The sequence below is a fragment of the Desmodus rotundus genome, chromosome 9 (genome assembly GCF_022682495.2).
Source record: "Desmodus rotundus isolate HL8 chromosome 9, HLdesRot8A.1, whole genome shotgun sequence".
NCBI classification, from domain to species: Eukaryota; Metazoa; Chordata; class Mammalia; order Chiroptera; family Phyllostomidae; genus Desmodus; species Desmodus rotundus.
The window spans coordinates 102,162,855-102,301,505 of record NC_071395.1 but is presented as its reverse complement, the minus strand read 5'-3'; the positions used below and the strand labels follow the sequence as shown (position 1 = coordinate 102,301,505).

The 138,651-nt window shown below is 47.8% G+C and overlaps 3 protein-coding genes and 1 long non-coding RNA gene across 8 annotated transcripts; 1 reads left to right on the top strand and 3 right to left on the bottom strand.

Annotated features, from left to right (window-relative positions):
- Positions 1–20,046: 20,046 nt before the first annotated feature.
- Positions 20,047–22,060, bottom strand: HOXB13 (homeobox B13). The gene is made up of 2 exons (XM_024573430.2): positions 21,359–22,060; positions 20,047–20,445 (listed from the first exon to the last, which is right to left on the bottom strand). Exons 1-2 carry the CDS (start codon positions 21,963–21,965, stop codon positions 20,192–20,194), a joined length of 861 nt encoding a protein of 286 aa, XP_024429198.2. The 5' UTR covers positions 21,966–22,060; the 3' UTR covers positions 20,047–20,191.
- A 29,361-nt stretch (positions 22,061–51,421) lies between these two features.
- Positions 51,422–79,761, bottom strand: TTLL6 (tubulin tyrosine ligase like 6). Of its 5 annotated transcripts, none has more exons than XR_006653055.2 (15): positions 78,758–78,798; positions 77,720–77,838; positions 77,463–77,593; positions 75,896–76,052; positions 74,981–75,124; positions 74,352–74,437; positions 69,170–69,395; positions 67,260–67,435; positions 65,493–65,681; positions 64,464–64,641; positions 63,262–63,543; positions 57,318–57,684; positions 56,659–56,927; positions 53,509–53,575; positions 51,422–52,674 (listed from the first exon to the last, which is right to left on the bottom strand). XR_006653055.2 is itself a non-coding variant. In XM_053911849.2 (15 exons), exons 1-14 carry the CDS (start codon positions 79,366–79,368, stop codon positions 56,659–56,661), a joined length of 2,541 nt encoding a protein of 846 aa, XP_053767824.1. In that variant the 5' UTR covers positions 79,369–79,761; the 3' UTR covers positions 51,424–52,674. The 5 variants fall into 5 exon arrangements, 3 of the variants coding, with proteins under 3 accessions (XP_045038480.2, XP_045038482.2, XP_053767824.1); XM_053911849.2 differs by lacking the exon at positions 53,509–53,575 and adding an exon at positions 79,191–79,761 and having other exon boundaries at positions 51,424–52,674; positions 78,758–78,796; XM_045182545.2 differs by lacking the exon at positions 53,509–53,575 and having other exon boundaries at positions 51,422–52,623.
- Positions 79,762–96,747: 16,986 nt separating this feature from the next.
- On the top strand, positions 96,748–121,036 carry CALCOCO2 (calcium binding and coiled-coil domain 2). Its single transcript, XM_024573143.3, has 13 exons — positions 96,748–96,843; positions 103,654–103,842; positions 107,799–107,901; positions 108,063–108,196; positions 108,993–109,118; positions 112,079–112,167; positions 112,558–112,627; positions 113,240–113,362; positions 113,650–113,736; positions 116,204–116,299; positions 118,280–118,415; positions 119,458–119,486; positions 119,991–121,036. Exons 2-13 carry the CDS (start codon positions 103,663–103,665, stop codon positions 120,159–120,161), a joined length of 1,344 nt encoding a protein of 447 aa, XP_024428911.2. The 5' UTR covers positions 96,748–96,843; positions 103,654–103,662; the 3' UTR covers positions 120,162–121,036.
- A 6,212-nt stretch (positions 121,037–127,248) lies between these two features.
- LOC128779306 (uncharacterized) lies at positions 127,249–129,936 on the bottom strand. The gene is made up of 3 exons (XR_008425209.1): positions 129,831–129,936; positions 128,991–129,118; positions 127,249–127,773 (listed from the first exon to the last, which is right to left on the bottom strand). It is a non-coding gene; the product is annotated as an uncharacterized lncRNA (long non-coding RNA).
- Between the last annotated feature and the right edge of the window lie 8,715 nt (positions 129,937–138,651).

Sequence of the window (138,651 nt, the reverse complement as noted above, 5' to 3'; positions counted from 1 at the left end):
AGAGAAAGAGAGAGTTAATTGTCGTTCCACTTATTTATGCATTCACTTGTTGATTCTTCTATGTGCCTTGACCGGGAATCGAACCTGAAACCTTTATGCTTCGGGATGACTGTAACCAACTGAGACACCCAGCCAGGGTGTCTTTTTTTTTTTTTTTTTTTTTTTTTTTATCAGTGTGAGATCCTCCTGGTTCTTGGTATGATGACTGATTTGTAACTGATACCTAAATATTTTCTCTTTTTAAAATTATTTATTTTTTTTTTTAGGAGAGAGGGGCAGAGAGGGAGAAAGAGAGGGGGAAAAATATCAATGTGTGATTGCCTCTTGCTTGCCCCCTACTGGGGACCTGGCCTGTAACCCAGGCATGTGCCCTGACTGGGATTCCAACTAGCGATCCTTTGGTTTGCAGCCTGTCACTCAATCCATTGAGCCACACAAGCCAGAGCTCAGCGTCTTTCTGCCGGGCTCAAATCTGCCAGGGCCATTTGGATGGGGCATCCTCCTCCCAGCCTGGCTCCTCCCAGAGAGGGAGACAAATCATGCTGATGTGGCAGAAGTGGAGATTTTGGCAAAAAGAGTTCATGATTGTGTTCTGCTTAGCTCAGATATGTCTGGGAAAGCTATTCCAAAGCCAAGACAGGCAGTTTCCTGGAAAAAGAAGGCTTCATTTCCTGGACTGGCTCCTCAGCTAGTTATTGAATGACCCATAAAGCAGGGCTTATAAAAATCAAGGCACTTAGGCTTCATCACTGCTGTGGTATCCAAGCAACAGTCAGCCTGGGATTTCATTTGCTTATGGACAAAGAAAGATGTGCTTCAATATATATCCTGAGTGGTGGGGGTGGGGAGAGGATGGGAATAATGCTCTCCAGAGATGCATCTGCATTCTCTGATGTAAATAGAGGTCATGTCTACACAGACATCCCCAACCACACTCAGTGATCTGAATCTCTTGGACTCTCCCTGTGTTTTTCCTTTGCCCTTTGTCTCAGCCTTGCCTCAGCCTTGAAAAGTGTGAGTTGTCTCGATGATGATGTTGGATACACAGAGATCTCTTAAAGATATGCAAGAGTTAAAGATATGTTTCTTCAAGGTCTTACGGCAATCAAGTATGACCATAGGTTACAAAATTTGAAAGGAAACTAGTGCCCAAACCAGGTATTTTCCAGCATCCAGAAGTTCAGTGGTGTGCACACCAAATACCTGGATTATCAGCTAAGGGACTGGGTTTTTCCCCTCTTTTCTCAGTGTATAGCCAGATGTTGGTTCTAATTGGTAGGAGGCCTGGAGAGGAGATAGAGACTTCACCCAGTGAATCCATTCCCCAGCCTCTCTGGGTCCTCATTCCCACTTCCTCTTCGCTGCTCCCACACCCACCCCAACTCCCCTTCAGGCAGCACCAGGGCAAATTGAGTTCACATTCAGAAGCAATGCTGCCCTTGGCAGTTGGGTCTACACAGGCCAATTGGATATCTCTAAGGAAAAATTAGGTTGATCATTCAGAACCATTCCTTCCTCAGAGTGGAGAGCAGAGTACCTCCCTACCAGACCTCAAAGCAGAGCAAGGTCAGGCCTGGAAGTGTAGCAGCAGGTTCCAGGGGCTGCAGGAAATCAGGGCCAGGAGGCGGACAGGGATTTCAGAGGAGACGTGTGTATCTGCTCAGCATCCCAGAGGTTTGGCGTGGAGATGATCTGAAAAGTTAAGATCTTACCACAGACGAGAGCAGAGACAGAGGAGAACTGAAGCCTGAAGACAGGACTTTAAATGGGAGAAATATGTGAAAGAGAGGGACAGGAATCAGGCCAGAGGGGAGGAGGTGACTCACCCAGATAGTAGATAACAGAATAGAACATCCTCACTCAACTGGTTTTGATTAGGGGAGATATCCTGGGGGAGGGCGGGTGTCAGAATGTTAACTCTCCCTCCCTCCTAACAAGATGCTATTAACTTCCTCTCTTTTGTAGATATTCTACCAGTGAAATGGAAGCAGTCCAGAGTGGGGAAGAGAGAGACTCATTCTGTCTGGAACTGAACATCATCCCCTCCTCTCTGGCGGAGTTCATGGGGACACAGCTAAACTCAAGGTCAGATTTCTTCCACCACCAACTTTACCTCCTCCCCAGCTAGGAAGGGGGAATCTGGAGCCATGTCTACACCAGATACACCTCTCCAGTTGTTAAGGAACCCGAAACTGAAGGCTGGCTTGTCCCCTGGCAACAGCACCCACTACCGAGAGCAGAAGGGATGTGTTTCCACTGGATGACAGTGTGCCTGGAGGCTGCACAATTCAGGCAGTCCCGGTTACCTGCCCTTGAGAATTCAGAGGTGGTCCTGGGGAGGGCACACACCTGAAGGGCAGCTGGAATCACACGTTTGATGAGACTCTGCTCCAGCATCATGGAGCCTCCTCATCTCGGAGTCTAGCCGGCCCCTAACAGCACAGACTGGTCTCCCATGGTGTGTGAGCCCTTCGGCAGGCTGGTGTGGAGTTGTCCTCCACTTACTGCCTCTGCTTCTCTGTCCGTCTCACTCTTCCCCTTTCTCGCTCTCACACTACCTGTCCCCCACCGCCCTTTTTAATCATTTCAAGTCTGATGTTCTTCTTTTCTTTCTTGTCTCCTCCATAGTTTTCCCTGTTCTTCTTTCTTTTTCTCCCCCCATATTTCATTCTATTCTCTCCCCCCATCTTCCTTTTTATATTATCTCCAAAACACAGTTTCCTCTCGGAGCTGATTCTCTGAGAGAGGAGACGTGGGTATTGTTAGTGGCCAGTTAAACTTTTCCTGCAAAAGATTTCTATATTTTTCTAGTTTTTCATTTTTTTAAATTACATATATACTATATGTAATACAAATGAAAAGCTGTCATTTATTTGATTAAAAAGAAAAGAGAAAAGTCTTCTTTTCTATCCTTTGTCTCTCCCTCCCTCCCCAGCCCCTGGCCTTCCACATATCAAGTGGAGTTTTGTCACCACCTTCAGGGGCAGCCCTGCCACCTGCCACAGAGTTGGTAGGCTGATGACAGTTTGTGGATGTTGTCACCTCACAAGTTCAGGGATAGCATTAGGAATAGTCCCTGGTGCCTAAACCACTTCAGCAACATGTTCCTTTAATTTTTTAAAAGATTTTATTTATTTATTTTTAGACAGAGGGGAAGGGAGGGAGAAAGAGAGGGAGAGAAACATCAATGTGTGGTTGCCTCTAACACGCCCCCTGCTGGGGACCTGGCCCACAGCCCAGGCATGTGCCCTGACTGGGAATTGAACTAGCGACCCCTTGGTTCGCAGGCCGGCACTCAATCCACTGAGCCACACCAGCCAGGGCTGGGGTTTTATTTATTTATTTATTTATTTATTTTATTTTTAAGAACAATACATTCACATGGTTAAAAACTGTGTGTGTGTATAAAATGAAAAATATCCCTTCCACACTGTCTCTGTCTCTCTTGCTCACCATCACCCCATCGCCTTACAGGAAACCCTTGTGATTAGTCTCTTATATGTCCTCCCAGACTGTCTCCATGCAAAGGAAAATTACTGTGATAATATAGTCCTATTTCTCCCCTTTTTAGAGAAAAGGTAGACTACTACGATCCTATTCTATACCTTTTCCCACTTAACAATAGAACCAATGTGTATTGAGTAATTACCACGTGCCAGACAGCATGCTGGGCACTGTGGGACATCGCAGGTGAATGAGAACCCCCTTATTCAAGGATCTTCCAGTCTAGGCTCATCCACAAATAACCACACTGTGTTTTCAATAACTCTACTTTGAAAAACCACACTGAAAGTCAGAAGCAATGAGAGCACAGGAGAGAAAGGAGACTAAGTGGCTCCTGATCACTCAGGGTCTGAGGGGGATCTGAGCTGACTGTTGAAAAACAGGTGGGATTCTGAACATACAGCCTTGGGGAGGAGGGGTTCCATGTGCTCAAAGATCTAGAGGTGGGAAGGTTCTGGCACATAAAGGAAGTAGAAGGTTGGTGGGGCGGGAGAGGATACGGGAATGAGGTAATGTGTGCATGGGAAACATAGAGAATGTGGGGTCTACAACCCGGATTCAAGTTCTGACTCCACCCTCTATTAGCTAGTAGGTTCTTCATTTGTTAAATGGGGATTAAAATTGTTACCTCTTATCGTTGTGAGGATTACATGAGGTGCCCTGGCTGGGTGGCTCAGTTGGTTGGAGCATTGTCCCATACACCGAGAGTTTGTGGGTTTGATCCCTGGTCGGGGCATGTAGGAGAGGAACCTTGTTGGTGTTTTTCTCTCTCATTTCTCTCTCTCTCTCTCTGTACGCAGTTAAGGGCTATGCAGTGTGAATTGTTAAGGCTGCAAATGTGAATAGGAATTTGACCTTATATGGCCTTTGGGGAGACATAATGCAGAGTTCGACTCTATTCTGCAGGCCTTAGAGAAGGGACTGCTGAAGAGTTTGGAATAAAGAAGTGACTTAAAGGATTGAGAAGAGAAGGAGGGAGGGTCGTATGATGGGCATTTCATGAAGTGCTATAAAATAGTACTACAATCTGATCTCTCAGTTACCAATGAAAGGCAACCCCATGTCAAATAAACTTGTACTTTATTATGAAAATGATTTATAGTTTTACTTTTCAAAGTGGTTTGAGTTATGGGCTATGTAACTGTACAATGGTGTATTTGGAATATATCGATTTATTCACTCCTCATTTGTTTATTCACCCAACCAACATTTATTCAGCACCTACAAAGAGTTAGCTCTGGTGACCCTGAACTCAGGTTACCAAGGGACGCCACGAGGGCTGAGTGAGTGGTTCCACAACCGCTCCCCCGGGGCCTCTCTGGCACATCATGGCACAGAAAGCAAAACTAGAGCCTGAGAGAAGCTGTTCTCTTCCTTGAATCTCAAGGTCAACCATGGACATGTCTTGGTCAGACCTCTAGCTCTTTGCCATTGGAAGGAATTGACCATGGCAGCACTGAGGACCACCCAAGAGTCAGGTTGACAGGAGGAAGTGATGACGTCACGTTTGGACCTTAACATTTGCCCAGAGAAGCCCAAGGCAGAAAATTCTCTTGCAGGTAACTGGGACTGGGCAGCTGACTCAGTTCTCTGATAGGAGTTCAAGATTAGGGGGAAACCCCACATTTCCACGTGACTTTCTCCCCAGATTCCCCTGCAGCTTTGCAGGTTCCTGCTTTCACAGAAGATAGGGACTGAGGTGTGGTGTAAGCTGTGGGGCAAACCTCAGCAGCCTCTTTACTGACCCCAGGTGGCAGAGATGGGCCTGCCTCCGCCCAGTCACTAGAAAACCCCTTGGCAACTCGGAGGCAGGCTTCTCCACCCAGAGTCACACTTTCGCCCCCTAGAGCTGTGCCAAAAATGAATCTGGGCCATGCAACCTTCAGAGTAAAAATAGGGGGCATGCTGAGATGCGTCCGAGGAAACCTTCTTAGGGACAAATAAAATGTTTTCATTGGGAAAGGGCTTGCACCGATCACCCAAATCATCTCTGAAGTGAAACAATGATCAGTCTCCCGTTCCTCACCCCTGGGTTAAAGGAGATACTCCCCTGGGGTAACCCTTGCTGCCTTGCACGCGAATGGGGAACCCTTCATTTTAGAGCCATGGCCTGGCGTCCAGGAAAGCAGCACTGGGGAGGGACATGCTGACTCTCAGTTCCAAGGCCCAGGAAATAGTTCTGCCTGCGAGGTCAAGTAAGCTCCATCTCGGGACATGCTGGGAAGGCGGCAACTCTGGCTTTAATTGTCACCTACACACACACTCCACCAAGGTCCCTGACACCAAATTTTTGGATCTCCCGTGCCTCAGACCACATGGCACCAAACATTCCAATGAAAAATTTAAGTAGGCCCAATGACCATATTCCCGTAGGCCACTGGCATGTTAAAATAACTGGAAATCTAGATGAGTTCATTTGGTTTACCTGAATATTTTAATCAAAGACTGAGGAGACTGAAGAATATTATCTTGAGTCTTCAGGGGGCTATACCATGTGCCCTCCAAATTTCTAGGGCAATTTTTTTAAAGTAACATGAACCACAAAAGCACAAAATCAGCCACATATATAGTGAAACATCTGATAATCCATGGCAACTACGTACAATACGTATTGTTTAAGATAGAACTCCAAACTCAGAAAACTATGAATTTTTTGCTATGATCAGCTGAAAATGACTCTTCAACCTCACTTCTTGTGGAGATCCCTGCCAGCGTCCCGCCTGAGCAATCCGCTCCCCAGCCCCCACACTCCCACTGCAAGCATTTTAGCTGAGCTGTCTACTAACAGGATGGACTGTAAAGTCATTGTACTTGGTTTAATTATGTGGCTAATTCTTGACCTGACTACTCAGGCCGTTTCCTTAGATCCCCTTTTACCGCCCTGGGCACACCCAGGCCTGCGTGCCACAGGAAGTCCGTGGGTGATTCAGCCAGGAAGCTCACCCCGAAGACTAGGTAGGGGCAGAAAACAGGCTCAACCCTGGGAGGTTTCTGTGAACTATCTCCCCCTTCCCCATCCAAATAGGCCACCTCTCAAAGCTGCACCAGAAGGAGTCAGAGACAAAAGCCAGTGAGGAGGGGCTCCTCTCACCTCCAAAAACAACCACCAGGTGCTGCCTCCAGGGTATTCACTTACCCTCTCTGTAAAACGGGCAGGTTCTTTCATGCTCCCTGCACCTCACTGAACCCCATGAGACAAAAGGTGTGAATGTACACAGGTACTTGCAAAAATTAAAAGCCCTGGGAAAACATACAAGATCTGTGCCACCGCTGGGACTGGAATCCAACCCAGTGACTCAAAGTCCAGTGCTCATACTATGCCACTGCAGCTGCAGAGCATCCATGTAACATCTGTCTCCAGCCAGGGCGAGGCCAGGGCCGGGCCTGCCTGAGATGGCAGGTGAGAGCCCGTGAGCTGTGTTAACCTGCTGGGATGGGGAGTGTGACCTGGGAAACAAAGGCAGACCCTAAGGCTCCCTGGGGTGCAGCTACAGAAATAGCACTGTTTCCTTCCTCTTGAATATTAAAATGCCTCATTATGCTCTCTCCATGTCCCAGATTATGAGATGAATCTGGAAATTAGCATTCTGTTCCAACACACTACGGCACCTTCACTTTGGGGGTTGAAATGATGGCTTTTAATAAGCTGGCTCCAGGCACCTGTCACCCATAATGGAAGTTTTGCTTAGGAAGATAGATTACATCTTGTTAAAAGACCACAAGGAGATGAATTTTTGGAGTCAGAACTCAGCTTCCAAATCAGGGCTCAGGAAAATCACTTCCGTCTTCTAGCTCTGACCCCAGGGCCGTTGGGCTCTGCTAATCCTGACCAGTGACGTCAGTTGTCAGTCGTAGTTCTTTGCCCTCACTCACCGCTCTTGCAATTGGGGGAGTTCGGTGAGACCCACATAGAAATAACCTGCAGATGTGACTGTCCTGGAACTGGATCAGGAGGGGGAGGCTAAAGGAGGACCAGAGCTGTGAGTTTTAATGCCCAGCTATCAGCCAACTCAAATTCCTGCTGTCTCATGGATCGGGGTCATTAAGACTTCAAAATAAGCTCATTATAGAAATGCAAACGAATATAATTGCATCCATCAATGTTAGATTCTTCTTTTTCTTAAAGCTGGCCACTTACACCAATTCTGGAGAATTGAGACTGGTGCACGGATACCTTGATTTTCAAATATATCACATAGTAAAGTTAAAAGATATGCCTACCCTATAATCCACAGATTCTATAAGAAATGAGTCAATGTGTCTACCAAAAGACCTGTTCAAGAATATTCATAATAGCTCTGGCCAATGTGGCCCAGATGGTTGGAGGGGCATCCTGTATATAGAAAGTTTGCCGGTTCAATTCCCCGTCAGGGCACATGCCTAGGTTGTGGGTTCAGTCCCCAGTCAGGGTGCATGTGGGGGGCAACCAATCGATATTTCTCTCTCACATTGATGTTTTCTCTCTCCCATCCCCTCTCTCTCAAATAAGAATAAAATAAATCTCTTTTAAAAAGAATATTCATAATAACTTTATTCATAATAGCTAAAAATAGAAACAACTCAAATGTCAAGAGGCGAATGGATGGACTAACTGCGGTACGTCCGCACAGTGGGAAGGCACAGAGCACCTCAAAAGAATAAACTACTGACACACAGAACCACACAGAAGAATCGCACACTTTGTCAAATGGCATAAATCAGACCCAAACAGTATACACTGTGTGACTCCATTTACGTGAAGTTCAAGGACAGGCAAAACTAATCCATAGCAATAGAAATCATATGTGGGACTACCTCAGATTAAAAAGCTTCTGCACGGCGAAGGAAACCGTCAACATTATGAAAAGACGACCTACCAAATGGGAGAAAATATTTGCAAAACACGTATCTGCAAGGGGCTAATATCCAACATATATAAAGAATTTATAGAGCTCAATGGTGAAAAACAAACAGACTAAAATGGGCAGAGGACCCGAATAGACATTTTTCCAAAGCAGATATACAGATGGCCGACAGGTACCACAAAAGACATTCTACATCACTAATCATCAGGGAAATACGAATCGAAGCCACAAGGAGATATCATCTCACACCTGTTAGAATGGCTATTATCAGAGAAGCAAGAAATAACGTGTTGGCAAGGATGTGGAGAAAAGGGAACCCTTATTCATTGTTGGTGAAATGTAAATCAGTGCAGCCACTATGGAAAACAGTACAGCGGTTCCTCAAAAAGTTAAAAATAGTACTAACAGCCCTGGCTGATGTGGCTCAGTGGATTGAGCGCCAGCCTGTGAACCAAAGGGTTGCTGGTTTGATTCCCAGTCAGGGCATATGCCTGGGTTGCAGGCCAGGTCCCCAGTAGGGGGCACACAGGAGGCAACCACACATTGATGTTTCTCTCCTTCTCTTTCTCCCTTCCTTCCCCTCTCTCTAAAAGTAAAATAAATAAAATCTTAAAAAAAAATAGTACCACCATATAACCCAGCAATTCCACTTGTGGGTAGTTAATCTAAAAAAAACGAAAACAGTAACGTGAAAAGATACATGCACCCCATGTTCATTGCAGCATTATTTATAGTAGCCAAGACATGGACACAATGTAAGTGCCCATCGATGGATAAAAGGGTAAAGAAACTGTGATGTGTATATATGTATATATGCATATGTGTACATATATACATAGATATGAATATTATTGAGCCATAAAAAGAATGAAATCTTGCCATTTGCAACAACATGGATGGACCTGGAGGGCACTGTGCTAACTCAAATAAGGCAAACAGAGAAAGACAATTACCATGTGATCTCTCTTATACGTAGAATCTAAGAAGAAATTTTTTGAAACTTTAAAACCAAGCTCATAGATTTACAGAGAACAGATTGGTGGTTGCCAGAGGGGAGTGGGGGGAGGGGGGCAGTGGGAGAAATGGGTGAACTATTTTTGGTTTTGTTTTTTAAATTTAAACAAGTTAAATTTTAAAGATTTAGAATGGCAATTATCTCTGGACTATTATACTTGAAAGGGCCAGGAGGGAACCTACAGAAACACAGGAAATGTGTATCTTGTTCTGAATAGTTACGTGGGTAAATATTCCTCAAGCCACACGCTTAAGATTCAAATGCACTTTACTGAATTATGTTTTACTTTAAAAACAGAGGGCAAGCTTTTCTATAAAACACCCACATATATTTTTCTGACATACAAGGATGTCTTTGATATCGTTCTTCATCAGATATTTAAAATCCAACTTTATCTTGATCTTAATAAAACAAGAAGTGAAATGACAATAAAATTTTTAAAAATCACAGCTGATTAGTGTGCAGTGGTTGTGGCAGTCTTTTATCTGAAGCACGACAGGAAGTGACTGTGGTGACAAATAGTTGGAAGGGGTTTTTTCCCTCTCCTTCAGCATCCCAGGGATTAAGCATAGGCTCTGGGCCAGCACCCAGCACCACACAAGTTAGCATCAATGAAACAAGACTCAGACACCAGACACCACTCCACGCTCTCACATGTCCTCTTATCCGTCACCCGGGAGAGCAGCTGTCCCTGCAGCCTCCAAGTCCTGCTTGCTATCTTTTAAAGTGAAAAAGTAGATTACAAAATCTTTTTCTGAAATTAAAAAAAAATACATTCTATGTAAAACATCCCACTTCCATTTCACTTGAACTCTTAGATAAATCAGCTATTTGTATGCTAATTTTAACTCTTTGTAAACCTCTTCTGCCCTATTTTTATTCCTCTTTTACTCACTGGGAAGATTTAAAGCCGCCCAAGTGCAACTACAACTGGAAAACGTTTCCTTAGCCAGGATTAGCACTGGGCTGGGGAGAAAAGGGACGGGCTCTTTTTTTTTTTTTTTTTAAATCTCATGACTAGCTGTCAAATATTTACTTTTGGTCTCTGTGAACCAAAGATAATATCCTAGCAAGGTATGAACCAATCCAGTTTGGGCTGGTCCCCACCCCTTCCTCACATCCTTTACCTTTTTTCTACAGTGTTCTTTTTCTATGTAAACAGATATAGGCTTGTGGGAGTGTTAAAATCTGAACAGTAAAACACACACATTTTAAATGCTGAACTTAATATTTTCACATCTATACATGAAAACAGAACATTTCAAGCACCCTAAAGTGTCCCCTTTGTTCCCTCCCAGTCAATACCTGGAAGGGGAAACTTCTAACCTAAAAAAAAAAAACATTCTATTCTTAGTAGATTTAACTCCCATCTTTCTATCAAACACACTTAGGGACATAACAATGTTCTCTTTCTCAGTTATGAGTTATTTTAAAAAGTAAACATGGAAATAATGAAAATATTAGAGCGACGCCTTTCCAAATGATGGCACACCTAGAAGACTGGGTATTATGTGATCGCCAAAACCATGCTTTGGAAGGATATTGAATGACACTGAGAAATGTTTATAATCTACTATTAAAGTAAAAGGCAAGAGACAAAAATGTGCATGCAGAATCTCAATTTCAAAACTCTACACTGTGCAATAAAAACAACTGACGACAATGCAACCCAAGATTAGCTTTGGACAGCTTTGCATGGTAGACTATGGGGTAGCTTTTATTTTCCTCTTTACAATATTTTTAAGTATTTTTTCAATATTATATTTATTTATTTTTAGGGAGGGAGAAAAAAAGGGAGAGAAGCACCTATCAGTGGCTTGTCTTAGGCGCCCCAACCAGGGACAGACGAACGGAAACCCAGGTATGTGCCCTTTGAGTTTGCAATATGACACCCAACCAACCAAGTGACGCCAGTCAGGGCTATTTTTGAAAATCTTGATAATGAGAATGTGTTACTTTTTTAATCAGGCAGAAAGAAAAAAGTTTTCTTTTTAAATATGGGATTGCCTAAATGACCAACATTAAGGAGACGGTTTTCTAAATTACAACTCATTTTGTTGCTTATTATGTATTTGTAAATGGCGTTTGGAAGACTGCTATAGCTTGGGAAATTGCTCATAGCACAGTAAATGTATAATGTGTTTTAAAACCAGAGTAGGACTGGATACAACTAAGTTGGAGAGGGGAGACAGAAAAGTAACTCATAACAGTTATTGTGAGTTGTAAAACATGAACACTGGAATAAAGGATGGAAAAAAATTTAAAGAGGGCTCTTTATTAAAAGTTTTAAAAATACGTGTGTGTTTAAAGCCCCATATCCTATGCTCTGTGATCTGGATAAGTTTGGGGTGTTTTTAGGATTTTTTTTAAAGGACAGGAGTATTGGGGATAATTATTCCAATGTATTTAGTCTGAAGCTTTTGGGCAGCACGCAGGTGTGGCCTCTTCGAACTCAGATTTCACAGAAACACGAACAAACCTTGCAAACCCTTCGCTTCACAAACGCCAGGACCGAACTAACAAAACTACCCAAGTGCCAAAGACTTAAGACCATTTCTGGGAACCTCACTCCATGAAACCTTCGCATCTATTTTTCCAAATAAACCTCTCCGCTTCCGACAAAATTATTTCCCCTCAACAGAGCTGAGTGGAGGGGAGGGCGGGATGTAAAAACGGAACGCCAAACTAAAGCGAAAAGCCTTCTCGCAGCTTCTTTCCCCCGCTACTCCCGACTGCTTAGGACCTTCTTGGTCCCGTTGACAGGGGCGACCCCACTTGCCCTAAAAGACGCGGGCCAGGGCCATGAACTTGGGCCAGGACCATGAACTTGGCCCAGGCGCCCACACCTCTTTTCCCCAAAGGCTGGGTTCTTTCCAGAGCCCGGAAAGCCCGGGGAATCGAGGCTGGGCAGGAGGAGGGCATGTACGAAACCGCTCTGGTCCAAATCCTGCGGTAGGTAACAACGGCCAAACTGGAGGGTTGGGGGGCGGGTAGAACCCGGAGAGCATTATGCTGCCGGCTCCCCCAGGCCTCTTTGACGGTTTGCCCTTAAGGGTCTGCCTCTGGGCCTTTTACCCGGCCCCAAATGAAGAGAGGCCGGGAGCTTTTCCTTGGCTTGCCTGGGTTTGGTGCGCTAGCCGGTCGCCGAGCAGCCCTCCTCGCCGTAGCCGAGGCTCCCGCGCCGGGACCCGGCCCTGCACCAGACATTGAAGAGTCCGCGTCTCCCCTCCCGCCGAGCGCGACCAGCGCCCCTTAGATTCGATTTTATTGAACCAGGAGAAGACCCGGAATCGCGTCTTTGATCCTCCCTCGCTCCAGGACCCTTGAATTCTTAAAGAAGAGAAAACCAAAGCACGAATACCGTCTCCACGGGCCGCTCCGCCCTGTCTCGCCGCGGGCCGGTCGCTGCGCGGGCCCACGCGCCAGGCTCACGGGCTGGCGGCTCGAGACTCAGGCCGATACTTCCTCCGCCCCGGACGGCGTGGGCGGGGAGGGAGCGTCCCATTTACCCAAGTTTAAGCCTCCAGATCCCGCGGGGACCGAGGGCTGCGCGGGGCTCGTCTGCGACCCGCGGGGATTGGCCCCGCCGAGAGAGGAGCTCTTTTAAAATAGAGGCGACGGCCTCGGGGTGACCTCCTTGAATCTTCTCTAATAATTCATCTGCTTTAGCTATTATTCGTTTGCTATTCGTGCACTTGGTTATCCCGATCATTTAAAAAATAGGGAATTGTACTGCCTGAAAACAAGGTGTGAAATCATGAACTACGAATGAGTGAAAGTGGAAAAGTTACATTATGTTGATCCTGACTAAACTGTTGGCCTACCTTGCCGTCTGGCCTCAATAATCGGGTTTTAGAAGCAGACCCGGAGAGTTCTCCGCGGAAAGCGAGGGTCCGAAGCCGGTTGGCACAGCCGCGCAGGCTTGGGTGGGAGAGGCCCTGCCTCTCACGTTCCGGATCCTTCAACAACCCTTCTCTGCGCCCTTTCCCTCCACCCACCCCCCTCCGAGTCCTCGTCCAGTTCCCGGAGAAGTGAAGGAATGTTTACGGCCTGACTCAAGTTCAAGGACAAAACCCTGCCTGGAGGGGGAGGGGTAACGACCAACAAAAAGCAACCAGACAAAGACGCGGTTCAGGTCCCGGATGTGGGGGCGCAGAGGGCGGCAGGCTGGGCCCACCTAGGATCGGGGAGCCCAGGGTCTACTGGAGTCGAGTGGGTACCGCTCCTGCTCTCCCAGCGCTGCCTCCCTGTTCCCAGCCTGGGTCCTGCGGTGTGCTGCCGGTACTGCCCGCCTCTACCTCGGCTGTGCGCCCGCCTGGGTGACAGTGGGGTGGTCACAGTCCGTATGGGAAAGATGCCTGAGCACAGAGCGAACTTCTCCCGGGTTCTGGACTCAGTGAGAACGCCCCTGCTGCTTCCCTGGCGCAGCCAGAGCCCGCGGCCAGACTGCCCTCCCGCCACGGTCTGCGTTCTCCTGCTCCCTCGCGGAGTTTCGCTCACATCTCCCCTCCATTTGATATTCTAAGCATCTTCTAAGTCCTTCTCCGACACAACCTTTTCTGGGAAGCCTTTCCAGATGCCATGGGGAAGGGGGAAAGCTTTTCACTCCCTCTTCCCCTTTTGCTCCACCTCACAATATCAGAAATATAGTCCCCTGGCCTCCGGTCCCATCTGAGGAAGCTGCAGACCCAAGCTCTGGGTGGAACGAGAGCCAGGACTGGGTGGGAAGGGGGATGGTATTCCCACCATCTCTCCTCCAGCCTCCCACCTCCAATGGAAAGCTTTGCATGCAAAAAGAGTAGTGGGTGGAAAGAAACTTCCATTTCTGTTCAATCCCCTGTGTTCGCACTTAGGTAGATCTGCCCAGGGCACCCTGGGAAAGCCGGGTGTGGGGAGTTCGAGTGCACCTGTGTGGCACCAGGGGGTGTTCGTCAGGCCTGGAGGGGTCTTGTCAGCAGAGGTATGTGGTGGGTAGGGAAAAGGCTGCACTTCCTATTCTCTTCCATTGGTGTAGACACAGGAGCTAAGATGTTCAGAGCTCCTGCTTTGAGGGCCAGCTGTGCCACTGTGCCCTGAGTGACACCACTCAAGTAACATAGTATCGTTTTTAAAGTTTGTTTTAACTTGTTCACTCAGCTGCAGGTTTTGTCAATATGAGGGGGCATGGGCAGGAGCTGGCTGATGGGGGCGGGTAGATGAGTCCTAAGCGTGCCTATAGACTACCTTGCCACCCAAAGACCAACAGTGCCAGTGGCTAGAGCCGTGGGCATGCAGCACCAACATTACTGCTGTGCCAGGCCCTGAACCCCTGTGCACTTGTACCAGGGCCTGGGCACCCCCCCACCCCGTTGCACCTCAGATCCTGGCCCTCAGCAGGCTTTTGAAGAGGGCACCGGAAGTGGGGAGAGAATGTAGGGGGTTGGAGATTACAGTGCACTGATTTACTATTTTAAATGGTCAGAACCTTTTGCTTAAGGGTGAGTTAGTAAATCATGACTATCATTACACTTAATTTTTGCCCAGTTTTCAGAGTAGGTGGTTTGTAAAGTATTGCTATACCTTTAAATACGAATAATAACAATAACAAACTATTAGTTTTTTCTGTGCCAGGACTCCATCCAGTTGGAGACAAACATAGAGTCACATGAGGGCCTTTGTGCTCGCTCTTGCTCCCTGGCCCCCACCCCCACCCCACCTCTCCCGGGTCGAGGCCGCGCCAACCCGCATGCTGCAAAGCACTTTCTTTGTCCCTTCTGTCCTGGCGGCTTCCTCGTCTCTCCAGAACCCCACAAGGAGGTCCCCCCCCCCACTCTGTGGTCACTAGGAGAGCCTGAAGACCGCCCTTCCTTGCCCACCCAGAGAGCTGAGGCCCCCAGATTTCTAGAAGGACCCCTCCAGGGCTCCCCTGAGGTGGGTACAGACTGAGAGAGCAGTAATGCCCTTGGCTTACAGATCAGGTAGTTTACCTTGTTAGGGAGAAAAGCGCTCTTGAAGGTAGTGAAATGGGCCCTTCTCTGGTCAGGGAAAGGGGTGCATAACACTCTTGTTCTCTCTGCAAAGGCCAGGATCAGAATTCAGTTTGCCCCAAGGCGCTGAGCTCAGCAGGGCTGGCTTGGGGCTTCAGCCGCGAGTGGCGCAGGGCTCAGCTCTCGCACCTTAAGCTAGAGGAAGAATGACAGGAACGCCGCATCGGGTGCCCCTCTCCCAGCAGAGTCTGAGGCGAGGCTTAGCAAGAGGGCACCACAGTCCGAGGCTCCCCATCTCGTGGCTGCGTGCGAGTCAGTGGGTCAAAAAACTCAGTGTCCTCTCCTCAGTGCAGACTGTGAGGCCTTCTCGCCTCCCCGCCAACCTCAGCGTCCCCAGCCGGTCGCTGAGTCACTCTGGCCCTTTCCCGGCTGCTTGGCCTCCTCCCTCCTTCCCAAGGCCAGCGATGTGCCCCCCTTCCCTCACCTTCCTCCCTTTTCTCATAAAACTTTTAGAATGGGATAGGGGAGGCAGCAAACACCCGCCTGAAACTTCAAGTTCAATGGCATTGGCCCTAATTCTGTCCTCCCCTCTGGGCGCGGGCTAGACGCTTCCTTTCCCTTTCCATCATTCTGGGGGCGATTGAACTCTTGCTGCCTCCTATCTCTCTCTCATTTGGGGTGCAATTTAGGGGAGGGGCAGTGGTGAAACTCATTTTTTCTTCTTCTGCTCCCACCTCCCGCGCCCTCTTTCTACACAGAAAGAACTAGTAGCTGAGAGAGAGAGAGAGAGAGAGGATGGCATTCCCACGGGATGTTTCTAAATCTCCACGGCCTGGCCTGGGAGGTGGCGGGGATGGGGGCCCCACTCGGATGAGAGGTCGAGGGCCCTTCAGTACTTTCTCCCCCCTTTCCCAGAAAGGGATTATTCAGGTGGGTGAGAATGTGATGTACGTTTCTTTCAAATACATCGGAACCTGCTCCTTTCGCCCCTTCCTCAGTCGTAGCCTCCACACTTTATTTCAAGTTGACGGTAACGGGTTCACTTACTTAATTCCGGCTTGTAGCACAGAGCCCTCCTCCCCAAGAAAACCTAATTGAAGTGCAGCACTCAGGACCTTTAATAAAACTTTCATGAACCGGAGGAAACACGGCAGTTTGCTTCGCGCTGCGAGTGTGGGGGGTGGGAGGGAGCCGGCGCCGCGGGTAGAACTGTGGGGCTGGACCAGAACTTTTTCCTCCCGCAGGGACAGCGTCGGGCCCCGGGGTGGACCCAGGGTGTGGGTGACTGGGGGGAGCAGGGAGGGAGCGGCGCTGCGGACACACCGCCCGCCTCGGCCTGGGGAGCTCCAGGGCGGCCAGAAGCGTTTGCCAGCAGGACTGAACCCTGAAACTGGAGTCTGGGTGCGCCCTGCGCCGGGCCGCTGCGGGAACGCAGATTCGCGTCCAAGCACCTCTCGCCAGTAGGCCTTTGGAAGCCTAATAAAATCCACCGCTTTGGAAGTGGACGTGATTTTGCTCCTGGAGTCAGCGTGGCCGCGCCCCACCATCCTGTCTGCACGTTTGCGGAGACTCAGCCGGAGGAGGAGCCGTTGGGGAAGGAGGGAGAGGGAGGGAGCGCAGCTCGGAGTACGGTTATGCCTCCTTGGTGGAAAGATGCCTGGTGGATTTTCCGGAGCGTATTTGTGCACCTTTGCGTGTATTTGTCCGTGAGAATATTGTCTGAGTTTATCTGTTTGTGAACGTTGTGTTCACAGGCTTCGGTCTGTATATTTTAACAAAACCCTCTCTACTGTAGCCTTTAAGGGCCTTATTTAAAAGCAATACTGCAGGCAGGTGAATGTAGATGTGTGAGGGTTTGTTGTAATTTAGACACAAATTAGTGCAAGATTTTTAAAGGTTGGTCTCGGTGGGGGGTCGTGGGGAGGAGTTATAATTCGCCCCGGGAGTAAAATTAGTGTTTGCAGATTCCCCCCCCCCTCCTCCCCACACATACCCCGCCGGCCGCGGCCAAAAAGGGTTTAATACAAAACAAAATGTATGTATTTATTTTTTGCTCAGGGTCCATACAAGTAAATCAATCACTCAGGAAAAAAAGGGACGTCCGCCGAGAGCTGTTCTGCCGAGGAAGATAAATACTCTTACCCGCCAGGGCAACGAAGGCCTGGACAGGGCGAGGACGGCGCTGCGGCCCTGCCCCGGAGCCCTGACCTCCCCGTTCTTTCTCCACTCGAGATCGCCCGTGCTGTCCTCCTGGCCTCCCTCCTGGTTTTCTTGGCATCTGGACCGACACATCTGCCAATACCCAGGGTCCTCGCCTTCCGCAGGACACGCAGTCCCGAACTCTGCAGCCCCGGAGCTCCAGCACCGCGAAGCCAGAGAGGCTCGGGAGCGGGTTACAGCGCAGCGGATCCGCAGGATTTCCTGAAGTGACGAGCTTTCGCCGGAAGGGGGCGCCCTTGTCTTTTTAATAGTCCAAATTCACATTGTTAGCGAAATCTCTAAAATCCCAAATCTTTTGTTTGTTATGAAATTATCGCGGGCGAATAACAGAGGAACCCCAAAACACTAAGCCCCTGAGAGTGAAGTGCAGAAGGTCCAGAGTCTCGAGGCCCTGACTCCTTCAGGCCTCTAGGCCATCCCGTTTAGTCCAAGTGGCAACCCTCTCGTGGCCTTTTCCCTCTGCAAAAGGAAAAGGCCACGAGACCGGGCAGCATGGCGCTCCACGTCATTTGTCCCGCACCCTACCCACCCGCCTGTCTTCTCTGAAGTCTCACCATTTCTGAAGCAGCAAGGCAGGGGGTTGCCATACATTATCCTGAAGGACACTTGAGAAACTGATATTAAAAGCTACTTGCTTGGGACTTCACTTGAAGGGGAACGTAGGAAGCAGAAAGTAACCTCCTCTGAGCCGGGCACCTTATGGAGGAGACTAAATTGGACCATGGGGCTTAGATGGGTTTTTTTAAATCACGAAATTGACATATACCTCCTCCCCCCTCCCCACCTGCCCCCAGTGCACACACTCTAAGAGACCAAGGGAGGGAGGGTGACCCCCCACCTCTGGGCCTTTCCCTTAGCCCCCCTTTCCTTTTTGGTACACAGATTTAGGAGAGCCTGCGTCGCTTCCCAACTCTTTCCCGGGAGAGAGCCAGGACTGGAATCCCACCCCATCGCAGGCTGGAAATACCCATACCTCTCGGCTTCAGAAGCCGTCCTGGGGTTTCCTGAAGAACTACTAGCGACCCCAGCTTTCTCTGAGAGGGAACTGCATGGAGATCGTGGCGGTGACCACCCACCCACTGTCGCCACCGACCCATGGGTAGCTGGGTGGCTCGAAATGTGAGTCCGATGGGTCCTCTCCGATTCACGCCTGTGCGCTAGGTCACAGGAAGTGTGTGCCTAGACTCCCCCAGCCCAGGCTGCAGGAAGATCCAGTGCAAAACCGCCGGCTTTGCCGCCAGCCAAGTTACCAAGTCCCACCAGGCACTGTGCCTGGGAACACGATATCAGGGAGCTGGCACAGAGGCAAGAGATTCAGTGTCAGAATCTCCAGCTCCGGGTCGGCTGGTCTGCCCTAGGATTTGGGAATTCTGCACTCAGGGTCTCTAAGTGGCAGGGATAACAGGGTTGGCGCCAACCCGTCCTCCACCCACCCCGGGTTCAGGACATGTGGACTGAGCCACCGCAGAGTGAAAAGAACACTTTATTCTGTGGCCACTGTTGCCTAGGCCTCAGGGTGTTTCCCACCGTGAGCCTGGGCCTGTGGGCCCCTGCCACCCTCGGTCTTTCGCCCGCTAAAGGGCCTGCCTCGTCTCCCAGCACAGACCTGGAAGCTCCTCTGGGTATCGCAAGGACATAAGCAGAGGAGGAGCGGGTGGCAAAGGGGCCATTTTCTGGGGGTTCTCTCCTGCCCAGCTATACCAGCATGTTTGGGACACGCTTGCCAGTAGGATGAGATTCTACTGTCTCATTCTGTAACTCTTTGATCCTATAGGGGCTGAGTTAGAAGGCCACAGATATTTAATGCAGCACCCAAATGTCCAATGAACTATGACCTGCTTAGGTTAGAACCACCGGGAACCCTGGGGGAAGGCTTGGGAAGTGTTGGGGCGGAAGTGAGAAACGGTGAATTATCCAGGCTCTTTCTCAAACTCCACTTCTCGAGAAGGAAGGAAGACACAGACCCAGTGGGCAGCCCGCTAGCTTCATTTTCATACAAGGACAAAATCTAAGAGTTGGGGACAGGGACTCCCAAGACCTGTGGGTACAACCTGTGGGGCGGGCAGGGAAGGAGGGGAAGGCACCCTCTGGTGTTGTCCACCTTGCCCAGCTATCACCTTAGAAAAATGCTAAATGAGCAAGGTAGTCACAGGGGTGACTCCATCATCTCCTCTCCCCAGCCCTGGGGTGAGGGATAGGCTTTGGGAGAGGAAGGGGACCCAGAGGAAGCTCCCCTGTCACAATCTCCTTCCAAGTTTATTCATGATTAGTTCCCTCCATGAAAACTGTTTCTATGGGCTCCACAGAGCTCCAGGTAGAGAGTATGAGATTAATTATCACAGCACCTAGTACTGGTTGTGGTTATTATCGCCACTGGCAGGATGAATGATTATGACTGGGACAGGTCCCTTGGGTGGTGTCACTCTGGCGGATTAAGCTGTAACTCTGGGCCCCGCTGGCTTTCTGGGACGTATGTGAGCTACTCAGCCTATCCGGTAGAAGCAGCACAGGAGCCGTGGCCTGAAAAGACTGCCGCCTCCAGGGGCCCCTCAGCAGAGTCCTAGGCCCCAGCCTCTCCCTGGCAGATTCCTGGCCTCCCCAGGATACCTCCCACCTTCCTCTCCCCAAGCCAGGAAGGTCCCTCACTGAGTAGCGCTGGTCTTGACCTTGGCGAGGATCTTCTTCTCCTTGACCCTGCGATTCTGAAACCAGATGGTGATCTGACGCTCTGAGAGGCTGGTGGCCGCCGAGATCTTGCGCCTCTTGTCCTTGGTGATGAACTTGTTAGCTGAATACTCTCGTTCCAGCTCACGCAACTGCCCCTTGCTATAGGGAATGCGTTTCTTGCGGCCTCGGGGGAAGGTGCAGCCTTCTGGAGGGTGCTGGGCGCTTGAGCCTGTGAGGCAGGAGAGGGAGGAAGAGAGAGACACGCTCGGACCCCTGCCCAGGTCCGGACCCAGGTCCCACAAACTAGTCATCCTGAAGGAGCTCTCAGGTCACCCTACAGGCGCATGTGCGCTCCTGCTCCCCCAAAGCACCCAGGGACACCTGGGCTTCTGGCTGGTTTTCTGATCTCCTCTAGGCCACCTCACTCATCACTGCCCTCACACCTACAAGTCTGCAAACACACCCATCACACACAGCCAGACCTTTGCCCAAGGTCACATGCATTTCAGACTCTCGGCCACTCCTATAGGTTCTACAGGCAGATTCTGTAGAGAAGGGAACGAGTTTCTGCTTCCATTCCCAACACACACACACACACACACACACACACCAACGCACATACCTGACTGCAGGAAACCTACATTTTCCTTTGGAAATTGAAAAGCTCCTCAAAGAGAAACTGAGGGGTTGTATTCTTTACAGAACTTCCAATATCTCTGTTCCCACCCCTCCCCACGCCCACATACACCCCCACTGAAATGAGAGTCATTTAGCCTTTTGTAGAATTAAACTGGGATCTGCTGGGTAGGGACACCCTGAGGCCCATCCAACAGCAAAGACAGCCGAACACTCAGAAATACTGAGAGGCTTGTTGCAAGGCCTGTAAGGGATGTGAAGAGGCCTGGTGGCCCTCGGCTGCAGATGGTACCCAGCTCCGGCTCCTCACACCAACCCTGGGGGGCCTCCACCCAGGCTCTGCAATGACCTGGACCCTCCCCTCACAGTCCTAATAGCCAAAGAGGAGCACCAAGCTCCTCCTCACCAGCCCCAAGTCTCTCTTCACTTCCTCCCAGCCAAGTGCCAGCGTGGCCTGCAACCCCATGCTTGGCACCAAGGGGACCCAGAAGAGTGAGTCAGGTTACCTGCATATGCAGCCTTCCAGAAGGAACCCGGTGGGTTCTGTTCTCCCTGGCAACACATCTGGCTGTTCCAGCCACCGTTGAGGGCCCAGGGCTGGTAACTGTCCACAGGCAGCAGGGTGTCCTGGCGAGGCTCTCCGGAGGCGCCCAGCGTCTGCACCACCGACACATCTAAGTAACTGGCCATAGGCTGGTAGGGTCCAGGGTATCCCGGATAGAAGGCAAACTCGGTGTGGCGGCTGGGGTACTCCTCCCCGGCCGCGGGAGTCTCCGTGGGGTAGGCGGCCAGCGTGGCTGCCTGGGCACAGGGTTTCAGAGCGCTCCGTGACACTCGGCAGGAGTAGTACCCGCCTCCAAAGTAGCCATAAGGCACTGGAGCTGGGGACGCCCCGTGGGGCACCCCGGGGCATGGGTGGCACTGCTTTGGCGGTTCCGCAGAGCCCGGCAGATCCAGGGACGGATAGTTGACCGCCGGCATAAGCGTAGGCGCCGCCGCTGCTGGGTGGCTGGTCAGTGGGGAGTGGGCGACTAGATTCCGACTCCCTTCTGCTCCCAGCAGGCCTTCGATGTCCTTGGCCCCGTCCAAGGTGGCAAAATTGCCGGGCTCCATGGGTCCGAGGGTCGGTTCATGGGGTGCTGAGAGCGGGGGATGCTGGGGGCACCCAGCTCGGTTTCCCCACCCAGGCCCCGGGAAGCCAAAGCGTTTTAAATCTCTCCCAGCTCGAAGGGCGCCAGCATTCGCTCGGCCTGGCAGCCTTGACGCAGGAGACGCAGGTGCCCAGGCTCGCGCGCTGATTGGCTGCGGCCTGGGAGAAAGAGGCTAATAAAATCTTCAGGGCAGAAATTGCAAAAATACTTTACCCCCGCGGTGCGCGCTCCCCCCCATCCCTCCCTCTTCCCTTCCTCCTCCCTCTCTTTCTCCCTCCCTCCCTCCTTCTCTCTCCTTCCCTCCCTCTCTCTTTCTCCTTCCCTCCCTCTCTCTTTCTCCTTCCCTCCCTCTCTCTTTCTCCTTCCCTCCCTCTCTCTTTCTCCTTCCCTCCCTCTCCCTAGCCCCTCTGTTTCCTGCTTGAAAACAAGAGAAGATAGGAGGTGTCCTTTCGCTGCTTTCTGTGGGGGTGGAGAGAAGTGAGAGGCGAAGGAAGAGGGGACGTGGAGCCTGCCCCCACCTCCGTCGCCTCCTCTCTCTCCCTGGCTCTGTCTCCTGTGCTTTGGCAGGTTTAACGAGAGAATAAAGCTCTCCTAATAAAGTGTCCATCTTGTCGGGGGAAGGGGAGTGGGGGGTGGGGCCAGGAGGCCCCAAGGCCTGAAAGGGGAACCTGAGAATGTGCCTGAGCCAGCGGAGGCAAGGAAATGGGAATTTAATGGTATTTCTGAGAGCCCCTGGCCTTGGGTCCTGGTTGCTAGCACCCCACTTTACCCCAGACGCTTCTCCCATCCTGAATGCACTGTATTAAGTTGCCCCTGGTCCGGGAAAGTGCCTGGGATGCCCTTTCCCCGGGGATCCTAGCTACCGAGCCAGAGGGCTCCTGGATTGGGTTGGGGCAGAGGAGAAGGGGGGACAGAGTTCCAAAGAAGGAGACGTGAGATCTGGAGCCTGGGACTCAAAACGTTTAGACCTGAAGGGGAAATGGGGCTTCTTCACACGCCTTGTGCAAAGGGGTTTGGATTTCTGTTTAAGGGTGGGGAAGGAGGTACGAGGAGAAGACACACGACATACATGGGAGAGAGAGGCAGAGGCAGAGGAGGAGACGGGGCGGGGGGGGGGGCAGCACAAAGAGGGAAAGAGAGAACTTGAAACGGGATGAGTGAGGATCTTACAAAATCCTGAAGTTTCAGTGAGAAAAGAGTCCCTCCCTCCCCCTTTTCTGAGCTCTAAGGGATTTTCAGGAAGTTGAGCCTGGCTAACTGACCATGAACTAGGTGTGGGGTTTCTGGACCCCCAAAACATAGGAGCCTGGCCTGTGTGAAGATGCCTCTCTGCCCTGCAGTCCTACTATGTTCCAAGAAGCCCAGGAAACTCACCCTGCTGCTGGCACACTTCCACTCAAGTTTAGGGCCAGAAAGCCCAGGGCCCTATGGGCTTCTCCAGGCTCTAAATTTTCTTAGAAGGGAAAGAGGTGGGAGAGGGAGCCCCACCCACTGGAGAAATTGCTTGAGGCCCCTCTGCTGGGGCCTACTGTGCAGTGTAATTCAGAAGATTCAAACTGCTCTGTTTCAGAATTCTGAGTTTTTGTTTCCTTTACTGCCCCCCCAAATTGATCCTCGTGAGTCCCCTTCTTCTAGAACCCCCAGTTTTTCTGAAGAAGACCAGAATGATTCTATTCTATACAGGGGTCATGGCAATTATATAGAACAGACCACCCTGAGCTCTAGGTGGGTTCAGCCACGCCCACTCACAAAATTGAACCTGAACTTGAGCCATCTTTCAGGACTGGACCTATGCAAACTGGAGCTGCAGGACTATGGTGAAAATTAGATCCCCTGTAACAAACACTGCTGCCCTGGTTAGGGCACGTACAAGAGCAATCAATGGAAACGTAAATAAATGGAACAACAAGTGATGTCTCTCTCTCTCTCTCTCTCTCTTCCCCTTCCTCTCTCTCTAAAATCAATCAATGAAAAAACATGGCAGTAATTGAAGACACCAAACACGAAACCCTCACTAGATTTTGTTATATTTGAAAACACCATGAGAGAAAAGGGAGGTGTCTCTTCGACGGGTCTGGGCACTTTTGCTGTAGCATCCTTGCCCTGTAGACGTCTTTGCTGCAAATGTTGTTGCTGCAGAGTTTTCACCACAGAACTGGCCATAATGCAATTTCGCCATTGAAAAAATAAAGTTACAAAAAATAAATGAGGGACATTTGAAAAAGACATGACAAAAGTAAAAAGACTTTATTGTGAACTACAAAGTGTTTGAATACATTTAAAATGTGTCCAGATTCACGGCAACCCCGTGCAAAGAACTGATTTTGTGTTGTGGATCGCACCTAAGCACTTGTCTTCCTTGTATGGGAAGTGTGCACTCAACTTTGTGCCCTCGGAGAGAGCCCTTGGCCTCTCTTTCTCCTCCCAATCTACAGGCATACCTCGGAGATATCTTGAATTTGGTTCCAGTCCATTGCAATAAAGCAAGTCACAAGTTATTTGGTTTCCCCGTGTGTATGTTATGTTTACACTATATTGTAGTCCAGTAAATGTGCAATAGCATTCTGTCTAAAAAGAAAAAAGGTACATACCGATACCTTAATTTTAAAATTCTTTATTGCTAAAAAATACTAACATCATCTGAGCCTTCAGAGAGTCATAATCTTTATGCTGGTGGAGGGACTTCACTTCAAGTTGTAAAAAACACTCTCTGCAAAGTGCAATAAAGCAAAATGCAATAAAATAAGAGATAGCTGTAGTGTGTTTCAAAATAAGAAACCAACTCCTGGGGCAAATTATCATCCTCTGGAAGAAATGCTAACTATTTTAAGACCACCATCATACCTGCTCATCACTGCGTAAGACCATTATGAGGGCTAGCCCAGATTTCTGTATAACATAAAAATGGAAGTAACTGAGAACTTCATCAGTGTGGAAATGAAACCAAACCAATGACTTAAATACATTGAGTCTTCAAAGGCAGTTGATTACTTTGTCAATGGAGAAATGAAACCAAACAAACAAAAAATCAAACTGTCAACCAGTTACTTTATCTTTTTTTATAACAACAAAATTGCCTTGTGGACAATTAGTTATGTGGTGAAAATGTTTACGGTCAAAATGCTTTTGGCAAAGATGGCTGAGGCAGAGCTGCTGGTGGTGAAAATGCTGCACACACTCTTCGGTGTTTCCCAGTTTCTAATTATGACGGACAGAAACATCAGGATTTTTACCTGAAGACTTAAATTTTTTCACTGGTGTTCACTTGGTAGATGACCATACAGGCATGAACAAATCCCTAAATTAAAAATATAAATAATCATAATCATGCCCCATGGCCCAGCAATTCCATTCCTCGGCATATACCCAACAGAAAATGTTTACGTCCAACAACAGTCATGTACCAGAATGTCCAAAGCAGCTTTACTCATTATCGCTCAAACAGAAACAACGTACGTACATCTCCATCGACAGTTAATGGGTAAAGAAGTTGTACTAGAATTAAAAATCGGAGTCCTACACAGCAGTTTTTAAAAACTATGGCAACACACAACATGAATAAACCACACAGATATGTGGGTGAAAGACGCCAGACACAAAAGAGAAACTTTGGGATGACTCCATGTCTATGGAGTTCAAGAACAGGTAAAATTAGGGGAGAAGAGATTACCCTGGAGAAGGCGGCTTCTGACTGGGAGGCGCCATAAGGAAGCTTTCTGGATTTCAATCTGCAGGCTAGCTACATGGGTGTGTTCGCTCTGTGAAAATTCAAGCTGTGCACGATATTTCGGCACTTTACTGCACATCCGTTTATCTCTGTTTTTAGAAGGAAAAATAACTAAGTACAAAAAATTAAAGATTCATAGCAGCACTGTCTGCCACTGTGCTTTTTGGACACGTGGCGTTCTCATGCACGTCCAGGGACAAAAGCACCGAGAGAGCGCATAACTCCGAATGGCCGTGGAATGCCGAGGCCGTCCTGGAGAAGCTCGCCAGCTCTGCTGCGGACCCCTCTGCAAACATTTTAATACAAATAAAAATTCTGGGGTTTGTTGGTTCTGTTTTTGTTTCACTCTGTAATTTATTTAGCATCTACTATGCCAGGGAAGAGTTCTGAATATCATATTTACTAACACGTGAGTACCTGCTTCCATCTCCTGTACCGGGCATCTGTCCATTACTTCTCATGGTCCTCCGCTGCAGTCGGATGAAGTAGGATCAAGTCTCCTTATCTGAAAAAATTATCTGTCTCCTAATGGGCACACTAATTACTACCTCACAGGAATGCTGTGGCGATTAAATTGACATTTTGCATATAAAAACATGCTATAAACTGAATGAGTGATTTATATTTGTGCTTCTGTATTTGTATCTGTTTCTAATGAATTACAAGACACTTGTTTTTATTTTAAAAGGAAAAGGGCAGTTGCCCTAAAGAATACGGCCTCTTCTTACTTGCCTCTCTCAGCTCTGAATAAGCAGGAGGTTCCCACGCGGAGAAACTGAGACTCAAGAGCGCCGCCCCCCGCCCCGCACCCCCACCCCGCAACCTCCCTGGGGCTCTAAACGAGTTCAAGGCTGAGGTCTCAGTACAATCCAGGCCTCCCAGCCAGCCTGGGCTAGTCAGCCCTCCCCCCAGCCCCGCAGACTCCTTTGTGTCCTGCTGGGAGCCTCCAGGCAGACCAATTCGGTCCCCTGAGCCTCCCCACACCCTCAGCTCTCTTTTACAGACCCGGCCAGAAGCCCTGAAAGCCTCGGCTGCTCCTTTACATACCGGCCAGACACCTCCAGGAAGGTCAAGGCCAAGTTGAAAGTTTACTGCCGGGAGCCCATTCAGCGTGGCCGTACACACTTACAGCCGCGCCTTTGAGCGCGGCCGCCGCGACCCCAGGGGTTCCGGCCACGGGGACTTGGCACCCCCGTGTCAGCTCCGGCCCACCAAGGAGGAGGGATCGGCGGCAAGAGGCGCCCACTCGACCCACTAGCAGCGTTTGTTAAATTATGTTTTACTTTTTTGTAAAGCCACGTGAGCGCCCGGTGACTTCCTTCTCCCAATTGGAACAGTGTCCGTGGTCGGGACGGCCGAGGCCTTCAGGTTGGTAGTGAGAAATAATGAGAATTTATTTGCAGTGGCCACGCTTCTTTTTCTGAAAGGTCGGGGCTGCCCTCCCCGCGCCAGACTGCGTGGCCTGGCTAAACTACTTGCGGTCACTTCCTTCTCTCGGTTTTCTGGAAGTGGCCTAATCTGCTGGGAGCTTTTCTCCCTTTAGTCTTTTTTTCTACCCTTTCTTTCTGCCTGTATGTTCTCTCATCTGTCTTCAGTCGCTGGGTATCGTTCTTTTCCTTTTTTATTCGTATTTTTCTTCCCACCTTTCTTTCCTTCAGTTTTAGTTATCTTGCTTTTTGTGCGTTCTTTCTTGTTTCGTTGTTTTTTGGCCTTAATGCTGACTTTCTAGCCCCTCCCACCACATTTACCTCCCTTGGGTTCCTTTCTCCCTTTCTTCCACTTACGCTATTTTTTCTTTGCTTGCTTTTTTGTCCTCTCATTTTTTTCTTTTGTTTTCAATTTCCCCTCCTTCCTCTTTTTCTCTCTTTCCCTCTTATGTATTTCTTTAATTTATTTCTCTTTCTCCTTTAGCTGCTTTCCTTTTTCCAGCCCCTTTCCCTCGGCACATACACTCGATTTCCCTTTCCAGCCCTCTCTATTTTCCATTGTTTTCCAAAGCCTGGAAAGGACTTGTTGGGACAGCCGCTGTCTGCAGGGCTGGAGCCTGCCCTAGGCAGGGGGCGGCCTTGCAGGCCAGCCCAGATCAGCGTCACCCACCCTCGGAGCCCTGCCAGTGACTAGAACTGTGACGCCCAGCTGGGGATGAAAGGCGCCGGGGCCCTTCTCCCTGAAATGAAGTCACACAGAGCCTCTCCTGACTTTAGAGGGAAATCTTTTATACAAAACGAAGGTGGGGTCTGGGGGATACAAGAGACAGAGAACGAAGGCCTGGCTGGTCAAGAGGAGGCCACTATCACCTTCAGGCTCTCCCCCTCTGGGCAGCCCTGCAACGTCCTTGGGATTAGGACTCTCTCAGGACAAAGCCAAGTGCTTCAGAGGCTGAGACTTGAGGGAGCCAGCTGAGAAGTTGGAGCTGACCGACTGTAGACTCCACGATGGAACAAGTGGGTCTATGAAGCAAGGAAAAGATGGTCTACTAAGAGGAGAGGCAACCTCCAACCCCACTGCGCTGCTGCTGTCCTCGCCAATAACGCCTAGAGATAGGAGGAGCCTTAGCCAAGCCCGCCAATGTGAGTGGGGCCTTGATCAGGGAAGGAGGGAAGGAGGGAAGGAGTGGGGAAGCGGGGACAAAATTGAGGGTAGCTGAACAGAGACCTAGGGTCCCTGGCCTCTGGTCTTGTAGCTCTGGGCAGGCAAGCAGACGGACTGCCCCTTGCATGCCACATGTGTGGCTGGAGGAGTTGGAAGGCCCACTGGCCCCAAAGTCCCCAGCCTCCTCTTCTGACCTTGGGCTTTGCTGGGGAGGCCTGGATTGTGCCTCAACTATTAGGAATTCTGGGCCTAGAAGTTGCACTGCAGAGCGTGTCTTAGGCAAGGTTTTGTTCTAGCTCAGTGTGTTGAGCCAAGTCATTTGCTCTCTCTGTGCCTCCGTTTTTCTATCTGCACTGTGTAAGGGGGGGAGAGCAGGATCAGCTGCTCTTTAAGTTCCCCTCAGTGTTCACTTGGGCTGAAGAGAGTCAGGCAGGCAGAAGCAGGGAGTGTTACTGGTGGTTGAGAACGTCAGAGTAGAGGAAGACTGCAGAAGAAGCCACAAAGAGGACACTAAGCTCACCACTGGGTATTCTGTGTGGACCTAGGGTGTGGCACAGTTATTAGAGCTTTGAAGGAGCCCGACCCCTTGACCTGGCATCTGTGGAGCAACCGTCTTGGTCTGACTCAGATGGGACAGTCATCCCCAGGCTGTGAAGCCCAAACTACCCATTCAACAGGTCCAAATTGGTGCAGGAGATCACCTCCTCCACCCTCACCCCATAATTCCAAGAGCAGCCTTCCAGCACCCCACCACCACCACATACACTTGGAAATGGAGTAACAAGGGTGGGATTCTCAAATGGGGACCTACACCCAAGGCCTTTGGGGTTTGTAGCAGCTTCCAGGGTCCTGGGAGATTCCGCTTCCTTTGTTCCAGTTCCTGAGATGGCACTCGTGAATAAGGAGAAGAGGGAAAAGCCTACCTCCAGATTCAAGAAAGCAATACAAGTTGCTCAGGGAATGTGGAGGTGGGTGATAATTATCCAGAGGAATCCTGGCTATTCTCAGGGCTGCTCCTGCATAGACCCTGCTGGAGACAAAGCCTGAGTTTTCACTCTTTAAATCAAGAGGAATGTCAGTGCCAAGGCCCCGGTCCCTTGGGTCTCACCTATTTGGCCTGAAGTGGAGCTGTCCATTTGCGGCTTAGGGAAAAGTACAGTTTGAGAGATTTGATCTCTTGCTCTGATTCCCCCCTTTTCCTTACTGAGAGTCCTGAGACCATTCCAATGGCCCTGAACTTGACCATCTTGTGGCCCACCTCTCCCTTCTCTGTCTCTTTCCTACCCCAATAGCAAAAGATTTTCCCTTCCCTTCCCATTAAGTTATCTGTTCCAAGAAACAAAGTCGGAAGAGGAGAAAGGAGGGCATTTTATACACAAACACACACACACAAGTCGGAGCAAAGGGAAATGGCCCACAGTCCACTTTCACTGAACAGCACCTGTCCTGTCTCTGGTGATTCTGTCTCCAAAGAAGGAGCATAACCGAGATGGCTGGGAAGGGCGCTGCAAAGAATTTTCTCCTTTGGACTTAATAAAGGCTTGAAAATAGCCCTTCTGTCTCCAAGAGAGTGTGTGTGTGCGCGGGCACACACGCACGCGCACACACACACATGATCTGCCTTTCTGAATTTCTGCCGCAGCCTGAGATGAACCAGGTTGTCCCTGGTTACCACCTGAGAACTCTGACCTGGAGGGAAGTCCACCTCAGCACAAGGTTCCCGAGGGCCTGCACTAGCCATTTACCCCAGATCCCAGCACGTTATGAAGCTGGAGGCGTCAGGCCAGTCATCTTGTCTACACTGACCCTAAATGGCCAGAGCTGATATCGGGCCACACACAGGGAACCCCTTCTTCAGAGTGAGGTTTGGGACTGGAGAAGAGCTCTGGGTTCATAATCTGTCCTGACTCTGTTACTTGGGTTTAAACCAGTACTTCTTCCCTCTAGCCTCTCTGAGAGGTTTCCTCCTTATTCTGAGAGGGCAGATAAAATGCCCTTCACTTTAAATTAGAAAATCACTCACGAAATTTTTTTTAATATTTGGTCTCCATAGAGTCGAAAGCGTTATCCGTGATTGGAGAGGGTTGCAGCTGCTATTGGCCCTGGCTGCCTGAACTCTTTCCCCAGAGACATTAAGATCTTTTCTCTCCCCTTGTGGAGCTTATATGGCTGGGATTGGGGCTTGGGAGGAGATTACTATCTTGGAGACTACTAACAGGGACTAAGAATTTAGAAGTTTAGAAGAATAGAAAAAGTTTCTTCTATTAAATAATTATTTAGGGCTATCTCTGATTGAGGGGTTATGTGGGGCTCTCTTTTCTCCCTTGTTCTTTTGAATAATAGGAAGCCCTGAAATCCCCCATTACCCAAACCAGTCAATTGGTGTCTGGGGTTGGGAGGATCCTTATGGATCATTCCATTCTAGCCAGTTATGTGCTCAGGTGGCTGGGTGGCAGGTACCTAGGGAAATAAGCTGCTTTGCCCAAGTCAGAACGAATTGACCTCAGGAAACCAATGGCTAGTTCTGTGGTTCCAGGCAGGTAGACAGCTAAGCAGCTGGATGCATGTTGGAACTCCCAGCGATGCCCTGACTGACCCTCTCCATGACTTCCCAGGGTTGTCCCCAAAGTCAGGCAGACTGGAACGTGAGTGTGTAGAAGCTCCACAAGTTCAGCTCCATGTCTACCAGGCTCTGCAGAGCCAAAGCTTGGTCCCAAGGGTATGCCCTCCCAGGGACTGCTGTTCCAGCTCCATGAGACAAGACAGGGGCTCCCAGTTTCTTATCCCTAAGGTCTGCTGAAAACTTTCCATAGTAATGGGGCTCAGCCCCAGAGGCCCAGATGGAGGCTTGGGGAAGAGCCGTGGGAAGGAGACCCCATCTTTCTATCCTCTCCAACCCCTCAGTAACTCTGGGATCTGGCGAAAGCCCAGCCCAGATCTCCAACTATGTGTGTGCGTGTGCGTATGTGTGTGTGGAGGTGATGCAGACAAGGGTTGGGGGTGCTCTTCCCGTTGGAATCCTCCCCACCAGACTACCTTCAGGTTCTGCCTCCTGTGTTTCCTGTTCGGCCCACCTGCATGGTTTTTCTGACCTCAGGAATCATCTGTCCCAGGGGCGCAGGTCGAGCTCTGGGCCAGGGAAGGTACAGAGGCCCCTCATCCCAGAGCCCTTCGTGACCCGAGATCCGTGCCTTCTAGGCCGGCTAGGCGGCCGCCTCCGGGTAGGAGAATTCATAGGAACCAAGGGGATCCCAACAACTCTCCACAGGCCGGGGGTGGGGGTGGGGGGCTAAGGACCTTCCCCCTTTTGTCCAAAACCCTTACTTCCCTTCTTTCCGCGTGTGTAAACACCAGGTCGGGCAGATTTTTACCGCTGCACTTGGACGCAAAGCGGCCCCAGGACGCGGGTGAGGTCTCTAACCTCAGACACCGCAGCTGGAGAGCACGTGAGCTTCCTCCCAGACCTCACTTCCACACACACAAAGACATCTGCGAGGCCAGCAGGTGTACCCTGCCCTCCAGGGATCCCTCACCCTGAGGCGGAGGTTCCCGCTGGACCAAAACCCGTTTAATGCGTCTGCGGGCGGCGCGCTCCCTCCTGCCTACCCCGCGAACACGCGGCGCTCCCTAGGCGCCTCTTTGCCCAGCTCCCGCCTGCAGACTCGTACATCCTCGGGCTTCTCGGGGCGGCCTATTCAGAGTCCTCATCATCCTAACTTACGTGCCAGGGACTGTAAGTGCCCTGTAGGTTTGTGCCTTTTATTTAATCCTCGCAATAGAACGGGGTAGAGGACAGTTGTCACTCCCACCACCCTGTTTCACTTTGGAGCTGTGTCCATCCCGCAACAAGGGAGATACGCCCGGAAATTTGCGCCTGTCGCTGAGTCAGCTGAGGCCCCAGCTCCTCAGCGGCTGAGAGCCCTGCTGCGCACACCTACAGCGAAGAGCAAAAGCGTGGTGGGATCAGTTTGGTGCCAAAACATTTTCCAGTTCTGACCTGTCCCTTGGGGACAAGTTTGTGAGCCTGAAGACTGCTGTCGATTCCATGCGGGTTCTCAAAGGCTTATCCCCACAAAATGAGGGTGAAAATTGGAGTGTGTGTGTGGTTTTTGGGGATGTGGATCCACAGCTTTATCGATTTGTTTTCTAGTGGCAGATTTCACATATTCAGAAAAGTAAACAGTACAAAAATGTAAAATTCACATATACAGAAGAATATAGCAATCCCTTATACCTACCATTCAGCTTCAATAATTACCATCTTTTTAAAAAAAAATTTATTGTTATTCAATTACAGTTGTGTGCCTTTTCTCCCCATCCCTCCACCCCACCCCAGCTGAACCCCCCTCCCTCCCCCACTTCCACCCTCCCCCTTGATTTGGTCCATGTGTCCTTTATAGTAGTTCCTGTAATCCCCTCTCCTCACTGTCCCCTCCCCACTCCCCCCTGCCCATTGTTAGATTGTTCTTAACTTCAATGTCTCTGGTTATATTTTGTTTCCTTTTTTCTTCTATTTATTATGTTCCAGTTAAAGGTGAGATCATATGGTATTTGTCCCTCACCGAATAATTACCATCTTATAACCAATCTTATTTCATTATTTTCTGAAATATTTTAAAGCAAAGCCCAGACACCATTTCACTAAAAAATACTTGTATTTGAATCTTTAACAGATAAGGACATTTTTTTCTTTTTCTTTTCTCTCTCTTGTTCTTAACAGAACCTCCCTGTGATTATCTTATGTAACAAAATTAATGAAGATCCTTAATTTAATCTATATCTTAATTTCCTCAGTTTTCTCAAAATTGCCTTTTTACAATTAGTTTTCAAATCATGATCTAAACAAAGTCTACCATTACATTTGGTTGATATGTCTCTTAACTTTTTATAACTTATAACAGTTTCCTCCTCTTCTTTTTTCATGTCATTTATTTATGTTAAAGCCTGGGTCAACCCAATTCTCAAAGGTGTTGGTCACCTTAAAAAAAATTACTTCTCTATGTTGGATCAAACAATATATTCTTATAGGTTCCTGCCCCTCTGTCCACCGCAGCCAGCTGTTCCCTGGGCTCCTTCCCAAAGAAAGCGGAGCCGGGCCTGGCAGGGCCTCCTACTGCCCCCCCTCCACTGTTTCCTGACTTCGTTTGGGTCCCGTGTTGCTCTTGGAATGGGGGACCTCCCTCCCTCTCCCACTCACAGGCAGCCAAGAACGGGATTCTCTGATGGGTCTTTGTGCTATCCAGGTTTCAGAGAATGTCAAAGACTGACTACATGGCTCCAGAGCTAGAGGCAAGCTTGCTGCCATTGGGGCAGGACTGTCCAGTGCCTTCTTTGGAGATGCCCCCAGAGGCCTCCACACTTCCCAAGGGAGCCAAAGAGCACAGTCTTGTTTCCAAGACGGAGCAGCCAGACTAGCTTGGCTATCTCTTACTCCTCCCTGTTTCTAGGACATTACTGTCATGGGGAACTTGAACTTCTGTCCCTGCTCTGGCCCACTGTGCCAGCTGTTTGTCTTTCAGTTCTATGACCCTCAGTCTCTTCATCTGTAAAATGGAAGTGATCATCCCCGCCCCACCTTCCACACAGGGCAGTTCTTGGAGACAGACAAAGATGAGAGGGGTGAAGACTCTGTGAAGAGTACAACACATATGTCACTAATAGGTTGTTTCTCTCTGTGTCAGAGGAGAAGGTGAGGATTTCTGCTGGGGGAAGAGGAATCAGCCTACCACCTTGTTCTGGCCTCATATCTATGCCAGGGCTCCCCCCACATACTCCCCTCCCAAACTAAGGAGAGACCTGTGCTTGGCGGTGCCCAGAGAGAGAAGCTGTGACCTCTTGGCATGGTGAAAAATACCAGGATGCCCTCTCTTCTTTCCCAGAAACTGCCAAGAAGCCAGGATTTTTGTCTCATCCCCGAACCCCCTCCCCACTCCCCTCACACTTTCCATCTCCCCCGGACTCCCAGCTGTGGTTCATCAACCACCCCAAAGCCCCAACTTGTCTCCAAGAGGAACTCCAGGAAACACTGGCTGGGCCCTGGGTGCAGAACCGAAGGGGGTCCAACCTGGCAGCAGTACATTGGCTCTGCCCTTCCAACCCGACCCCACTGCCACCAGGTCTTTGCTCTCTGGGACCCATTGAGAAGGAGTATCCGTGAGTCAGTGCAGAATGCAGTGCAGACATACTGACGTCCTCAATTTTCCATTTCCCAACTATACCTAGTTCATAAAAAGCCAGCCAATGTAATAAATTCTTTCCTGCAGAACATGGTTTTAACTAATGATTGGGTTATTCAAGGTGACTCATGTATGAAATGCAATGTGCTTTCATAAACTGAGTGGCATGAAATCCATCCCGAGTGACGTAACAGGCGCTTGTGATCCTCTCCAGAGACTTGCACAAAACTTCTCTTCATCCTTTGGAGGTCTTGGGGTGAAATGTGCGTGACTCTAGCTTATAGAGAGCTCACTCTGTCAACTGAGGTTTGGAGAGATTGAGTCTTGTTTTCTCTACTCCTGATTTCCTTCTTAGAAAATGTAGTGTTTTATACACACACACACACACACATTTATATATTTTAGTCACTTGTTTTGTAATATGTGCGAAGGACATACGAAGCCATCTCGTAGCAGAATAGGAATTTATGCTGAATTCTCCTTCAGCTGACCTGGCAGCTATCTCTCCTTCCTCTGGGGCCTCTAAAATTCAGTCTCACCTGCTGTGCAGCATGGAGTTGCTCTTGTTCGGGCTTTGTATTCCTTTCTGGCTAATGAAAAGCCCCTTACTACAGGCCCCACATCTACAAAACAGGCTCCTTCCCAGAATGAGTACAGGATCCATTAGACCCGCTGGGCTGGTCCACGGCATCAAGGAGTCTACATTTTTAAAAACCTTTTTGAGATAGTGGGGCTGGGGACCCGAAGCTGTTTGGTCAAAGAGAACCTGGAGATACAGTGAGGGGGGCGCAGGTTGGGTACTCTGGGCAGTGACACCTTTTTGCCAAGCTCCTTCCCCAGACCAAGGCAGTTCAGAGTGGGGTGTTGGGAGGGGGGAGAGTTGCAGGGGGGATCCAAAGCCAACTTTGAACCCCCCCCCCCAGGGTTTAGCCAGACAAGGGGTGGGAAAAAGCATTGTGCTTAGGTTGTGTCCCAGAGGGGAGTGTGGGTCTTTCGGGGGGAGAAAGGAGGGGTAGACTTAAGAAAGAACAGCAGAAAGGCTTGTTTTGTCCTAGTCTTTTGTTTGGCCCCTGAGTTGGGTATGGAAGATTCTAGCAAAGGGCCAGTTTCCCTCTAAGAAAGGCCTGCTCCACCTTTTTTTTTTTTCTGCCTGGTTTTCTTTTCCCTTTGGATTCCTTTAATTTCCTACCTTGATTCAGATGCCAAAATTTATTTACTTATTTTTTAGTAAAAGGGTAGCTATATTTCAAATACCCCACAACTCCCTCTGGACCCCATAATTCTACCCTGGCTGGTCCACAAAGTCCCCCAGGTCCTACCAAGTACCAGGTAAAGTCTGTCTCCACTCAGTGTCAGCCTGGAATTTTTTTTTTCCACTCATGGCCAGACCAAGAAGACTGCAGACTGAAACAAAATTAAATCTTCTCTTCCTTCTCTGGCCTACTTGAATTTTCAGTTTCAGGAGGAAAACAGATTGTTTGATATCGTTTCAGAGGATGAGGGAATTTAATAAATACATATGGTGGCAGGTCACCCTCCCCATGAGGACAAAAGTATCTACTTCATAAGGCACCTGAGACACTTCCCGCAAGCACTGCCTGCAGAAAGGCAGGCTGACAGGAACACAGCCGGCAGCTGCACCCTCACACAGAGCTGCTCTGGCCTAGCACCTGGATGAGCCAATGAACCAGGGACTCGTTAATTCCTTCACCAGATCTGAGGGACTGGGTCCAGAGGAATCGTGCCCCCCAACCCTAGAGAAACTAATGCAATCTGTGACAGACAGAGAGATGGGAGCATATATAGGGAAAAGAAGAGGGATGGAAATTAGAGTTAAAGAAATCAGGGAATTCAGTGCACCAGTGAGTACAGAACAAAAGTGAAGTCCTAGCCAGCTGGACAGGAGAGCAGCAGGGGCTGGAATCGTCCAGAGCCCATGCTGACACAGATACACATCACCCAGCTCAGCACCTGCCCAGGTTGGCTTTTCTGAGATGCCAAAATAACCAGCCAGCTCAGCCAATTTCAGGAGATGTCAGCCAGGGCCTCTGTTTGGCTTTTCTTTGATCAAACAATAGTTGATTGGCTGGAATCTTCACTTTACCTGAGTTGTCAACTCCTAGGGATTTGGTCAGGCCCCCTTTGCTCTTATCTAGGAGTAGATTCCCCTGTCCCCCATCCCCATCACGGGTGGGGTGGAACCTCTCACCTCTACTGATAGAATATTGGAAAGTATTCTGGTTTGTAGTTTACAAACAAAACAAGTTAGACTGATCCTGAAATATGATCAGTTCTAATCTTATCTCCTTCATCAGGTTATAAGTCAGAAGTAGGACCAGAGAGAGACCCACCCACAATTTTTGAGTCCCCAAAAGCCAACGCGTTTTTAATTTTTATTATTAATCTTATTCTTGGTCATCTCCTCTCACTTGGTATGACAGAGCCACAACCACATTTACACAAAGAAAGCTGGAGATTTGGGGCAAATACTCAGATTCCAAGCCCCCTTCCCCCCATTTTAGCCACACAGGTCAAGTGGAATGGAACTGGGGGAGGGGTGACAGAGGAATAAGATTCCAAGGACCCCTGCTGGGCAGACTAGGATTTTTCCACTTTAACACTTTCTTTGGAGGGAACTGACAATGGGTAGCAGAATCCCCAGGAAGAGAGAGAAAGGAGGAACGGGAGGAAATTGCTGATTTGGGTATCAATCCAATCCGTTTATAATTCCTGTGATGTTTGAGTCACTTCGGCCCTTGAAAGGCTGCTGTTTGAGGAGGTACCAGCAACCTGGGAGGTCGGCATTCAGCTCTCAAGTCAGAGACCTCCGCCCCAGGCCCTTTGCGGGGCTCCTGGAAGGTGGGGTCTCCCTGTCCTCCAGCACTCCCTCCCCTAACCCAGATCTTCCCGACCCCAACTTGAGCCACCTTTACCCGTGTTTCCCCTCTACACAATTCATCCTCCAAGCTTGCTAAGGATCCTTCTGACCAAGAAACCATCTACCCAATCTCCTTTTTAACCCAATTAATTCCAGCATATCTCTTTAATCTTCTTATGCCTCAGTTTCCCTATATTTTTAGCCAGGGAGACTCAGAAAACACTGAGACTCTGGTGGAGGCAGGAAAGGGAAGACTGGGCAAAGCTGTGGGGAGGGGTCTTAACCCCTGATCCATGTTTCTCCTGCACGAGTGGGAGCCTGCTGCTGGCCGCTCCAGGGACACCCACAGCAAGCGCTCAGAGTCACCCTAACCGAAATGGGTGGGAGCAGGGGACCCACAGAGAGCAGATGGCTGCTTTTGCCCCATGTTTTCCGTCAGGTTGAGGTTGGGGGTTCAGCTCAGTGCAGGGAGGTGAGACCTTCAGGCCTGCTGGATACCTCACCAAGCCCTGTGCTAACCAGCACAGTGGGCACACCGTGAATAGTGCCAGGGTGAGATTGCCCGAGCAGGCCCCAGCAGTCAGGGTGGGTCGGGGAGCCCCAGGGGCTCCTGGGTCCCTGCCCTCAATTCTCACCTTGCCACGGGGAGACTGTAGAGGGGCGCAGAGGGAGGCATTTCCCTGTGGGAGCATTGATTCCCAACACAGATACAGTGCATTCTCTCCGGGCTCCATCCCAGATGCCCCTAGGTTCCTCTGGAGGCGCCGTCCCCGGGGGCACCCCCAGCTAGCGTCTGTGACTCCTTGCCAAAGTGGCAGCGGAAACAGTATCCCCCAGAGTGGGCTCAGCCGGGCTGGGTGAAACGGTCCAAGATCCAGTGAGCCAACCTGACCCAGAGGACAACTCAGGAAACCCCGCAACAGTACATATATTTCAACTTGAAAATGAATGGAGACTGACTTAATTTTTGGTCTGAGTGGTGCAAATAATTTCGCTTCTCCCTCTTCAGTTGATCTCAGTTGTACAGACCTGGTCTGGGAGCTGAAAGAGTTAGTTCTATTTTCCCCCTGGAATAAGTCTTTTTACCCAGACTACCAAATTCGTTCTGATTGAGTTGAACTTCACAAATTTGCTTTAGAAAAAAAATACTTTGTATTTATTTTTTAAAACAAATTAAGTCAACAGTCTGATTTTTATTACTTCTAATTATCTGGAGGAAGTCTACCTTTTAATTGTTCTAAAGATTGTGAAGATCAGACCTGAATAAGCAGAAATATAGTTTTAATTTTTTCTGTTTATGAGATTTTTCATAATAAGCTTTTATTGCCTATATAACAAAAATAAACACTTTTAGAATAATAACTTCAATTTTAATCTTTAAAAAATACAAAAGGCATACTAAAAGAAAAATTCAAAAGTTACAAAAGAACATACATTGAAAAGTATGTACTTCCGCCTGCCACTTACCTCTGTTCTCCTTCCGAGAACAAGCGCTGTGCCCAGAGTTTGCATCCTTACAAATATCACCTTTAACACATGGCAGTGCACCGCACACAGAGCTTTGTGATCTGCCTTTTATTTTTAAAAAAGCACATATTGATGGTTTTGTATTATTACTAATGCTTCCTTCTTTTTAATAACTACTTTATTGTATTTCTGTGCCATAATTTATATAACCAGGCAACCACTGATAAATATTTAGATTGCTTCCAAATTTCTCTTCCTTTTTATCTGGTATTGCATGTAATATACACTACTCTGTGCGTATATGCAATACATCTTATGATACAGTCTTAGAAATGCTCCGTATCGAAAGCCTTGGGCATTTTTAATATTCATTGAGGTTGAACCTATTCTCATAGTATTGAAAGCAATTTGTATGTCCTTTATCAGAGAACTGTCTGTTTATGTCCTCTCATTTTTCTATTGGTTCTTGTAGATCTAGTTTCTCATTGATTTTTCCCTATTTTATAAAACATGAGATTGTGGTTTTGTTTGTCCAATAGGATTGCCCATGTAAGGGGGGGATTTAGCATCTAAACGCCTGTGTGTTTGGGGTTTCCCCGGACAGTTCTTCCTGTGGGTGGAGGACAGAATGGAGGGGATGGAGTGTGGATTTCGGACTATCGCCTTTTCGGCGGAATTCCATCTTTATTGGAATATGGGGAGAGATTTGTTTTTTCTCAATCATTTCCTCCTGTTCTCCGACTCTCCTCTGGATTAGAAGACACAGGGAAACCTCAGGTCGGACTGTGATGGAAAAGGGCTTCAGCGCTGAGGAACTGAGAGCTCGGCCCCGCGGCCCGCGCCCTGCGCCCCGCAGCCCCGCGCGCCCAGAGCCCCTTTGCTCTAAACCTCAGCCCGCGGGGAAGCCCACTGCAGTCAGCAGGCCCTCATCCCAGAGCCTGAGCTCACAAAGCACTAGCAAGTTGGGGTGGGGCCCTCCAGACACCTGGCAGACGGGTTTTTGGAGATCCGGAACTTTCCCCGGGGCAGAGACTGACGTCTGTCCTCTCGGCCTCCGGTTCCCGGAGAACTAGTAGAAAGTTGCCGGCTGCCAGGACCTAGTGATGGGCACGCGCGTACGTGTCCTCGGAGAACGAGGGTACCCTGGAGAAGGACAGCGAGAGAGGGTCGGTGGGGCTGGAGTTGCGGGACCAGGGAGGCGAACGAGGAGGAGGGGAGGGAGTCGGAGTCCGTGGGTCTGAGTGGCCGCACAAGCCGCCTCTCCCTCTCCCTTCGGGGCTAGGTCCCCAGGCTCGGTGGGTCGTCCTCCACCCCCCACCCCGATCCTGTGAGCGGTGCTCTGCGGTCCCAGTCTTGTTCGCAAACGCAGCCGCTTTCAACCGCACCAAATTTTCCGCCGGCGCACAGTAGGAGCCATCGCCGGTGCTTTCAAGAGTCCTTCGGGAGACAGAACGGTTTGCGTCCGTGGAACTGTACCTGAGACGCCATCCAAGGAACTGGGCAGAAACGTAGGCAGACCGTTAGAGGGAAGGTCAAGAGAGAATTCTCGCCTCGCCGGCTTCCATCGTTAGGATCTAGGTCCCTCCGAGAGAGAAGATGGACCTAACATTTACTGAGTGTTTACTTTGTGCCAGGAACTGGCGAGCAATTTGAAAGGGGACTTCCATCTCATCAAATGCCTCAGGGTAGTGTTTAAGGTTTGCAAAATGAGATCTATTTCTCCAAGGTTTTGTTATTTTTATCTTCTCAGAACTGTTGAAAGTCAGGTCTGCATTTGGTTAATCAAATTTTAAAGATTTTTTAAAATTACTCAGATAACGACTTCTCCTTCCCCCACCCCCGCAAAAGCCCTCTCTTCCAGGAGAGGCTCAAGGGGCTGCCTTACCTGGCTTCATATTTAACATTTTGGTCCCACCCATTATTGCATTATTTCAAGGGAGAAAATGTTCCGATTTATCTAAAAAACTGCTTGAACTAATGTAAACCACACAGTTGGGCTTAAGACCTCGGCTCCAGTCCAGAAAGGCAGGTGGTCCCTACCCATCCCCACTACAGGGACCGGCCTGCTCTCCCCTGGGGAAGTCACTTCCCTGTCACTTCAGTCAGAGCCCACCTCCCAAGGGCTTTCCTAGGAACCTTCCCTTCCTCGGGAGAAAGGGTGGGGAGGAGCTGAGGGTAGGACCAGTGTCAGCGGTGGCAGTGGGGGTGCCTGAGGCAAGCAGTTGCAGCCAGACCGATTGGCTTTCTAACGATAGTGGCTCTCCCCGCCCTGGACGGATGGTCTGCGAACCTGGGGCCATGACCCACTCGGGCTTTGTCCACCCTCCACGACACGAAGGGAAAGCCGCGATCATCCTGTCTTTCCCAGCCGCCGGGTGTTTGAGGGTAGACACCGTCTCCCGTCAGTCTGATCCCTTTTTTATGTGTGAGCAAAATTTTAAAAAGCAATGGGAAATGAGAAACTGAGAACACCATTTGGTTGAGCAGCCCCAGTGGACAATCCAACCCTTCTCTCTCCCTATTCAGGGTTCAGCTGAGAAGAATTTTAAGCTTCAATTCCTGAAATCGTTGTTGGCATTCTTTGGCATCGATTTCCCCTTTCTCTCTCTTAATTTGTTACGTTTCCCGTAGCTCTTCTAAGGCAGAGACTGCATGGGCAAGTTGTGGTGGGGTCGAGGATGAGAGAACACTGTGTCTCGACCAACCCAGTGTCACAGAGAGTTGGGCCCCCATCTGGAAGCATGAGGGTGGGGGAGGGGATGCATGGCAAAAGGCCTAACAAGAGGCGCTCCGGAGTACTTCACCTGGGAGAAGTACAGACACTCACTGGGCAACCCCTCAGCCCTGGGGTCGGGGTCAGGGAAAGGACAGGGACGGAAGTCTAGAAAGGCAAAGAAGTTAACAATGTTTAGCTGTCTGGGGGCTTATCAGTGTGTCTGGGTCAGGCGGGGCCAGGAGACTGGCTGGGGCGGACGCGCTGAGGTGGGGCTGCACAGGTGAGGAGGGGCTGTCCCCGGGCCAGCGTGCCCCACAGACAGCCTGAGACCGGGTGTTTACTGGGCTTCCGGACTGGACAGACTGGAGACTGGAAGTGCCTTTTGGGAGCCTGCAGGTGAAGGAAGGGGGTAACTGTTGAAATACTAACTCCTTGTGGACTCTGAAGGGGGATTCAGCGGGTGGAGGACATGGAGTAAAAGAGGGGGGAGATTGCTACCCCTTCTCTTAATGGCATCCTGGGAGTCACTTCCAAAGCCTTTGAACACCCAATCCCTCGTCACCAGGAAGATGCAAATTATTGGCTTTCCTCTGCCTCCTGGCTCCTCCTCTGAAAAGAGTGAAAAGAGGTTGCTCCTCCAGGTAGGGGGGTGAAGGGTGATGAGTAGAAATCACTAGCTATTTGGCAAGGGATGATCTTCAGGTGGGTCAGAAAAGTCTTAAAGTAAATTGGGGGTGAAGTGAAGTGGATTATGGGGTCCCCTCTTCACAGCCTTCACCCTCAATCTGACAGCTATTGAGTGGAGGGGAGAGCCTTTGGGAGGGAAGAAGGGTCTGGACTCAGGGATGCTGGGGAGGCGGGGGAGTTGTGGAAGCAGTTATTGGTGGGGGAGGTGGGGTCCAGTGATGTGTCCAAGCCTCAATCTCCTCACCCATGGCCAAGCTTGGGGCTGCTTCGTGGGGGGCCAGGGTGGGGGCCAGGCCTGGGTGCCTCCCTACGGTGAATCAGGCTTCTGACCCCAGAGGCATCCCAGTCTCACTCCGAGGGTAAACACCCTCTGCCCTTTGGAAACTGGTGGGACGAGAAAGGCAAGGAAGGGGGTGTCGGAGAGACAGAGGGAGGAAAAGGAGGAGGCCGGGCCCAGGGGAGGTTCTGAAATCCTCTTTCTCTCTCCTGCCAGGAATCCAGTGGTGGCCACGCGGCAGGCACACTCAAGTATCCCATGGGATGTCGTTTCTCTCCAGCTGGAAAAAGAATCAAGTCAATCCTTGGAAATCGGACTTTGGAAATGGTTCCAGCCTTGGGGTGGGGGAAGGGGAAGGGCTGGGAGGTACCAGCCTGATGCTTATTCTCTCAGAATGACCTGGAGGCCACCCCTCTGAAGGGAGGACTGGGCCTCTGTGAAGGGCTAAGGGCACATGCAGGACAAGAGTGGAAACCCTCACTCCTTAGGGAGGGACTTGGTCACTAAATTTCAATAACGTGGTGACTAAGGTTATCCATTTGAATGCTGAAGACGGTGTGGAGGGATCCTGCTGTCTCCCAGTTCACAGCCATTCTTGCACCACGAGCCACGGAGACCCAGAGCCCACTGCCCACCAGCTCCGGGCCCCAGAAAGTGCTTCACCTCCCTGAGCATGTGCAAGAGGGGCGATCCCAATAGTTACAGAGGCGATGCTGGAATCAAATCCCATCACCCAGCACTTAGTGACAGAAAAATGTCCCACCAGCCTCAGCCTCCTTTCAGACCTTGCCAAGGCCCCCATGGCCTATGTCCCAGAGAAACCCCTGGCCACTTGCCCTCTGCCCAGTCACAGCCACGCGGATAGAGTGACTGAGAAGTGAATCATAGGAAAAATCACACCCAAGTCCACTCTTCTGCACAGCCCCCTGAGTGGGTGGAAGGAGGGGAGGAAGGAAAGGGAGAGAGAACTTAGTTCCCTTTCCTCTGTGGTTCAGGTAGCCCTGCCCCTACCCCCCACCCAAAGATCCAATGCCTCTGAGAAGAGGTAGATGCTACTTAATCGCAGCTACTGTGGGCAGAGACACCCGCTACAGCCTGAGTTTTCGGTATCCAATTTGCTTGGAAAACGAAAATATTTCAGGTGAGAGGCTTGGCTGAAGACCTTCCTTGGAGCTGGTCTCAGGACTAGTTAGGACATGGACGTTGCTGAGCTTCAGTTCTTCACTCTGTGAAAAGGGGGTGATGGCTATCCCCACCCTGGCTTCCTCTGGAGTCCCTGTGGAAGCAGTGACAGAACGGGGGTGACCACACTGGGCAGCACAGCTCTGTTCCCTGCGCGGCCTTATACTGCCCTCCACACTGAAAACGAATTCGGAGCTCGTAGTCCAAGTGCAAGCAACCGCGGCCTCTGTAAATGGGGATGGCAGCCCCCTCATCTCATGGGCGGTTTGGGGGATGATAAAGCTCATAAAGCGCTTTGCCCCTGTGCCGGGCACATAATACGCGCTAAATAAACAGCAGAGACCCGTATTCTTATGTCGATCCTGGAGGCAGCCAACTGCACTTCCCCTGGGGAACCAAATTTGCCTCTGCGACTTTGAGATATTTGAGCGGGAGGCGCCGGGGCAAAGCGTGGAGCGGAGTAGGGAAAACAAACCCCTAACAACTGGCCCCGAGCATTTCCACCGGGAGCTCGGGCGCAGCTCCCTCGATCTCTGTCCTACTCTCAGTCCCGGCAGACCCTCCTCCGACCCTGCTGGGGCCAAGGCCCGGCTTTTTCGGGATTCATCCGGCCCCGTGGCTGCGGTGCGGGGGTCACCGGTCCTTGCTCCAGAGAGGGATGCGCTCGGGCTTGACAGCGAGTGCGAGGTGCGGTGTCGCGGGAGCATGCAGCGAGTGACGGTCCACCCGGGATTTTTCTCCGCTCGGAGCCTGGAGTCACCCTCCTTCTCGTGTGGCTCGGAACAGCAATGGGGGCCTGGGTGACGGGGAGCGAGGTTTCTTCCCCGTGCGTCCTACCTCCCATTCCCGGCACATTCGTTGCACCTTTCCCCTGCGCACCTTCTGCAAAAGAAGCCCCAAACCAGCCCTGCAGGGGCCTCGCTCGTTGATGGGCACCCCCAGGCCTGCCCTTCCCCCTAAGTCCTCTCCCCGGAAACCAGGAAAAGGAGGACGTGCTCCGGCCACGCCTCCCCTTCCCCAGGCCCCTTCTGATGAACGGCATTTCCCTGCAGGGTCCCCAGAAGCAGAGAAAATCAGAACGCTGGGTGAAAAGAAGTGGTTATAAGGTCCTCTGGGTTCAATGAAGGATTCCTGTTTTCCTCTCCTGTCCTTCTCTTCCCTCAAATGGGGACGTTGGGGAATAATCAGGAAATTTCAGATAATCTGGAAAGCTGGCTTTTCTTCTCTCAAAAGAAGCCCAGTCCCTTCATCAGACATAAATAGAGCTACTGTGCATCTCTCCATGAAATACAAACTTCCCAACCAGGCGGCAAGGGATATGAATTTTCCTAGGTACATTGGGCTGTAAGACACGAAGACAGCAGGCCATAAGACGGTCTATTCAGGCTGTGTCCAAGTACAGCCGAATTAGAACATGAAGAAAACCAGAGATCTGATTCAGATTTTTCGTGTTTAAATAAGGGGGAGGGTGAATTGTTGCAATACGCAAATCGTTGAAAATACTTGTAATCATATTCATTTCACCGGGCCTCTCTGTTGTTGGGTGTAGCAGAGAATCAGGGATGTCAAATTAAGTGGTCTAAAAATAAAAATAATCCCCACTCTCCTTTGAGCTTCTTCTCTCAGCTATGAAATAAAAAGAACTCAAGACCCTTTAGACGGTGGGAGTTCTGCCCAAGGGAATTGACATGGTGGCTTTGGGTGGAGAGGTAGAAGGGTGGAGGGAATGAGAAACTCGGCAGACGCTGAGTCAGAGGCCCCCCACGCTAAGTCCTGGCTCTGTCTTTGACGGTCCTCCCCAGCCTCAGTTTTCTCACCTGTAAATTAGGGATGACACTGATCCCACGGGACTGCTGTGAAGAATAAACAAAGTAATACACGTGAAAACTTGACCATTATCAGACTTTCCTTGGTCTGTGCCCAACTGCAAGGGGACCACGGCAAAGAGAGCAAGAAGAGTAGCCCAGAGGTGAGATGAGCATCCCCATGGCCACTTGATGCCCTGATACGTGGACTCACCTTTAGCTCAGTCTCACCCTCTGCCAGATTCAAGTGGAAGTGAAAGTCCAGCGCAGCAGGCCTGCCTCAGCCCCTGTTTGCTTTGGCCACTGCATGATGGCCCTGCTGGCTTTGCCAACAGGATTTTGGTGTTTGCTCTCCCGCCTGGCACAACTGGCCTGGCATAACTTCTGAGGCAGCTGGCGTTCTGCTGCCGATTACCATGCCTACCAATGTTGCCCCCAGCAAGAGGGATCTGCCTTAGCACTTCCTGCTCCGCCTTCCTGCTGCTTCTGGATTCTCAGATGCATGCGCTCCCTTTGTATTAATTATCATTCCTAAGACTACCGGGCGTGGAAAGCAGTCTTTGTCTTCAAAATGGCTGCCCAAAAAGTGCGTTCTCAAAGGTTAAGAAGAACCAGGAAATAGCCAGGAAAAGAAATCCAAGAACCAGAGAAACCAGTCACCAACCCTAGATTTTCAGAGGACTTGTTTTGTTTCCCCACACTCTTTTCCTCATGTTTTCTGTGGATAGTAGATGTTCCGGAGGAAGGGAGTCCCTTGTTGAAGGTCACCCCAAACCAGTCAGAGCCCATGGTTTGGGAGTGGAAGCGTGACTAGCAGGTGTCCGATGGGAAAAACAATCACAACCCCTCCCATCCCAAGGCAGTTCTTGGAGCTCCAGCCCCCCCCACCCCAGCACCCAGTGTGCACGCAGGAGGCATGAAATTCCCTCCACGTGATATGCAGTCTGTTCGGCTTTCCCAGGCTGCTGATTAGAGTCGTGGCTGGAGAAGGCAAAATAATTGAAAGCAATACTTAGTAAATTGCAGTTCCAAGGTCTTCATTGCCTTCCTAACAATTTGCAAAACCCATTTTATTGCTTCTTTAGATTCCTCAAGTTGAAACACCACAGCGCACTGTAATTAAGCTAAGTGACATGCCAGCTGTAAAGCCAAGGGTTGTGAATGATTATATTTGGCTCATGCAATCACCCAGTATGGGTGGGGGAGGATGCTTGGAACAGCTGCCAATCTGCCTGACTTAGGCTCCCTGCCAGGGTGGAAGCAAAACTGGAATCTGAAATCACCCTTTTCAGGCTCAGGAGAGTTACCTTGCCTGTTAGAGGTGGGCTGGGGACTGTCTAGTGTGGAGTGAGCCAGACAAGTGGCTCCCAAACATGGCTATGCATCAGAACCCTCTGAGGGAGCTTTCAAAACCCAGGTCAACTTTCCCCACCCCCCATCGACTAATTTGGTCAGCAGCAAAGTGAGGGTACACGTGTCTTTTAAGATGCCCAGTTCTGAGCCTGAGGAACCTGCCCAGTCCAAGGTGGCTATTTTTAACAACTTGGTCTTTAGCATTTAGAAATTTTCCTTTAGTGTGGCTCTTTTATTTATTATTTTTTAAAGATTTTATTCATTTATTTTTATAGAGAGGGGAAGGGAGGGGGAGAGAGAAACATTGATCAGCTGCCTCCCATAGGTGCCCCAACCAGGGACCAAACCCAAAATCCAGGCATGTGCCCTGACCAGGGATTGAACTGGCGACCTTTTGCTTTGCGGGACAATGCCCAACCGCCCAACCGAGCCACACGTGTCAGGGCTAGTAGGGCTCTTTTAAATCCACCTGGCAACAGGAACTCATCCACTCACTTAATGAAACAGATACTCTGATCTCCATCCCCCAAAAGCTTCTTCTCCCAATGTTCCTATTTTCTTTCAGGGACCCCGTTCTTCGCAAGCCACCTTTCTGTTCCCTTTTCCTTTTCTCTGGCCTTCTCCTTTTCTTTCCCACTGACAGCCATTCTGATAGGGGCCATGGCTTACACTCTGGGCCACTGTAGGGGTCTCCAAACTGCTCTCCCACTGTGGGTTCTCTCCTTGCCAATCCTCCATCCTACTATCGGATGCCACTTCATCTTTCTCCCCCTAAATGAAATCTCTCTCCCATTCAAAAACCTTCAGTGGTTTTCCACAGGCCACTGAGTGAAGGTAAAGACTTCCCAGGATAACATTTTAGATCCTCCACAATACCATTAATTTGGCAAATGTTTACTGAATTCCTATTACAAGCTAGGCACTGGGCTAAAAGCAGGGGATATAACAATATGAAGACATGGTACAGTCCAGTCTTTACACAGTCCGAATATAAAGACGTGGTACGGTCCAAAGGCAAACAGGTTTGCTGCCACGAGGAGTGCAATAATGATGATATAAGAAGCAAAGGGCACCTGGGTCTCCAGTGTGTTTTCTTTTCTTTTTTTCTTTTTTTTTGTAAGATTTTATTTATTTATTTCTAGACAGAGGGGAAGGGAGGGAGAGAGGGAGAGAAGTATCAATGTGTGGTTGCCTCTCACAGGCTCATTACTGGGGACCTGGCCCACAACCCTGGCATGTACCAAGATTGGGAATCTGAACCAGCAACCCTTTGGTTCTCAGGACAGTGCTCAATCCATTGGGCCACACCAGCGAGGGCTCCAATGTGTTTTCTTAAACCATCTTTCCATCCTCTTCTCCAGTTCTCATTCTTTTTTAAATATATTTTATTGATTATGCTATTACAGTTGTCCCATTCCCTCCCCTTCACTCCACTCCATCCTGCCCACCCCCTCCCTCCCACATTCCCCCCTATATTTCATGTCCATGGGTCATACATATAAATTCTTTGGTTTCTACATTTCCTATACTATTTTTACCCTCCCCCTAATTTGTACCTACCATTTATGCTACTTATTCTCTGTACCTTTCCCCCCTTTCTCCCCCTCCCACTCCCCTGTTGATAACCTTCCATGTGATCTCCATTTCTGCGGTTCTGTTCCTGTTCTAGTTGTTTGCTTAGTTTGCTTTTGTTTTTGTTTTAGGTGTGGTTGTTAATAACTGTGAGTTTGCTGTCATTTTTACTGTTCATATTTTTTATCTTCTTTTTCTTAGATAAATCCCTTTAACATTTCATATAATAAGGGCTTGGTGATGATGAACTCCTTTAACTTGACCTTATCTGAGAAGCACTTTGTCTGCCCTTCCATTCTAAATGAAAGCTTTGCTGGATAGAGCAATCTTGGATGTAGGTCCTTGCCTTTCATGACTTGGAATACTTCTTTCCAGCCCCTTCTTGCCTGTAAGGTCTCTTTGGAGAAATCAGCAGACAGTCTTATGGGAACTCCTTTGTAGGTAACTGTGTCCTTTTCTCTTGCTGCTTCTAAGATTGTCTCCTTATCTTTAATCTTGGGTGATGTAATTATGATGTGCCTTGGTGTGTCCCCCCTTGGGTCCCGCTTCTTTGGGACTGAGCTTCCTGGACTTCCTGGAAGTCTATTTCCTTTGCCAGATTGGGGAAGTTCTCCTTCATTATTTGTTCAAATAAGTTTTCAGTTTTGTGCTATTTCTCTTCTCCTTCTTGTACCCCTATAATTTGGATGTTGGGAAGTTTAAAGACGTCCTGGAGGTTCCTAAGCCTCTCCTCATGTTTTTGAATTCTTATTTCTTCATTCTTTTCTGGTTGGATGTTTCTTTCTTCCTTCTGGTCCACACCGTTGATTTGAGTTCCAGTTTCCTTCCCGTCATTATTGGTTCCCTGTGCATTTTCCTTTGTTTCTCTTAGCATAGCCTTCATTTTTTCATCTAATTTGTGACCAAATTCAACCAATTCTGCGAGCTTCCTGATTACCAGCGTTTTGAACTGTGCATCTGATAGGTTGGCTATCTCTTCGTCGCTTAGTTGTATTTTTTCTGAAGCTTTGATCTGTTCTTTCATCTGGGCCTTTTTTTTTTTTTTTTGTCTCAGTGTGCCTGTTACATAAAGGGGCGGAGCCTTAGGTGTTCCCCGGAGCAGGGTAACGCTGGTCGCTGGTCGCAGCAGCGCAGCGACGCTGTATGTTGTCGAGGGGCCAAGAGGGAGCAATGGCACTTGCTCCACTCTCTGCCCAATTTGTCACTCCCTCCGCCACCCACAATCAAAATGGGCCCTTCCCGTGCTGCCTCCGGGTGGGTGGGGTTTTGTACATTCTAGGCCCCTGTGGGTCTCTCCAACGAACTCTCCTGTAAGGCTGGGACTTTCTCCCGCTGCCACCTCAAACCCCATGGGTGTTTTCAATCAGAGGTTTGAGACTTTATTTCGCCACACTGGAGCCCTGGGTTGCGCTGGAGCCCTGGGTTGCTTCGTCTATCACGCTCCCCAGTTGTTCCTCCTGGTTTATCTCCACGAGAATATGGGACCGCCTAGTCCGTCATCCGCCAGCCACCGCCTCACCCACCCTGATCCCCCAGCCCCCGCTGCCTTGCCGTGAGTACTCTGCCCCGCTACCCATCTCCGTCCCTCCAAGTCTGGGTGAATGTTTCTTCTTTATCTCCTTGGTTGTCGGACTCCCATACAGTTCAATTGTCTGTCAGTTCTGGTTGTTTTTTTTTTAATTGTTGTTGTCCTTTTGGTTGTGTGAGGAGGCACAGTGCGTCTACCTACGCCTCCATCTTGGCTGGAAGTCTCCAGTTCTCATTCTAATCCAGCCAAATTGGACTAGACCTCATTTCTTGATCAAGTTCAGGAGTTTTATTTCCACCCCCCAGGTTTCTACACCTCAGTCCCACACCTCATTTTCACTGTTTAAAATCCTGTTTGTCGTTTCCTGCACCCTCAAGTAAGCGCTCCAGTGAAGCTGACTTGATCCTCCCCCCTGGGTATGTGAGGGCATTTCCTTCTCACCTATCAGCCCTCTTCTTGGTGGCTAGTTATCTGTGGGCCTGCCTTACTCCACAGCACACTCCATGGGGCAAGGACAGCCACATTTTTTTTGTCCCCCACAAGCACTCAGCGGACAGTTGTCCTGCAGAGCCCTATGGGTGAACACCCGTGGTGGGCAGGGCTAGGAAGGCAGCCTGCCATTTTGCCTTCTCATTGAGCCACACCAAGCTATTCAAGTCTCTGGTTAAAAACTGGCTGCATAATTTGGTGGGCCCAGGGCAATGAAAAGGCAGGGCCCCTTGCTTAAAACTTATTCAGAATTTCAAGATGGTGACCATTGGGCACTAAACCAAGTGCAGGGCCCGTCTAGGTGTGGAGCCCTATGCAACTGCACGGGCTGGGTGCCCGTGAAGCCGACCCTGTCTCCAGGATCACAGGTGCCGGCACCAACTTGTCCCTTAGAAAGACAAATAACATATTTTGCCGTGTACATTGTGCACTTTTTGCCCAAATTTTTGATGTGTGTTATACATGGGCATAATGATTACATACCGTGGTAGAATGATCCCGTGTATAATGTGTACAAAAATGTGCATGCACATTATATAGAGCAAAATACATAATTCTGACTTTGCCTTATTAAGAGACATCCTTTTTATCTGCTCAGGAACCTTGACTGCTTGGGGTTGGCGACTAGGGAGAAGTGGGGAGCTCCTAGGAAGCCCCGTTTTGGTAAGTCTTGCGTCTTTTGCATGGGCCTGGCTATGATCTCTGACAACCTGGTAATGACAATGGGATAACGGGCCTCAGGTTAGTCTGTTTCAGCCTTCTAAATGACATTAGGAAAGGGCTGGTGGAGACTGGGGGGGTTCAAGGGGATGGTTAAGCTATCACCAGTCTGCCCAGTGTTAACCAAGGCTTTTTTCTTCTGCCATCTAAGTGGGCCTTCACTTATTACTAAAAAGAACCCTATGCCAGGAGTCCTTGAAAACCAGGCCTAGGTGGGGATGAAGGTGTTATACACGTGTGTGTTTTACAGCTGAACACAAATGGCATGATTCTAAATTTTCTATTTAATACCTTCGAAAATTATGGTCTTTTGCTTGAGGGATACGATAAGCTTCAGGTATCCCAGAATGCCCTAACAGTCTTGAGAACAGAAATTCATTCCATCGGTAGTCCATAAGACAGCCGAGTTGACATCGTAAAGCAGGTCACCTTCAGACCTCACCTTTCTTCCACCTCTGCCCGTCCAGGCTCTCTCCAGGAATCCAGCTCAGGAAGTGAAAGAGGCACAGATCTTGGACTACGTACCTGGAGAGGGCAAAGAAACCTGGCAGGCAACGTGAGATGTTAGGGCTGGAGTCGAGGCAGGAGCCATCCTGGGCAGAATCACAGCAGAGTCACAGGGGCTCTGGGCTCCCTGCACAGTGGGTGGGGCTCATCATAGACCATTCATCCAAAGAGATCCTTCAAAGGCCCCTGACACATTTCCAGTGGATTTGGGCCTTTCTTCATGAGGGAAAACTACCTTTCCCCCCTCCCTTTCCCATTCTGACTCTGAATCAGGCTCCTTGTCCTGGCATTGAGCATGGCAATTTATTTTATTAATGTACACACGAGGGGAAAATACATCATTTCTGTAGGCTGATGGAAGAAACATCTGCGGCTTGGTGCTCTCGCCTCACCTCTGTCTTTACTGGCGAGATGAGGTGGACTGGTAAGGGCGGTAGCAGGAAGATGTTTGGGCACTGAGGTGGCTGGGATGGGAGGAGGTGTGATCTGAACCTGGTGGTCACAAGTGCCCTAGGTTCTGAGCTCCCGGTCACGCCGAGCCCTTTCTCTGCCTTTTCTCTTTGGAGTTGAAGACCAACTGACACAGGCCTGTTGGTGGACTGAGGGCTTTGGATTCTTGGAAATTGTGAGTCCTTCTCTGAAACATTCCTCTCTTCACATTGCTCTTCTGGGGGAGAGTTCTTGATGACAGTGCCATGTGAGGGACCCATAGGAGTGACACTGGTGGGAACAACTGGGGCATGTGCTGGGAGAGCACCAATAACTCCCAGAAGTGATGGTCCTACAGCACAGGAAGTTCACTAGGAGGGCACAGAAGGCAAGGCTGTTGGCCTCAACGGTGCTAACGGGAGGGCGGTATAAGACCAGGATATCTAGATGAGGAGACAAAACTTTGGCTGATCCCATGGGCACTGCAAACACTGTAAGGAGAGACAAATCACTTCCTGGGAATAGAAAAGTAAAAAAGGGGAAAATAGCAGAGATCCAGCCTGATTCTGGAAAAAAAGAAGAGAGAGATTTTTTCTTTAATTTCCCTTTAAAATGGTAAAATAGCCTCTAGAATATTCAAGTCAATTAGCACATCATCACCATTCTTATCCAGTAGGTCAGGGGATGCTCAGCTGGTTCACATCCACACCAGAAACTCATTTTACCTATACAACATTCACCGTCCTGCATTCCTGCAGCCCCAAACATTTGCTACAGATCATTCAAGAGCGGCCACCAGCACTGGCCAGAGACAAGTGACAGTGATTAAGAGCACAAGCTCAGGAGCTCTCACTTTCTGTGTGTCCCTGAAGTTACTTAACCTCTCTAAACTTTGATGTGCTCATTTGAAAACGAAGAGTAACAATGGTGGTCCCCACACAGAGTTTCTCTGGGGACTGCACTAATGTATGCAATGCCTTTGGCACACCAAAAGCCAGTGTGTCTGGGTCCAGTCCACGCTGAGCTTATCACCATCAGCACAGTATCATCATCATCATCATCATCATCATCATCACCACCACCACCATCATGACAGCAGCTATTCAGTAAGGCACCCCGCTTCAGCAAGATTTAATCATCCTTCAAATCCTACAAAATGGTCTGTTTACCCCCTGAAACTCAACTGTTGACCCTGGGCTTATTGACTGACTGACTTTGAACGTGGATCCAGAAGGATGATGAGACTATAGTGATTTAAGGAGAGAAATGGAGACATCCCTCACAGGGGTGAGACCTGCCCTATGCTCAGGGCGGAGTGGTAAAGAGGAGAAAACACCGCACAATTTGTCCAGAGCCCATCACTTGTACGAGATTGCGCAAGTCATTCAATGTCCTCAAACCTTGATTCTCTTCACCTGCCACTTGAGGATAAGGTCACGTCTGCCTTCCCAACCTCACAGCATTGACCTGAGGATTAGATGAAATACAGTACCTAAACCTGACGTGTGGAAAATGTTGTTAATACACCTATGAAGAAAGCCCCTCATCCGCAATGTGGACCCCCCACTCTGTTCTTTCCTCCTTTTATCCTACAATCATTTGTTACGCGGAAGTCCTATTCCCACACACCTCCTGCAGCACGTGAAAATCAATCAGCTCTCCATCGACAGGTTCTCCATCGACAGGCCCTCTGCTGTACAGAGTTAGACCTCTGCAGGTGTGCCTTGTATGTAACAGTCCTTTGCGGTCTGAGCAGTTGCAAGTTATAGAAACCATTACTTGACCTAAAAGCAGAGGGCCAGCTCTGAGATCTGGGGACTCCACATGGTATTCTAAGAGGCCCCGCTTAGTCTCGGCCACCTCTGCTACCTACAGAAAGGCCTTCACTGAAGAGCCATTTATTATGCCCTCAGCTATAACTGAAGACTAACATTAAAAGTGCCATTCGAGGGGAAAATTGTGTGGCTTTAAGAGCCTGGGGTTTGGGAATCAGAAACATTTGACTCAAATTCTTGCTCTGCCACATAAAAGCCATGGGACCTCCTGAATGTTAAGCCTTATGCTCTTTGAGCCTCAGGGTTGTTTTTTTTTTCTAAAGTGCACAGCTGTGATTGGACTTAAGTTAAATATATATTTAGAAGAGTGTTGGCACCTAGATAGTAGGCTACCAAAAAAGGGTAACTATTACCATCATTAACATTTATTGAAAAGCATGTCAGTTTCTTCAGCCATTGTCCACTATGGGAGAAAAAGTCTGTAATAGACAGCAAATGACCACATGACAAAGTATTCTTAGCAATTAGAGCCAAGCAAGAAGTCTGTCCTAAAAAACTATCTATTTACTAGACAAGTAAATTTATCTTGACTCATTTAGGAGAAAATATCAAAACTTTCTCTGCCTACAAAAATCTCAGAGCTTCTTGGGGAATCTGAAACCAAGATGGACTTTGCTAAAGAATGACGAGAAGTATCTGATGTCAGAGCTACTCACCAAGGCTCAATTGAGGAAGAAGTTCTCCTTGTTCCCAGCTGCCTACAACCCAAACCTGCGGCTGAGTAACTATTCACGTGAGTGCCGCCTGTACAAGGATGTGCCAGGAGCTTAGGGAATGGAATAACCAAAACTAGGGAGTGCCCAGTCTGTGGGAGGTGGGGCACGAGACCCCTGCCCCCAGGGAGACTCCATTCTGATGATAAGAGGCATAGTCCATGTCCTTAGGGAGTATCTATTCTTTTTTTTTTTTTTAAGATTTTATTTATTTATTTTTAGAGAAAAGGAGGGAGGAGGAGAGGGAGAGAAACATCAACATGTGGTTGCCTCTTGCACACCCCTGACTGGGGACCTGGCCTACAACCCAGACATGTGCCCTGAACTGGGAATCAAACCAGTGACCCTTTGGTTCGCAGGCTGGTGTTCAATCCACTGAGCCACACCAGCCAGGTGGGGAAGTATTTATTCTGATTGGGGAGACAAAAAAAGACCAAAACAGAATGCTATTTGGCCTTTTCTGCTAAGAGGTTCAGAGCCAAATTCATTGGTCAATGCTGAGCGCACTTGATCACACCCTATTAACATAATTATCTCCTCCTTTTCTCTGTGTGACTTCTGATCATTAAAACTTCATTTTAACAATCACATTAAATAAAAACTTTCATTGTAATCTGCTACACCAGCCCTCTTTTTTTAAACAGTAGGAGCATGACTCACAATAAATATGTAAGTAACCATATCTTTGCTTAAAATTCCAGTACCAAAAAATTATGAACCAAAGACAATGCGGGTGGGTTTAAGCTCTGTAAGGATTGGAGAGTTTTGATCCAATAACAGGCCCACAGGTCAGACTTGGCTGTCACCGGCCCTTTGCCCAAGGCCGGGTCTAGAAGTAGGACAGTCCTCACTACCACACCTGAAATACTTCCTCAACAGTCGAATTCCCAGGGTCCCATCCCAAACCTCTTGTGTCAGAATTTCCAGATGAGCCTAGAAAACTATAGGCTTAACAATGGCCCCCGCAAGATTCATATCATCAGGGAATTCGAAAAACACCAGGTGGTATTCCTCTGAGGGTGGTGAGAAGACCATCAAATCACCTGGAGGAGCTTCTTTAAAATGCAGGTTCTTGCCCCCTCTCCCACTAGGACCTACTGAATCAGAAATTCTGAAAGTGGGCCCTGGAATATGCATTTTTACGATCACTCAAAGTTATGCCTATGGGCTGATGTTTATTCACTGGCCCTTCTGCAGTGTGAGTCGCAAGGTGGCCAGGTCGGACTGTCTGGTCAGTCTGCTTTAGGTGGCAGGAGGGAGGGGAATGGTTTACATGTATAGCCTTCTTCTATAGGCAGCCAAGCAGCACGAACCCCTCTACTATACAGGGTGTGGCCAAAGTAGGTTTACAGTTGTGAGTCTGTGAAACACAGAATTTCTTCTTGCATTATTATTTATTAACTTGTATTAGTATTTTCCATACGAACCACTGTAAATCGACGTTTGCTCCACCCTGCATGCAATGCTGTTTGCAGAGTTCTTGCACGTTTCTACACACCACCTTCCTTCAGAAGCACTGGCGTTCTGACAGAGGGCTCCTTTCTCTTTTTGGTCGTTTCATAAGGTAGAATTAAAGCCTAAAGATCGTTGTTTCCAGATCTCAGGACCACTGTCCGGTTGCTCAGCCCGCTCAGTACACTCCATCACAGGGCCAGCTTTGGGGGCAAACGGCCTGGACCTGGGCCAGACTGGCACGGCATGAAAGGTGTGGGAATCAGCCCCTCACAGTTGATGTGATTCTACTGCGGGGACCAGTATTAATGATGGTCTCGATTTTAGCCATAAGTGAAAGACAAGCAGTGGGGACGGATCAGTCATAGCAGAAATATACATGGCAGGGGGTGGGGGAAGGGGTCACATTTCAAATAAGGTTAGTCTCAATTGTCTACTTACCTATATGTCTTCATCCATGCATCCACCTACCTACCCAACATTCCAGAAATATGCACACATAGCGCTTGCCAATGAGCCAGGCACGTAAAGGAAATATGGGTGGGCCTACCTATTTCCTCTCACACTGTCTTCGGCCAGCGATCAGGCAGTGACTGTAGGCTTCCTGGTGCTGTATACACGGGTCCCTCATAGCGCCTGTATGCCTTCTGCCAGGCCTTGGACCCAGTCGGGCTGAAGTGGCAACCACCACTAGATCCCTCACAGCAACCTCATGGCTGTGAGAATTCTTCAAGAGGAGGAGGGAGGACACGTCCAGCAGCCTCTTCTCACCAGAGCTTTGGCTGTGGAAGTAGCACTCCTGGGGCAAGGAGGAGTTTTCTGGAAAGGCAAAGTCATTGGCATTATCAGTTTGTGCTGCTGGACTCACAGCACTAATTTCTGGCAAAGGCCACGTCTGTCTACAGTCTCCTGGCCCAAATCTGACTCGGAATCAGAATCATCCATTGTTCCTTTTCTCCTTTTCTCTTCCCTGTTTTTTCATACTTAATGCCCCCAACTGGTACAGACTTAGCTGAATGGGCATCAGAAGAATGAGAGTACTGAGACATAGCATTCTATTTTAATTTTTCTCGTCTTTCAATAAGACTAGAGGCTGCCTAAGGGCAGGGTACACACCCCCCTTCAGACTGGATGCTCCCTCCAAATTAGGAATGTTGTTTACTCCATCCCCTAAGCTCTTGGCACTTCCCTGTCCAGGTTGGCACTCACGTGACTGGTTACTTAACACCAGCTTTGAGTTGTAGAGAGCTGGGGACAAGGAGAACTTCTCCCTCAGTTGAGCCTTGGCGAGTAGCTCTGACATCAGACGCCGCTTCTTCAGGTTATTCTTTAGTAAAGCCCATCTTGGGTTCAGATTCCCCAAGAAGCACTGGGATCTTGTAGGCAGAGAAATTTTTGATATTTTCTCCTGGAGGAAGTGCTCGGCAATCTGCGGTTTCTTGCATGTGAAGGAGACCACCGTGTCCGTCTCTGGGCTACTGCACTCAGATCTGACTGTCATGATGGTACCCAGCAGAGACTCAGGGGAGTCTGAGACCTGGGTAGTCGACTCTGAGGTTTCTACCGAAGTTAAGGGCTAGAAAAGAAAACAATCCAAAATGAGACTGTGGAAAACAAAGGGCTCCTCTCCATGTCATTCTTGATTCAAACAGACTGAGCCGATCTCATCAGCAGAAAGATCGGGAAACAATACATTAAACACCAGGGCAGAAGGTGGTGGGGGATGTCCACAGAGCTTCCTCTGGAGGTCTTTAAATATGGCAGAGATTTTAAACACTAGAGAACGGTAGTCAGAGAAATAGATAGTATTTCACAGTTATTAGGCTGGCAAACATAGAAGCTGTTGGTGGAACGCAGAGACACAGGGACTCTCATACACTGCTGACGGGCATGTAGACAGCCATTCCGGTGAACCATCGAGAAACACTTGGTCAAGTAAGATTACAAATGCCCTGTGACCAGCAACTCTGTTCCTAGGAATAGCCAAAAGCAGCCAAATGTCCACCAAAAGATGAATGGATAAATGTGGTATATACATATAATGGAATACTATTCAGCCTCTAAAAAATAAGAAAATTCTCATATATAATAGAACATGAATGAACTTTGAAAACATTATGCTAAGTGAAAAAAGCCAGACACAGAAGTACAAATATTGTACGGTTCTACTTGTAGGAGGTACCTAGAGTGGTCAGAGATACAAAAAGCAAAATAGAAAGGAACAAAATAAGGCAGAAAAAACATTTGAAGACATAATGGCCATAAATTTCTCAAATTTGTTGGAAGTCATCAATTTACAAAACCAAGAAGCTCAAGAATACTAAATACAATAAATACAAATAAAACTACCCTCAGACACATCCTAACCAAATAGCTGAAATCCAGAGATAAAGAGAGCAGCCATTTAAAAAATGACATATTGCATATAGGGGACAATGTTATAAATTAAAGAAAGAAATAAGGAAGGAAGGAAGGAAGGAAGGAAGGAAGGAAGGAAGGAAGGAAGGAAGGAAGGGAGGGAAGGAAAAAAGAAAGAAACCAGAAGATACAGGAACAACATTTTTAAAGTGCTGCAAGAAAAATAATGTCAACCCAAAATTCTAGGTCCAACAAAAATATCCTTCAAAGTAAAACCTAAATAAAGGCATTTTCAGATAAACAAATCAGAAAACTCATCACCAGCATATAGGGGTGCCTTACAATAAATACTAAAGGCTGTTTTTCAAGCTAAAGAGAAATGACATCCAATAATAAATAAATTCAAAGCAAATAGAAAAAAGTATTAATCAAGAGTAGAAATCAATGAAATCCAAAATAAGAAAATAGAGAAAAAACAATGAAACGAAAACCCAGTTCTTTGAAAAAAGTAAATACATCGATAAATTCCTAGCAACACCAAAAAAAAAAAAAAGTGAAAGAATAAATGAATTACCAATATCAGGAATGACAGAGAGAGTCTCACTAAGATTCTGCAGACATTAAAAGAATAATAGGAGACTACTACAAACAACTTTTCATATATACATCCAACAAGTTAAAATGAACCAATACCTCAAAAATAAAAAAATCATTCAAAATAAAAATCATAACTGTTTAAAAAATTGAATATGTAGTTTAAGATATTCCAAAAAATAACCCTTAAGACACAGATAGTTTCACTGGAGAACTCTAACCAAATACTTAAATAAAAATAATGACAATTCTACACAATCTCTTCCAGAAAACAAAATGATGGGGAACACTTTCACATTTATTTTCTGGAGTCAACATAATCTTAATATCAAAGAAAGACAAAGAAAGTAGAAGGAAAGAACTACAGACCAATATCTCTTATGAACACAGACATAAAAATCCTCAACAAAGCATCAGCAAATGGAATCCAGAAATGTGTGAAGAAGATAAAATACCCCAGCCCTGACTCGTGTGGCGCAGTGGGTTGGGCGCTGTCTCACAGACGGGAAGGTTGCTGGTTGGATTCCCATCCCCAGGCAGGGCACATGCCTGGGTTGCGGGCCAGCCCTCCCCGTTGGGGGCGTGCGAGAGGCAACTGATTGATATTTCTCTCACACACTGATATTTCTATCCCTCTTTCTCCCTCCATTGCCTTCTCTCTAAACATAAATAAATAAAATCTTTAAAAAAATAATACCCCATGACTAAGTAAAGTTTATTCCAGTTATGCAAGGCTGACTCAATATTTTGAAAAATCAATCTTTGTAATCCACCATATTAACAGTCTAAAGTAGAATTGTACAGTTAAGATTTGAGCATTTCAAATATGTAAATTTAGTATTTTTTGAAAAAGGAAAAATGGGGTTCAAAAAGAAATAGGACATAGAATGAGATAAATAATCCAATCAAATTTAAGTAAATTTTAAATTCATGCATTTAAGAGATCTCTACTTTGCAAAGAAACGTACTAACAAAAGATGGTAGATAGGAGAATGGAGGTGGGTATAGGGGAAAACAGGGTAAGTACTGGGTTGGCCAAAAAGTCTGCATAGTTTTTTTCCATAAAATAAAAGACACATTTTTCATTTTCACTGATAACTTTATTGATTTGGATATTTTGAGTATGTTGGCTATCGCTGTCATGGTATAACGTGGATTGTTCTCAAGTAATATCTCAATTTGATCACTATCAACTTCAACTGGTCTACTGGTCTACCCAACTATGGAGCATCATGCAGTGAGAAATCTCTAGCATGAACTTTGGAAGCCACTTTTGACACGTTTGATCAGTCACAACACTTTCTCCATACACTGCACAAGTTTTTTTTTTTTCAGTTGCATTTCTACTTTTCTTGAAATAATAAAGCATAATATACCAAAAATGTTGCTTATTTTTTCTATCTTCAATATTAAAATGGCTATACAAAAATTCACCAATTTTGATTTTTTTAAATGCTCAATGATATAACAGCTGTCACAATGCCCTCTAACAAAATTAAATTGTTTCAAATGAAGTTAAAGACAACTAAGCGCTACTAGAGCCATGTTATGGGAAAAAACAAACAAAGCTTTTGGCCAACCCAGTACATGAATAAAACAGGTAAATGGGGTTGAATGAACCAAGTGTGATGCAGCATCCTGAACCAAAGATTTTGATTCAATCAACCTCCTGCACATGAAATTTTTTAAAAATGGCCTTGACTAATGTGGCTCAGTAGATTGAGAACTGGCCTCCAAACCAAAGGGTTGCCGGTTCAATTCCCAGTCAGGGCACATGCCTGGGTTGCGGGCCAGGTCCCCAGTAGCGGGCACATGAGAGGCAACCACACATTTATGTTTCTCTCCTCTTTCTCCTTCCCTTCCCTTCTCTCTAATCATAAATAAATACAACATTTTTTTTAAAAGAGCCCACAAGGATTCAATCCTCATCTTTACTTATAAAACGCAAAGGTTGTTGCCCGATTTTTTAAATCTCTTTACAGTTAAGTAGTACTGCTTTAACTCTTAGATCCATGAGAAAAGAGCAAAGGCGTTCTTAAGAAGTAGCAGTTATGTTAAAATAAGAGCCAAGAAATCACTGCATCCTGTGCATCAGATCCCACTCTGAACATTTTCACTAGTCCTTTCATTTAATCCTCACAGTAATCCACTGGCAGGCCCGCCATTTTTTTAGATGGGGAAACTGAGGCTTATGGAGATTGAAGGGACTAGATGGAAGCCATATATATAATAAAAGGAGACTCCAGGATCCAAACTGTACTCTTTTGGTGCATGTGTGTGTTACGAAAATGCATAACATAAAACTCACCATCTTAACCATTTTTCAGTGTCCAGTGGCGTTAACTGCATGTACATCATCGTGTAACAGATCTCTAAACCTCTCTAACCTGCAGAACTGAAATTCTATACCCACTAAACAACTCCTCTGCACCGCTCCGCAGCCCCTGGCAGCCTCCATTCTACTTTCCGTTTCTAAGAGTTCGATGGCTAGATACCTCATGTCAGTGGAATTTGTCCTGTCCTGACTGGCTTATTTCACTCTGGAGAATTGTCTACTTAAGTCCTTTGCTTATTTAAATGTGGTATCGTTGTTGTTCTTCAGCTGTAAGACTTTGTATATAATATGGATACTAACCCCTTATCAGATATATGGCTTGCCAATGTTTTCTCCCATTCCACAGGTTGCCTGTTCACTCTGCTGGTTAAGTTTGATGTAGTCCCCACTTATCTAGCTTTGCTTTTGTTGCCAGTGCTTTGGGTGTCGTATCCAAGAAATCATTGCCAAATCCAATGCCATGAAGCTCCATACTCTCTTAAAGGTGTTTATCCAACTGTGGGTTGTAAACCTATTAGTAGGTCATGAAATTAATTTAGTGGGTTGTAATGGATATTTTTTAAAAGAATAAAACAGAATAGCACAGAATAGAAAATATCAAATAAGTCACAATATTTGGTATGGCGAAGCATTGTTTTAGATGTTTTTTCTAGTTGTGTATATATGTGATGGACTGCAAAACAAAATGGCTCTCTCCTGTGGGCTGTGGTTAGAAATTTGAAAAAACATCGCCTTAAGCTACCCTGCACTTGGACAAAGCAAAGGCCCAGAGATGCTGAAAATTCCCCGGTAGTTACGGTAGGGCCATCACACAGCCCTTGGTGGGCCGGACTAGGATGAGCACCAAAGATCTGTGCGTAAACTGTCAGGGCCGCGTTCCTGGGGCAACGTAGCTTCTGCAGAAATAGAAAGGCAACTGTCACATTAAATTAATATTCTGATGTGAATTTTGGGGGCCTTGTTTGTTTTGATTTAGTTTTGTAGTTACATGGGAGTTATGAGTATAAAGATTTTGTATCTGGCTTTATACTCGTATGTATTTATAAAAACGATTTAGGTCTAGATCAGGGATCTCAGTTTTCTTTCATTTAAAAGATGTCCACACATTAGCGGTGTGTGAGAAACACCGTTCAGGTGGTGTACGGGGTTTAAGAGTGCCCCCTCCCCAAATTCACGTGTACCCACAACCTCCGAATGTAGCCTCAGTTGGATGAGGACAGTTGTTGGTATAAGTTAAAACAAGGTCATACTGGATTAGGGTGAGCCCTAACTCTAATGACTGCTGTCCTTCCAAGGAGGCCATGTGAAGACATACAGAGGAGAAACAAGGGAGAAAGTCCACGCGACGACGGAGGCAGAGGTTGGACTTACGCAGCTACAAACCAAGGAATGCTGAGGATGGCCGGCAGCCACTAGTAACTAGCACGAAGCAAGGAAGGACCCTTCCTGGTGAGCCTTCAGAGGGAGCATGGCCCTGCTGGCACCTTGTTTTCAGACTTCTAGTCCCCATAACTTAAGAGAATACATTATGTGTTCTAAGCCACCAAGTGTGTGGCAATTTGTTATTGCAGCCCTATGGACCAAACAGTGGCAGCCAAATCCCCAAAGCGCACATTTTACTCGGCCTAAAAAGAGGGAATGCACAGGATGGCCTTTCTAAAAGCCCTAAAAGTGTAGGTCTCTACTCCTAGCAGCTATGCTATTTCACAACTTGAGCTTCGCGAGTGGGAAAATCAAGGCCCAGGGAGGTGAATTGGCTTACTCAAAGGGCCATAGGACATCAGGGATAGAGAAGGGACAAGAAAGCAATACTCCCATCACCACCTCTCGAGCTCGGCCCTCTCGGACGTCGACCACTCCACTCACCACAGTGCCGGTGAATATGTTCACTGCAGAGGCAGACTTGGCTTCCTTGATTCTGAAGATGGGTTTACTGGGCTCCAGCCCGGAGCAGCTGAGAAAGCTTGAATTTCTCAGGTCGGGTACAGAGGAGTAATGTCGTGCAGACGTAGGCTTGGGAGGAGCAGGGTCATCCTCCTCCTTGGGGCCCTCCTGGTCAAGGCTGCTCTCTGTCTCATTTTTCTTCACATCTCTGACATTCAAGAGCAAGTCAAGTGTGCAGGACTCTAATGTCAATGGCTGGAAGGACTGGAAAGGAGGAAACCAAACACACAGCTCCTGGGAACCCAGCTCTACTTCCAGATTCATCTGCACCCAAGAGTAGGTGCAAAGGAGATGTGGAGGAGAAGGAAAGCAATCGTTGTCCAAGTCTCCTAAAGAGCTCATGGATGGCTTCATGGGGTCTTTGAACCACTTAAAACTATAACTTTGTATTCTTTATGGCAACAGACTCCACAGCTTTTATCAGATCCTCAGAGAGTCTATAACCCCAACAAAGTTGTAGGAAAAAACAAAAACACAAAAACCCTGTTCTAATCCTGTCCCCTCGGGTGAGTCTTTTGAGAAGAAGGGGATGGACTAAAAATCAGCTGAATCTCTCCACTGAGCCAGCAGAGAAAGTTAGGCAGAGAAGGGGAATCCAGAGATTCAGATCATAGGACAACTGGCCCACAGCCAGGACATGGTCCACACTTAGAGCAGAGATCAGGCTGGAGGACCTAGCTGTGGTCAGTCACCCATGTAATGTTCGGAGGGTCCTGCCTCCCAGAAGCTCTTTCCTGTGGCCTCCTTTCTCAGTTGTGCCCCTGGCCTCCTGGAAGGGAGTGTTACAACCCAAACTGGAGTTGGGGACAATGAGTACATGTAGTCTTGGAGCCCCCTTCTCTACGTGGAGATTCTGCTCAGCCTCCCAGCTCCTAACTCCCACTGGAGGAAGCAAGAAGGGCAGACCAGTGAGCATCCACTCTGCCTGGATGGAGGATCCTCTGAAGGAGGCTGGGCTCCTTGTGACTTCCAGGATCCCCCTGCGGTGGCCCAGCCCTCCATGCAGCCCTATTCCTTCAGTGTGTCTGGGCTCTGAGTAGTGGTCTCCTCGGCAACCCCCCACGGATTGGCCCCAGCCGGGGAAGGGTGCTGGGCACGGGGGCTCCCCTCCCATCCAGGTTTACTTGTTTGGAGGCGTGGGTGGCGGCGGCCTTGTATTTCTGCCGTTGTGTCTGTTGCCAGCTTTTCAAGCCCTTGCCTCTTGCTTGTTCGCCTGCCGACTCCCCCTGCATCTCTGCCTTCTTCTCTTTCATTTGGAAGGATTTTTTCTCCTGTTTTAGTCTCAGCTTCTGGATCAGCTGCCTGCCCATTGAGGAAAAGTGAGTGTCATGTAGGTTAGGGATGGGCTTCAAACGAGGGCATTCTCTTGGAGGGGTGGACAAGACCAGGCAAATGCAGAGACCTCCACATTCCCTCCACCCCCCAGAACATCCAGTCTGCACAAATGATCGAAGGCCATAGAACAGGAGGTGAAGGAGAGTCATCCGTCCACACAGCATCCCCAGTCTAAGCAATAGAATCTATAAAGAGAAGTGCAAGAGTGGGACTCCGCTCCACTCCGCCACACCTCTGTCTCTCGCCCCACCTCCCAGTAGGCCAGATCCCGTACACGGCAAGTGCTGGGAAGAGGGTCTGGGCAGGAGGCCAAAGTCAAGGGCTCCCACACTGGACCACTTCATATCCTAGGCCTCTCTGACCAATGATGTAGTGGAAATCAGGTAGTCACATGAGTCAGGAGACAGGGGCTCAGTCTCTTTTCTGTCATTATCTCTATATGATGTCTTCTCTGTTCCGCCCTCTCCTTCCAAGCAATGAGGTGGTGGGTGGGCACTGGACTGGAGGGCATGAGTTCCTTCCAGCTCTTAGATTGTATACCTGCATGAACCAGGAGGCAGCTCTGAGGGGCTGGGCATCCTGGAGTGGGGTGGGGGGTACCTGTCTCAGGGGTGAGTTTCTAGAAACATCCACATATCTACTTAACAACACCCCACAACAGGGAACCCTCCAATTCCTGGTCCTTGTGAGACGAAAGCGAACGTTTCCCAAGCCATGAGTGTAGCTCACAGACCCTCCTCGCAGTCCCAAGCCAGTCGCCCCGCAGGTGGAGCACAGTCCCCTCCACGCCCCCGCCCACCTCGAGGGGGCCTTCCTACCGGGCGTACAGCTCGCGGGCCCTGGAGGCAACAGTGTTCTGGAAGAGAGAGCTGTTGTCCTGGAAGAACTTCTCATACTTCTCCGAACTCAGACTGGGATAAATCAGGCGGAACCCTCCACAGTTTTCCTTTTCATACTTCTCCGTTTTCGCTAAACGCAAGGCCTGGAAACCCTTGACTTCCTCGATCCTGTTGGCAACCAGAACACAGGGCTGTGCTGCGACGCGGCCATGCTGGACGTCATCGAGGGCCAGGCGGAGGCGGCCTTGCACACAGCAGTCGTCAGTCGGTCTTTCCTGAATGTCCCCCTGAGAGGACTCTAGCCCTCCCGGGAGGGCCAACACCATTACGCACTAAGAGCTGATTAGAATAGTCTTTCCAACACTCCATCCAATTCTCTCCTTTTACAAGGAACACCCATTTCCCTCTCGGCTTAGTCCTGACGAGGCAGACTGCCCTCACCTTCCCAATCACAGCCCCAACTACCCTGCCCTCTGGAGAGCGACAGCTTGTGTTTTGCTAAATTTAAGCGCTTCTTGGATGAGCTGGATGAGCTTTTATGAGCTGCGATGATCTCTCTCTTCCTCGCAGTCCCCTGGGAAGGTGGAGGCCAGGGAAGGAGGAATGATAAGTCCCTTTTACAGTGGGGAAACCCAGAGCCACTGAGCTACCCAGGGCCAAGTCAGGAGGAGGAGGAGAATATTCAGCAGAGAGCCCTGGCTGCTCTATAACTGACGCTGCTTCCCCCCAAAGGGGCTTAGAGAAAGCTGGCGCAGTGGAGCATCCTGGAATCCCAGGCCGCACGGCCCTTGGGCTCTGGGTGCAGACCTGCACTTACCAGCGAGGTGACCCCGTACAAGTCAGTTCCCCTTCCAGAGTCTTTGTCTCCTTAGCTGCCCAAACAGGACCGTACAACAGCCCACCTGCCTCCCACCCTCCCAACAGGGAAGACGGTACACATGAAAGTACTCTGAGAAGCACTGTGCCGTCCAGGCATAGATACTATCGCCCCAGTTCCACTTCAGCCTCGAAGGGCTGCCCATGAGGAGGGCAGGGGCCACAGGGGGGTCTGAAAAGCAACACAGGCATCTCCTCGCCCAGGCTCAGAGCCTTCTGACGCCACAGTGACTCTGCAGAAGAAGGCGAGTCACTCTCTTACAGTCACTCTCTGTAAGGCAAGTGTTTCCCAGCAGGGAGCAGGGACACGTTAGCTCCTGCCAGCGAGGTAACAGGAGGTAGGACCGATGAATCTTTCTTTTTGTAAAAATAAAGGAATGGTTTTACTTTTTGTATTGGTAATCTCTGAATCTTCACATGATACTAATAAGCTTATACACATTATATATAGCTGTGTCTATAACATAAATCTCCTAAAATAGAAACAAAGGAATATTCACAGTAAAACTATTCAAACTGCCATATTCCACGAATATAAACTAATTTTCCAAGTAGGATAATCATTCGTAAGAGCTGACCACCCTCCCCACCAATTCCAAGCAAGATTCTTAATAGCCTCAAGCACAAATTACAGTGCCAGGCGTTATGATAAGCCTTTTACACACATTATCTCATTTAATTCCCCTCAATAACTTTATGTATCATCAGCTCCATTTCACAGAAAGAAAGTTGAGGCTCCAAGAAGTGACATAAAGGCCACATAAATGGTAGGCTCTTGAATCATAACTTGGACCAGGACGGGCCAGTCATATTGGGAGTGGGGAACTCATTAAAAAATGGGGTCCCTGAGGGTAAGGGGTGCTACTGTACCTGCTCTCCCGGGAACGACACTGCTGCAGGAACCGCCCCCGTTGTCTCTCCTCCTCCAAGACTTTCCTTTTGTCACAGCTTCCCAGGTTGATCAGGACCAAGGTGTCATACAGCAGACTGTCCTTCACCTCTTTATCCAAGCAGGAGTCAGTGGAGAAGCTCGGGGAGTGGTTGACCTGTGAGGGCAAGACGGCAGCTGGGAGCTGGGCTGTCCAGAGTGAAAGCAGAGAGTGAGGCCCAAATGCCACCGCTGGGGAGCTACCTAAGCCCGCCTGGGGGCCCTGGCTACCAAGATGAGTGGGAGACAGAGAGGGAGAGAAGGTCTGGACTGGAGCCACAGGGAAGAAAGGAGGAAGTGGAACCCCCTCTAGTTGAACTAGCTTTTATTTTAGTCTTTTCTTCTTGAGAGGCATCAGGGAGGGCCCCGCCTTTGGTTTCCCCTCTGTCGTGTGTGTGATGATCTCTCACGCGCACTGTGCATCCATAGAGCAGGTGGAAGGGTCAGTCCAAAGGGCCAGGCGGGGAGGTAGGGAGTAGAAAGGAGTGATGCATTCAGGATCCTGGCTGGGGTTGCGGGGGAGACAGGTGGGAGAAGGGAGAGGACTCATTCCTGCTCACAGAAAAGTCCATATTGTTCAGAGGTGCTACGTGACATTTGAAGATTTCTAGCAGTTTCTGCAGGCTTGCTCCTGGTAGCTAATTCTGCTCTTTGGGTAAGAGCTCCAAACAGCCATATTCCCACCCATACCTGGGAACAAGGACTGAGAAGGGAGGAAAGGCAAAGCCCCAGGTATCTGACCTATAATTCTGGGTTCTCTGCTCTGAAGGCTGACTAGCTGTCACTAGCATCTCTGACTTGTACCACCCCCACCCCCGCCCAATCTGGAAAAGAGACAGCTACCAGAAGCTTCTCTTCCTCCTCCTCCCACCAACCTGTGGGCCTGGGGGAAGCAGGAAACTCACTAAATGCCCCCCACCACCACCGCACTGCATTCCTGTGGCCACAGACACCAGGCCATTCTCTATTAGTGTTTGGAGCTGAGTGGTCCAGTCCCCTGAGAGCCAGGCCTGACGGCTCCCATCTGATCTTCAAATTCATCAACCCAACTTTTTATTTTTATTTTTTTATTACTTAAAATTTTTTTTCAGCCCTGGCTGGTGTGGCTCAGAGGATTGAGCACCAGCCTGCAAACCAAAAGGTCGTGGGTTCAATTCTGAGTCAGGGCACATGCCTGGGTTGCAGGCCAGTGTTTCTCTCCCTCTCTTTCTCCATCCCTTCCCCTCTTTCTAAAAATAAATAAATAAAATCTTTTAAAAAATAAAAATAAAACTTCTTAAAAAAATTTTTTTTCTATCCTCACCCAAAGACATATTTATAGAGAAAGGGGGAGGGAGAGAGAGAGGGAGCAAAACATCAATAGAGAGAGAAACATCAGTTGGCTGCCTCCCATACGTGCCCCGCCTGGGGATCAAACCCACAACCTAGGCATGTGTCCTGATCAGGGTCCAACCTGTGACCTTTAGGTCAATGCTCCAACCAAATGAACCACACCAGCCAGGGTCATCAACCCAGCTTTGATGAAGAACTCCCCCTTTCGGGGAGACGGCTCTGTTAAAAAGGTAGAGCTGTCTTTAGAATCGAAAGGCTCTGTGCCTGAGATCAGCGTTTCCAAGTCTCAGTGAACCTCAAAAAGGCACAGGGAGTTCTCCAATTCCCGGCCGTCTACCCCCCTCTGGTGGCCACTTCTCAGCTAAGGGACAAGCCCCAGGCAGCAAGCACGGCAGGAGGAACTGGCGCAATTCAGTCGAATAAACATATCTAGCTGAGCTGGGAGGGCGGAGAGGTGAGCCTGAAGCTAGCTGACCCCAAGAACAGCGGCCAGTTTTCACCCCTCGCCCAGCCTCCCTACCTCCAGCAGCCAGGGCTTGAGTTTGCGGTCCAACAAAATGTCGAAGCCCAGGATCTCAAAGCAGGCGCTGTTAAGTGTGTGGTTGGGGAAGCAGGTGTGGTAGTTGTGCCTGATGACGGGGCAGGCCGAGATGATGGTCTTGATGATGACATCCTCGATATCTCTCCATATCTGCTCCACATTGTAGCCTTGGCTCTCCATGTACTTGTTGAAGGTGGAGAGCTTCCTGGAGGGGAACCAAAGGCCAGGAGGAAGGGCAGCCCACGGCATGCTGGAAACCAGAAACTTCTGGGGCAAGTAAGGTGCCAGAGCCAATAGGGATGGGCACCCAGGGGCTAGGGCGTCACCAGGACTGTGTCAGCTCAGAAGAGGCCTGCGGGAGCCTCAGGGCCACACTCCTCAAGACTCCACAGGCCTGGAGTGGGCACAGATGTAATGAAATGTAAGACCTGCCGGGGCACTTTCACTGTGACCCAGAACACACCGGAGGGCTTGGGCAGAGACTGAATAAGTGACTAAAAAAATTAAAGACCAATACCCTACATCACGCTTCTGCTTTGGTGGCAACGTCCCAGACTTCGGCGTTCATTAGAAGTATTCAGGGAGCCTTTTACGAACACCACTACCTGACTTCCTCCTCAGTCACGTGAGGGGGTTCTGGGGACGCTAAAGACACAGAAATTTTGTTTTAGGATCGCTCACGTGGAAAAGGGAGCCCCAGGGCATTCCCACTGATTGAGTTCCCAACTGCCCCAAGCAAACCAGGATGGTTCCGATTTTCGAACTGAAAGTCTCACATCCCAGGAAACCCCTCACTCGCAGGCCAACCAAGATGGCCGGTCACCCTACCACGGGCATCAGAGGGTGTCTGCTCTGCGTGGAGAGGTTCACGAGGAAACATCTGAGGCCTTGCCCCAGTCAGCTCCACGCTCGGCCGTTCAGAGAGAAGGTGAACCCAACAGGTCCAAGAGGCCATGACGGGGTCAGACAGCCACACACGTGCACAGAGAACCGAAGCAGGAAGTGGGAAAATGGGGGGAAGAGATGCCGGGAAGCAAAGATCGAAGAAGAGAATGACAAGAGACACGGCTCACCCAGGCAGTCCAGCGCCCAGCTGGACCCCAGCCGATGGAGTCAAAAAGGAGGACACGGGGCTGGCCAGCCAATGCGTGTTAGCTAAGGGCCCGCTGTGCAGGCAAAGCTCATACACCGAGGGAATCCCAAGAAACTGCCACCTCTGTCACGGGGAGCCTAGGGACAATTGGGGGGGGTCAACACATATCAAACCGCCAAGGATGCATTTAAAGACAGGTGAGCAACAACCGCTCAATGCAGAGGCCCACGTCCTCTCCCTGGCGTTGTCAGGGAACAGTGTCACAGTTTCCAGAGAGCTGGAAGCCAGTCCTTTCAAGTGCAAAAAACGTGTTTGATTTACCAAGTTGGGAAATAAATTTTCCCAAAATAGATTATATACTCCCTTGCCTTCTTGTAACAGATGTTACGAATTATAACATAACCTCTTCTGGATGACTCAGGCACATCACAATGAATACACATTGTGTCGTTTCGTGATGCCTCATGGTTAGTCAATTCAATTTAACACACCAGCTATGTGCCGGGCACCCTGAAAGCTGGAGAGGACTGGGTGTCTGCCCCAGAGGCCTGCCAGCTTTCCAGTTTTCCTGTTTTCTCCTTCACGGCTCCTACTGAGTTTGCAGCCTCGTTGGGGATTGACTGAAGGTACAGTTGGCCTCAAGCTGGGGAGGGAAGAACTGGGAGGTAGTCAATATGGAAAGCAGATTATCTCAAAAGATGGGGAAGAGAAAGAAGAAGAAAGGTGAAAGGAAAAGAAAGGGAGAGAAGGGAGGACTCTGCGTGGCAACAAGACCCAGAAGGCCAGGGCATCATTCTAACCTTCAAGGAGCTCAAGTACAACAGGGGACATGAGACTAGCACGTGTACCAAGCAAAGAGCAGGCAGAGGCTCCAGCTGATGTTGACTATAAGGGCAGTGGGAGTCCAAAGGCGGAAAGGTCACTGTGGGTGGTTACACTCAGGCTTGTGCTTAGAGACGGAACCCAGTCCTCTCACCTGGTAAGTGAGGAAACAGATGCCCACAGGGAAGATGGGTTTCACCCGCACTATAGTGGTTATGTGGCTGGACCAGAGCCCAAGCCCAGAACCCATCAGAGGAGGCAACATGGAAGCTCAGTGAAACAGAAGGGCCTTCAAGAATGTTACCTCCTGTTTTCTGTTGGAACTGAGCAAACGTAGAGAGGTGGGAATGAGCGAGGCCTATATATCAAATGTGAGCTAAAGAGTATTCTGCCCTGGCTGGTGTGGCTCAGTGGATTGAGTGGCAGCCTGCAAACAGAAAGGTCACTGGTTCGATTCCCAGTCAGAGCACATGCCTGGCTTGCAGGCCAGGTCCCCAGCTGGGGGGTATGCAAGAGGCAACCAATGGATGTATCTCTCACACGTTGATGTTTCTCTCCCTCCTTCCTCCCTTTCTTCCCTTCTCTCTAAAAATAAATAAACAAAACATTTAAAAATAAAATAGAGTGTCCTGGCAGAACACCATGGATGAAATAGCACAGGCAGTGGTGCCTAGTGGTTAAGGTGTGGCCTGAGACGTTTTCATTCCAGCTCTGCCACTTCCTAAAGGTGCCACCTTGGCAAGTTACTTAACCTTTTTACACCTGTTTCCTAATATGTAAAATCAGGATGATAATAATACAGTGTTTTTGTGAGGATTAACTGGATTGAGGCATGCAACTTTCTGGCCTACAGCAAGTGCTCAAAAAAAAAATTAGTGTAATAGTAAGAATAGTGGAAAGTGGGGTCTGGTTAAACTATAGTATACTGAGCAGAGGAGTTTGAACTTGATGTTCTAGGCACCTAGGAGCCACACTGCTTACTGAGAGTGGAAGTAATGAGTATACGGAATGTGTAATAATAACAGCACCCACTTGCATGGGGGTTATTGTTTTTTAAAGCCCATTCATACACATCATCTCAATAGGTCCTTACGGCATGTGTGTGAGGCTGGCCAGCCAGAATTCTTATTTTATTACGTCATTTTACAGGTGAGAAAATGAGAGTGCCGAGAGGGTAGGCAGAGGTGCCTGGAGCCAGGGGAAAAGAGCGAGGAGGTCAACGCAGGCCTTGGGTCTAAGGCTGAAGTGAGGTCTGGGCCTGGTGGAAAGAAGGGGACAAAGGGACATTTAAAGGAGAAATGTTTACAACTCAAAGACTCGCTGGAAAAGGAACCTTCCAAGATCCAATGCTGCAGATTAAAAAGTGCAGCTGGAGAAGCTGGGCAGGGGAGCCAGTTTGGAACGCTGACGTGGAAGCCAGGAGAGAGAACACACCCACGGTGGGGAAGCTGAGCTGGAGACAACAGGGACACATCTGCATGCAGCTGAGAAGAGATGGGCCTGGAGCTCGGGGGACAGAGGCAACCCACTGAGGACAGGGTGGGAGCCAGGGGAGCGGCTGACTGCTCCAGCAGAGAGGGTGGATGGAGAAGATCAGGGGGATGAGGTCAGACTGAGAGAGAGGTGAGGAGAAGGGGTGAGAAGAGGCAAGGAGGAGGAGGAAGGTAGGGCAGCAGGGCAGTAGAACAATCCTCCACACTCTCACCTTAGTCCTGGCACTCCACGACACCCCTAGTCACGAGGACCCCAAGCTTGTTGTTGGAGCGCCAGTTCTCATAAGAGGAGGGAAACAAGGACCCTTCAATTACATGCCCTTAGACTAAGAAAAAAATAATAACATGAACTACACGCACTGCCCACGTTGCTATCATAAGTCATTTGAGTTTCAGTGTCCCTATGAGGTAGGCAGGGCGGAGAACATCAGGAACGGACTCTTATCACCCTCGTTTTAAAGGCCAAAAATGGAGGCTCAGAGAAATGAAGGGACTTGCCCAAGGCAACTCAGCCGGGGAGTCAGAGCAAGGCTGGCAACCAGGTCTAGGCCTCACCGAGCACCGAGGCTCCACATGCAACCTCACAGGAGGCTCAGCTGGTGCCCACGGTCCTGGTGGGGAGAAGGGGTGGGAGGGCTTCGGGCAAGATGATGGCTGGTGCCTCCTGGAAAGGGGAGATCACCCCCACCACGCCCGGCATGTCCCCTTCAAGCGGGCTTAACCTAGTGATTTTCCATTTGCCTTTTGGAACTCTGCCACCGAGGGCGTCGCAACATTTCCCTGTGCACCGTGCCTCTCCGATGCACTGAGGTCAAACCCGTTGCCCATCTATCAGTCCATTGAATCTGGTTCGGGATAAGGAGCCTGTGCTTGGAGTCCAGCTGACCCCTCCTTGTCCCACTGTCACATTTAGAACTGTGTGACCTTGGGCGACTTACTTAAGCTCTCGGAGACTTGGTTTCCGCATCTGTAAAATGGAGATGGTGCCTAACTCATAGCTCTCCACCTACAAAGGGTAAATTATAACGCCTCTGCCATGGTGTTGTAAACATTTAATGAAAAAAATGCACACAGAGCACCCAGCTCAGGCCCTGACCCACAAGAGGCCTCCATAAATACTTTCTCTTACTTCCCCTTCTGTCTGGTCACATTCACACTCTTCAGTCCCCCTTTTTCTTCAAAACCCCAGTGAGACAGGATTAGACGACGGTATGCACATAAAAGCTGCTTGGGAAGATACTCACCCATTCCTCTCATTTTTCCCCCCTTCTGGAGAATCTTAAAGCCAGCTAGTCACATGTCATGTCACACCAGGCATCGCGACACAGCATTTGAGAATCTCTATTGGAGCAACACCCCAGGGAACCACAAGCTTAGGGACAACTGCCTGGCACGCCCCTTTCCCGAGGCAGAGCAGCAACCAGTAAGTATCGGTTGGTTTGGAAATGTCCGAAGGGCCAACTGTAATAAGAGTGTGTCTTGGTGCGTGTGTACATTGCTGGGGAAACAGTTCGAGTTTATCTCTCCTCCTCCCATCCTCCTAAGGTTTATGATGTGGCCCTCTTTTAATGATTAACCACCAGAGGGCAGAGACTAAGGAGTCTGTTGTGGGTTTAGAGGCAAAGAAATATTTTCTGAGAGCATGTGACCCAAGATGGAAGCACTGCTGGGGACCGGCAGGGTCTGGGCAGAACCCCGAGAGCAGCTCGGAGACTGGCAGGGAAAGGAGAGAGACGTGAGGCCACTTGCTTACCTCTTGCTGCCAGAGTGAGCATCTTGAATGAAATTGGAGCTGTGCTTATTAATGGAGTAATTAGTCAGGTGCATGCAGACATCATCCTGGGGGAAGAGACACAAGTCTGTGGGGTCAGAGGAAGGGCAGGCCTCCCACTTCCTGCCTGTGCCCAACCATGGCCTCTGAGGCTTAAAGAGATGGAGAAGAAAGGGGAAGTCTCAGGGCTTAGTGAAACTGGGAAAACAGAGGAAGTAAGAAGGAGTACCCTACAGTATAAGAAATGCCAGTTCCTCCAGAGATTGGGTGGTGCCCTGCCCGAGGGACAGGTCAGGGGTGCGGAACTGCCTCACTGGCTTTGCAGTCAGGCAGACTTGGCCTTGAGTCCCAGACTGATCTTTTCTAGTGCTGTGACCTTGGACAAGTCCTTCTACTCTCTGGGTTGCCATTTCCTCTCTGTAAAGGGACGTGATAATCCCCATTTCTGGGGGCTCCAGGGAGGGCTAAAGGAAAGAATGTATGCAACCCGGCACGTGGTAAGTGTTCGGCAGATGACAGCCAAATCCACAATGTTTGCGAATGTGGATTTAACTAGGATTTTTGTATCATGCTAAGGGAGGAGGGTAAGGCGACATGTCCCCTGAACTCACCAGGTTTTCTGTGCAAGGGTGAGAGTAGGAGGTGGTGGCGAAGCGGGCCAGTCCTTCGTTATACGTAAAAATCCTGAGAGGGTCACAGGATGTCATCAGCACGTAAATTCGTAGGTCAAACTTGAACCCATCAATGATAAAGGGCTGGGAGGGGAGAAGAGAAGTTACACGAGCATTGGAGGAGAAATTTGGACTTGGGAAGATCATCAGCGCCCATCTAGTTCTCGTGGTGTCAGCTCCGACATGGCCTCTTGTTAGAGAGTGCAGACTTGGCCAGGGCTGGGGATTTGGGCTCTGTGACCCGCCACATGGCCTTGTGGAAGTCACTAAACCACACTGTGCCTCAGTTTCCTATTCTGCCAAATGGCCTGAGGAACCACCTCCAAGACAACTCCCATCAACTAAACAAAATAACATTAAAAAGTCCTGTGTTGAAGAGCACGTCATCACCGCCCAGGGCTGTGCTGTCCTTGCAGCCCTGTAAGAGCTCTCCCTGCAGTGCGACACTTCCAGAGGGCGCCCTTCCCGCAGTGGGCTCCACCGCTGTGACCTCCGACCTCCAGTCATGGAGTAAAGCGGGTCCCCGTGATCTCTCCAGGACTCCTCTCCTCTCCCAGTGAGCTGGGCCTCCACAGACCAAAGGTCCTCTCTCAGCCTTCATCTGTTAGAGGCAAGGGTCCAGCCTGGTAGGGCCAGACCAGTGCACAAGGGCACGAGGATGAGGGACACTCCGGCCCAGGCACACGTCACATCCCTGGTCAGAAGGCTTGGTCAGACAAAGCCCAAGGCAGAAGACAAGACCCGGCTTTACACGCCCGCACCTGCCCTCCGTCCCCTCATTGCACATTCGGTCCAGCAGAGCTACAGCCGGAGGCTGCCGTGGGGATAAAATAAATGATCACAATGAAGAGGTACCTTTGAAATATAGAGCTGGCAGATCATGTCCTCCCCTGGTTTGATTTCTTTCACTGTCCGGGTGATGAATATACCTCTCCCTTGGCAGCCCGAGTCCGGCTTACAAATGTACGTCTTATTTTTTCTTGACCTGCTGTAGTTCTGCAAATCTCCCCAGCTACCAGGGAGGGAACCAGATACACGTTTAGCTGAGGAGCAGTAAAAAGGAATACTAGCTCTTTATTTAAAAAAAAAACAAACAAAAACTAATGTGACAAAGGCCTTGCATTTGATAGACAGGCGCCCAGAGGTCCAGTAATTGAGACACACACACAGTGGAGAGGAGATGGGCTTCGGAGGGAATTCGGGCCTGGATGACACCCAGGCAACACCCCTTACCGGCGTAGCCCTTTGCAAGGAGTTGACCTCTGCGGGCCTCAAGTCCATCATCTGCACCAGAAGGATAATGACATTCATCTTGTCCCTGCCATCATGCAGGCAGCGTGCTGATACCTACTGCACACCCCATGACATCAGCCATGCCCAAGGAGTCTGATTTTCTGGGTTTGCAGAGCGGAGATCTGGAGTTCCGACTCTGGCTCAAGCCCAGGGGTGCGACCCTGGATCAGTCTCTTGCCCCACTCCGGGCTCAGCTTTTCCTCTTTAACATCTCCACTCCAGCCGGAGTGTGAGAGAGCAAGTACTATTACTGAACACACTTTGCAGAAAGTATATTCAGAAGAAAGAAAGAAACTTAGTGAACTATAAGTCTCAGTCTTGCTCTATTTCTTGATTTGCCTTTTAACTCACAGGAGCCATGTGACCACTGGAGAAGTCACCCAGCTGCAATGACCTGTTGACCTGACTGATGGCAAACACATTTCTTTCTAAGCTGCTGCTAAGCCCCGAAAGTTGGTCCAGACAAGCAAGAAAAGTCTGGGAGCCCTGGAGCTCTTGATTCGGGAAAGCCCTGGGCAAAGAGGGAAGCGTGGGGTTTCTCCGGGGCCTGTGCTCTGAGAGTATAATTCTGAGGGCGACGCTGGGCGCCCCTCCCCCTCATCTCAAAAACTAGATTGCACCCAGTTTGTGTTCATGTCATCTCACATTTGTCCTGTTTCTTGGCGGCGTGGTCCAGAGTATTTTATGTACCAGGAATGGATGTCCAGTTCCAAGATGGATAAAGTGAGACCGGAGATGGGGAAGCGCTGACTGCCATCCATGGCACTGCCATGGGACAGAGGTCAGGCATTCCTACTTGCTCCTGACCTGGGCATTAACCATCACCTCTCTCCCTGCAGAAGTGCTCATGGTCCTTAAAAATCCAGAAACTGCACAGTTAAAAGGCTGAAACAAGTTCAAAATCAACAGCTTTCAAGGTCAGGACTCAAATCTCATCCCAACAGTAGGCTCAGGCTCCAAGGCATCCAAGCCCTAAATGTCATCTAATTTTGTAGGCAGAGCCTGGTGCTTTCTCAGCCTTGGACACACCCTACACCCCTTCTCTTCCCGAACAGGAGAGAGATGGCAGACCCCATGGGAAATGGAAGTGGGGTGGGCAGAGGAGAAGGGAGAACAGGTAGGCACTCACTCAGCAGGAAGACACCAGGTCCGAGGGAAAAAGTAGAAATCTTTAGGGAACAACTTCAACATGCGGCTCATATTCCTGGCCAGCAAGTCCTTGCGACAGATTTCACTCATCCCCGGGAAGTGATTGATTTTCTGCAAAGGAAGCCGGAATTCATGAACAATGGGGGACATGACAGTACCTGTAAGATCCCCTTGGGGGACCATGGAGACCCCATGAGATGCCACACTTTTGCTGAGAACCAGCTCTGACCCAGATACCTGGTAACTTTTCATTTCCATCACCCGCTCCAGCGACACCGAATAGTCGGTCCAGTACAGAGTCCAGTCGTCGCTTTCCCCTCCCTCTCGAAGGCCGTACTGCTGGGCAGCCCTGCGCACTGCCAAGGGGGTGGAGAAAGAAAGGCCTGTTAGCCCAGGGAGTGAGGGAGGAGCTCTGAAGTGAGACACCTAGGCTCCTGGGGACTGAAAGCCACCTTGCCCAGCCTGGCCACATCACTGCTGAGAGAGAAACACAAAGAGTTGAAAGCTATTCAAGAAGACACCCACCCCCCCCCCCCCCCCCCGCTCCCCACAATCCCCACAGGTGGTTATCCAGGATGAACATTTTATCCGCCCTGGCTTCCCCTTGCCAGGAAGTAGGCCTCTGGCTTTCCCCCAAACACGAAGCCCTGGATGTTCAGGGAATATAAACCTAAATAAATCCTTAATATCAGCCAGAGCCCAGCTTAATTGGTAAGGTAAATTGGCAGGGAAAAAAAAATCACACAATGTATTTCAAAGCCACATATATGCTATCTCACCCCTTTCCCCCCTATCCCTGTTAGTACTGATAACTGATTCCAACGCCAACGCAAGTGCCTTCAGGGGCCTGGGAAGGAGAAGCGCCTGCAGACCAGCAGAGTCAGGACCAGCCTAAAGCATCCAAGCCGGAAGTTAAAACGACGACTCTCTGCTCTGCAGTACAAAGGAGACCTGTAGGTCATCTTCAGCTCATGGACGGCCATTGTGGAACCTGCGCTCTAAAAAAGAGCCACTGGTTGTAGCAACACTGCCTTCTCCACAGTCAATCCCCCCATAACCAAGACAGTTGAAATACACGTCACTGTGGTCAAACCCGTATTTTCTGGGAATGAGCTTCCCAACTCCCTCAAACAGTTCAATGAGCTGAGAGAAGCCAAGAACAGGATTTGGAGACCCCCCTTTTCATCCTCAAAAATACGTAAGAGTGACCCTTCCCAAGCCTTTGGGGGAATCCAGTGGGTCCCCATGGCAGATTCCTTGAACGCAGATGCTCACCACTCTCATATCGGCAGTTGGATAGATTGATCACCAATCATCTGGAAAAGAGAAAAAGAAGAGCAGCAAGACAGAGACAGGCACGCTTGCCAGAACGGGAGAGAGCACGCAGACACAGCCGGTCCCAGGTGGGGCTGCGTGAAACCTAACCCTCCACACACCAAGTTCTCCCAAAATAACGAAAGACGGTCTAAACACAAATAGAATGAAGACTAGTGCGAAGTGTGGTTTTTGATTACATGCACCATTATTTCATTCTATAAACCAGATGATCAAAAGTGGGTTATTTGTATGTGAACCGAAAGAGGTGTGGTTTTGACAGTCTCACCAGTTTCTCTTTTCCCCATGCATTAGCAGCCAAGGCCCCCTTCCTCCCAGGTCCCTCCTGCTCTTACCAACGTGGATCCCCACTCCCCGTCTTTCAATCCTAACCTCTTTTTCTTCCTCTTCTTCTTGCTTTGCTGCTGGGCATTCCGAAGCCCCCTTTGCGCCTCAGAGTTCCCTCTCACAAAAGCCAGGGTGACGATTTCTTTCAGATCTGCTACGGAACTGTCCTCCCTCTTTTCTGACTCTGTCCCTTCCTTGCCTTGCAAAGGCTGACGCTGGAGCATCTCCCAGGACTGGGAGGAGACTCTGGGGAAATACTGGCCCCCCTGCTGGAAAGATGGCAGAGAAAATGGCAATTACTTGGATCCACCTGCAGGGGGACCCCCTCCCTCGCTCATGGGGGTGGTCCACCAACGCAGAGACTAGGCAACAGGTTGCAATTTATAAAATGCCACCACACCTCCACGGTTGGTGCAAGGCTCCAGGAGGGAGCTGATTCTACCTTTTGCCACTGACTATGACCTTAGGGACTCAGTCGGCCAGCCCTGGCCTTGGTTTTTTCCTCCTGGGGTTTCCACGAGCAGGCTGAGATGCTGCTATGCGTGGCACCACCTGATAAACAATCTTATTATTAGTGAGTGTCTGGAGACAGCCTCAGAACCAAGGCCTGAGCCTTCTTAGGTGACGGAGTCAGTCCCAGGGGGCGCAGATGAGGTGCTTTGAGGAGGTCTGTTAACTGTTTCCACGCAGCACGAAACCTCCCCCACGCAATCTGCTGGCCTGAGGTGAAAGCAACTGGAGCTCACGCAGTGCAGGACTGACTTGCAGCTCACTGAACAAGGTCCAGGCCCGGGGCCCACGCAGAGCTCCAGAGACCCCATCACAGAAGAGCCTTTGGCGTCTCCCTGACGGCCCCATTCAAAAGGAAAACAAGACCAATTGTAAAACACCTATGAGGAAGTCCGGCAAAGTTCTCATTCCTCCGCCCCCACGATGACTTCTTTGATGTTTGCTTCGATTTCAAATATCAAGTCGTTTTTAAAATGGTTTTTAATACCCTGTTTCACTAATCCTTACGAATGTGCTTAGTTTGCCTCTGGGTAACCCAGAACTTCCCAGGCCCAAGGAACTGATTTTTATCCCCTTCAAATCCAAGGTTTCTATAACCGTCAAGGCTATTTTCTGGCGTTCTCCCTTCCTCTCCTCACCTCCAAAACCCTGCCAACCTCCAAACCGCTTCATGCCTGCTTGCTGGTGACTACCTGTTCTTCCCTCACGAACTCCTCAGCTTTTTGAAAAGATATTAATATCTTTATTATAAGTTATGATTACCATTCTTGAAATACTGTAACAGTAAAGAAAGTTTAGGAAAGGGTAGGGTGAGAAATCACTTTAGCTTTTCTACCCTAACATGGCAACTTTGGCCCTCTTGTATATTCTTTTATTCTTAACTTCTAAGCATAATCATTCTTATATCATTGTAACGATAACGTGTAAAGATTTTTGAATCTGCTTTTTCTCCACTTAATATCATGTCCTAAGCATCTTTTTGGTTGCGGCCAAGTACATATTTCTAGTTTTTAATGGCTGTGTAATAATACCCCGCTGAAGGGATGTGTCTGAATTCGATCAACAATTGTCCTATGGTTGACAGTGTCAATTGCCTCCCATTTCATTGTTACATAAATAGCTCTAAAATACACACTTTCGTGTATAGAAGTCCTTTTACTTTTTAAGGATTATTTTCTGAAGATGTATATCCAGAACCAGGATTACCAGGTTAAGGACTATGAAAATGATGTAGCTTATGAATATTATATACTTATTTCTTTATATCGCTGTGTTGTTTCCCAGAGGGATTCCACCAGGTTGGGCTACAGCCAGCAACACACAGCTCCTGCAGGCTCCCCAGAGTCGCACAGTCTCTTGGGAGTCACCTCTCCTCTGTACCCAGACCTGCTAATTCCAGACAATTTTTATCCATAACAGCCATGTTTTTAACATCACCGCACCTTTTCACCTCTCTCTACTCCTTTCCCAAACCAAATTTCGGGGAGGGGGGGTCTGTAACCTATGAATAATTTAATAATAAACCCTCATGTGAGCTTTTCAAAGAATTGCCACATCTCTTGAATGCTCACAGCCCCTCTAGGAGGGAGGCAGAATTATTAAGTCGGCCAAGGTTTGCCACTTGTTTCTCTCTCGCGGAAGAAGGCCGCCACTTACACCCAGCACCCTTTGTGGTGACACCTGAGCAGGGGGAGAAAGAGTTGCTCGCAGTGCAACTAACCGACGAAACCTGGGCCTTGAGAGTCGGATTTTCCCAGTGAACAGGCTCATTCTTGGCAAAGTTCAAGAGGGCTAAGGCACGTGAAATTTTAACCTTGAGCTGCTCCCTTCCTTCCAGGTAAACAGCCAGCTCCACTCCCCTAGCCCTCCACAGCGGCTCCTATTTACCCAGCCCTTGAGAAGGAGTGGCCCCGTGTACCTAAAGGTTAATGTTAACCTGAGGAGAGAAAAACGGACCCTGAATTTGGCCTCTGGAATTGTGGGTTGTCTTTGCCCTTTTGCAAATCCTTGCTCAAGTAGCAAGAACAAGTCATGGCTGCTTACATCTGTCTGCCTCAAAGAGGAGAACAACAAATGGTTAACTCTTGCAAGAGAGAGCCTCAGGCACACATAGCAAGAAACTGAGCCCAAAAGAGGCACTTTTAAAGGGACTGGTTCACTATAGCATTCTTGCCTACCTTTCCCTGAGCCACTTCAATGGCTCCTGAGACAGGTGCAAGAAGGCATGTGACTGTCTTGGCTTTGCCTTTGGTCCCCTGGCTTTCCCTGCCCCCAGTCTCTCCCCAAAGTCTCCCGAAAGAGAGTGTCTTGCTCCAAGGCTGCCTCCTGCGGCTCGCATCCTGCACGCGGTCTGCGGAAACATTTACTCAACCCACGAGAGCGTGCCATTCCCATTATAGCTGTTAAATAGTAGTAAATAGTAGTTACCAAGTAACTAGGAAAATGTAGATTTTTTTTTCATAAAAATCCATATTTCCATTCCTTTCAGAAAAATAGGTCCCTGTTGCTTCGTGTCAACAAACAACCAGAGCTGAAGAGTGGCTTCCTCTTTAGACATTTTCCGAGTCTGCCCCAGTCCCTAACATTCCCTGTGGTCTCTCTGATACGGAAGCCAGGTGACAGCTGCCCTTGTGTTACTGTTTTCCTCACAGCAGCATTGAGAGAGAGAGAGGAAGCATGTTCGTACGCTCAGGCTGCTTCGCTCAGTTAGGCTACTCGTCTGGCCCCGGAGACATCTGGAGGGACCTGGCCTCCAAGCAGCAAGGAATCAGAACAAAACCTGCCTCCCCCAAGGCTGGACCAAAAACATTTTGATGCCCTCATTTTTCAGAACAAGAATGAGATCCGACCTGGCTGAAGCCAGCACGCTCTCAGTCTTTTCAGATGTAGAACCTACTACACTCCACCAGATTTTCTTCCCCAGCCTCAGCAACCAGTTACTCCCTGCTAGCCTGGAGCTTCCCACCTTCCCTCCTGCCTTCCAGATCAGGTCAAAAGGAATTTTTAGCCTTGAGGAATCAAAGGAGGCAGGGGATAGGTTCAAAGGACAGGGCCTAAAGGAGAGTAAAGGGGCTGCTCCTGGCATCCTGAGATATACATACTGGATATAAGGGCCTCTGCAGTCAGAGATATGACTTTAAATCACTAGCCCTGGCTGGTGTGGCTCAGTGGATTGAGCGCCGGCCTCTAAACCAAAGGGTCACAGGTTCGATTCCCAGTCAGGGCACATGCCTCGGTTGAAGGCCAGGTCCCTAGTTGGGGGCGCATAAGAGGCAACCACACACTGATGTTTCTCTCCCTCTTTTTTGCCCTCCCTTCCCCTCTAAAAATAAATGAAATCTTTTTTAAAAAATACAATAAAAATAAATCACGTGCTAAAAAGTAGCTATAGTGAAGTGGCTAAGAAATCCTATTCTGCCTGGATTTAAAGTCCCAGCTCTGTGACTTCCTAGTTGTGTGACCTCAGGCAATCTATTTAACTTCCCTCTGCCTTAGTTTCTTCATCTGTTCAATGCTCTATCGAAGCTACGGAAATTAAATGAATTAATTCATTTGAGTCAATACAATGTGCTTAGAAGAGTGTCAGGCACATAGTAGGTGCTCACTAAATACTATCATCAGCTGTGAGGTCCTGGACTGAACTCCCTGATGGGAGTTCTCAGCTCCTACCACAGTGTCTGGCACCTAGCAGAGGTTCGTGTGCTTCTTGAATGAATGAACTGGAGGAATAAATGAATGCATGAACTAATTTTGCCTTTCTAAGGTTCATTTTCCTCATCTAGGTAATAGAAGTGCTGCTGTGAGCATTAAATAAATAACACTTTTTAAAATTATGGACCACCCTGGCCGCTATGGCTCGGTTGGAGCATTGTCCTGTAACAAACAGAAAGGCTGAGGACTCGATTCCCAGTCAGGGCACATGCCTAGGTTGTGGGTTCAATCCTGGATCCAGGTGTGTATCCCAGGTCCGGGTGCGTTCGGGAGGCAACCAATCGATGTTTCTTACACCAATGTTTCTCTCTCTTCCTTCCTCTTTCCCATCTTCTCTCGCTAAAAGCAATGAAAAAATAAATCCTCAGGTGAGGATAAAAAAATAAAATAATTATGGACCTCGGGTCCTCTCATATAGCAGGCACTTAAAACACTTAGTTTCATTCATTTGTAACAGTAGCTACTATTTACAACCTACTTACCAAATAATAGGCATTACAGGAAAGCATTTTATATGCATACCATCTCATCCTCATGATACCACATCATAGATACCATTTGCAACCTATCACAGATGAGAAGAGAGAAGACTAAGGCATGGAGACAGTAAAGTTAGAGGCAGAGCTGGGATTAGAACCTAGGTCTGTCTGACCCCCCAGCCTTTTTCTTCCTCCATGCTCCACCCCTGCCTTTCCCTCTCTGCTGATCACCCGTAAATCGTACAACTATAAAGTGAAGCCACTGATGTCCTGGCTGCCTGAAGCAGTCTTGGTGATTTCATTTGTTAAGAATCAGTTGGTACCACATCATTTTCCTGAAAGACAACTGCTTCTAAATTACCACCTCCAATAACAGCTTGGATCTCCCGGACTTGCCATAGCCTGGGAACAGATCTGTCGCTTCTACTTTGTATTTATTTCCCACTCTGTTTCCTTCCTTTCCTTTTACCAACATCAAAAGTGTGCCAGGGCTCTTATTTAGGGTGTAGCTAGAACATTTTCTACGCTCTTATAAAATTCCTGAATATTACAGCTGGGAGGGACCGTGGAGACTGTTTAGTTCAACCTGTTTGATTTTTAGAGGAGGTTTTGACTTGCAAAAAGCCAGAAAGCAAGTCAGTGGAGCCAGGACTGAAACCCCGGCTTCCTGCCCCTCTACGCATCTTTCTGTTATGCCAGGTTAGTGGGCAGGCAATGTGGACCAAATACTTTGGGGAGTTTAAAAAAGACTAAGGTAGGGTACCAATGTAGCAAACATGGTAACTACCATCTTCTTAATGTCACAAGACACATTCAGTTCACCTTTTCAAGTAGGAGAGGTAAGACAGTGAAAAACGCCTGATGTTTTCTGGCATTCTAGAAAGGGGGTTGATCTTGGGATCTTCCAAGCCAGAGGCTGCCAACCAAAGCCTGAAAATTACCTTCACTGGCCACCAGGGGGAGGAAATGAGCGCCGGGATGGTTCCATGCAAACACCCTGCAGGTTATTTCTGGGCTGTACTTGTTGACTACTCTTTGTGCCCCTGGAGATGGTGCCAAACGGTAGAAAATGTTCAGTGCTTCCTTTTGCAAGGCTGAATTAATAGTGTCCCGTGAATGGGAGGAAAGAATCATTTGATTAAGAACAATAGGGGAACAAGTTTCAAGTTTTAGCCAAGTCTTTTATCCTGACCATCATAGCCTAAACTTTTCTTTCCGTCTGCAGAAAGAGAACTGCCTGTGACTTCCTTCTCTTCCCCCAAACAATAGGTTTCCCTTCATCACACCCCCCTTTTTATCTTTTGGTCTCATTCCCCTACTAGAAGCACCTCTCTGCGGGCTTCCAGAGATCAGCTCTTAGAAAAGGTCGAAGCGGATCGGGGTGCGGGCAAGATGTGGAGGTAAGAGGTCTGCTTACAGACTTGCTTTCAGATTGGCCTCTCTGACACAGTATATCCCAAGAAGCCCAATACAGAGGTTCCCCCATTATTCATGGTTTTGCTTTCCACAGTCAGCCAAGGTCTGAAAATACTAAATTTCCCCAGCCATCGACATCATCTGCTCCTGACCCTCAACCATCAACATTGTCATCGCTCAATGTTCCAGTTTCTAGGTATCATCAAAAAGCTAATAGTAACCTAACACTACATCATAATGCCTACCTCATCGACCTCATTTGGTCTCACCACACAGGCATTCTATCATCTCACCTCACCACACGAAGGGTGAGTACCGTACAATTAGATATTTTGAGTGACCACATTCATATAACTTTTGTTACAGTTTATTGTTATAATTTCTATTATTGGTTATTATTGTTTGTCTCTTGCCATGCCTAGGTTATAAATTAAACTTTATCAGTTATGTTTGAAGAGGAACACACATACTATATACAGTATTTGGTACTATCTGTGGTACCAGATACTATTTGGTACTATTTGGTTTCGGGCATCCACGGGGGGATCTTGGACCAAATGCCCCTGCAGAGAGGGGGGATTACTGTAATTATCTCCTCCCCCATTCCCCATCTTCTCTGTGATTACAGGATCACCAAGAAGATTAAAAACTTCTTGTCTAGAAAATGTCTTGAGCTTTGATGCAGGCAGGATCAAATAGGATGCCTTTTATGGTTTTTTGGCTTCCACATCTCAGCAGGGCTTGAAGGGTCAGTAGCAAAATGTGCTAACAAGGAAGGGATGGGGTCACCCAGCTGCTCAAGGGCTTTGCCAATAAGAAGTGCTGAGAGTAAGGTATAACATAGAAACTATAACCAATAATGTAATAGCCCTGGCTGGTGTGGCTCAGTGGATTGAGTGCCAGCCTGAGAACCAAAGGGTGGCCAGTTCAACTCCCAGTCAGGGCACATGACTGGGTTGCAGGCCGGGTCCCCAGTGGGGCTTGTGCAGGGGACAACCACACACTGATGCTTCTCTTCTTCTCTTTCTCCCTCCCTTCCCCTCTCTGTAAAAATGGGTAAATGTAATCTTGAAAAAATTAATATCATAATAACTTTCTGTGGTGGCAGATGGGTACTAGAGCTGCCACAGCAATCACTTCCTAAGGTATATAAATGGCAAATCACTATGTTGCACAACTGAAACTAATATAATAGTGTATGTCCATTATAAGTTTAAGATAAATGAATAAAAAAAAAAGTGCTGAGCCCTGGCTTGTGTGACTCAGCGCATTGAGCGCCATCCTGAGAACCCAAGGGTCACCACCAGTTTGATTCCCACTCAGGGCACAAGCCTGGGTTGCAGGCCAGGTCCCTAGGGGGGGGGTGCACAAGAGGCAACCACACATTGATGTTTCTCTCCCTCTCTATCTCCCTCCTTTCCCCTCTCTCTAAAAATAAACAAATAAAATCTTTAAAAAATAAAAGTGCTGAGAATGACCGGCCACATTCACTGGAAACAATGAGACTCTTGCTGACTCAAATGCCATCTTTTATTCTGCCAGAAATTGAGGAATTCCGCAAGACTGGAAGATGCGGTTTTCAGAGCCAGCGCAGGCCCAGCCATTTCCCCCGCAACACTCGGTGGGTCACTAGCAAAGACAGACGAATCTGGACCACCCTCGCTCTACCACTCACTAGAAGGGTGACTGTGGCCGAGGAACTGAGCCTCTTGTACCTCAGTTTCCTCATAAGTAAAATGAGGGTAATACTCATAGTGTTTTAGAGATTAAATAATTAAATATTTCTTAAAGCAGTGCTTGGTTCAAAAATAAGGGCTATATTGTAAAATGAAAATATAATAGTAGGACTGGTATACAAATTAAGCAACACTGAAGTGGCTGCCACATACCAACGCTCCCTTCCCACTCACCCCCATATGTGTTACATTTTCTCTAGGATTCAAATCCCAAGAGAGAACTTTCCTCAAGCCTAAAAGAATTTTCCTTCAGGAGGGTGAGAAATAACAACCGGCAGTGAGAGAAAAAGAGAGGGAAAGGGGCTGGGGGAACCTGCAGAGGGCTGTGCTGGCCGTGTAAAACAGAAGTGTCTTTCCGGAAGGTGTCTCCAAAAAAAAAAAGGAAGAAAGGTGATCAAGGGAAGGATGTAACGATGGGGAAAGAGGAGACGGAGAGAGTGTGCGAATCCCAGAGAGCTCTGGTGTCTAAGGGACAGCTCCCTGGGCGGCACCGGTCTGGGAAATCGGGGGTGGGCTGGGAGGGAGGGTGCCCCCGGCGATATGTTAGGCCAGGAGGGCGTATGGAGCTGGGAAAGCAGGGCCGGTGTGCGGGCAAGGTCCTGGCTTCGGGTCTTGAGGTTGAGAAATGAGAGAGGGTATTTTGGCTGTACGCTCGAGTCCGGGGTGGGGAAGAGGGCGAGCGTTACTGAGACCGGCTGAGAAGAGACAGGCGAAGGAGCCAAGGGAGAGCTGGGGACCTGAGGGTGAGTGGCTCTGGCTCGCCGGAGTGGAACGCTACCAGGGAGGGCAGAGGAATAGCCCTGGGGAACTGAGCCCCGTGGGGGACATCGGGGGCGTGGAGAACCAGGGTTTCAGCGGGGAGGCACTAGGAAGCCGCGATCTGGGGCCAGCACCTGGCTTTGGGGAGCTCTTACCCACGACTCTTACTCCCCCGTGTCGCCCCGGCTCTGCGGGCCCCGGTCGCTCGCCAGCACACTTGGCGGACCCCCTCCTCGAAGGGTCGAGACACTCTCCCATTGGCTGCCGGACAACCCCTAACCCCAACCCGCGCTCTATCCACCTTCGGGTGCGCCCCGACCTCATATTTGCATATAGGGCTTTCCAGGCCTTCCATTGGCCCCTGAGGTGGGCTGCCAGGCCCCCCTCCCTATTCCAATTAACTGCCCCAGGGCTTTGAGAGGGAAGCTCGGGAGGTTGTCCCGGGAGACGCCGAGGACGCTGGCTGGCGCTTCCGGGGCGCGGGGCTAGACTACCGCTCGCCCTCCGCGGGTTCGCACCCTCCCGGTCCAGTCCACCGCTATCCTCGCCGTCGGGGCGTCGTACGCAGGCGCAGATCCAAACCGTCCGGCTCCCGAGCGCCAGCTCCGCGGTGTTGCGCTGATCGAGGGGCCCCCTGAACTTAGACCCTCGGGGGTGCAGGAAGCGCTAGGCAGAGAGCATTGGATGGGGACCGAAGTCAAGATCTCAGGCATATTATTGCCTGTGTAACCTCGGGCAGTTGACATGATTTCCCTGACGCTTACCTTCTTTAACTGTAAAACGGGTATCGCAAACCTATAAAGAACCGCTCTGCTTTTTCTGTTCATGACAACTCCCAACAGAGAGTAAGGTCGTGGCTCCTCCACTCACCTGGCCAACAACAGAGGGCCGCCCAAGGCGAGGAGGTCTTGTCTTCACACAGCAACATGTTAACAGTCCTCAGGCAGGTGCGGAATCAGAGTAGTAGTGGCTGGATTCAAACCATTGTAGTTTCCTTGGCTTTCTACCTGTGTCAGTGTAAGAAACGTCCAAACCTGTAGAAAATCTTAATGAGTTTATGCGGGCCAAACTGACGACAATTGTCAGGAAACAACAGATTTCAACGGATTGAGAACATGCTTCGGAAAGTGGCAGTTTTACCGCTTATTTTATACATCGGAATCAAAGGGGAAAACGTAAGGGTGATAGATTAGCAAGGCAGGAGAAAGCAAAGTGGGGAAATCTCTGGAACTGGATAAAATGTAAAACGAATAGACACATCTTTTACACAGGTGGGTATACAACAGTTAACAAGATAACAACAATGGGGGGGGGGTCTCTGCCCAGGTGAGTTTGTGCCCTGAGGCCCTTGGAAAAAGGAAATTACCCTGAGGTTCCAAAGGGATGCAGTAAGACAACAGACAGGCTCAGTGAAGGTAAAGATTGACCTTGGTCGGGAAGATACTGGCCTAGGACATGACTACATGCCATGACTCACTTTTAATTAGAAAGTTTTAATTTCAGACCACTCCATGTGGTCACTTTGGGTCTCTGAGTTTGTAAGGCCACCATGTAGGCCTCCTCTGAGCTTGTCAGGTTTAGTATGTGCCCCCTTTTTCACCCACACCTGTCTAAGCCCAGCCTCCTACCTGTCAAGGATTGGCAGCCAGTAGAGCTGTTTCTGCCTAGGTTATCTCAGAGTTGGTGAAAGATCAAACAAAAAAATCGACTTTAAGTTCCCAAACCATAGTGGTTTTGGAGACACACTTAGGACTGAGCCCAGGATTCTTGTTGCCTATGTCCATCCCTCTTCCTTCTTGAGAATTTTCCAGATGCTTGTTTCGAGGCCGGTGAAATATAGCTGCTCCTGTGAAAAAGAATTATTTATTCCCAAGGAGTAAGAGTTACGTAAGACTAGAGATCATTACTTTCTTTTGAGGATAGAAATCTTTTCTGGCAGTGGAGGGGAGACACCCAAAGAGGAGAAACCCAAAGACGCCTTTCTCAGAACACCTCCAGTCTAGAGGACTCGTGGAAGAAGGCAAGCTTCACATCTCTGATGGAGTTGGTCCAGGAGGATTTCCTAGAGGATGTAAGCCTTTGCCACATTCATGGGGAATATTGTGTCGCGCGAGTGTGCCTAGGACATCAGGCTGCGCTGTGATAGGACACCAGTGAAGTCGCAAGTGAAGGGACTCGAAAAACCCTCCAGGATTGTTTTTACTTTGGAGTGAAAACATTTGAGCTACAGTAGACGCAGAAAGAAACCTTATCTGAACTTCCCGTATTTGAGAGTCAACTGCCACAACCCCCATCTCCAGAGAGATCTCCAGTCGGAGACTCAACACATGGACATTCCAAAAACAACTGTGTAAACAAGTCTCATTAGAGCCTTCCGCATTTTGAAGGCCTACACCACCACCACCACCCTTATTAAGCTGATATGTAAACCTTGATCCCTAGCTACTTGGGGAGTTACTAAGTGCTCTCATATGCATATGAATAAATTTCATTATTTTTTGGACCTAAGTTGGTAGAGGGAAAATCTTCCTCCCATCAAAGAACACTGCCCCTTTACCTGCTGATCTGCCCAGGCAGGAGGTCAGAGGCAAAGGCATGGCTTAACCCCAAGAAGACACAGAAAGCCTGCTACGAGGTGCTTAAATTCATCCTGGGGGGCGGGAGATGGAATCAGTGGCCCAGCTGCTGCCCTTCCAGAAGCCTTTACTATCCTGTCTTCTTTCCTCTTCCCTTTTCCTCCAGGTGGCCCCAGGCTATTTTGCCCTTCCCCCCCTCTCCAGGGCCCTGGGGGCCCAGGTGACCATTATCAACTGGCCACCCAGCAGATGCTTCCCTAAGACCAAGTGTCCCAGCTCTGTTCCCCTCCCCCACCCCACCTTTTTCTTTCCCTAGGGTCCTACCAATCTGCTCTGCCAAGCTCTTGCTTTGTGGTCTCGGGTCCCTCTGGAGTGATATTGTGATGGAAATGAGGGGGAGGATGCGGAAGGGAGCGTCAAAGATTTACGGTTTCCAGAGGGTTTCCATTAAAATCCTTGACAACTGATTATTTATGAGAGGACTGGCTGCAGAGGGAGCTAATAGGCCAGAGTCTGGCACACTGGCCTTCAGGGGTTATAACAGCAACAAACACAGGGTGAGCAGTAAGCTGCCCCCACCGTAGCGCAAAGCAGGCTTGAGCGCCTATCAGGCATCCCCTCCAGGGCCGGACAGGGACAGCCAGGAAATCGGAGAGCATTCGTGATTTGTGCCAGGCAAACCAGAAACAGAAAGCTCTACCTGGCACTCCACCTGGCAATTGCAGAACCTTTCAGAACCTGAACGTGAAAGGTTGAAGCAATGGGTTGGTGGGCAGGTCCTTCCGGTCATCAGAAAATTTAGACTGTGTCCCCTCCTCTGAGCTCCAACTCAGAGGCAAGAGTGTGGGGGGACAAAGCAAAACACCCAGGTTTGAAACTCTTGTTTTCACTGTCTTCCTGTTCCTTAGGCACCCACCTGACTAAATAAATACTGAGAGGATAACAAAATCCTCAGAAGGTTGTTTGCTCTGCAGTTGACAGTCTCTGTTTCTCAGTTTGAGACTCTAAGTAATTAATGGAATGAGAGAGAGAGAGAGAGAGAGAGAGAGAGAGAGAATGAGCTCCCTGCTGCCGCTCCTCTGAAGCAAGGTCCCTCCTAGAAGCCCTTCCTGAGCCAGTCAAAAGAGAGTCTTGGTACAACATATGTACCAGGGGTGGGGGAAGGAGTGGAAGTGAGGCAAATATGCTTGCTTAGATTTTTTTTAATTACTATTTTTGCTTTAAGTCTGCAATGTATGATGGAATGTTGTAGAACTCTATTATCACAGATCAGGAGTCTTGTTAAGTCAGGTGAGATCTTAGAGACCCCCTGGTATTTCTCTTATTTTCAAATGAGGAAAGTGAGGCTCAGGAAAAAAGTGTGGCTTCACGAAGGCCTTGCAGTGGATTCCTGGAGCACACTGCTCCTTCCTGTCAGTGGTGAGATAGAAGCAGAAGTTGCTGCCCGGCACTGCTTTCCAGCTCTTCGTTTTGACACATATCTGATGGGTCTGAGAGAGCCCCCAGGGACAGGGCTGCTGGGCCACTAGCAACGGGGCTCCCAGGATTCTGTTTTCATCTTGTCCTTTTTCATCTTCCCTTTACCTGCTGGGGAAAGCAGCTTGCCCTGAAGGGTGCTGTTCATGTTGTTGTTAGGGCATCCTTTTCTGAGTGTGGATCAGGCTCTTAGAAACAAGTTCCATAGAAAGAACCCTGGCCCTTGGCTGGTGTGGCTCATTGGACTAAGTGCTGGCCTGAGAACCAAAGGGGTCGCGGGCTCAATTCCCAGTCAGGGCATGCACCGGGGTTGCGGGCCAGGTCCCCAGTAGGGGGCACAAGAGAGTCAACCACACATTGATATTTCTCTCCCCCTCTTTCTCCATCCCTTCCCCTCTGTCTAAAAATAAAATGAATAAAAGTCTTTTTTTTTAATGAAATAAATGTTAAGAGAATCTTTTAAAAGAAAAGGTAAATCCATGACTCATACAGCTATAACAATGAATGTGTGTTAAAGACTTAACTCATTCAATGAGGGAATTAGAAGGTTCAGCTACTTCAAAACAAGCAGCTGACTGAGAAAAGGAATGTTGAAAAGAATTGCAAATAGAGGCAAAATTGGTTTCTTCCTCAAAGAAAAGAGCATAACAATCAAACCTCTATCACACCAGAGAAAAATGGTTGTTTACCAATTAGGTACAGTTTACAGAGTTGCCAAGTAATTCCCATAGAATTGATTTTGAATCAGCTAATTTAAGGAAGAGTGTTCAACAGACAAATTTTTCTCTTCAGGCAACAGTCTTGAAAACATGGGTAGGATGTGAGATTTGGGGGATTTTTTGTTTATTTATTTATTGTAATTTTTAAACACAAAGATATCCATCCCAAATTTTTAAAGGGGCCATTGCAAACATATTTATATATTAAGATTCCTGCCCTGGCTGGCGTGGCTCAGTGGTTTGGGTGTCGTATCACAAACCAAAGATCGCCAGTTTGATTCCCTGTCAGGACTCCTGCCTGGGTTGTGGGACAGGCCCCCCAGTTGGGGGCATGTGACTGGCAGCTGTATGAATGTTTCTTTTGCACATCAATGTTTCTCCCTGTCCCTTCCCCTCTCTCTAAAAATAAATAAAATATTTTTTAAAAAATATTAAGACTCCCTAGAGTGTTTAATAGGGATTTTGTTTGCCAGCACATTTTAGAAACGTGATTAGTGTGAGGCACACCTGTCTCCTGTTTCTCCTGAAGTGTATAAAAACTACACATGACCTGAAAACAGGTAAAAGCCCAGTGGTATATCAAGCTTATTAATAGTCTCCTTCCCATTGATTGTCCAATCTTTCTCTTTATCCAGCCTGGACATGGAAAGTATCCGGACTTCGTAAGTGATAAAATTGCAGAGTCCAGGTGGTTAAAGAGGCAGCCAGTTTCAGAGATAACATTTCTCTCACTTTCTTTTTCAGTGGAGCTGAGAGGACACAGATGAGAGTCACTGCTGCTGGGCAGGATTGGGCAGCACTGGGGCTCAGGGCAAAGGTGAAAGTAGCAGCTGCTGCTTGGGCCCCTTCTCCCAGGCTGCCTCCTACATCTCCTTCCCTGAGTCCACACCCCAGTTACCCGGATGCTGCAGATCTGCACTAGCCAGGATAGTGATAACATATGGCTATGAAAATTTAAGTTCTATAAACATCCAGTTCCCAGTTGCAAAAGCCACATTTCTACAGGTGTTAGTGTTTACTGGATCAGCTAGCACAGGTATTGAACATGTCCATCATCACAGAGAATTCTGCCTGAGAGTCCTGTGACAGGTGAGCACTCCCTCCCTGCATCTCAGATTTCTCCCCCATCCTTTTTTCTGCTTGTCATGCTTATTGCTTGTTATTCAAATAAATCAAATGTCACCTCTGACAGTGACTCTCTCTTTGACCAAACTTTAGTTAGGTTCCTCTGAGCCCTTTTCTCGTCTAGGCCTCAACGCTGGGCTTCTGTATCTGTTTTTGCCAAGTCCAATTTTACTAAAAGTCTTATGTTCGTTTAGAGAGAATCCTCTACCCTTGATATATGATTAATACCTAGCCTGCCTTCAGCAAGAATCCTGTTAAATCAAGGCCCTGGCTGGTGTGGCTCAGAGGATTAAGCGTGGGCCTGCAAACCACAGCGTTGCTGGTTTGATTCCCAGTCAGGGCACATGCCTGGATTGCAGGCCATGTCCCCAGTAGGGGATGTGCTAGAGGCAACCACACATTGATGTTTCACTCCCCCTCTTTCTCCCTCCTTCCCCTCTCTCTAAAAATAAATAAATAAAACCTTTTTAAAAAATCCTATTGAGTCAGTTTAGCAAAAATCCACCCTTCCCTCCTTGTAATATTTTATCCACTGACCCCTTTGCTTGGTTTGATAGCTGTAAGTCCCAAGTTGCCCTTACTGTATTTGAGTTGAGCACAATCTCTCTCCCCTATAGTAATGTTCCTATTATATAGTCCTGAATAAAGGTTTTCTTTCTATTTTAACAGGCTTCAGAACAATTTTTTCTTTTAATACCTCTTTTATGAAACCTTCCTCTTCTCCCCTAGGAAAAATTAATTCTGTGCTATCTTTGCACTATGTAAATTCCTCCCCTAAAGCCAGTATCACCTGGCATTACACTCATTTACCCATTTGTCTTTTTTATGGATTATTGAACTCTCATGAAAAGTACAGTGAGTGCAGTGAATAAGACTGTAGTCACATGAGTCTGAATACTGGGCTCAAAGCTTTCTGATGGAACTTACTAGCTGCAGGAGCTTGAACAAGTAACTTTATGTCTCTAAGTCTCAATTTTCTCATTTGTCAAATGGAGATAATACAAGTGCTTTCCTGGGCTGGCCAGTTGGTTGGATATCATCCCACAAATTGAAAGGTTGCTGGTCTGATTCCCCACGGGGCACATGCCTGGGTTGCAGGCCAGATCACCCGTTGGGGGCCTGTGAGAGGTAACCGATCAATGTTTCTCTCTCACATCGTTGTTTCTCTCCTTCTTTTTCTTCATCCCCTCCCCTCGCTCTAAAAATAAATAAATAAAATCATAAAATAACAATAAATGATAAAAGTGCTTCCCTTACAAAGATCAGATGAGATAATCTGTTGTTTCAGGCACAGAGTAACTCCCTTCCCCACCCTGCCCCCAGTCTTTGACTCCAAACCTAGCAGTCGAAGATAAAAGAGGGAAATTTACTCTCTAGGTCTGAATATCAAGTCCCATTCCTTTAATATCCAGTTTTAAAAGGGTTGTACTTGGAACCTCCCCTTGACACTTCCATTGAAAATAAATCAGATTAATCTTTTTTATTCTATGCAGTCAAATTTAGCTCCCCCAAATATCAACAAAACCATCTGTTGATAAGACAAAACTGAGTTGCTTCTTACCACAGTAAGGAAGAACACTACCTTGGCATAGCTGTGGTAGTGGCTCAGAAGTGGCAAGACAAAGTTGTGGTATTGAGACTTTAAAGTTTAGCATTGGGGAAGGTGAGGGACAGGAATCGATTAGGATTGGATAAGGTCATGATATAATAGTTTAGGATTGGTGGACACAGAGAAGCAAGGATTTTGAAACCAGGGGTTCTCAGAGTGTACAGAACGGTCACGTGATACTCTCTATTGAAGAGTTGATGGGGCTCTCTTAGAAAGTTTCTAAAATGAACAATAGATTTATCTGCATTTTAAACTTACAGTCCCGGGTGTTGTAAAATAGTTGTGTTAATGTAGATAGTAAGCTGCGTGGGTATAGGAAGTGGCAGCTCTCAATGCTTGTAAAAGCTAATAAGTAAAATGAAAGGAAATGGATCTAGGATACTGACTGTACTTATCCCTGTAGACAGAGTTTAAAGTGGAAGAGCACTATTTTGGTAACGCAGAAGGTGATTTGAATTTTCAACAGAAGCCCCTCTCCCTGGTTTACTCATTCCCCACCGTCTATTCACCTCAGCTGAATGCCACCAGTCTTGTGAGAAGGCAGAATCAGGAATGCCAGTCTCTTGCCTGAAACCTACAGTGGCCTCAGGGGCACATAACTTCTCTGGTTAGATGACAGATTTAGACAGATCCCACTCCTTGGAGAAGGGACACTTGTGACTTTAACCTTTCATAGATAGTGTGTGCAGTGTTGAGAAATAACTATTCTGACATTTGTTAAAATGGTTAGAAAGGCTTTATCCAGGACTACCGCAACAGGGACATCACAATAGGGGAGAGAGCGTGCTCAGCTCCAAATACAATAAAGACAAGTGGGTGGAAAATTGCTGATAGGAGACCCCAAGGGTAGGGGAGGTTCTTGCTAAAACAGTTTAGGATTCTTGCTAAAGGTCGTCTGGGGATTGTTCAGATATCAAGGATGGGGAAATCTAAGCTGATCTAGCAGGGTTCTTGCTAAGTTTATTCTTACTGCAGTTGGGAAAAGTATTACTTTGACAGAGTTAATGCTAGAAGAGTGATTTCTTTATAGAAAGGCGATGATGAGACACAAAATCTGGAGCGCCCAGGGAGATTGCTGGATCTGCTGGGCAGGTGGGAGGCATGATTAAATGCCAAAGGGAGTCTCATCTGTCAGTCTCTTAGTGAAGTGTTGTGTGGAGGCAGGAGAAAAATGAAGATGACCTCTGAATGGCACGTCAAGCGTATGGAGATTCCTCGCTCATATCTGAAATAATGTTTAGCTAGTTGGTTTTCTTTAAACTTGTTGTTCTATTACAGTTGTCTCAATTTCCCTCCGTGTTTGTTTGTTTGTTATTTAAAGTAAGTTAATGGCTTGTTTTAGAGGAAGAAATAAGCTTCTTGGGGTGAGAATTCTGCTCCAGACTGGGGAAAACCGTAAACGGAGCAGAACCCAGTCTGCACACTACAAATCACAGAAAGCACCGCGGCGGGGGCGGGACTTGCTGACCAGCTTGACGCGTGGGCGGGGTCAGACCGGATCAGGGCTCCCTAGGGTTTTTGGCCCCGCCCCTGTCCCCTGTCCTGTCCTGTTGCTGTTGCGCCGCTGCCGGCTGCTACCCCTGGTGAGTCCCTGGAGTGAAGGAGGGTAACTAGTGGCAGTGGGCCCTCGGGTTCCCCAAGTCAGACTTCCAGTCCTGAGAAAGTACCCTGAGCGGCTAAAGTGCTACCGGTTTCGGTTTCCACCTCCTTCCCTCTTTCTAGGGAAACAGTAAGTGGGAGTAGCGTCGGAGCCCCCGGAGCTCTTTCTGCGGCCTTGAAGGGCTGAGGGACAGTCCCCCCTCCCCCCCCCGAGCAAGGCAGGGCTTCAGTGCTTGCAGCCGGGTGGGCGATTCCTTGGGCAGAAGGGATCCCTCTGACGGGAGTGAGGGTCTTGACGCAGCATCACGCCCCTCCCGCGGGTAGAGATCCCCGTGGTTCCTTAATCCTTGTCCTTGACATCTTTGTAGTTTGCTTGGAGGCGGGGCCCTGCCTAGTCACCCTAGGCAACTTACTTTCTCTTTGGGCCTCATTTGCCCTGTCTATATGAGTAGGCTCGATCCCTGAAGCCCCTTTCCCTCAGATGGGGCCTCTGTAATTGGAGGAGGTTCTAGGCATCCGAGACGAAGGAGCAGCTGGAGTGCAGTGACCTGCTTCTTTACAGTCGGTATCCCATAGCCCCTCCTACTGCCACTATCAGGCCAATTTAGTTTAGGCGCTAATGTTCTTCCCTCTCACATTGTAATTTCAACCTCTCCCGGGCGTGTTAACTTTTTTCTATCACTTGGATTCTTTGCTCCTGATGCAAGCCAACAAGTAGCTGTGCTTGGGGCTGAGTAGAATAATACAGATGCTATGCAGTGAATCCTCACTTAATGTTGTCATAGGTTCTACGCCTTTAAGCCAAAGGTCGTATAGGCAAGCCAGTTTTATCAGAGGCTAATTGATAGAAACCAGAGTTAAGTTCCTACAACATCTCATCAACGTTAGAACTGAACGCAACAAATTGACGTTATTCGAGGATCTGCTGCATATTATAACTTATCTCCACTATTGCAAAAACTACTTAAAGCAAAGGACTTTTTATGCCATAGGCCTTTGTAAATAGTGTAGAATATCCAGGGGACTCACTGTCACAGGTGTTTTCAGAAGGCCTCTACCTGAAACTCTACCCTTCAGCAGATCTGACAGCTGCGGAGTAAAAAGGACGCTGAGAAAGGTGGTCAGTAAGAGTTCCATAGCACTAACAAGTCGTATTGTCTTTCAAGTCAGATGGTACATTTAAGGCTCTTTTAAAAAAATTTGACAGTGCTTATTGATGTAAAACCATACTTCCTTATTTTCTTAGATGGTTAAAATGAACTCTTCTAATTCCTTTTACTGAGGATCATCACTGTAGCTGGGAAGTTTCTTAGAGATATTCTAGCCTGATCTGTGCATTTTACTGATGAGGAAACAGACCTAAAAGGAGGTAGTGTGACTTGGCCAAGACCTCAGAGCTTGTTAGTGGCAGAACTAAGACAGGAACCCAGGTGTCTCAGGTCCTGGCCTAGGCCTATTTCCACGACACTCCAAATACTGTCACTCCCCTTGTCACTTCAGGGGTTAGAGTAGTCACCCCTTTCAGGAAAAAAAAAAGTAAAATCTCAGTCCAGTAAAATGGAGATTTAGTCCACAGCTTTGAGCCTTTCACAGTTTCTGGTTGCCTGCATGTCATGCCCCAGAACTATTTTTCTGTTCTTCCCTAGTACTGCCGGCTCTGCTGGCGAGGGATGTGGGGGGATGAGGGCCTGCTTAGAACAAGCGGGGCAGCCAATCCAAACAGCTGTCAATGAGTACTACGGAAAGTCCCCTGGGGCTATAAAATTTTTCTAAGGCACTCTGAAAGATTCTAGGTAAGGAACTATAATGAACTTGGGAAATTTGAATTACAGAAAGTGGCTTAATGATTTGAGGACCAGTGACTACGTGTCTTTGCTTTTGCTCCCCATCGCAGGCCGTCTACAAATCCATTATATCTATCGCCAGTGTTCTCTAAGGGTATTTCTGTGGAAGCATCTCTTCCTGGGCCAGAGAGGAGTGGGACTCAAAGCAGTTCATCCACTGCGAATTGCTATTTAGAAAGTTAAGTAGGCAGAAGGATGAAGAAATTAGATTAATGTGGGCTTGGTTTTTATTTGTCTTTGTTTTCACTTTTCCCAAATGAAGAACTGATTGGCATTTTTCTCCCGGCTGTGAAGGCATTTCGATTTCTTCTGTGAACTAATCCAGAGAAACTACCTATAGTCTTCATTTCTCTTGAGATATGCACCCACTGCTATAAAAGGCTAATATAAAAAGTTGGGCACTCTTTTTTTTTAATTTATTTTTATTTATTTTTAGACAGAGGGGAAGGGAGGGAGAAAGAGAGGAAGAGAAGCAACGATGTGTGGTTGCCTCTCATGCACCCCCTACTGGGCACCTGGCCTGCAATCAGGCTTGTGCCTTAGTGGGGAATTGAACCTGTGACCTTTTGGTTCACAGGCTGGTGCTCAATCCACTGAGCCACACCAGCCAGGGCAAAAGTTAGACATTCTTTAAGGGAGAATTCTAGTTATTTCTAATAAAGTTATTGCTTTGTGGTCCAGCATATATGAGAAAAATCCTTAGGAACTTTGAAATTTTTCTGCTAAAATGCCTATCAGTATAGCTTGCAGACTCACGCAGAGTGAGCAGAAGTAGAACCGGCTGTTGTTCCTTTTCTTCAGGAGCACGTAAGAGAATCTGTGCCTTCATGGGACAGTTCTGGGAGCAGTATATTAGGCTTGAAAAGCCCGTCAGCTGAAAATGTGTCAGATTTTCTTAGAAGCCAGGAAGCAGTTCAGGGGACTCATTTTAAAATACATTGCCTATTATTGCCACCCCCTCTGAGGACCCTAATCATTTTGGAAACTGAGCCACAAAAGAAAAAAAGTAACAACGATGTCAGAGTCCAAATAAAATGCCTGTGACAATTTGTGAAATCTGCATTCTTTTCCCATGGTTGATGGTTTGTTTTTAAAAATCCCTGTTTGTTTTCCCCACTCACTCCTTACGTGACCAGTCTTTGACTGGAGGGTAGCAGTAAAGAATTGGTGAACTAACATTCCACAATTTCTAGGACGCTGACTTCATCCCACTGCTTTTTCATGACTCAGTAGCTCTGTGGGCTTCTAAAATTAACTTTTGCACTTGTATTTCCTCTCCCTTCCTTGCCTCTGGGGATAGTTCCGGAATTAGAAGTGGATGGTGGACAGGTTCTATAGTGGGAAGAGTGGTTAAACTGGGGAAGTCTATGCTTAAATCGTTCTAATTTTCCTTCCATACCCTTCCTGTTCCCCTCCACAAAAACGTCATTTCTAGATTGCTTTATCAGAAAGGTAAGTTCCCATTTGTCCCAGGGAATTTCATTATTGGGAGGGAAGAAAGGCTTTAAGGATCACTGACCTTAAAACTCAGTAGATACCTTTCCTCCAGGAAAAGTGCAGTGAGGTGTCCTCACTGGCCCAGCTCGGATATGCAAGGTTACCCTCTAGGTTTGCCCGTGGTCTTTTCCGTGCTCAGCTTCCGTAAGAAGCAGACAAGGGAAGCCACTGCTGTCCTCTGCTCTGCCTGCCTCCTCAGCCCCTTTCCCCATCTTGGCAGAGAGGGGTTTTTATTCTCAGAATGAGTGAGTTCCGAATACCCAGAATGCCATTCAGTGCCCTCTGAATCCTTCTGGGAAGGTGATGAGATCAATGAAATGGGGAATTTCATGGAATCTCTTACATTTTTGATAAGCAAGGAATCAAGACTATTGACTTTTCCAGACAGATGATTAGGTTTTCAAATGAAAGAAAAGAGATAAAGTGTCCATTGGGCTCTGGCTGGTGTGGTTCAGGGGATTGAACACTGGCCTGTGAACCGAAAGGTCACCAGTTCAATTCCCAGTCAGGGCATGTGCCTAGGTCACAGGCCAGGTCCCCAGTTGGGGGCACGTGAGAGGCAACTGATCAATGTTTCTCTCCCTCTCACTAAAAAATAAATAAAATCTTTTTTAAAAAAGAAAGAAAGATAAAGTATACATTGGCTATACACTCAAGCTTTCGCCATGAGCTCTTCCATGTCATTTTTTTGGATATTTATTTTTAGAGAGAGGGGAAGGGAAGGAGAAAAAGAGGGAGAGAAACATTGATGTGAGAGAAACATCAATTGGTTACCTCTTGCATGCACCCCAACCGAGACTGGCCTGAAACCCAAGCATGTGGCCTGACCTAGAATCGAACCTGCAACCTCTCTCTGTGAGGGGCTACACCCATCCAACTGAGCCACACCAGTCGTTTTGAACATTTATGCTGACCTTTCTTCACTGTTCTTCTGTTCACAAACTAACGCGTAGATTGCTTTTCTAGTAAGGAAAGAGAGGGTGAACCAAGCTCCCATACCCTGGGCTGCTCTTGTCTTTCACAGGAGCATCCATTTGCAAAGCAGCTTGCCGGAGTTAGAGTGTGTGGAAGGTGGGTAATGGAGTGTGAATTTTATGAGTCCTTAAGGAAATCGAATCTGTGCCTTTTGTTTTTTTGGCCCCATGCCACTTAAACCAGCTCTGCCAGCTGAACCAGCCATACCAAGAATTGATATAGCACTTGGAGATTATCATCTCCTTACCCTATTTTAGAAAAGAGAAAGCTGAGAAACAGCAGCTTCTCCAAGGGTAGAAAAAAAAAAAAAAGAATTAGTTCCACCACCATTCACACCATTGTTTACCTACAGATCCCCTTCCTTTCTTTTTTTTTTTTTAATGAATTACATACATGTCTTATTTACTCATTTATTCAGTGAATACATAGTCAGCAATCACTATGGGCGAGGCATTATGTTGTGAAGGAAGAGAACAGGGAGAATAGTCCTTAGGTTGAGACAGGCCCTGAAGTCATTCTTCCCTGAGTGTTCGTCAGGTCCATAGCCAAAGGACAGATGAAGACATTTTACATGCTCAGATTTACATGCTCGCTTATCATTTAGCATGCTCTGTCCAGGCTCAGGACAGAGGGAATGCTGGCCTCAGTATGAGTGGAGACCACTAGGGAGGGTAGGGGTCTGAAGGCTGAGAAACCGGCCTGCCCTCCCTCCCCAAGCATCTCGGAGCTCACGCAGGCAGCAGCTTGTCGTGAGACACAAGCCCTGGCCTAGGCTGCAACGCGATCTCTCTCTTCCTTAGCAAAACTGATCTGAGGTTTGAGATTGAGGATGTGGTTAAACTGTGTCACAAACCAGAAAGCCAATGCCTTTTTTTTTTTTAGTTACTAAATTCAGTCCCAAGAATAGATAGTTCAATGCCTCAAAGTCCCCTTCTCTGTGAAAAAACTGATCTGCGTGGAGTTGGAAGAAGAGGCTTGGTTGCTTAGAGTTCAAAATAAAACCAGGAAATAAGTAGGGTGGGGCAGGGCTAGAAGAGCTACTGCGTGTTTTTTTGTTTTCTGGGGTTTTTTGGTACTTACTTATTTTACACTGTGTGTATGTGTGCTTACAATCTTCCAACATGTTCCAACAGCTGGGTTTGTAGGGCATCATACAGTGTTTGCACATATACAGCTCCTCCTTCTTCTGCTGTTTAGAGCTGCAATACTGTTTTCATTTCCCAGTAAAATTCTGGGTTGAGAATCATGAACTCAGTACCTACTAGACCACGGAGGCATTTAGAAGACAGGGCATGTAAGTTTTACCAGGCAGGAAGTGTCAGGTCTGAGCGACTCCAAATACTTTGTTTCTTTTATGTATCGTTTGTACCTTCCAAATCCCTTCCCATCCTTGATCACAGTTTATCTGCACTGTGACCTGGAGAGTTCACTACCCCCATTTTGTAGATAGGGATCCAAACTTACCTGCGGTCCTCCAAACCTGGGCTGCGTTTTTGTTTGTTTTTGTGCCTGCTGTTTCATTCCTGGAATTTCCTCACCCGAACCCATTTGTCAAAATCTTCATCTTCCTTAGGGGCTTCTCTAGGATTCTAATCATGTCTCCCTCGTCTGAACCTAAGAGATTTTGCGCTCACACTCTCCATTTGGCTATCACTTGCCTACTTATCTGACTTCTCTTTTGGGTTAGAACCCATTTTGAGGGCAAACACTGGGCCAGAGAAGAAAAAAAACCCACAAAAATAGTAAAAATCACTAACATCTGTTCAAAACCTTTTTTAAAAAAAAGTTTTTATTCATTTATTTTTAGAGAGAAGGGAAGGGAAGGAGAAAGAGGAGAGAAACATCAATGTGTGGTTACCTCTTACACAGCCCCCACCAGGGACCTGGCCCACAACCCAGGCATGTGCCCTGAGTGGGAATCAAACCAGTGACACTTTGGTTCGCAGGCCAGCACTCAATCCACTGAGCCACGCCAGCCAGTGCTGTTAAAACCTTCCTTTGTGCAGACTCTGCGCTAAGCACTTCATTCTGTCATTCGACACGTCTCTACTTGGTATGAAGTGCCTTCTCTACGGCAAGTGCTGATTTAAGGACTGGGCCCTTGCCATTACTTCAGTTCCCAGCTCAGGCTACTTTCCTTTGGGCTGTCTCGCTTACCTGAGGCATGTGGAAGAAAGTGAACAAACTAGCCAGGAGCAGAGAAGGGTATGGGTATGTGAGGGTGGTGGTTCCTGTGGTGCAGAGGTCAAAGACAGTCTCAGGAAATCCTCATAGCATGGGAAGTTATAAATGCAAATGGCTCAAAGTGAAACCAAAAGCAAGTTGAATGATCGCAGTGCTAGTCAGGCCTCTCTCCCCGCCCCCCCCCCCCCCCCCCACGTCTCTGGAACGGAATGTTCCCTGAATGAGAGCCCAGAAATCTCCACCATTTCAGACAACCCTTTCTGAGCCTTATTTGATCCTATGTCTCATCCACAGGGTCCCACCATGGAAGAGACGCTAGAAGAGCCCCCCACATCAGCCGTCTTGCTGGATCATTGTCATTTCTCCCAGGTCATCTTCAACAGTGTGGAGAAGTTCTATGTGCCTGGAGGGGACATCACATGCTATTACACCCTCACCCAGCATTTCATTCCCCGTCGAAAGGACTGGATTGGAATCTTCAGAGTGAGTAGTTCATTGAGTACCAAGTGACTAGGAACTGGAAGTGAATCTTCATTACCTTGTATAATAAGCATTTTGCATATTACATCCGGCCAACTTTAAAATCCTGAAGTAAGCTCCCTAGCGCTTCCCCCTTCACGCACCAACATGTGCTGTGGGAGGCAAGCGAAAATAGGGTGGCAAATCATACAATCTCCAGCTTTTGTTATGCTTGCAAAGACGAAATGTAAATTTTTTAAAAGTATCCTATTTTTGGTTTTTTTGTTAAGATTTTCTTTATTTGTATTTTTAGAGAGAGGGCAAGGGAAGGAGAAAGAGAGGGAGAGAAACAACAATGTGTGGCTGGGGGCCTGGCCCGAAACCCAGGCATGCCCCCTGACTGGGAATTGAACCAGTGACCCCATGGTTTGCAGCCTGCGCTCAGTCCACTGAGCCACACCAGCCAGGGCAGAAGTATCCTATTTTGCAATGTTTATCTGTGGCTTGACTAGGATGATCGTTCCCTTACATTATTTGTGTTTAATTTCTTTTAATATGAGTTATTACAAATCTGGAAAGGATGTTGAGAAGTTACCTGGTTCAACATCCTGCATCCAAGAAGGTCGTTCCTGAGTAAGTGCGTCTCACTTCTTTGTAAAGATTTCCAGTGACAGAAAGTTGATGAGCTCCCTCAGTGGCCTCTTCTGGTGTCTAATCACCCTGTCAGTTCAAGTACAGAAAAGGCACTTTTTATGATAGTGAACGTACTCTCTACCTGGGCCTTGCCCCTCATCTGTGTGTCTCTCTCTCTGTCACACACGCCCCCATAATGACAAATCTTCCTATTTCCGGAGACAGGAAGTAAAGGTCAAACTTAAGCAATTTGCGCTGCTGAGTTCCATCGTCCATGACCTTTGTCCTGACAGCTCAGTGTGTCATTGCGAGTTTGCTCGTGCCGTTCGTCCTGCAGTCAGACATCATTCCCCGCTGCGCTGTGAAGGAGCTGGCGCTTATTTACATCCCTCGTTAAGGGACTTTTTCTTAATTGTTTGAACTTCCAAGCTAATTGATGGAGCCGTGGCAGCTGGCGTTTAGAGACAGGGCAGACAGCCGGCGGGACCCTGGCAGGGCTCACGACAGCCCCGAGGCGGCAGGATGTGGAGCCGATATGGAAAGACGCGCGGAGGCGGAACACTGGCATACCAGAGCGTGTCCCGTTTTGTGAAGAACGGGACGGCTGGGGCTTTTCCCGGACAGGTAGCACAGCTGTCCAGTGGGACATGCTGCCGTGGAGCTGTGCCCTCCGTGTCCAGCACCGTAGCCTCCAGCCACATGTGGCTATTGAGCACTTAAAATGTGGCCAGTGCGACTGAGTAACTGGCTTTTCAATTGTATTGCATTTTAATTAGTTTCAAATGAAATAGCCTCATCTGGCTAGTGGCTACCATATTGGACAGGGTAAGTGGAGATTACAGAAAAAGAGGAGAATTCAAAAGAGTACGTATTAGAGTTCGTAGTGTAATCTGTAACATTTTTTGTGACGCTTCCGTTTAGCTTAGACTGCTGGTATTCCCCAAGCACTTAGCAACTTCCAGTGAGGTCTTGCCCGTAGGCCAAATAAGAGTCAAGCTTATTAAAAACAAATGTTTAAAAACATTTAAAAATGCATCTACATTTGGAATGCTCTGTGCATTTCTGAGGCATTGCCGTGCCTCAGTGAAGAAGTGGCTAATCCAAACAATGGCTTCTGATGTTTATTGTCCATAATGCTATTGATTTGAACATCTACTGTGAAGCCTGGAAGTTTCAAGACTAATGAGAAGGGACTGAAGTTTTTTGAGACTACTCAATACGCTAGGTCTTTGAGGAGCTTGTGCGTGTGTGCGTGTTAATTTAACCGCACAGCACAGCAGCCCCCTGAGGTGGGTAGTATCCCCTCCTGCGCACACAGGAGTGCGGTGAACGTGCTCAAGACGGTGGCTTTCCCCAGGCCTCTCAGGGACTGCGGGGTGAAGCACGCTTGTTTGCCATTTAAACCTCTGCTTCTTCTCCTCTGTTCTGCTGAATTCCTTTGAACAACAGTTGGTAAATTAGGAGAATTAAAAGTTGACTATGAAGTGTGTCCTTTGCACCTCACTTCTAGAGCTCCCCCAGTGTTTTGTCAGTGTGCGTGTGTTTTTCTAATCCTCACCCGAGGACATTTTTTCATTGCTTTTAGAGAGAGGGCAAGGGAGAGAGAGAAACATGGATTCGAGAGAGAGAAGCATCTCTTGGTTGCCTCCCATACGCAGTGGGACCAGGGATCAAACCTTCAACCTAGGCATGTGCCTTGACCAGGAACCAGACCGGCAACTCCTTCAGTTACGGGACAATGCTCCAACCAACAGAGCCACACCAGCCAGGGCCAGTGCGTTCCTAATCGTTTTCCTCAACCCCACATCAACCCTAACACTGGTACTTCCTGGCACCGAGGAAGCACTCTTGAAATGTTTTTGAATGTGCAGTGTGCTCCATCTTCTTGCTGTAACAAAAGCCACCAGCAATGATGGAGCCTAAAGCGGGTGGGGGTCGGCTTTCCTTCCTTCAGTGCATATACTGTGCTCCACACCCCCCTTCACCTGGGCATGTAAACGTTTCCAAGGTGGCAGAGAGGGGAGACACCATGCCACGAGAGGCAGACTGGCCCTAGGACTGCTCAGGTGAAGGAGCCAAGGACGGAAATTGCAGGTGGCTAAAAGTTGTTCCCTGTTCCAAGGCAGCAGTAATTCTTAGGGCCTTTCCAGATGATATTTTGGTCACAGTGCATTAAGAAACTCCAGGATGTGAATGAAGACGCCATAAAATTCCCGCTTCCTGCACCACCACATGCTGCAGTGGCTCCGAGAGGCTTACAGCAATGGGGTGTGTCTTAATGAGACACTAAAACATGCCCTCGTCTGTTCTGATGAGCTTTCAGTGTAGCCTTTTCAACCCTACTCCGATTCCTTAATATATAAAAATGGAATTTATTTTTAGGGTTTTTTTCTTCCCACTGGGCTCAGGCAGGGTCAAAATATGGCAATAAATGTAATTTTGCTCCTCATTTGCCAAGTGTTCGCCCCTTGAAGACACGACGGCTCCCTTTCTATTCTCTGGTGTGCTCTTATCTTTCCGATCCGATGTGAGCTATCTTTTACTCCTCTTCACACTTAGTGAGAATATTTTCCACTTAGCCAGCTGTCTGCTCTGAGGCATATTTACAGTATCCTTATATTTTATGACAATGCATTCAGTGCCAGAAAAAGCCTTTCTGACTACCACATTGTTGTTATTCTTTTTAGCACCAAAAAGCCTTCATTAAGCACGCATTAAGAAAAACACTGAAGAAAAGAAAACTCTATAGACTGGACTCAGTTACCTGGTGCTTCATGATCTAAGAGGCCTCTTGTCCCTCCACCCCCAACACTCACATTATTCAAAAAATGCATTTAAAAACAATGCAGGGGTATAACCAGGGTGGTAGAAGTGGCGAGACTGAATTAGACACAGGAGAGAACAAACCAATGGAGAGAGCAAATCAAACGTGTTTTCTGAATAAGAAGTTCCCAAACACCATTGTAAGGGGACTGTGGCGTCAAGGATCACAATTGTGGAATTTTTTCCCCAGTCGCTCTCAGTTCTATGTCTGACTTGGAGATAAAATTTCTGGAGCTTGTCCTGGATGTTGAGTGGCCAGTTTTCATTTCCTTCCAAGACAGGTATTTTGGATGCTGTGTGTGTGTGCCAATTTTTAGTTGTATCAGACAGTTTACCATAGATGATTATCATAAGTCAAAAAAACAAGATCTGGTCCATGGTGGGTGGATCTTGTCATAATAAACTCATTCTATTGTCTTTTCAACATAAGTAAAAAGTAAGTGCATTTTGAGAAGACATAGCCCAAATAAGGATTTTTCCCTGAGCATTTTCAGATGCTGAACGAGAGCCTCTTGTCGTTGCAGGTGGGATGGAAGACAACCCGTGAGTATTACACCTTCATGTGGGTTACTTTGCCCGTGGACCTGAACAGCAAAGCGACCACACAGCAGGAAGTCCAGTTCAAAGGTGAGAAAAGTACTGGCTGGATCAAAGGTGTTGGAGACAGTTAGCAGCCAAGACTAATTTATCTCCTTGAGCTTGGGCTTTCTGGAGCAGGTAAAAGACTCCAGATTTTTCGTTTTCTGACTAGACCTTGTTTTGGATTACCAATCGTATTGTGTTTTCAGCGTATTACCTGCCCAAGGATGATGAGTATTACCAGTTCTGCTATGTGGATCAGGATGGTGTGGTCCGGGGAGCAAGTATCCCTTTCCAGTTCCGTCCAGAGAACGAGGAGGACATCCTGGTTGTCACCACTCAGGTCTGTGAGCATCTCACCTCCCTCCCTCCCTGCCAGTAAGAGCAGCAATGCCAGAGGAGGGTGGAATTTGGGTCAAAAAGCCTTTATTGAGTTTCTAACGGATACTATTGAGAAGAATTTGCACAATACTCCCTCAAACCCACTGCAGAAGGACTTAGGAACATTCACAAGAATCATACCAGGTGGTCTCTCTCTCTAAAACTACTGTGACTTAGTGACATTCAGCTATTTCTGTAATTTTTGTCATCGCCACGTCTTATCACCACAGACGATTGAGAAGCTCCTTTGAGGAGAGACACACCGAATATTCTTTGTGTCACTCAGTTCTGACACACAGCCTGTCAGGCATGAGTATTAGATTCATTTACTTAACAGGGTACCTAACTCTCCGCCCAGCACCAAGGCGGGCACCAGGGACGCAATGAAGAATTGCTGAAAACACCGTCCCTGGCCTCAGGGAGCCAAGTCCATAAGAGAAACAAACAGAACTAAGTGTTTGCAAGAAGAATCTGCATTCTTCTGTCGTTCCCCCTTCTCACTTTCCATGGCCTTGATTTGGTTTGTCTTCCTTCGCGGTCACGGCAGACTCGGTGCTGCAGTTTATACAGATGTATCTCTATTACTGTCTTCCTTACATACCGGGGGGCTGCTTGCATTTGGGGTCCACGGGCGCCACTACAGTGAGTGGGGCCAGACCCTCACTATCCCAGGCTCCGGGAATTTTCTGCTAGATGGATTGGAACATCCCCTGAGCTATAAAGGGTCCAATCGGGGTTTATGGAATGCTCCTTCACAGGGCGAGGTGGAAGAGATTAAGCAGCACAACAGTGAGCTTTGCAAAGAAAACCAGGAGCTGAAGGACAGCTGTGTCAGCCTCCAGAAGCAGAACTCAGACCTGCAGGCTGAGCTCCAAAAGAAGCAGGTATGGCTGCTGGTGAAAGGTGAGTTTGGAGTGTGGAGATCAGAACTGGAGGGTGCCTCCTTGCCAGCGGCATTTCCTGTTTGGCTCACGATCTCACTCCCTTATACGAATATCTTTGAATAGGCATAGTGTTAAAAGTTTTATGTGGATTATTTTTTTAAAACATCATGACAAATCTTTGGAATATGTACTACTATTATTACCCCAATTTTGTAGATGAGTTACCTGAGGCTTAGGGGGCTAAGTAACCTCTTATATGGCTGATCAGTGCCGGAGCCAGGGTTCAGACCCAGGCAGTCTGGCCACTTCTTCCCATTGCCTATTTATAATGAGAAATAATTTGCTTTGATGAGCTAGGACATGACATCAAGAGAGGAGACAGTGATAAAGTAAAGTGGTGGGTTATCCAAACTCTTTGCAGCTTGTCTTCAAATCAGCAGGTGGTGAATGAGAGTTGATAATGCCAGAAGCAGGAGTGGAGAGTTTAAAGACTATAAACTAATTTCACTGAGGTCATAGCTTAGAAGTTTCCAAAACACACAGACCTTGGTAATCACCGCCTGTGAAGCCCTTGATCTACAGGGGAGCAAACCGAGGCCCAGAAGGAGAGGGAAGTTAAATGATTACTCGGGATTAGGACTCACTTTTCTTGACTCCCAGAGAGTGCTCTGTTCTCTACACCTTGCTGTCACACAAGTACTTCCCTGTGATGCCCTTGGCCCTGGGCTGGTATAGAAGTGTGGGTGGCAGGTCCAGGCTGCAGACCTGGCCTGTCCCAAGCACTGAGATGACAAACAAAGGCGGCATCAGTGTAACTCACAAATTGGCCATCAAGGACCAGCATCTGGCCAGGAGCCTTCCAGTCTACCTGCCAGTTCTAGCCCAGGAATCAGAGGGTCTGGGTTCTTGAGTTAGGTCGCCTACATTCTTGCTACCAGTTATTATATTGATGACAAAGCCAGTATTTGTTACTCACCTACTATGTGCCGGGCACTATAATTAAGCACATTGTCTCATTTGATGCTACAACAGCCCCGCAGCTCAAAGAGGTTAAGGTACTTGCTCACTGTCACAGTTTGTGGCTTTGGACTGACTAGGATTTGAACTCAGATATTTGTGATGTTGGAGCCCCTGTTTTTTAGAGGCAGGGTTACACAATGGTCAGGAACCTTGTCTTTGGAGTCACACAGGCTGGTTCTCCCACTTAGTGTTTGATGAGTCACAAGAAATTTCTTAACACCTCTGACGAGCATCTCTGATGACCTCTCTGTAAAAAAAGAGGGTTGATAATACCCGTTTTCTCAAAGAGACACTAGGACCCTGTTCCATAACAGCATTTTTTGCAATGGCCCAAAGGTAGAGGCAGGTATCAGTGATGAATAGATGGAGAGGCGTGGCGTGGTGTGTACGTAAAATGACATCTTGTTCGGGTCAAGAGGGAAGGAAATTCTGACGCATACGTAGTGCAACATAGTGCTGGGCGAAGTGGGTCGGACACACACAGATAGATACCGTACGGCTGCACGTACATGAGGTGTCTAGAGCAGTCAGCCTCACAGAAACAGAAGGTGGGCTGGGGGTTGCCAGGAACTGGGGGGCGGGGGAGATGGGAGTTAGTGTTCAATGGGCCCAGAGCTTCCGTTCTGCAAAATGAAGAGAGTTCGGGGGTGGGGGGGCATGGCAGTGGCTGTGCCACAGTGTGAAAGTGCTCGGTGCCCCTGAGCCGTGCCCTCAAAACGGGCGAGACAGAACATTTTATGTCATGTGTATTTGACTACGATTTTTGAAACAGAAAAAAAGATTTTTAAAAAGTCTGTAAACTAAAACTTAAATCTTAAAGCTAAAAGCAGATAGTTGTGATTTACACACAAGAATTGGTTCAGTTTAAGCCCTGGCTGGTGTGGCTGGGGATTGAGCACCAGCCTGCGAACCTTTGGTCACTGGTTCGATTCCCAGTCAGAGCACATGCCTGGGTTGTGAGCCAGGTCCCCAGAAGGGGGTGTGTGAGAGGCAACCACGCACTGATGTTTCTCTCCCTCTTTCTCCCTCCCTTCCCCTCTCTAAAACAAATAAATGCAATCTTAAAAAAAAAAAGAATTGGTTCAGTTCAGAATGAAATTGGGATAGAAAAGCGAATTTTCGGACGGATACGGTGGCCACTAGTCGCGTGTGGAACGCGGTGTACTGTGACATGCTGTAAGCAGAACATAGATACCGGGTTTGGAAGACTCAGTCTGAAAAAATGTAAAGTTTTTCATTGTTCACACGTTGAGACAATATTTTATTTTACTTTTTAAAAGATTTTATTTATTTATTTTTAGAGAAAGGGGAAGGGAGGGAGAAGGAGAGGGAGAGAAACATTGATCGGTTGCCTCTCATACACGAACCCGCAACCCAGGCACGTGCCCTGACCGAGAATCCAACGGGCAACCTTTCACCTTGTGGAACAGCCTCCAACCAACGGAGCCACACCCGGCAGGGCTGGAACAAGACTTTAGACATATTGGGCTACGTATACTATTGGTAAAATTAATTTCATGTTTCTCTTTACGTTTTTTAATGTGGCTACTAACATTTTTTAATTGCCTATATGGCATTCTGAATTTATTGGATGGCACATTTCTAGGAGAAAAGCACCTTTATTATACCCACTACTGTGTCCACAAGGCCAGAACAATGTCTGGTGTGTAACAGGAGCTCATGAAATGCTTGCTGAACAGATTAGGGGCAGATGGTGCTCCAGTGGCAGAGGGACTTAGGTAGATACATTTTTTGTACAGACAGGACGGATCAAGACTATTTGAATATGGAAACCCCTTTAGGCGGATATTTTATTCGCTGTTGTGTCACGCTACGCCTGCCATGTAATACACGCTCAATAAATACTGCTGTGTGTTGGCTGCTTGAGGTGCTAAAACTGTCTTAGAAATGGTCTGTCCCTGTGACATTTCGATCTACAGGAGGAACTAGAAGCCTTAAAGAGCATCAACAAGGAGCTGGAACAGAAAGTGAAGGAGCAGCAGGACAGCTGGGAGACAGAGCTGCTTCAGTGAGTGTGATCCTGGGCTGGGAGGAACTGCTGTATTATAGGCACCCGCAGGTAGGGTCAGATTAGATTTCTAGAACGTGTTAGACTACGGTCTTCCCGTTACGACGTTGATAGGTGTGATTCTCCCCTCTGGGCCGTGAGCTCTTTGATTCTAGGCTAGAGAATTAGTGTCAGAATGGTAAGGAGGAATGACCTGAATTCCAGTATCAACGATAGGTATTAAATACTTGCGCTTTGAGGTCAGGAAGCCAAAACAGAATTGAAGAAGAGACGAGTGGATTTTAAAATAAGTCTGCAGGCTTAGGGCCAAGGCAGCCTTAAGTCACGTAAGGCCTGGGGGAGCCAGCTGGCATCAGCATGTACTTCACATAGTCATCTCCACATCCGCAGACTGAAAGAACAAAACCAGAAGGTGTCCTCAGAAAACGAGGAGATGAGAGTCAGAGTGGATCAGCTTCAGGTAGGTAATGGCAACCTTTGCCCGAGTGTGCTCCCTTGGTCTCGCCACCGCTCCTCTCTGGCGGCCCGGGAGACTCATTTCATTGTAGGAGTGCCTAACGGTGTACCTTTCAAAGCATCAGACTAAAGTTTCAGAGTATGTGTTTTCCATTCTTTTTTTTTACTTTCCTGTGTTTTCTATTCTTGACCCTCCCACACTTGTTTTTAATAGCCCCAGTCCAGGAACCGAATCATTTTTTAGTTTATGTTTATCATGAGCTCCTAAGACGGACGACTGTCATCTCTGCCAGTGGTTGTCAAACATTTTTCTTTTCGCTACAAAGTCTTTTAAAGCAAAATCTGGAATGTAAAGCAAGTAGCAGAACTCCTCTGTTTTTAGGAAGCCGTGCCCTAAAGAAGGGCGTTAAGGAGGAGGCTGTTGAATTTTATTCAGTCGCGTCTTAGATTCTCGGGGTGCAAGGTACAGCTGGAAAGTGAAGTCCCAGGGACTATTCGGCAGTGGGAGGTTGTTACGGAGCACACATTTCTTTACGGCACTGCACGTTAAAAAGCACTGTTCCTGGTTGGTTTTTCCTCTTTTGCATCTTGGTTTCATTCACTATTTTTGCTGTAGGAGCAGCTGTCCACTCAAGAGAAAGAAATGGAGAAGCTTGTTCAGGGAGATCAAGATAACACAGAGCAGCTGGAGCAGCTGAAAAGGGAAAACGGCCAGCTTTTTCTCAGTTTAACTGAACAGGTAGAGTCATGAAAGGAAATAACATTTTTCTGCACTTAGGAGAAAATATATACATTGTTCTTTATTCTGTCATATACCAGGGTATCACTGGCTCGGGAAAGGTCTCAGAGGAAGCCATCTGAAATGATGTATCTCTTGGCTGTTCTCAGAAACTAATAAGAGAGGACCAGCTTCTCTCTCCGCATCCTGCTTGCTCATTAGCTGGGCAGGCCCTTCCCCAGTGCCTGCCTGCGTTTGTGTCTGTGTGTGTATTTCTAACAGTGGTACTGAAATCTGTTTTTGTGCAGAGGGAGCATCAGAAGAAGCTTGAGCAGACAGTGACCGAGCTGAAGCAGAAAGAAGCTACTGCTACGAAGAAAGAGCAGGAGCTAACGGCACGTCTGTCTTTGGGTGGCTTTGTGGGAGGAGCCGACAGAAAGGAAGGGATAGGGTCCGTACTCAGGTGATGGACAGGTTAAATAAGACAGACGAGAATAGCCCTCCCCTCGGGACATTTTTGTATTCCATCCAGAAGGGCAGAGAATTTGCTGTGACAAAATGTTCAGGAAAGGCAGGTATCTCTAATGCGTGATGAGCAATAAAAGAATATTGGAAGTTAAACTTCATGACAGGTCGTAGTAAACAGAGCCGTGGGCTAGGAATCCCCTCCTGAAAGAGTTACTGTGCAGGCACACAAATGATCAAACAGCTGAGCTCCGCGATTGGAAAATATTTCAGCTGTCAAAACAAAACTTGTTATAATTAATATAATATTAGCAGTTATCATCATTAAAAATTACTCTGAGCTGCAGTAAAATGGTAATGATAGCCTAATTGCCTAATAATTTTCTGTAATGTATTGTTGGGAAAGAGGCCTCCCGGTGACGACAGGTGCCGGGAGCCCCGTTTTCTGAGCGGATGTAAGAGCGCTGGAAATCCTGGTGTATGCAGACTTTCCAGCTGCTGGGATCGTAACATATCACATATGCGTCATTCATTCATTCGGTCATCGTTCAATGAATTATGGAGTACCTGCCATACGTAAGGTACTGCATATTTTAGCCTGGTATAATAAAGAGCAGAACAAAGTTTGAAAATCGCCAGTTCACAGGTTAAGGTTAGTCCACAGAAATGTTTTATTTGGCCTAGATGGTGCTTTTTTAAAAAATTGAATTAATTACCAATACTTAAAAATGGGAGTATTTCCCATTAAAATTTGTATCCCCGCCTCTGTTGAAAAAACTGAAGCCCCGAGCCCACACCGGGGGCCGAGTAGCTGTCGCACCCGTTAGTTGGGCCATGTGCCCTCCATGTGGCTGCAGCTTTGCTGCTTCACTGCATCAGCTCCTTCAGTTAATTACATTCCTTGCCTGGCCCCTGCCGGTAGACACATTTGAGTTTGTGACCTCTACTATAGCAAAGAAATTACTGTTTTAAATAATCTACAGCATTCAAATGCTTGCACTGTCTTGTGGCAGGTATGGGTTTCCTTGGTTTTCATGGAGTATTTTGCAAGACCCAGGGGCTCCCCAGTGAATGGCAATTCCTTATTCCTCATGCCCAAAAGGCCCCTCTGAGAACTATGTATCTTATCCTTTAGGAGCCTAGGAACTGAAAAAAGCAGCAGTGGAGGAGCAGTTAGTACAAGAGGTGGGCCGGGAACATTCCTCTTTGGGGGGAAAAAAAAGAGGTGGGCTGTCCAAAGGCAAAGGCGGAGGCCGGGAGAGCTATTTCTTAGAGAAGTACAAAGAGTGTCTTCAACTCTACAAAGAGATGAGGCAATTAAGGGTTGCCACCCTGGTAGGTGACGGAGGTAAGGGGCCCAGGAAGCAAGTGGTGTGAAGGTTTGTGGCTCGTAGACAAGCCCAGAGGATTGCACACCCTTGTTAAGGAGAGACGTTTATCTTCCTGCTAAAAAGAGGAGGGATGGAGTGTGTGGCCAGAAACCGGCCTGAGAATCCCCAGAAGTACAGGCCCCAGCTCAGCTGTGGGCTCAGGGAAGGTTTTCGTAACTGTTGAGCAGGTTTCCGCACAGATTCGGAGAGCCCTTTTTCATTTCTGCCTTTTGAGGAAGAGAAGCAGGACCAGAAGAGCCCGCAGAGCCTGCAGTCAGCCCCGTCATCGGGCGCCCCTCTCGCATACTGCCTCAGGGCCAGCTGGAAGTGCACAGCAGTTTGGGCTCCAGCCTTCAAATACAAAACCTTGGGGGTGGAGGAACACAACTAACAGAATTAGCTTAAGTGTTTTCGAGAGGTGTCCGACTGTGACGAATGCAGGAAGGAGATGGGAGCTCTGAGGCATGCCTAGGACTTTTGGGTTCATGAATCTCGTCAGGCCAACCCATCATACTGGGAAGCTCAAGATTCCAGTCTGGGTTCCTGGTAGCCTTGGATAAATGCCTTCCAGGGCTGGTTCTTCCTCACACTGGGAGGGAGTCAGGGCACCCTCACCCTAAGTGCTTCAGGCCGCATTGACTGAGAAGTTTATTCAAGACCAGTTGTTTCTGTGGCTGGGTGGGGTTCAGCAAGGCTCCATTTATCCTTAACTCCGATAACTCAGTCTTGAGGTTTTCCCCAAGCTTACTTCTTCTCTCTTTGGTCCCTTACACTCCCAGCTAAACCAGAGGAAACCAGCATCTCTAAGGCCAGCCCAGGCCTTCAGGCACTTCATCAAGTCACTTTTCTGTTAGTCAGCATCCCCTGCATAGCACCACCCCTCCCTCCCCGCCCCACCCCAGCTCCCTCCTTCCCCACCTCAGTCCCAACACTGGAAAGCTACAGCTTCTGGATCTCCTTGTTTCGCCCCACCTTGGATCCAGATTTCCATGTGTGATCCTAATCTTACTTTTAAAATTATTGACAGGATCAGAACTTTGACCTGTCAAGAAGACTGAGTGAAAACAAGATGATATGTAATGTTCTGCAGAAAGAGAAAGAGAAAATGGGAAGAGAAAATGATGTAAGTATGTAAATGAGAGTAGAAAACCCCAAGATTTTAAGGGGAAAGGGCAGAGTGACCCAGTGGTGTGCTGATAAATTAAAAAGTTAAATGAAAGTCCCACCCTGACTGGCGGGGCCCAGTTGGTTAAACGTCATCCCACAAAGCGAAAGGTCTCGGGTTCAGTGCCCAGTCAGGGCACACGCCTGGGTTGTGGGTTCAGTCCCTGGCCAGGGCGTGTACGAGAGGCAACTGATAGATGTTTCTCTCTCACGTCAATGTTTCTCTCCCTCTCTTCCTCCCTTCCCCTGTCTCTAAAAATAAATAAATTCGCTTAAAAAAATAAAAGAGCCCCCTCTGGGACAGTGGGGGAGACAGTTGCTCCTAAAGAAAGTAAATGTAATCTGGTTTCCTAATCCCCCACAACAAACTTGTGTGGCGTAGCAATGGTCCATCTGAACGGAACAGCTCTGGTGAAGGTCTGACTCTCCACTTCTGGTTTTATCTTCCCCGCTGCTGTAAACACTGTCTTTGGAGGGTAATATCTGATGTCACTTTTACGCCAGCGGAGGACCCTCTTTCCTTCAGCACAACCTTTCCTTTTTTCTCTGCTGCCAAACCAGGAGCAGACGTGGTGGGCTGTGCCAGTGCTGGACCCATGGTAGGCTCCGATAAGTGCGGTGCATTCGTCCATGTATTCATCGGTTTATTCATTCATCCAACTGATAGATCTTTTCTGCTGTGTTAAACACAAGTTATGACTGATCGATTGATTGAGGATGATGGCAGCAAATACAGTGGTTGCACTTGAAGTCACTCTCATGCCCTTACCTAGCACTGAAGAGAGGGTGTCCATGCGTTCTGGCTACTACTAGGTCTACACCTCCGGCAGCTCCCCATCTCTGCCCTCTCTGTAACTCTCCTGGGCCATGCCTGCAAGCGATCATTTCTACTTTTGATTTTACTATTCATGCCATTGTGTTTCAGGATTGTAGAAGGCATTTGGGGTCTATTTCTGGCCCTGTCATTCTCAGCCTCTTGACTTAGATAAGTATACCTTGGCTTTGCAATCCTTATTTTCCTGGGATAGTCTGACTGGCTCAGGCAAGAGTATGGAGTGTGCACACAATTTACCACAAGAAGATCTGATATTTGGAAGCTTTGTTAAGAACTATAGTAAAGCCCACTCAATAGGTCAGCCCTGGCTGGCGTAGCTCAGTGGATTGAGCCCCAGCCTGCGAACCAAAGGGTCATCCATTTGATTCCTACTCAGGACACATGCCTGGGTTGCAGGTCAGGTCCCCACTAGGGGGTGCACAAGAGGCAACCACACACTGATGTTTCTCTCCCTCCCTTCTCCTCTGTCTAAAAATAAATAAGATCTTTAAAAAAAAAGATGTTAAGGGGCAGTCTACTAATTTTATGTTTTTAAAGAACTTTTGGTGCTGTCTGCCCCCCTTGTAGCTTATTCTCTCTCATTCTTTCTCTCATCCTCCCCTGCTCTCTCTTCCTTCCTCCATCTCACTCTTTCTGTTGGTGTATCCATTGGATGGGAGAAGATGTGAAGAAGGGAAAATGATATCAGATGAATATTTACATTGTGTAAGAAAATTGTTCTACAAAGGAGACTAAAAAGAAGCATTTTGCTCTCAACAATGTACAATAATTTCATTCTTAACATAGCCCCTGCCAGCCTCGTATATCCACACATTTTTTTTTGTACCTCCTGCAGTTGGTATATATTTAGAGATTTTAAATTATTTTTTACATTAATCCAAACAAAATGTGGTACGTATTTAAATTCGTATGTTAAGAACTCAGATCTTCAGCGTACAGAGGCCGCTACTTCCCCTTTTGGAGAGTCCTGGTTTATCGTTGCCTGGGCTCCCCCAGTTCCGCACTGTTCATTAAGAACTACCTGTAATGGGCACCCTTTTGCCAGTTCATTGGGGCCGTTCCTTGTCCCCTTTCAACCTGTCGCTATGAATCTTCTGTCCTTAGCTTTTGAAGAGTGAGAACAGCAGATTGATGCGTTACATTGGTCTGGAGTTTGACTCTCTGCCATGCCAAGTGCCTGCTTCAGATCAAGGAGGTGCAGGACAGAACCCAGGGCTCGTCTACGGAAATCCGTATGCTGGTAAGACAACTTTGCCGTTGGAGCCGAAAGACCCCTGCCTGCATCCCTTTGCCCCACTAAATTTTTTGTGTGTCTCAGATGCTAATTAAGACCAATCTCATTGTTCAGACTTGCTGGGCAGAAGCCGAGAACCCAATAGAAAGATTGCCAGGCGAGAAGTGTTAATTGAGAAATAAATCTGAATCTAGAAGACGCAAATCAGATCGTTCGCCTAGAGGCAGCAGACACAAATTGAGTCCCGTGGCTATCTTCCAGATACATAAATCAGAGAAATGTCTCTGTGTGGAAGATATACACATAAAAAACTGAGGAAGCTAATTAAGGTTTGGAAATGGAAGCCCAAGAGGCGGGTAATGCCACCCAGGAACGGGCAGCCACAGCAGCCACCCGAAGGCCTTAGCAGGAGTGTGCCCCCCACACACTCCTGGGTGGTTTGGAGGTCCTCGTCCCTCAAGGACCGGGCATCGGATGTCCTTGCCTAACAGGCAACTTTACTCTTTTGTCTTCAACAGTGACGTGAGACCTCATTTGCTTTTCGGGACAGGTTAAACCAATGTGTTTCCTCAGGAGTTGCTGTCAGGTCTTTGCAACAGGCAGGGGGTACAAGTGTATTTTTTTCTTTTAAAAATATTTGTAAACACTTTATCCAAAAAACAGCCATGTGGATTCAGTCTTAAAATATATTCTCAGATTGTTTCCGGGTTAGATTATGACTGTTTTTATTAAAATCTCATTTTCCACCCACTAAATAGGTTTATTGGTTTTTTTCTGATTATGTAATATACATAGCTAATGTATATGACATAGACCTCTTTATGTAATATTCACTAAAAAGCCCACCTCTTTATTTTTCCCTTTTTTCCTTTGTCATTGACCTAGAGCCCCTCTTCCAGAAGTAGATGGTTTATCAAAGAGACAAAGAGTCAGAGGCAGTGGGCGACAGGGAACAATGGGGGTACAGAAAACAACTGCTAGAACTCACGTGGAGACCTGAGGATGCTCCTTTTTCATTGAATGAAATCTCTTTTTTTATTACCTTCAGGCATCCAAGAGAGTTCTGCCTCCAGCCCGGTAAGTATTTTGAGTGACCACTCCAAACCCTTGAGAAATGTTCCCTTGCTGCTCCAGTTCATGGGAGAACCGCAGGGTTCGTTGTGATAACTCCAGAAGTCAGGGGGACCGGTGTGTTCAGGGCCCACTGCTGAGTGCGCTGGTTGAGGTGGGAGAAGAGCACAGTTCCTCCAGCAACGTTCTGCTCACTGTCTCCATTGTAAGCTGAGTTTAGCAGCAGGATCAGGAGGGAGGTGTGAACCAGGCAGCTAGCTAAACAAGGTATAGCCAGTGCCCCTTCCAGGCTGGAAGCTATTCGACTGCCTCAGCAATATTAGATTCTTTCAATCCTGAGGTTAGAGAGAGCCCTAGTGAGTCTCCCCAAAGCTGAATTTGTTCATTCGTCCTCTGTGTCTGGAGGACCTTCCATGTGCCAAGGATTGTACTGGATGCTGAGGATGTGGTGGAAAATCAGACAGACACGCAGCCTACATCTTTCCTGACTTCTTTTGTTCTTCCTCCCAGCTGTCCAGTAAGAAATGCCCCACCTGCAAATCAGACTTCACTGGTGACATTTGTGATCACACCTTGGAGCAGCAGCCCGTTCAGACCCTTTATTGTCCAATTTGTGACAAGAGCTTCTCAGCAACAGAAAAGCAAATCTTTGAAGACCATGTGTTCTGCCACAGTCTATAAATGTCCCGGTCTCTCGGGTCCACACCGTACATAGATTTTATAGAGTAGAACCTATAGCTTCTACTGTGAGTTATGACACAAGATCCTGCCTAACCTGAAAATATTAGGGATTTATTTAGTCCCGCTGCCCGAAAGGTAGAATCATGTCAATAATCTAAAGGCTAGTGTTAAGGGCTGCTACTTCCATCCATGCTGGTTACCACCTTTTAAATCACATGCTACTAGCTGTATCAGCTTCTCACCTATGATGCCCATTCTTCCAACGGTCTCCAGTACACGGGCCCTGGGACGCAAGCGACCTGGCTGTTCACAACAGGCCTGACTCAAATCCTAAGTGACTAGTTGTCCAAGTTGTCCCAGAGCCACTCAAGGTGAGGCCTCGAGTATATTTGCACTCAGTCCTCAGTCCTGCTCTTGGGGCTGGAGGTTGACCAGAAGTTGAGAATTTCTTCCTCCTCCCCCTCAGGCCTCTTTTCCCCGCGATGGCATTAGACTGGCCAAAAAAACGGCATGGCAGAGAACTCAGGCATCCACTTTGGATACCAACAGTTTATCATCTTGATTTCTCAGCTCCTAATAGCAGTATCTTTTTCCTGAACCATGGACATGAAATATTTCAATCACAGAAAGTCTGCTTTGTCTAGGGATACCTCTGACTGGCATTTTCTACTCGTTGATCTTCCCTATGCACACACCTTTTATTGTCTTTTCTCAACAGTTAGTAGGAGTTGTTAGAAACTGTATGGGATTTGCAACTTTCTAAGCCGCTGAATTTCAATATGGATGAATCAGAATAATGAGACTAATGTTAATCTCTTTAATACTAAAAATAAACTAGTCCTCTTTTTCAGGGACTTTTGGTAACTTAAAATAAACCCTGAGTTCATGGTCTTTTATTTTAAGTTTATGGGAAAAGTGCAGTCGAAAGCACTGTGGGAATTACGGACCCCACCTGTGACCTCCCTTCACGTGCCTTAACTAAAGAGCTTCCTGGCGATTATTGTGAGGTGGAGAGGAGGTGATGAAGCATTGGTTTGACCAATCTCAAACCCTGACTTCTTGCTCTTACTTTTCATGCATTTTTTGAAAGAGGGCGGTGTGGAATTTGGCACTCTTCTGAACAAAGTTCAATTCCCTCCATCCAAACTGAACTGTAAGAAAATAGTTCCATTTTCTCTCCCCCCCAGGGAATGAACAAACAGAAATGGCTCCCAGGCAGTCAACCAGCAGGTCGCGATAGAGACTTTTTTACAAACAGTTTTGAATGATGTGAAACGTGATGTCGTGGATAAGGTTGAGTCAACTATAGCAGCATTCCTTCTGGGGGCTTCCCTGACGTGGGTGGAGTTATGTCTTAGGCAACCTATATTGTCCCAGTCACGGCCTTTGATAAAATGAAGGTGGAACTATGCTACCACTTCTTTTGCATCATCGTTTCAATAAGATGTCTCTTGGACTCATAACCCTTTTGCCCCTTAAGAATCAGATGTGACATTAAGACTAAGTCTAAATAGAAATGTAATGGGAGATGATAATGCAGCTTTTCTGGCAGATACCCCTCCTCCCTGCAAAATTTCTGCTGCTCCCAGATAGTTCCAGCGAGGAACTTCCATTTATTCTGTACTAGCCGTCTCTTAACTAAGCATGGGAGTGGAGAGGAGCAGTAGCGCACTTAATCCAAATCGGCGAATCCTGTTTCCTGGTGAATCACCGCCCCCCACCCTTTGCCCCTGCCACCACCCGGAGGGTTACCGTGATTGTCAACAGCAGCAGGAGCCTTTCCACAGGCTCGGTTAAAAGGACAGTTGAGGTGTTAATGATCCTCTGCTGGATGTAAAACAAAGCATCTTTAACCACTGTTCATTATCCCCAGCTGCTCTTACCAAGGCTTTGAAGGGGTGATTATGCTCTAGGCAGCTACTAGTGGTAAAGGAAACAATCGTTCTTACATAATCGCTCCTCACCCAGGCCTGTCCCCTGTACACCTGCACCCACATATTTTATAGCTGTGAAATACCTGCAAAAAAAAAAAAAAGGAGCAGGAAGTTATGGGAGCAAAATAGTATTTATATCTAAATTAGATTTTTATAATCTTTGTACTTACATAGAAGGCAATTTTTTCTATGGCAACAATTTAATTGTTTCCCTCCTAATTTATTTTCTCTTGGTCTAACACTGGAATGTTTTTATATTACCTTAACACACTTACCTGATGGGCAGTGGGAAGAAGTCAGCCTAGCATAGGTGAGTGTGAGCGGTAAAGGAAAGCTACCCCAACGTCAGAAACGGGAGAGTTGGCGAGAGAGCCGGTAAGCCCACTAAGGACACCTGTAGCTTCCGACCTTTTCCCTGTTCTTGCTAAAAATTGGGATGAAATGAAACTGTCTAATGTTTAAATACTATTCTATTCTAGTTGTTTTCTACAGTGGCATTGGATTACACTGGGCTAACATACTCTAGCCTGGTCTCCTAGCAACAAATATTAATGAGACAATAGGCTGGGGCCGAGTGATACAGTCCATTACCTAGGAAAAGAGCAAAATGGAGTTGACGCGGAGATCAAACCCAAAGAGATACCTAATTCCCCCGAGTTCACCAACAACAGGCCACACACGCAGGGAGGTTGCGCTGGCCCCAGTGCTCACCTTCGTTCTGTAGGTAGGAAAATGAGGTCTTTACATGCATGTAGTTCTTCATAGTTTAGAATGTATTTCACATTTTTATAGATAAATGAGTTGAAACAAATAACTTGCTAAAAGTAGATGAATGGGTAAATAAAAATGGTATAGCCATACAATGGGATGTTATCTGGCAATAAAAAGGAATGAATAATAAGGAATGATACGGCCCTGGCTGATGTGACTCAGTGGATTGAGTGCTGGCCTGCGAACTGAAAGGTCACCGGTTCGATTTGTCATCAGGGCACATGCCTGGGTGGTGAACCAGGTCCCTGGTTGGGGGTGGGCGAGAGGCAGCCAACTGATGTTTCTCTCACACATTGATGATACTCTCCCTCTCTCTGAAAATAAATAAATAAACCCTTCTTTTAAAAAAGTAGTGATATATGTCACCACATGGATGAACCTTGAAAACCTTGCTAAGAGAAAGAAGTCACACATACACACACACACGATTCCATTTACATGAAGTGCCCAGAATAGGCAAATGTTCTATAGACAGAAAATAGGTCGGTGTTTCCCTGGGGCTGGGCGTCGGGGGAAACGGAGAGGGACTGCTTGCTGATGGGCGTGGAGTTTCTTTGGGAGGTAAAGTAAATGCTCTAAAATGTATCGTGGCACAACTCTACTAAAAGCCACTGAATTTAGAATTAAAATGGGAGAATTTCATGCGTTGTGAATTGTATCTCAAGTTGTTATGTTACTGAATACGATTTTAAAAACACCTTGCTATGGTCAGACACTGGCGCACGGTAGGGTGTCTTAAATCCAGACACCATACAGAGCAAGTTCAACACCGTTGACCTTGGTTAGAATACACTTGTCTCGGTACAACCCACGGCCACAACAATGTTGGTTCTCGCCCTGTCTTGGGCTGGAGACAGCAGCTTCACCGTGATTAACAGGGTCAGGGCAATCATAGTGGCTAGCAGCGAAGTGATCTCTGGTATATCCGGTGGAGATGAATGTACCCAATAAAGCCGGGGCAAAGAGTCACTAACCCACAACTCCCAGGTAATCGTATTAAGGGGTCCAGCCTGCTCTGACTAACGGTATCACTTTCTCGCTGTGGGACGAAAGAATGTGACACTCCAGGGGACTAAGTCTGTTGTTGACTCAGTCAGTCAACATTTATTGAGCACCCACAGTGTGCAGAACGAGGATAGGGCCAGGATTACAAAAACAGAAGACAAACTCCTCTGAGGGATCTACAAGATTAATGAAGTTCGTCTTGTTCTCTCTGCCCTCAGGGAACTCTCAAACCGTTGGGGGGGAGAGTCTCAGTTTTCTGGGGTCTCCTAGTCGGATGGGGAAAAGGTGGCTACCCCACCCACAAAAGTAATTTAAGGACACAAAGACAAGGGAAGTCTTGCAAACTGAGGACATAGAGTTACGGGACCTGAGGGTTGGTTAAGTTGTAACCAAAGCCCAAGTTACTGATGTCTTATAAGAGGGTGCTTTGGAAGAAGCTGAGGGACAAAAATGGGAAGGGTGTTCTGAGGGTCCCCGCAAAGGAAGAGGGAGAAGTGACAGCAGAGAAGCTAGCCGGGAATGCGAAGGGCTCCTAAGCAGAAGTACGAGCGTACACACAAAAGGCAACCAGCTCTGTCCCGAAGGACAACAATCTAGTGGAATCCCATCTAACAAGCTCACGTGAGCTCCCAAGGGGCAGGAGTGAGGGTAGGGGAAGGGTGATGCTTATACAGGTGTAAGAGTGCCTCACAATCCCGGGTTTCCAGACTCCCAGCACTGGGCGCTGGAGCTGTCGCTGACATCTTTCCTGTCATCCCTCATCCTGCTCCTCAGCCTCTGATTCAACGCTCCTCTTTCACTCCAGGCTGACCCTCTGCCTCCTGGACCACGTGATGCAACATGGTTGCTTCTTGCAGCTCTAGGTTTTTTAAGTTACTCAGCTAAACACAACACACACAGGTCTTGAAAGGATGGGAACCTCTTAGCCCAATTCTAGATTCACTGAGGGACTCGTTGGCTGTGCTACAGTGAACCAGCACTCACTCCTTGTCCAACTGTTTCTCTCCCTCTCTTTGTCCCTCCCTTCCCCTCTCTCTAAAAATAAATAAATAAAATCTTTTTAAAAAAGATTGGTGGATTGTACCAATGTCAATATTCTAGTTGTAATACTGCACTAAAGTTTTTGTAAAATGTTGGGGAAAATGCCATAAAGGGTACACAGGGTCTCTACCATTTCTTACAACTGCATGTGAATCTACAAGTACCTCAAAATCAAACATTTAATTTAAAAAAATGAACAGGAGCTTTGAAAGAGCATGTTGAGAAGAGGGAGTCGCCACGGTCCCTGTGACGAGAGTGTGGTGGTCCTACTGTGTGAGAGAAGCCGAGAAAGCCAGTCGAAGCCAGTCCGGGAAGAGCCTTGTATAATGTTCTGAGGAAGACTCTGGACCTCGCCCTACTGGAGGCAATAAAAAGCTTTTGAGATTCCTTTTGAACGGGCGTGCAGTAACCAGATTCATATGCTAGCATGGACCCTGTTCTAGGTTGTAGAGCACTGTGCAGGTTGAACTGGGTGCCTTGTGTTGCATTCGGTTTATTCCTGTCTGTCTGGTCTTCGGGCGGCACAGTGTAGTCCTTGCCGGGCCCCTCTGTGCTTTCGTAATTAATGGTCAATTCCCTGGGAGTGCTAGTGGGCCCAGAACACAGCTGACCAAATGTCCAGCTTGCCACCCTGGGCTTCCTGCCTGCTGCTTCCTGGTGTCAGCCTGTGGGAGCCCCAGGGACACACGCTCACTTGAACGACATCTCAAAATAAATGGGGAAGGGAAAACCGATACAAAAATGTGACAAAACATACCACTAAGAGGAACTGGAAATTGTTTCCAATATTTGTGCTTTTGCTCCCTGCCATTGGCTGGAAAAGGCATTTCCAATTGCATTTCTTTTGGTTTATGCCTCTCTCGTCTCTCTAACCAGCTCCCAAGAACAGGCACAGACTCTGTTCTCTGTTCCTTCCCCTCTCGCTGCATAGCTCCGACCCCACGAGCCAGCATGTGTTATTTAAATCCAACCTACACTGAGTGTTTACTGTAAGTGCTACTGTCACCCCCCATTTAAAAAGTAAATGTCTTTCCCTGGCCGCTGTGGCTTATTTGGTTGGGTGTCATCCTGCAAACCTAAAGGTCGTGGGTTCAGCTCCCGGTCAGGACACACGCCTGGGTTGCTTCAGGGCATGTACAAGAGGCAGCCGATCAATGTTTCTCTCCCTCTCTTCCTCCCTCCCTCCCTTCTCCCCTCCTTTCCCCTCTCTCTGGAATCAATAAAAGAAAAAAAATTAAATTAAATGTATTGAGGTGACACTGGTTAATCAAATTTTATAGGTTTCGAGTGTGTCATCCCCTTTTCCAGAGGAGGGAGCCAAGGCTGGGTGCGGGGACGAGGACCTGAGGGAGGTTTGCAGGCACAGGAGGCCGGCTGGACAGGCTTTAGAGCTGTAACACTGTACGGTTCCGGGGAAACAGCAAGCCCTGCCGGGAGGGGCGGGTGCGGAGCCGGAGGCCAGCTTCCTCTCTCCAGCATTCTGTCCTCTCTGCAAGTAAAGTTCATAGTCCAGGAAACTCCCCGAAAGTGACAACGACTCTGAAACTTTCCCTGAAGATAATAAGAACTGTAGGAGCTCCCTCATCACATGCCATCCCTTCAGCTGACAGTAACTCTTTCTTCGCTTGTAGCCAGGCTTTCCAGTTTACCTTCAAGTCAGGATAAATCCTTCTGAAGAGGCCTAGTGACATCCAGGCCCAGATCTGGGCCCCTCCCACCCCCCAGACGGGTGGGCAGCCCTGCCACCCCATCTCTCCCTTTCTTTCTTCCTTCCCAGAGGTTTTGCAGCTCAGCTCCCTCTTAGCCAAAGAGAAGCAACTGTTAGTGTGAAGCAGGAAGGAGGTTTCGGGAGGGCCCAGGAGGCACTTTTAAACAGGAATTGACTCAGGTCCAGGAAACTATAAATGGGCACCTTGGCAATGCAGGTGCTGCATCTCCTGCTTGTAAACCCCAGGCAATGCCAAACAGAGCATCTGTTTATCAACTGTCCTGGATTCAGGAAGCCAAACGGCCCCGCCCGCCCATCACCAGGGCATTTCCCCCAGGCCAGGGCCCCAGAAATGACCACCCCTGAGATGAAACGCTCTTGGGATGAAACTGAGGGGGAGCTTTCACAATTTGCTGAGGCTTCACACCCTTTGTTGTTAGGAACTTCTGCCTGCTTTCCAGACTCTTCGGTCTCCGTGAGTATAGGCTGAACAGTAGGGTTGTTTTGTGTTGTTCCCTCTCTGCTCTTTACCATCTCCTTTCCATTTGGATAAAACAATAGGCATCGAGGGCTGGTACGATAAGCACAGTGTTAAGCACTTCGTCTTTGGTCACTTTAATCCCCGCAACGAGCCATTCATCATTAACGTGCAAACAATGATTAAAAGGCGAAAGATTTATCGATCTGAAGAGAAACCAGAGTATTGCAAACAATGATTAAACATATCATTAATATACACACTTTACAGATGAGACACGAAGACTTAGAGAGATTGAGTACATTACCCAAGTCAAACAGTAACAGTTGGGGTTTGCACACAGTCCAAGTTCAGAGCCCCTGAGCTTACTTATCAATGCTCTCCATCTCCTTACAGCCTTCCTTTCTCCAGATGGGATCATTCCAGCCCCGTAAGCCCGTCCTCATTATTTCCCTCGGAGTCAGGAAAGCTAGAACTGGCTCCAAAGGCCCTGGATGGGTTTGTATGAAGGGCCAGAGCCATAGACGGTTTCCTCTCCGTGACTCAGTTCAGTCTCTGACCACATCCACACCAGCTGTTCAACCTTATAGGTTGAAATCCTTCTCAGCGAAGTGTTTTTCCTCATGTTGGAAGTCTGTGTGAGCCGTTCGGGGAAGCTCCAGCAAACCAGGGGGCCTGGGCACAACGGAAATAAAACCCTATTTGCAAAGCAGCCGTATTGGCTAATTAAAAAACACTTCAACAAAATGCCTCTTAAGGAAAATATATTTGGGGAGGTATTATGCTCTTAACTGTTTTACTAGGAACACAGCACAGAATTCCTACAGGGGAAACAGCAAAAGAGAAAAGAAACACCCACGGATGTCACCTGTGGCTGTGTTTTCCTTCCGGTCCCATCTCCCCCACATACCTCACATATCACTGCATCTGCCCCAGTGACAGCGCCTGTCACTGCCCCCCACCCCCACCCAGTCCAGTAGACCATTATGGCAAAGAGCCCCACTCTGGAACCAGACAGCCTGGCAGCAACCTTAGGCAAGTTACTGGGCCTCTCTTGGCCTCGGTTTCCCCATTTGTAAATGGCAGTGATAATTACAGTCCCTGCTTCAGCTAGATGAGTTACAACGTGTGAAGCATTTAGAACAGTGACACATTGATTGTAAGCACTCAATAAATGTTCCGCTCTGCCACTTAATTAAGAGCCCTGTGAAACTGAGCAGGGAAAAGGGTATGAAGTCAGACAGCCTTGCCCTTGAATCCTGACTTTCAACAACTTGTTTAACCTCTCTGACCTCAATAACAGGTCTATCTATAAAATGAACTTAATAATGTCTAGATTTTATTAGGGTTATTGAGAGGATTAAATGAGACAATACAAGGTCTGTCCAGAAGGTATCCAGCCATGTAATATGAAAAACAGAGGCATTTATTGAAGAAGATACAAGATACAAGAAATATTGTATTTAGGACAATGATGCCTCAGTCCCCCTCAAAGCAGGCACCTTGGGACCTCACACAGTTCTCCCACTCGCCATCGGCTGCCCCATAGTATTTTCTGAGTCTCATCGGCAGGCTGAAATCTCTTCCCTTTCGCAGGTGATTTTAGCCCTGGCTGGTGTGGCTCAGTGGATTGAGTGCTGGTCTGCAAACCAAAGGGTCACTGGTCCAACCCCCAGTCAGGGCACATGCTTGGGTTGCAGGCCTGGTCCCCATTTGGGGGTGAATGAAAGGCAACTACACATTGATGTTTCTTGTCCTCTCTTTCTCCCTCCTTTCCCCTCTCTCTAGAAATAAATAAATAAAATCTTTTTAAAAATCAAAGGTGATTTTAGTTTTGGGAAAAGCCAAAAATCACAGGGCACCAAATCTGGGCTGTAGGGGAGCTGAGTCACCTGGGTGATTTGATGTTTCGCCAAAAACTCTGCACGAGATGTGATGCATGAGCGGGCATGTTGTTGTGATGAAGCTGCCAGTCACCAGTTGCCCATAGCTGTGGCCTTCTGAATCATCTGCATAGTTTCTGCAAAGGAATGTTCAAGCTTAACGCAAAATTTGATGCAGATTCATTGCTCTGCTCACTTAGTCATTTTGAATATGAGGGCCACAGGGCACACATGCAACAGCATTTACCGCCCCCACTGATAGTACAGTGATGTTGTCGTAGTTCGCACATGCGCCTTCCAGTCCACTCTCCTTGGCTGAAGGTTACATAGATGCCACACAGACTGTTCTTGTTACATTAACAATGGCTGGACTTTTTCCAGACAGACCTTGTCTATCTAAGAGGCTCAGCACAGGGTATGGCTGGAAGTAAGCACTCAGTAAGTGGCCCTTGTTACTGGTATGGTTAACTCCCCGAATTTCAGTCCCTTCAGGTGTAAACGGAGACAATAACACCCCAAGCAGTTCTGTAAGGGCTGAAACACATGCCATCTAGTGTTGCTTTCCCTCTCTCCTGCTCTTTTAAGATGTTCCACCTACTGCATGTATAGCTGCTGACTCACCTGCCAAGGCCCACTCAAAATGCTGCCTCTTACCAGAAGCCTTCCTGGGTCCCCACCCAGTGCTTTAGAACCCCTGACTGGCTCTGACTTGAATTCGGAGTCACTCAGTTCTGATCTTGTCTCCTGTCCATTCCACTCCGTGAACCAGAAGTTCCAGGACACAGAGCCTCTTCCGATCAGCATCTCCCCAGTGTAAGTGGATGCAGTCCTACCCCTCTCCCAAGTTACCTTGAGATCAAGACAGATGGTGGTTGAGGGCCATCTTTGTTGCTGACTGCTGTCTTCACCGGCTTGACTCCAAAGCCTTCAGCAGGAAGCGGGGGACTGGACCTGCAGCCCCGACGCAGCTGGCAGCACCCTGAGCCCTCTGGCGGACAGTATGAGGTTCCACTTAACAGGCCATTCCTTCCTCCCTCCCAAGGCCTTTTTAAGGGCATCAAGGGCCCTTGACACGTTGGGAGTTCCCACAGCATGTCAAAAATAGTAAGATGCATTCACATCCCACGTGCAATGTAATTTACACGTAAACTGTGTGCACGTGGAGGTGCAACTGATTGGTTGGCATTTTGTTTTAAGGCCATTTATTTAAATATTTGTGAATTTCCATTTTGCAATGTCCTGTTTTCATTTCGAAGCCAGTAACTGTGTTCTATGTTTCAACTATGGTTCTTATACCCGCCGAAGCCTGTTCTCTTAAGGAATGGGCCGGCAATGCCTAAATCAGAGTGGTCAGATTCCCAGGTCCTAGAGCCCATCCCTACTGTGCTCGCCCTATTATACTCTCTCTCTGTCTCTCTAACTACCTATGAATAGCTCTACAATCTCTCTATATCCTCCATGTTCTTTCTATCTATCTATCTATCTATCTATCTATCTATCTATCTATCTATCTATCTATCTATCTATCTATCTGAGCTGCCTAGGGGAAAAGCAACTGGGCAGAGGTTAGAGAAGCGTGCGTGGTGTGAGACTGCCCTCTAGAGGTTGCTCCAGGACGATGCAGGTGAAGAGCCCCCTCTTCTATCAGGCTGAGATCAACCCCACAACTCACTGACATTTATTGAGTGCCCGTTTATACCAGGCACCATGTATGTGCTCTGGAGCAAAGGGTACTGTGAAGAGTAGAAAGCTCATTCCTGTCTCAGGGAAGTCACCATTTTGCAACGGCGACTGCAAACACATCATCACACGATCAGAATTCAGTGCAATGGCCGCCGTAACAGACATACTAAGTAAGTTCTATGGGAGTGGGGAATAAGTCTGGGGAAGTAAGAGAAGGCATCACAGAAGAAGTGACATTTAACCTTGGTTTTGAAGGATGAGTAAGACTTTGCTAGGCAGCGCTGGAGATGAAAGACATTCCAAGCAGAGGGAAGGAACCGCATGAGCAAAGGCAATGTACGGTAGTAAGTGCAGGCTGGTCGGGCGGGTGAGAGGCAAGGTGTAGCTGGAGTATGCATAGTATGGAAGAGTGCAAGACCCACCTGGAGAGGCAGGTGGGGCCAGATAGAGCAGAAACTACCCCTGGAAAAACAAGGACGGGATGCTCTGGATGCTCGGGATGTCCAAGATCTTGTGCCAGACAAGAGGGAGGAACCTCTGTCCGTCCCCACTGCCCTGGCTAGGTTGCGATCTTGCACTGACCTCCTTGTTTCTCCTCCCTCCCGCCTCCTACCTTCCCTGCAAGTCGCTGCCTAAGGATGCTTCGAAATCACAAGTCTACTTCTGCCTTCCCCCTGCTTAAACCTCTTCATCAGCACGCACAGGAGCAAGGCTCTTTAGAGTAGCAAGGACCTGAGTCACACTGAAGTAACTTATATAACAGGGGATTATTAAAAGGCCACCCGTGGCAGGCAGGAGAACAGGCCTCTGAGCCACCAAGCAGCCAGGCCATGTAGTGAGAGGAAGGTGACTGGATGGTCCAAAAGGCGACAGTACAGCTGTGGGGAAGGCAGTCCTTTACTGGCACACATCTCACATTCCTACAAAGTGTGTGAGCGTGATGTGTCTGAAAGCTGAACGGCTGATGTATGCGTTAGGGGAAGGAAAGCTCTGGTGCCAGAGAGCAAAAAGTATCTCAAAATTACTTAACGATGGCCCAGAAGCAGAATGAAATAGTGGCTGAGAGTATTGGTTCTAAAATTAGATGGTCCTATCACTTACTGCCTATGCGGTTCCGGGCGAAATTAACTGACTGCTCTCTGCTCCTGTTTCTTCTCTATAATAATAGCGTAGTAACTACCTCAGATGTAATTGAGCAGATTAAATGCTTCACACATACCAAGTGGTTGGAACAGAGTGTCCACTAATAACCACTCAATAAATGTCCTTTATTATCATTCATGCAAACACCGGGACAGAGTCTAATTACCTCCTGAGGTATCCCATACAACCCACTCTTCCTTTCTTCCTGTTAGTCATGGAAACCCCGCCCTTAAGCATTTAGTAGGATAATTGGTAGTTCGGCCAGAGACCAGATTTTATGATCCTCCTTGCAGCTAGGTGTGGCCATGTGACTAAGTTCCGGCCAATGGGAGGTGAGCAGTAGTGAGCTATACATCTTCTGGATTGCATCTTTAGAAGAAAAAATGTTGCTTGTTCTCTTCATACTCCTGTTTCTTGTTGATTGAGAAGTGGCCTAGACACAGAGATGGAAGCCACATGTTGAAGATGGCAGAGACACCCTAAAAGACCCGGGCTGCTCGCCTCCTATTGCCAGTCACCCCTTCGTGGTGTTGGCACTGCCTGAGGACTCTCTCCCGTCAAGGCCTCTAGGCCATCACAACAGTTTCAAGCATACATCCACGCAACAACATCCACAGTGAGAAAAAGAATAATTTACCCCTGTTGTGTCTCTTTCTTAGAAACTCCCTGGCAGACTTCCCTTCATCTATCATTGACCAAACTTGGTTCTCTGTAGAGGAACCAACCCTTGCAGCTGGCCTGGGACTGAGGGGTTTTCTGGGATGTGGGACTTTCATAAGAAAACAAATACGCCCTCCAAGGCTCCCCTTGGGCTCAGAGTGAAGCTAATCTCCAAGTAAGACCATATCCTTGCTTCCCTTCTCCCTGCTTCCCTCATTTCCTTAGGACAGCCTGTCCCTCAACCACTTGTACAAGCATCCCTGTCTCAGGCTGTGCTAGGCTGCTAGTCTAGCGAACCCAATGTAGGACTGCTGACTATTGCTAAACCCAAGCGGTGGCAAGGAAAATGCAATTACTATGATTCATTCAGGCCCTGCCCTGGGGCAGGGCTGGAGTCCCCTTCTGCTGACACACAGGGCACTGTGGAGGAGGAGCTCTGGGCTCAAACCAGACGACCCAGCTAGTATGAAGGAAGAGAAAGACAAGATTATTGGGAAGGCGATCAAACCAACAGCATGTTCTAGCAAGTAATGGCCTTGGGGGAAGAAATTTTTTCCTATAAAAAAATTATTTGGTAATTTTTTAAAAGAAGGAATCCTGTTATATCTAGGCTGCCCATTGTATTAGGTACAAAGTTTGGGGTTTTATGAAAGTTAAGGCTTGGCTTTTGCTCCCTGTGAAATACCCATGTACTTTGTAATAAATCTTCCCAATTTTTGATGAACTTAACTTGGATTCTGTTACTTACAACCAAAAGGTCCTAAATGACATAGGAATGAGCATCTGGAGGAGGGTTCATATAGTAAACCCTGAAAGAAACTGTGGACTTGGCTGAGTTGGGGGGAGGGGGACGAGGAGGAATATGTGACCACCACTACCTTGCTATGTGGTAGTGAAGTGGTTGGTTAAGCTCTTCCCTGATGTTTTATGGTGCTCAGTCCGTGTGTCCACTGAGATCAGGCTTCAGGTGACTTCATAGCAAGGAGAACATGTTGGTCATTGCTTGTGGACTTCAGTAAGCTGCAGCCAGAGAGACAAGCTGTTATCCATCACTGGCCCAGTTGACCAAAGATGGTAAAACCAAGGGCAACCTCAGATTGTCAGTCTAGATCAAGAATTAGCCTTAAGTGCCCTGGCTGATGTGGCTCAGTGGATTGAGCACCAGCCTGCGAACCAAAGGGTCACTGGTTCAATTCCCAGTCTAGGTCACATGACTTGGTTGTGGGCCAGGTCCCCAATGAGGGGCAGGTGAGAGACAACCACACATAGATGTTTCTCTCCTTCTCTTTCTCCCTTCCTTCCCCTCTGCCTAAAAATAAATAAATAAAATCTTCCAGAAAAATTAGTCTTAAATTCTGCTAAATTGTGGTGTCAGATTCTCTGATTCTCCATTAACCTCCAGAATGCTTGAAGAATTGATTAGAAAACCAAAAGGTCTTAGCTGTTGGAATAAGAATGTTGATTCATCCATTCAATAAATACTGAGTGAAACCCTTATCTGGGCCAGATACTATTCTAAACAAAGTAAAAAGGGCGGGCAGTGCAAGAGGGAGAAGGATGATAGATAGTAACCCAAACAAACCATTACATTTGTTTGTGGCATTCAGAATAGAACCGCAGTCAGAAGGTACTAAGTACTACAGAGGAAACCAGAGAGCTAGGTGAGGAGTTTGGGGAACGTAGGGTGGCTGCGATTTTGAATAGGGAGGTCAGTACAGGTCTCATTGAAAAGGCAAAATCTGAGCAAAGACATGAAAGAAACTAGGGAGTACGCAATGTGGATTTAAAGGGGGAAGAGCAAGAACATACCTGGGTGTTCAAGCAGCAGCAGAAAGGTGAGTAGAGAACGGTAGGACAGGTCAGACAAGCCACCAGGGACAAAGTGGGATGGAGTTTAAGGGCTTTGGCTTTTCTCTGAGCGAAATGAGAAGCCAGGGCAGAATCTCGGGCAGAGGAGTGACTTAGAGAACTATACAGTAACTCCTCACTTAACCTCCTGAATAGGTTCTGGAGCCATAAGCTAAATGACCTGTAACCAAATCAATTCTACCGTAGGCTAATTGATATAAACAGATAAGATATGAAGAGTTAAGTTCCTGCTCACCTCATCAACATTATAAGGAAAGGGCATTATTCCAGGACTTGCTGTATCTTAAAAGGATCTCTCTGGCTGCTGGGTAGATGAGGATAGATGATAAGGAAGCAAGTAAAAGCAGGGCAAGTATTAGGTCTGTGCAGGAATCCAGCTGAGAAAATGAAGGGGACTCTGCACTGGAGGTGTGGAGAAGTGATCGGACCATGGATGGAATTTCAAGGCAGAATCAAATGGTTTCCTGGGATGGGGTTGATGGTAGGGTGTAAGAGAAGCCAGTTTGTTTTTTAAAAACAAACAAAACAAAAACAAAACAAATCCTCCAGTCTCTCCCCTGAGTACACCCATTTTAAATGAACTTCCTGGTAGCTGTGGCATGCAAGCTTGTGGAGTTTAACTTCCAAGGCAGATGGGAGGAGAAAGACTCCCATCAGACCATCAGCCCTCATTACAGTACCTTGAGGCTAAGGCTCTCCGTTAGGCCTGGGAAATTATCAAAGACAAAATCCCTACTTTGGGCTCTTGAACAGAGACCTCCCAAATGAAATGCTGAGGCTGCTGAGGTGTTATGGACACTGTAGCACCAGAACAATATGTATAATGCTGGCCAACAGAGGCCTGGGACTTTCTTAAGCTAATGCTGCAGGAAGACTCAGTCCCAACCCCCATAGGAAAAGAATACAGCAGTAGTAGGGAGAGGATGGCTCAGCCTGCATAGCTCCCTACTGGAGACTCTACCCATCCGTCTTCTTCAGAGCATTCCAGAAGAATGCTGGTTCTACGAGGGGAGTCCTCCAAGCCCTTTAATCCTAAGGACTGGGGAACTCACTCCACTGCCCAGGAAGTGAGTTAGACAATGGTGTCTGTGAGATTTGCTGATTCTACTATAGACTTGTCCAAGAGTACTTGGAGTAGCAATTGTCATTGTCTTTTTTTCTTTGCCACTATTGTATATGAGTACTGACTACTAGTAGGTATTGCTAATTAGAACTAAAACTGGGATTTTTGTTATGGTCATTAAAATATAAGGAAATGTACCTTATAATTGATGCTACTGTGAGCATGGTTGTTTTCAAATACTTCGGGGTTGGAAAAACTCAAGAAAATTTAATGAACATGCTTAGTTAGCAAAATGCTGGGAGAAGCAAAATCGATTTAAAATACATATATTGTATCATTTGACACTTTTTTAAAAAAGATTTTGTTTACTTTTATTTATTTTTTAGAGAGAGGGGAAGGGAGGGAGAAAGAAGGGAGTGAAACATCAATGTGTGTGTGGTTGCCTCTAGTGCACCCCCTACTGGGGACCTGGCCCACAACCCAGCCATGTGCCTGACTGGGAATCAACCAACAACCTTTTGGTTCACAGGCCAGCACTCAATCCACTGAGCCACACCAGCTAGGGAGGATGATTCAACTGACAAGGAGAGAAGTTGTGGTTGTCCTTGAGGCGGTTGGGTTATGCTTGGTGGGGGTGATCTCAGGCCGTACTGGGAGAAAGGTCTGTTTGTTTCTGTGTGTGTGCAGTTGTGCTGGGCACATGTGCTGGGCAACGTGGCCTAGAATGTAGTGGAGATGTCTGCCTGGCTGTGAGTCGTCGGTCCCCCTTCTCAGGGTACTGTCCCTCAATTCTTGCTATGGACTCCAACAGTCACATTTGAAAGGGTTTTTTTTTTTCTTTTTTTCCGGGTTTTTTTTTTTTGGTCTAAATTCATGGTTTTTAATGTTTTGATTTATTTTTTAAAATATCATAGAATTTTACTGTGCTATTCTCTCAAATTTTGTTTCCCCTCCCCTCTTTATTCCCCTCCACCCTGCATACCTCTTCCTACCCACATTCCCCCCCTCTTTAGTTCATGTCCATGGGTCATATCTATAAGTTCTTTGGCTTCCACATTTCCTATACTATTCTTAACCTCCTCCTGTCTATTTTCTACCTACCATTTATGCTACTTATTCTCTGTACCTTTTCTCCCGTTCTCCCCTTCCCAATCCCCTGCTGATAACCCTCCAGGTGATCTCCATTTCTGTGATTCTGTTCCTGTTCTAGTTGTTTGCTTACTTTGTTTTTGTTTTGGGATTTTTTTTTTTAGATTTGGTTGTTAATGGCTGTGAGTTTGTTGTCATTTTACTGTTCATATTTTTGATCTTCTTTTTCTTAGATAAATCCCTTTAACATTTCATATAATAAAGGTTCAGTGATGATGAACTCCTTTAACTTGACCTTATCTGGCAAGCATTTTATCTGCCCTTCCGTTCTCAATGAAAGCTTTGCTGGATAGAGTAATCTTGGATGTAGGTCCTTGCCTTTCATGATTTCCAATACTTCTTTCCAGTGCCTTCTGGTCTGTAAGGTCTCTTTTGAGAAATCAACTGACAGTTTTATGGGAACTCCTTTGTAGGTAACTCTCTCCTTTTCTCTTGCTGCTTTTAAGATTCTCTCCTTATCTTTAATCTTGGCTAATGTAATTATGATGTGCCTTGGAGTGTTCCTCCTTGGGTTCAACTTCTTTGGGACTCTCTGAGCTTCCTGAACTTCCTGGAAGTCTATTTCCTTCACCAGATTAGGGAAGTTCTCCTTCATTATTTTTTCAAATAAGTTTTCGATGTCTTGGTCTTTCTCTTCTCCTTCTGGCACCCCTATGATTCGAATGTTGGAATGTTTAAAGTTGTCCTGGAGGTTCCTCAGACTCTTCTCATTGTTTTTAATTCTTGTTTCTTCATTCTGTTCTGGTTGAATGTTTCTTTCTTCCTTCTGCTCGAAACCATTTTTTGGGTCCCAGTTTCCTTCCCTTCACTGTTGGTTCTCTGTACATTTTCCTTTATTTCACTTTTCACAGCCTTCACTTTTTCCTTTATTTTGTGACCATACTCAGCCAATTCTGTGAGCTTCCTGATTACCAGTGTTTTGAACTCTGCATTTGATAGGTTAGCTATCTCTTTGCTGCTTAGTTGTATTTTTTCTGGAGCTTTGATCTGTGCTTTCAATTTGGGCTTTTGTTTTGTTTTGTTTTCCCTGTGCCTGTTACGTAGTAAGGGGTGGAGCCTTAGGTGTTCGCCAGGGCGGGGCCACCCACGTTATTGCGTTGTGACGCTGTCTGTGGGGGAGGCGTCGGAAAGGCAACAATGCCACTTGCTTGGTTTTCAGTCACTTCCGCTGCTACCCACAGCAAATTGGACCCTTCTGGTGCCGATTCCCAGGTGGGTGGACTTGTGTATGTTCTAGTACCCTGTGAGTCTCTGCAATGAACTCTCCTGTGAGGCTGGGAGTTTCTCCCGCCTCTGCCTCAACCCTGCATATTTTTACAGCCAGAGGTTTTGAGGCTTTATTTTCCCAGACTGGAACCCTGGGTTGCGGGGTCTGTCTTGCTCCCCAGTTGTCCCTCCCAGTTTATCTTCACACAAATGTAGGACCACCTGCCCAGGTCCTCCATCCACTGCCTCACTGCAAGCCCTCTCTGCCCAGCTGCCCATCTCCGCCCCTCCTACCGGTCTGGGTGAGTGTTTCTTCTTTAACTCCTTGGTTGTTGGACTTCCATACCATTCGATTTTCTGTCAATTATGGTTGTTTTTGTTTTTAAATTTGTCGTTGTCCTTCTTTTGGCTGTGTGAGGAGGCACGGTGTGTCTACCTACGCCTCCATCTTGGCCGGAAGTCTTGTTTTGATTTCTTATTTAATTTCATTGTGGACAGAGATTGTGGTCTGTGTGATATTGATTCTTTAGTATTTATTGAATCTTGTCCTGTGGCTTAATAAGTGGTCAGTTTTGTAAGTGGTCCGTGTGTGCTTGAAAAGAATGTGTAGTCTCTAATTGCTGAGTGCAGAGTTGTCTGTGAGTTCAATAAATACAGGCAGTTAATTGTGTTAGTCAAATCTTCTATATCCTAGTTAATTGGTCTTTTAAATCTGTCAATTACTGACAGAGATGTGTTAAATCTCCCATCATGAGGGTGAATTTCTGAATTTCTCCTTATAATTCTGTCAATTTTTGCTTTACATGCATGTTATTAGATGCAAACAGCTTGGAAATGTAGTTTCTTCATGAATGGAACCCTTTATTAACGTATATATGAGCCTCTTTTCTGTAGCAG

Bases quoted from the DNA above. Each gene is read 5' to 3' on its own strand.
- TTLL6 (XM_053911849.2), bottom strand. From the start codon at position 79,368: ATGCTCCAGCGTCAGCCTTTGCAAGGCAAGGAAGGGACAGAGTCAGAA. The intron at 69,396-74,351 runs GTAAGCAAGTGG...GTTCCCCTCCAG, and splicing joins GCTCACTCTGGCAGCAAGAG to GAAGCTCTCCACCTTCAACA. The intron at 63,544-64,463 runs GTAAACCTGGAT...CCTCCTTTCCAG, and splicing joins CCACCCACGCCTCCAAACAA to TCCTTCCAGCCATTGACATT.
- HOXB13 (XM_024573430.2), bottom strand. From the start codon at position 21,965: ATGGAGCCCGGCAATTTTGCCACCTTGGACGGGGCCAAGGACATCGAA. The intron at 20,446-21,358 runs GTAACCTGACTC...CCTGCCTCACAG, and splicing joins CTGGAAGGCTGCATATGCAG to GCTCAAGCGCCCAGCACCCT.
- CALCOCO2 (XM_024573143.3), top strand. From the start codon at position 103,663: ATGGAAGAGACGCTAGAAGAGCCCCCCACATCAGCCGTCTTGCTGGAT. The intron at 113,737-116,203 runs GCACGTCTGTCT...AATTATTGACAG, and splicing joins AGAAAGAGCAGGAGCTAACG to GATCAGAACTTTGACCTGTC. The intron at 119,487-119,990 runs GTAAGTATTTTG...TCTTCCTCCCAG, and splicing joins AGAGTTCTGCCTCCAGCCCG to CTGTCCAGTAAGAAATGCCC.